Source organism: Euwallacea similis, chromosome 2, assembly GCF_039881205.1.
Source record: "Euwallacea similis isolate ESF13 chromosome 2, ESF131.1, whole genome shotgun sequence".
Lineage (NCBI taxonomy): Eukaryota > Metazoa > Arthropoda > Insecta > Coleoptera > Curculionidae > Euwallacea > Euwallacea similis.
Window position 1 is genome coordinate 7,954,834 of NC_089610.1, and position 126,706 is coordinate 8,081,539.

General features: G+C 36.3%; 17 protein-coding genes across 21 annotated transcripts; 6 read left to right on the top strand and 11 right to left on the bottom strand.

Annotated features, from left to right (window-relative positions):
• Positions 1-342: 342 nt before the first annotated feature.
• Positions 343-9,893, bottom strand: LOC136416466 (mediator of RNA polymerase II transcription subunit 26-like). The gene is made up of 9 exons (XM_066401654.1): positions 9,434-9,893; positions 8,871-8,945; positions 6,296-6,499; positions 5,926-6,239; positions 5,663-5,874; positions 5,333-5,605; positions 4,804-5,269; positions 4,445-4,629; positions 343-4,189 (listed from the first exon to the last, which is right to left on the bottom strand). Exons 1-9 carry the CDS (start codon positions 9,494-9,496, stop codon positions 3,945-3,947), a joined length of 2,037 nt encoding a protein of 678 aa, XP_066257751.1. The 5' UTR covers positions 9,497-9,893; the 3' UTR covers positions 343-3,944.
• Positions 9,894-11,096: 1,203 nt separating this feature from the next.
• LOC136418578 (protein zyg-11 homolog B-like) lies at positions 11,097-14,613 on the bottom strand. Its single transcript, XM_066404689.1, has 11 exons — positions 14,292-14,613; positions 13,852-14,145; positions 13,515-13,792; positions 13,218-13,464; positions 12,911-13,163; positions 12,630-12,851; positions 12,492-12,576; positions 12,044-12,296; positions 11,814-11,989; positions 11,561-11,750; positions 11,097-11,504 (listed from the first exon to the last, which is right to left on the bottom strand). Exons 1-11 carry the CDS (start codon positions 14,407-14,409, stop codon positions 11,359-11,361), a joined length of 2,262 nt encoding a protein of 753 aa, XP_066260786.1. The 5' UTR covers positions 14,410-14,613; the 3' UTR covers positions 11,097-11,358.
• Positions 14,614-14,798: 185 nt separating this feature from the next.
• On the top strand, positions 14,799-16,781 carry asf1 (histone chaperone asf1). Its single transcript, XM_066404789.1, has 4 exons — positions 14,799-15,184; positions 15,241-15,356; positions 15,413-15,589; positions 16,323-16,781. The coding sequence occupies exons 1-4, from the start codon at positions 15,076-15,078 to the stop codon at positions 16,533-16,535; spliced, it is 615 nt and encodes a 204-aa protein (XP_066260886.1). The 5' UTR covers positions 14,799-15,075; the 3' UTR covers positions 16,536-16,781.
• A 332-nt stretch (positions 16,782-17,113) lies between these two features.
• LOC136418595 (gastrula zinc finger protein XlCGF57.1-like) lies at positions 17,114-19,517 on the bottom strand. Its single transcript, XM_066404701.1, has 5 exons — positions 19,229-19,517; positions 18,511-18,818; positions 18,274-18,454; positions 18,023-18,222; positions 17,114-17,972 (listed from the first exon to the last, which is right to left on the bottom strand). The coding sequence occupies exons 1-5, from the start codon at positions 19,352-19,354 to the stop codon at positions 17,276-17,278; spliced, it is 1,512 nt and encodes a 503-aa protein (XP_066260798.1). The 5' UTR covers positions 19,355-19,517; the 3' UTR covers positions 17,114-17,275.
• A 412-nt stretch (positions 19,518-19,929) lies between these two features.
• On the bottom strand, positions 19,930-21,028 carry LOC136418671 (cuticle protein 19.8-like). The gene is made up of 5 exons (XM_066404804.1): positions 21,016-21,028; positions 20,659-20,771; positions 20,423-20,603; positions 20,175-20,368; positions 19,930-20,119 (listed from the first exon to the last, which is right to left on the bottom strand). The coding sequence occupies exons 2-5, from the start codon at positions 20,677-20,679 to the stop codon at positions 19,946-19,948; spliced, it is 570 nt and encodes a 189-aa protein (XP_066260901.1). The 5' UTR covers positions 20,680-20,771; positions 21,016-21,028; the 3' UTR covers positions 19,930-19,945.
• Positions 21,029-21,043: 15 nt separating this feature from the next.
• Csl4 (exosome component 1 Csl4) lies at positions 21,044-22,118 on the bottom strand. The gene is made up of 3 exons (XM_066404778.1): positions 21,636-22,118; positions 21,411-21,584; positions 21,044-21,354 (listed from the first exon to the last, which is right to left on the bottom strand). Exons 1-3 carry the CDS (start codon positions 21,855-21,857, stop codon positions 21,133-21,135), a joined length of 618 nt encoding a protein of 205 aa, XP_066260875.1. The 5' UTR covers positions 21,858-22,118; the 3' UTR covers positions 21,044-21,132.
• A 123-nt stretch (positions 22,119-22,241) lies between these two features.
• LOC136419490 (serine/threonine-protein kinase 3-like) lies at positions 22,242-28,085 on the top strand. Of its 4 annotated transcripts, XM_066405865.1 has the most exons (5): positions 22,248-22,439; positions 26,720-26,789; positions 26,848-27,126; positions 27,190-27,515; positions 27,567-28,085. In XM_066405865.1, exons 2-5 carry the CDS (start codon positions 26,720-26,722, stop codon positions 28,011-28,013), a joined length of 1,122 nt encoding a protein of 373 aa, XP_066261962.1. In that variant the 5' UTR covers positions 22,248-22,439; the 3' UTR covers positions 28,014-28,085. The 4 variants fall into 4 exon arrangements, with proteins under 4 accessions (XP_066261959.1, XP_066261960.1, XP_066261961.1 ...); XM_066405862.1 differs by lacking the exons at positions 26,720-26,789; positions 26,848-27,126; positions 27,190-27,515; positions 27,567-28,085 and adding exons at positions 23,472-23,597; positions 23,662-25,226 and having other exon boundaries at positions 22,242-22,439; XM_066405863.1 differs by lacking the exons at positions 26,720-26,789; positions 26,848-27,126; positions 27,190-27,515; positions 27,567-28,085 and adding exons at positions 23,472-23,592; positions 23,660-25,226 and having other exon boundaries at positions 22,242-22,439.
• On the bottom strand, positions 28,075-29,552 carry Dph1 (diphthamide biosynthesis 1). Its single transcript, XM_066405867.1, has one exon. The coding sequence runs from the start codon at positions 29,368-29,370 to the stop codon at positions 28,156-28,158; it is 1,215 nt and encodes a 404-aa protein (XP_066261964.1). The 5' UTR covers positions 29,371-29,552; the 3' UTR covers positions 28,075-28,155.
• Positions 29,553-30,872: 1,320 nt separating this feature from the next.
• Positions 30,873-33,491, top strand: Dnai2 (dynein, axonemal, intermediate chain 2). Its single transcript, XM_066400874.1, has 9 exons — positions 30,873-31,003; positions 31,056-31,269; positions 31,324-31,585; positions 31,642-31,903; positions 31,957-32,134; positions 32,190-32,401; positions 32,815-33,052; positions 33,107-33,311; positions 33,364-33,491. The coding sequence occupies exons 1-9, from the start codon at positions 30,873-30,875 to the stop codon at positions 33,477-33,479; spliced, it is 1,818 nt and encodes a 605-aa protein (XP_066256971.1). The 3' UTR covers positions 33,480-33,491.
• Positions 33,492-33,496: 5 nt separating this feature from the next.
• Positions 33,497-39,038, bottom strand: LOC136415940 (ecto-NOX disulfide-thiol exchanger 2). Its single transcript, XM_066400862.1, has 8 exons — positions 38,766-39,038; positions 38,099-38,615; positions 37,880-38,048; positions 37,636-37,827; positions 37,393-37,576; positions 35,244-35,350; positions 34,129-34,308; positions 33,497-34,075 (listed from the first exon to the last, which is right to left on the bottom strand). The coding sequence occupies exons 1-8, from the start codon at positions 38,800-38,802 to the stop codon at positions 33,554-33,556; spliced, it is 1,908 nt and encodes a 635-aa protein (XP_066256959.1). The 5' UTR covers positions 38,803-39,038; the 3' UTR covers positions 33,497-33,553.
• A 150-nt stretch (positions 39,039-39,188) lies between these two features.
• Positions 39,189-41,807, top strand: LOC136419185 (regulation of nuclear pre-mRNA domain-containing protein 1B). Its single transcript, XM_066405383.1, has 6 exons — positions 39,189-39,589; positions 39,692-39,925; positions 39,983-40,068; positions 40,121-40,316; positions 40,575-40,750; positions 40,807-41,807. Exons 1-6 carry the CDS (start codon positions 39,436-39,438, stop codon positions 40,951-40,953), a joined length of 993 nt encoding a protein of 330 aa, XP_066261480.1. The 5' UTR covers positions 39,189-39,435; the 3' UTR covers positions 40,954-41,807.
• Positions 41,808-42,163: 356 nt separating this feature from the next.
• Positions 42,164-50,121, bottom strand: Oseg2 (intraflagellar transport protein Oseg2). Its single transcript, XM_066405398.1, has 23 exons — positions 49,997-50,121; positions 49,674-49,943; positions 49,292-49,478; positions 48,975-49,243; positions 48,734-48,920; positions 48,455-48,678; positions 48,050-48,399; positions 47,563-47,993; positions 47,106-47,328; positions 46,692-47,017; positions 46,545-46,641; positions 46,307-46,487; positions 46,096-46,247; positions 45,920-46,037; positions 45,720-45,868; positions 45,414-45,633; positions 44,305-44,602; positions 43,821-44,130; positions 43,551-43,765; positions 43,073-43,377; positions 42,823-43,024; positions 42,526-42,770; positions 42,164-42,469 (listed from the first exon to the last, which is right to left on the bottom strand). Exons 1-23 carry the CDS (start codon positions 50,033-50,035, stop codon positions 42,233-42,235), a joined length of 5,235 nt encoding a protein of 1,744 aa, XP_066261495.1. The 5' UTR covers positions 50,036-50,121; the 3' UTR covers positions 42,164-42,232.
• On the bottom strand, positions 50,121-50,785 carry kud (oligosaccharyltransferase subunit 5 kud). The gene is made up of 2 exons (XM_066405397.1): positions 50,542-50,785; positions 50,121-50,470 (listed from the first exon to the last, which is right to left on the bottom strand). The coding sequence occupies exons 1-2, from the start codon at positions 50,542-50,544 to the stop codon at positions 50,231-50,233; spliced, it is 243 nt and encodes an 80-aa protein (XP_066261494.1). The 5' UTR covers positions 50,545-50,785; the 3' UTR covers positions 50,121-50,230.
• A 385-nt stretch (positions 50,786-51,170) lies between these two features.
• Positions 51,171-57,256, bottom strand: LOC136419198 (cystathionine beta-synthase-like). Its single transcript, XM_066405400.1, has 9 exons — positions 56,631-57,256; positions 55,917-56,023; positions 54,110-54,277; positions 53,121-53,302; positions 52,689-53,061; positions 51,819-51,996; positions 51,630-51,764; positions 51,388-51,581; positions 51,171-51,329 (listed from the first exon to the last, which is right to left on the bottom strand). The coding sequence occupies exons 1-9, from the start codon at positions 56,855-56,857 to the stop codon at positions 51,232-51,234; spliced, it is 1,662 nt and encodes a 553-aa protein (XP_066261497.1). The 5' UTR covers positions 56,858-57,256; the 3' UTR covers positions 51,171-51,231.
• Positions 57,257-58,355: 1,099 nt separating this feature from the next.
• Positions 58,356-76,037, top strand: LOC136419194 (mannose-binding protein C-like). The gene is made up of 5 exons (XM_066405396.1): positions 58,356-58,850; positions 63,064-63,342; positions 69,116-69,219; positions 73,158-73,266; positions 75,454-76,037. Exons 1-5 carry the CDS (start codon positions 58,727-58,729, stop codon positions 75,699-75,701), a joined length of 864 nt encoding a protein of 287 aa, XP_066261493.1. The 5' UTR covers positions 58,356-58,726; the 3' UTR covers positions 75,702-76,037.
• Positions 76,038-83,221: 7,184 nt separating this feature from the next.
• Positions 83,222-86,568, top strand: LOC136419191 (luciferin 4-monooxygenase-like). Its single transcript, XM_066405391.1, has 8 exons — positions 83,222-83,419; positions 83,479-83,743; positions 83,797-84,034; positions 84,086-84,284; positions 84,331-84,484; positions 84,539-84,884; positions 84,932-85,138; positions 86,412-86,568. The coding sequence occupies exons 1-8, from the start codon at positions 83,303-83,305 to the stop codon at positions 86,506-86,508; spliced, it is 1,623 nt and encodes a 540-aa protein (XP_066261488.1). The 5' UTR covers positions 83,222-83,302; the 3' UTR covers positions 86,509-86,568.
• Positions 86,569-87,265: 697 nt separating this feature from the next.
• LOC136419192 (G-protein coupled receptor family C group 5 member C) lies at positions 87,266-113,569 on the bottom strand. Of its 2 annotated transcripts, XM_066405392.1 has the most exons (3): positions 112,172-113,569; positions 99,438-99,521; positions 87,266-87,943 (listed from the first exon to the last, which is right to left on the bottom strand). In XM_066405392.1, the coding sequence occupies exons 1-3, from the start codon at positions 113,550-113,552 to the stop codon at positions 87,822-87,824; spliced, it is 1,587 nt and encodes a 528-aa protein (XP_066261489.1). In that variant the 5' UTR covers positions 113,553-113,569; the 3' UTR covers positions 87,266-87,821. The 2 variants fall into 2 exon arrangements, with proteins under 2 accessions (XP_066261489.1, XP_066261490.1); XM_066405393.1 differs by lacking the exon at positions 99,438-99,521.
• Between the last annotated feature and the right edge of the window lie 13,137 nt (positions 113,570-126,706).

Here is a 126,706-nt window from a genome sequence, read left to right on the forward strand (position 1 = left end):
TAAACTGCGTATAAAAACTAGTTTCAATTAAAAAAAATTAAATTTTGAGAAGTTACATTTTTAATGCAGAAATATTCTATTTAAAAAATATCCTCAAAAACAGTTCGAAATATTGGGGTACCTACTCTTCCTACGGGTACACGCAGAAACTTGGAACTCCTATTAAACTAGTTCCCCCTTGCATTCTGCCGAAACAGTTTTTGAATGTTCTTAAAAAATTTTGAATGTTCAGAGCTATAGTCAATTCTAAGTTTTGAAATTGACACACTGTATAAGTTCTTCATCTTAATTCACACTTCGAAAGAGGTCTATCCAGGAAATGAAATAAAATAAAACGTTCGCTTAGAGTCATAGAAAATATCTTTATTCTGAAGGCATGGTAAATAGATATATCAAACACATCACTAACAAAAGCAATAATGTTGATATTATTTGACGTCGACTCATAAAGAAATTAACAATATATTATTCTGTACAAATAATTCATCTATCGAGGATATTATATATACAAACGGGAGCCGAAATGAAAAAGGACACTTTAAGAGATTTATTAATAATTTCTAGAAAAAAAAAACACTTCTTATATAATATATTATTTATAAAGCTCGGGGCTCTCTGAAGGGGCTAAAAGATAAGTCAGCCCGCTCCCCAAAAGGCCTTCAAAAATAATAACACAAAAATAAACAAAGACTAACTGGAAAAGTGGAGATTTATTTCTAAATAGTAACAATTTAAGATATAAATTAATTAACTCGACGACCTGCCGCCCGATGACCGTCCAAACGAAAGCAAAAGGACAAAATTTCATACCGGCTAATAATTCGTAGGTAATCAATCAATTTACAGACTTAGCTAAGGGCAGAATCATTCACGTACTGGTATAGTTTTCATTGAAATCGAACCAGCTTCTATTACCGTCTAATTAACAGGAACTTCAAAACTTGCCAGTACTTCTCAACAGGCCCTTATTTATGAATTTCTCACGATTTGTATAATGACAAACAGCTTCCAGCCCGCCACAGGTGCGGAATAGAAGAGATTAAGAAATACCCAATGATAGTTAAAAAAGCATATTTAAAATATTCCAAACTTTCGTTTCAAATTTGCCCTCTCGTATGGCAGGTTATACAGTATATCTCCGACCACGAAGTAACAATAAACTAACACATAAATATCCTATCGGGGATATACTGCACGAATTGGAAGAAAAACCAACAACGCAAATATATATTTTTGGCATTAACTTACGAAATTATATAACGCAGCTCTAACGATCTCCACGCGGTAGCACTTAAGATATTCTACGAAAAACACCTTGTATACGCGTTAAAAAGGCGATACTTATTTAAAAAATAGGTATTGTATTTTGTAAGGCCCTAGAGATCAGTAGTGTATTTCCAAATGTACAATATTACCTTTTTGGCTCCTTTGTGACAAGTTTTTGTTCTTCTCAGAACTGCCTCTAAGTAGCTTTCGATAAGACATGTCCTGGAAGGCCGTGTTGACGAACATGGGAGGATACAAAAATTTGATTTAATTGCTGTAAAATTAACGACCTATAGTACTTTCTAAGACATGTTTTTGGGGAGGAGACATTCAAAAATGACCTTCTGTCGTCAAAAATCTTTACAAGAGCATAGAAATTATAATTCGAGACCTGCACTTTATCCTGGTTTCGTAGAGGACTCACAAACCGTCAGCTGCCAAAAATACTTTATTATTTCATAACTGTATGATACTTGGCAAATAAATATTTGTCAGCCCCAAAAAACACCACTTCACCAACATATATGAAGAATTATTGTGCAAAATTTTACAAAAAGATAGCAGGTATATGCATGACTGTATTATGACAGAGATGAAATAACACGAATGTAAAAAAACAATTTTAAATCGATTAGAGCTATATGTAGTTCCAACTCACAAGACATCGGACGGTGCTATAAAAGTCGATTGTTTTGCCCTTCTCATTCTTTTATACGGAATAATAATTCATATACTAATTACTTCTATTAACGATGTCTCTCTTTATAGCCACGAAGGTGATTTCGATTGATGCGCTCTATATCTTTCATCTAATATATGGTTATTCTGTACCAGACCAATTTTTCGAACAGATTCGTAGGAAGAGTAAGAATTCTGTCACAAGCTGACCATTAAAAAAACCTCAAATAGAAGTTGAAATAATAGAGGAATGCGTGGGATTAACTCATCCACCAATGAATCCCCCACGTTTACCATTCACCACCTACTACGAGGTTTTTTGTGGTCACCCAATACATGGCCTGCACAAAACTAAACGCGTTGCAGGTCACCGGCAGGTAAATAGCAGTGTTGCCAGGTTGTCAGGAAAGTTTTTAAAAAATTACAAAAACAAACAACAACCAGTATGTATCGAATGTTTGTTTAAAGATGTTACTCTCACTAAACTTGCTTTTACGAACTTGTTCTGATTTTTCCAAGCTGAAGCAATATATTAATGTGTAAAGCCGCCTCCAGACGATTGTAATGTAATGCGAATCTTTTTTGGACGAAACGAACATGCTGCGAACGCAACTAGTAAAAATGAATGAGAAGTACCTCGTCGTAGGTAACGGAGAACGCAAATATTAAAACACAGCACTGGCCGCAATTGAGGATTAAGTTGAAATGTCAGCAATTAAGTGGACGATACAAGAACTTCCCGCAGATGACGTCAACCGATTTTTTACTTACGCTAACAGGATCAAAAGTTGCAAAATTCGATACCTTTATGAGACGTGCTACTTCTTGCTATAATCCTACGAGTTTTGGCAATCGGCTATTCTTTTACAAGTTTGCAGTACACTAAGAGCAGTCAATTTCCCTAACAATTTCAGAAGATTGCTCAGCAATAATTCAGGCTTTATAAAGAAATATATAGATAAGTCATAAAGTATTTAACATGCCAATATGATGTCTTCATGTAAGCTGTATTATAAAATAAACAACATACTTGACAACAAATATATCTTCAAAACTTCCTGTTCAATACGATCACGCAAGCTGGCCCGATGAGACTATTCATAATAAAATGCGAAGCATGTACTTTTCGTTTAAACAAGATTCCTGTCACATTACACGTTAACGCGACTTATGTAAAGTGTTAGGTTACCATCGTCTGGACGATTAAAGCAAATCATGGTGATTTATTCCAATAATTTGAACTTATCAGTTGCAGGAAAGCGGTTCCTCGCTGCCGCTAAAACGTTCATGCAAGAAAAACATTTTTAAATTTAACAGACAAATGCACCTGCAAACGTTGAAGCTCAAATACGTCTGAGCAAACTTACTTCACTTTTCGCCATCTTAACAAGTCGAAGTGCGATATATTGATGCCTTGTGCACTCAAAATGCCATTACCGAATTCGGCTTCCAAATGTGGCACTGACAGTTTGAGTGATGCTGACATTGACATCAATTTAAAATGAAATAATCAACATCTGTCAAGATTTCCTTGATAACACCATCACCCTTAGTACAGAAGGTTAGATGGTCTATATACCTTACGAAGTCATTCAGGCATTCGCTAAGTTCTTAGTTCTTGATGTCCATACTGCAGGGGTAAACCAATTGATTTCTATGGCACCCAACGAGTTTTGTTACAAATTGGAACAACCTATGAAATCGATTAAATTTGCAGGCAAAACACATCTTATAATAATTGTAATTATTACCGGCACTTTTTTTATAAATATAACAATAAACCTTTTCAATATTTTTCATCTGGGTAATAGACTAGCCACCCCAACATTTAGGTCAGTGTAGGGTCCATTTTGGATAGGGAACAGGAGCGTTTAGATGATTCAATAATGACATTTTGATACTGAGCACGGCACAAGGAGGGACAGGACAATTTTTCAAACGCAGTCTCTGGACCTCGACTACGACCCAAACAATCAACGTTACTTGTTAGAGTGCACCCACTAATCTAAGATGCAATATGGCAGAATTCTCAACGTGTCCTCGTTATAGCTAGACCTATCCACGCATTCGTACCACTCCCTGAACACCTCTAGTTTCTCTGTCCGAATATCACTATTTTCATTATTTTCGCTCGTGTTTAGTTCCGGTTCTATCACACTATCACTTTCATTGGTTCCGCCTCCGTTTATTGATTCCGGCGGGCTTTTTATCACATTGTCGCTATTGTTAATCGTAGGACTGCCGCCTGCAATAATAAAAATACTATCATAGTGGATACCAAGTTATAAAATCTAGGAAATAAATATTGACTAAGATGTCATTTTGCCAGCAAAATATACATTTCATAAATAAATAACATCGTGTCATTTAATAACACAATAATATTTTAAATAAGATATTTTTACATTTTCGGATGTCTCATCGTGTTAATATTATTTGAAGGGAGGGAAAAAAACTTGACGTCATGGTCAATATTTATTTCTAAAAGTATATTAGGTACCTTTGATATTGCCTTCCGAAACACTGTACTTCTTGAAGGAATCAAAAGGTCTAACATCTTTGTCCAAACGCTCGTAAATATTAGGCACTACGTTAACGTACAGACCCTCCACTTTGGGAGGCTCTGGACGTGGGGTTCCCAGGCTCCAGTTACCGTTTACGTTCGGCAAACAGGATTCGTGTAATCTGTTGGGAATTCAAATAGAATAACAATGAAAATCGCGTCTGCAATAAAAGACAAGAAAATTCAATTAAAACACTAACAATCCAAGTTAAAATTTGATAGTTGAATAAATTAAAGAGAGAGACAACTGAGAAATTTGATAAAACTAATAACCCGTAATGACAATTTGCATTTACCTGAGAATCTTTTCATCGGACACCTCGTGAACTTGGTACAGTTCTTCGAGGAACTCTTTTGCAGGACAAGCCGGGTCCTCGACGATTTCATAGAGGGGTGGTTGCTCCTCCTCTTCATCGCCAATTGAAAAAGCACTAGGTTTATTCTCCTTCAAACGACACGTGCAAGGAGGCTCTTCACAGTCCTCCTCCAATACAGATTTATCTATGGGCGGCAGCTGCGAAAGAGCCTCTTCCACGCTCAGTGACTTAGGCAGATTCTGGTCATGAGGCTGCGCCCCCGCCGCATCAGTCTCTTGACTCTCCTCGGTCCGGCTGCTGACCGAGTCCGCGTCGTCTACGACGACCACGTCTTCGTCGTCGTTCTCTTCCTCTTTCAGTCGGTCGAGGAGGCTTTTGTCGTTGATTACGGACCCGCTTTCAATCACTCGCTCGTTTGGTTTGCTGGCACTTAAGGTCAATTTATCTAGAAATTAACGGTCAATTTTGGATATTTCAAAGCTACGATTTCACCTCAGCTCATACTTACGTTTCTGAGAATTCTTATTTCTATGCGCGTTAGCGTTGAGTTTCTGGTCGATAATGGAAACTCTTTCAGTCAGCTTGGCGGCCTTCTCCTCCAAATCCTCCTTAGAGGGTTTCAACGAGGCGACAGTACTCAAGGCAGTGTTTTTGCTTTGAATTCCGGCCAATATTTCCTGGGTGGTTTTCACTTTTGATCCACCACGCGAGGCCGAGACGGCCAATTTATTGCTAAAGGACGTCTCGGCTTCGTCCAAGAGGTTTTTATGATTCTTCGAACCTACAGCAATCGCTAACTGAATAAGACTAGTTCACACAAAGCTATTGATTAAGCCACCTTTTTTCCGTCCTCTTTTCTTTGGCTGTAGCTGATCCAAATGCGGCTCGGCTGTTCTTTCAGCGAAACTAGAATTCGAATCGGAATTTAAGATGGTGGATTCCCGCTTTGCTTCAACGTTAACCGACGACGAACCGGACGTAACGTCTTTGAAACTGGAATTTGAGTTATCGGAGAAATCAAAATCAGTCATTCCTCCATTTAGCCTTGCTCTGAAAAATGTTTCATGAATCAACAAGTCATTGACCAACCTTCTAAAGTACCTTTTAGCATTTATATTTTCCATATCATTGGCAGTCCTCTTAAAGCCCTTAACTTGATTCAAATTAACATCGGCACTTTGCCTATCCATCAGGCAGCTAGGACTTCCCGTGCGTTGTAAATTTGGGCTTATTTTTTGAGGCTGCGGACTCACAAGCCTGTGAGCCTGCAGGCTTGGAGGCATTAATTTGTGGGGGTTCAGTCTCTTTGGAATTTGAGGACTCACAAGCCTTCCTGATTGCCCAGGACTAACGAGCCTCTGAATGCCTGGACTGACCAGTTTGCTCATCTTTGATATGGGTATAGGAGGACTCACCTTGTAAAAATTTAAATACTATAGCTGTAAAAACTTGTTTTACGATATGGACTTACTTTCGCCGGGGTAACGGAATTGTGTCCTTCCAATAGAGGGCTTATGGTAGTAGCCTTTCCAGAAGACGAATTGATTTGCCCATTTGAGTCCGGCAGCAAAAACTGGTTCCGCCATCGTTTCATCAATTCTTTGACCCGATGACGTAAATCGGTGTTGGTCAGTTTCCGACGTAGTTCATTGGTGTATTTTCCTAATCTGGTGATCTGCAATTATAAATTAGTTGGGTGAAGAAAAGTATATGGAGGATTAAACTGTAGAGGTATCTTATTAATCAATTCAGAAGAATTATTTGAAATATTATAGATATGTTATGGAATATCTTAAAGTTGTTGAAAGTTTATTTTCTTCTAAGGAGGCATTAGAATTCTGACATATTATCCGCATATAATATTATTAATAACGGGTGGTATTCAATGGGAAAAAAGACTAGTACCTGCCCAATGGAAAATGGCCCTGGGGACACCACTCCTCAAGGTTAATAGATCTATTAGTATATTAACAGCATTATTAAAGTTTTAGAGAAGGTAATTTCAAAGCAATCTCATTACCTTCACTAATATAAATTAATGCCAAATTATCAATTGGTTTTTGACCAGTTCACTGTTGCACAACAGTTTTCTGAAAATTACCAGTGACATAGCTTTGACTCTTGATGATGGTAATGTCTGTCCAACTGTAATAATTGATGTGATAAAGACACCCAATAGTTTGAATATTGAATTCCTGATGGCTAACATACAATACCATAAGTTGAACACCTGTAAGTGGCTTAGGAATTATCTTTATGGTCATCAGCAAGCTGTTAGACAAACAGGAATTAATAGCGAAGTCAGAATGTCAAACTCGACCAAAATTTAGACGGGTGTTCCTCAAGGGTAATTTGTTGATTCTTTCAACTGACAATCACCACATACGCCTACCAGAGGCAATTAATTTTGTTAATAAACATCTAGAATATATTTTTAAATGGACTAGATAAAACCATTAATTGTTCTAATTAATGAGAGAGGTAAATTCTAAATTAAATCCCAGGAATTTTATTCTCTAGGCTTGATGTTATTATTGATTCACAGCTACAGGTTGTGTTGGATGATGTTAAAGAGAATTGTTCTAAAGCAGTGAAAAGATAGGTTTGTTTATGGATAACAAACACATCTATTAGTCATGTAAATAATATATATCAAAAAGCATATTTAAGACTAAAAACTTTATATCAATAGACAAGTTGTCCCAGCTGTACTAAAGAAATTTCTTATTGATAGCTTGACATTGCCAATTCCAAATTACTTTGACATTGTATAGTCTATTTCTTATTTCTTACAATAAATATCAAATTCATAAAATTTGGTGTATGCGAAGTATTTTTAGAAATTGTAGATTATCAGTGTTATCTTTGCAGTTTTATAACCAAAATAATCTGAAATAAAACTAGAGTGCATATCCTGAAATGTTTAAGTCAATTTCAACTAGACCAAGCAGACAAGATGCCTGGTATTACTTGTACAAAAGCCCTCTCATTCAGTCCATAAAAAGTCAATTCAGGATTAATGATAATTTGATAACTGATGTAGTTTGTATTTTACTTACGCAAATAGTAAGCATGTTTCATGAAAAAAAAGGACATTGTGATTAATCTAAATTTAAAAATGTATCAAGTTGCACTAAATCTGCATAACAAATCTTAAAAGAGATATGCATATGTGATACTGTAAAATTCTGATATGGCTATCAATTGGTAAGAAAATTTTGGACAAAAACCTAAAATGGAAAGCACCAACCTGAAATAAACTATAAACATGAACTATGAACAAAGAACATAATACATATAATAAAGGATGAAGGAAGTAAGTTGTATTGATTTAATTCATGCTTTGGTAAACTAAATGGTAGCTTTGGCAATATCTTTCACATTTTACAACTTCAATAAATTGAAATTCCTTCCCTGCCTAAGGAGAAAATAAATATTAAACTTCTTTTACATGTCATGAAAACTCTGTTGCAAGATGAACGAAAACCAACTCCAGATCATCTGAAAGATTCAGGAATATGTAAAGAATCTTGACCTGCGTAACATATATTTCGAACAATCCAGAATCAGTTTATCTATCTGTTGGAATAGACATAAATAGGCAGGCAAATAACGTCTAAGCCAAATTTTCAAGGCCTAATGCTTTGCAAATAGTGTAAAATGTTTTGAAGGGCCAACGTTTAGTCAAGTATTTGAACTATGATTTAAGTTTGATTCGTCTAAAGCAATTCATAAGAAATACATTGCTATCATAATAACAGTAATTTGACATAAACACATTTCTTATGTGTATTTAGAAAGTATGAGAGTCGAGGGTGGGGTTTTGCAGAGTTTAACTTAAGCCATGATTGTAACGATTCAGCTTCAATATCAAACCCAATTTTCCTGCAAAAAGATTTACAAATAAGTTGAAACTGAAAGCTAAAAATATGAATTTATGAATAGGGGGTAAGAAAATAAAGTAAAAAATGTGAACAAACTTTTCATTCATGTACTGGTTTAAGAGGAAGTAGATATTATAAATAGGATGGGTGGACCTTACTTACCTCCAGTAGCTCTTTGGTAATAGCCACTTTTTCCAAATGTGCAATAACATCAATAATATCGGGCATGTCGATGACCTAAAAAAAAAAAGGTTAAAAATTAGCAGGTCCAGTGGTGAATCATGCCAGCCAAACACCCTGTATCCCAGTAGACTATACTGCGCCCTTAAAGTGTCAACTGACGGATTTATTTGTATCGCGTGCAATTTGCAGACTCACTTGTTGGGTTAATAAACTACCAAAAAATGCAAATCAAACGGTTTTGATTCGATTTCTAATATGGGGATCGAATAATACGTGGTAAACTCGAGGCACTGCTATGTCTTCTTATGTAAAGCTAGTCGCCTGACGTTGCGAAATAACGGCCAAAGCGGTCAAAAACGATGAAAAGTGGTAAATGGGGTTCAAAATTGATCGAATAATAAACAAACGTGCGATCACCGCCCAGATAAGTAGCTTTATTTGTACACTCAAAGGGCAAAAGCACAGCACAGTCCACCTGGTTTCTGATAGGCAATGAGTTCACATAAAAACCCAAATATCTCCTAAACTACTGGTTTCCTTACATTATTATCGCTACCCAATGCTCTCTGTAATCTCTCCGCCAATTCTGTTACGTTATTCTGCATTTAAAGTCGGTTTGTAGCGACAAAACCGAATATATTTCGAGAGAACTGTTCGCAGCTCCTCTCGACCGTAATGGCGAACGGACATTGCGTTTTGTCCAGTTTTCTCGTCGGCACTGTGAAACGAGGAACATGGTGCACCCGAAAAGACTGAGTGGGGATCGCCGAAAACGAATCGGCTTCGGCTCTGCGCCTGCCCACCATCGTTCCACGCAAACTGAACCGCCGCAAATTCCCCTAGGCTCGGCCGCCATCTTCTTTTCGACGTGGGAATGCTGTATTTTTTATTCGCCATTATTTCCGTTAACTCCTTAATTCAAGCAACCGTTGCATACTCGGACGATATTTCCAGTTGTGGTACTTAAAATATGTGGAAATTCGCCACAAACTAAGTCCACATTATCGGATATTTGACCATTCGGCGATGTCGTCCACTCCAATCTATAATCAGCTGTTTGCTAGGAATTTTTGCATTTTTAATTTGGCTGCATTGCAGGGAACGGCGGGACGTTTGAAAGCGGCCGCTCGAATTTTTGTTACTGCTAGTTTTGCTTTGTGCATATTTTAATTATTATTACTGTTGGTATTGACTTTTTTAATCAAAACTAGTTCTGATGTAAGGGCTATCTTTAGAAAAAAACATGCAGGCAATAGGAATTTCTTTAAGATAAATAATTTTATGCTCATAAGAAGATGATAAAACGCTGATAGATCAAAATTTTGTTTTTTTTCTAATTTTTCAACTTTGTCAAAATAAAGAAAGTATCATCAAGCGACGGAGTATGTGGGTTATTGTTCTTTAACACAGGAATACTGAGTCACTCCAAAAGATACGATGATGCATGACACGTTAAAGTTCAGTCTTGCATGTTGGAGGAAATATCAAAAATATTGTTCTTGCAAAGGGCTCTTGAAAAATAACAAAATGAGAGGCAACTAAATAGAGGGGGTTTATAAGAGGTGTTCGAGTGATTTACCTTCCGCTTGTAAGTACACCTCTACGTGTCCTCTCTTCTTTTTTTGAACCTTTCTCATAGTGTTGTTTCGAAGCACCATATCATTGCAACCAAAAATTATTCAGGTGGTTGCGACAAATGTTACCGATGTAGGTCTTAAAAAATACAAATACTCATGTGTGGTCAATCAGAAGAAAAACCAACAGTAACAGACAGATATTTCTTTATGCAAAGAAATGTTAACGATAGCAGGACATGAGTTTATAGCGATCACAGAGGATAAATACAAGTAAAAAAAACGAAAATTTTCATGAAGACCACTCTATTAAATATTTTACGTAAATATGGCACAATTTACAAAATACGTAGGTTTTTACAATTTGAAACACCGACTTAAAACGCTCGGAACGGAATCGCTACGCGCACTCGTGACTTAAGATAAGCGCCCGTTATTTGGTGTCTCAGGCATATTTGTAATTTATTCTTGTCCATCTACGAATTTACGGAATTTTAATAAACAATAGGCTGTAAGGTTGGAAGGACCTTGCTACGCTACTGCTTAAAGTGGGATATGTTAGCTTGAATACATTTTTGGGTAATATTAACTAGGGAGATAAAAAAACCCTATGGAAACCGAAACAAAAAAACTAATTTAAAAGTATAATTTCAGAAACAATGACTAAAAAAATAAATATATACTAGACCAAAATGAAATCATGATTAAAACAACAGCTAAACCAGCAACAGATATTCAATGAAATAACACAAAAACGCTTTATAACATCAAACAACTTGCAGCTGGTCAAATTCAACTCTATCGACTTATCGCCTGAATAGGTAATTTGTGTCTATAACATTCTTTCTAAATTATTAAAGCTAACAAAATCACAAAACGGTTTATATTTCGTCTCACACTGGCACTCCTTGGTCTCTCAGAGTTTGTAGAATGTCTTGGCTTAATTGCCGGATGTCTGGATGGGCCGTGCCAAAGTTGATGAGATTACCGAGTAGAATATGGCCGCGCTCTTCGTACAGCATTTGGCAGTATCGACTCGCTGTTGAAGCAATCATTGGATGTTACATAGTTTTCTGATATATGGGCAAAACTTACGGTTTTTAGTGCACACGTGATTGATGGCCCACACAGCCCAGAATTGCACTTGATAATCTACGTCCACTCTCAATAAGGGGAAAAAAGGTTTGAAGCTACGATACGCCACCATCTCACTTTCCGGTACCTTCCATTTGGATACGGCGTACGTCAATGCTTCCAGCATGTCTGATCTTGTGTAAGTCGGTAACTAATTCAAATAATTCATTATCAAAGAAATAAAATTTGACAATAGGATTGGGAAAAGTATTACTTTGCAGGATTTCCAGGCTTGATCGCCGTCGGATGTTAAATGGGCCACAATGCCGGCGGCAAAATAACTGACATCAATGTTGTCCGATTGAAGAAGATCATATAGGACACAAACCAGCTCGTCAGTTAAAAGCTTTTCGCGCAATCTTATTACTTCTGCTATGTTATTCAAGAGGCCTAATAAAACCCACCTTTACTAAAAACAACCCTCTAAACACCTTAACTCTTTACCCAATATTTTGGTTTCGATTTGGGCATTTCCATTAAACTTTTGCAAGACCTTTAAATACAAATAGCTACCGCCTTGGTCCAAAAACACGGAACACGTAGCGGGGCTCTCATCGGTCAAATTCCAAAGAGCGCTCAACGTGAATTTCAAAGTTATGTCTGAAACTGCTAATTCCACGCGGCTCTGCACCATGGAAAGTAGTTTGCGCATGTAAACAGGGCGCGCCCCCAGTTCCGACGTCTCTTCTGTTGAGACCTGAAACAACTTGGCTACAACAAATTGTAAATGTAGACTGGGATTTGCGTGCTCAAGGCCGGATAAAACGGTCGAATATTACTAAATGTCTCTCGTGCACCTTGTAACTTCTTCGCGGGTAAAAGCAAGATAGATGCCAAAAAAACTTTAATTTCCTGACTAATGAGACACAATATAGTTGTGGACCTCACATACCTTGGAAGCCAGTATGCTGCAAATAGCAACTGCCATACGATTCATATTAAAGTCTTCAAAGCCGCACAAGGCATCTAAAACCAATCTGCAAAGATCAATCATGAGTTATACCTATATAATTAAATATAATTTGCTTACTTGGCGCAACGAAACCGGTCAAAGGTGACCTCTTGCAGAATTCGGTCGCTACATAGTGTCAAAAGGGAGTTTTTCTGCAACTGAAATTCGTCGGGGAACGTTTCCATTGCCACTAACGTCAATTCAACACCCCGACTTAAGGTTTGTGGATGGATGTGCTTGCTGAGCTCCAATCTGGTCAAGTTATAAATACAAGCAGTTGCAGCCATTTGAACTCCGAATCTGAAATATTTCCATCATGGGCATGATTCAATCTCTATAACTTTTTAATTTATTCTCACCTACTAGAATGTACCTCCATAGCAGGCAAAACTAATTTAAATACGTCAGGTCTAGCGTCAACAAAGGAGCCTGTCAGTTGAAAGAGATGATACAAAGCTTTCTGGACATAGTTATATCTGTCCTTGTAATAATGTAGAGTCAGCTTAATCTGATCTTCGTTTCCCAGGCCTGCTATACGCAAATTAGGAAATCTATCCAGAGATTTTTGTTCGCAAAATGCAGGGTCGAAGGTTATTGAAGTCAAAACTAATCCTAATAACATCATTACAAGCAGATGTGTTATATTTGTTTACCTAAATCATCTACCAAGGAACTCAAGCTTGAGATGACTGTCTATAAAAGACAGTAAGGAATTTTTCGGAATTAACTCCTTCCAACCAGATATATCTAATGTCTCAAGGTTTGGCAATATGTCAGTCCTATCCAGCAGGTCCATAACGTGGTAAGACACTTTTTTATCTAGTTTTTCATTGAAAATACTAACGTCTAAGAACCTCAGTAGGATCAACTGTTTTAAAGCTGTTATCAGGTGTTCACTGGCAGTGACCATATCCTAAAGGTATCTTTAAAATTATTTGTAAAAACAATTTCAATAGAACCTACACATAATGACAGGCTAACGAGAGTGCCTGACAGCATTTCCAAGGGTCTCAAATCCTTAATACTCGTTCCAGAGAGATCAATTTTTTCAAGAGTCTTCAAGTCTTCACAAATAACTTTAAAAGTCACTTGATTTAATTCAGTAAAAGCCAAATTCAGACTTTTCAGACTCTTAAGACTAGCAACCAACGCTATGAAATTGAACCTAAACATGTCAGTGCATGGACAGTGTGCAAAATTTGCTGATCTGAGGTTCTGCAGGGACCAATCATTTAAACAATCTGCATAAAGAAGAGTGATGTAAGTCCCAATGTTGCAGTTTATTAGAATTATGAGTCACCTAAAACATCTTCAATATTAACGTTACGCAGTTTGGTAACTTCCACATCAGTAATTTTATGTTGTCTCAATATCTGAAGTCCACACTTCGTTACTTTACAGTTTTTTATTCTCACTGACTTTAATCTTGTATTGTATTCAGTGAAAATGTTGAGAGTAGCGTCACAAAGCAGCTTTTTTTGCATCATCTTGTTCATTAATTTTTCTGAGACTTGGTTTATCAGAAATATGCCTGGGTCTCGAAATTTGTATTTTTTGTCACTCCTTTCATCGTCATAACAATCACTCCCTATGTCTTCAATTGAAAAAAGGGTGCAAAGTTATTTAAAAAAACTCTAAATGCAGTAGGCTTTTTCAGAAAGTTACTTGGGCTAATTCAATTTGAGTACTTTTCAAAAAAGTCTAATATGGGCTGAAATAAACTTAGTGGGAAAGTTTTACCTTCAATATCTGTTGTCCACCCATCTTTGGTTTGAATTTGAGGTTCAATGTAAGTTAGGATGTTATGGCAAACTACATTTAAACAGGCTTCCTCAAGAGAAATAGGACTTTCGTACATCTTGCTAGATTTTATGAATATGCACTAGTTCTCAAAGGAGACTTTTAGCTAAGGCCATTAATTCAAGCACAAATTGTGCATTTTTGAGAAATTTTCCTTTTTAAAATTTTTCTATCCAAAAACTGATCATAAAACATAAAAACCACAAAAGCAATAATTGTTATTTATAAACTGTTAGTACAAGGTCAAAATCATACGTTTACTGCTGTCAGAGTTCAGGGGTGAAGGAATTGACATTTATCTCTATTTTTGATTGGATAAATGGAAAAATTGTCTTAATTAAGTTTCTGTCCTGTTTTGTTCCATGGAATATTCGAAACAACAGCTGCCAAGAGAATTCTGTCAGACATGTCATAATTGTGCATAAAATATACGGTTACGTTGGTAAATGGTTAGGATTCCCGCTTAAACTTCACAATTTTACACTCAGTTTTTCTTTTCAGTTGCCTTGTTCCTTTGATAATTTTTTAGAATATTCAGCAACAACCTGTAGATATCTGAAATATAAGGTACTTTACACAGTCAGTTTATCGTGCTCAGCAGTTTTTTCGCTGCTCAGTGGGACTCCTAATTTGTATTGCTGTGAACTTTTCCAAAGATCCAACACCTTAGTGGTCGCATTTTCGAGAACTTTATTGCTTTGTGTATAACATTTCACGTAGAAAAATGGCTAAAGTTCAACTGTGTAATATAACAGTCATGGATAATCCCAGCGCCTTTCTTAATCCATTTCAATTTGAAATCACATTTGAATGTATAGAGGAATTGAAAGAAGGTACCTTGGCTTAGGGCTTGGCATAATGCATAAGTACCCAATTTAATTTTCTTCAGATCTTGAATGGAAGATGATCTATGTAGGCTCTGCAGAATCTGAAGAATATGATCAAATTTTGGACTCTGTTTATGTGGGACCCATTCCCGAGGGAAAGCACATGTTTGTATTTCAGGTAGAATTTTGACATGAGTCCTGCTGCATAGCATTATTAATTATTTGTATTTTTAGGCAGATCCCCCTAATGTTAGTAGAATTCCTGAAAATGATGCTCTGGGGGTAACTGTAGTTCTCTTAACATGCTCATATAGGGCTCAAGAATTCATTCGTGTGGGGTATTTTATAAATAATGAATATAGTGACCCAGAACTGAAAGAAAACCCACCTAGCCCTCCTCAGTTTGACAAGGCAAGTTTAGAAAAATATCTTTTAAACTGAGGTATTTTATTGTTCTGAATTAGTTTGCTGGTAGCATTCCTATTCAACTTGAGGTCTATTTGGCCCATTCATTGTTAGGCACATTGTACCTTAGTGGTTGTGCCTTAGTATGATCAGGTTTTTGTTAACCTGTTATCTCTCTGAGTACTCTGTAGTTATTGCACCAATTACTGCATTGTTGAACAGATTAAACTTTGTCTAGCAGTTAATAATAATAATAATTTGACCCACTAAGATAAAGGGTGACATGAGTCAGGAGATAGGCTGTGGGTACCTGACTTACTAATGGACTTGACCTTTGATCTAGAACTTTTAACCACCTATGGGGGACATTGCCTAATGCCAGCATCAGACAAGAATTCTTTTTGTTGCAATAATCATTTCAATTAAGACTTGCCGTCACCTCTACAGATTTGTCACCAATTTAACAAATAATGATGCATCAATCCCATGCTACAATCATCAAATTCATAAAATTTTTGGTTGCACAATGGATTCTCATGCAACATGCAGCGACATTATTTCTTTCCACCTGAGCATCAACCTGAATAAACTCAATATTTTCATTTCAATGACCAGAATGAGATCTTGAAATATGCTTTATATCACTTGCATTTAGTTGGAGGTAATGTCCAGCTGCTCTACTGAGCTCTTCAACAGAAGTTATATAAAACTATGGTAGTGACGGCTTTGTTAATTTCAGGTAACTAGGAACATTTTGGCCTCTGAACCCAGAGTAACCAGATTCAAAATAAACTGGGAGGAACCTAATTCTCAAGAGCCAGGGCCAGGTCCTTCAGAAACCACTGAATCAATGCCAGATGATAACACGTCACAGACCAATGGAGGACCATCAACGCAGCTTCCCAGTTTCAATGAAAACTCAAATTCTTGGGCCACCATGGAATGTTCCTAGTTCTAATGCCATGTTTGTATGTATTATACCTTATATTTTCCGTAACTAAGGCAAAAGAAACAGATATTTATTACAGACATTTTTCAATTTTTGTTGAAAGTCTTGAACTTCGATTTTAGTTTGTTATTAAAATTTAAACTTATAAAATCTCTTGTGTTTTGCCAGCAATAATTATAATCTTTAGTTATTAATTTCATTTGTTGTCAATCTATAATAATGATTATTTATACTTTCTATCGAATGTGTTGTAACTGCCATTTCATTTCGCCCTAAAAATAATGATCTCCATTGAGTAGTACTTCAAAATAACGACTACTGGAAAACAAAAGATGCAAATAATGATCTCGATCGTGTTTGTCCCTATCATCTGATTTTCAACCCATCGGATTGCCTGCCTATCATCAAGGATCAATTCTATTGATATTTTTTCTGAAACTGATTAATAAGAGAACGAGACTCTTTAATCTAAATTTAAATATTTATCGGATTAGTTAGCTATTATCAGTGACTAGTCGGATCAGTTGAAAATCAGATGATCATCAAGAACGTCTTGAAAATAGTTACACACGTGAACAATATTTTGTTGATAATTTAATTTGAAAAAGGTAAAAAGGTATATAAAAATAAAGCTTTGTAAAAACATAAAAGTGACGTTGAAGAACTTCACAGAAGTAACTAAAATCGGCCACTACTGTAAATTGATAAAATTGACACACTTTTAAACTGAAGACCTACAGAATCTAACTGCCAACATTACAAATATCACCCTCGGCGACTTCATGGTCTTTCTTATAGTGCACTTTCCTTCCATAATTATCGATGAATCTTTTCGGACAATAGTCACACTTAAAAGGCTTTTCTCCTGTATGCGTAAACATGTGTCTTTGCAACTTGTTCCCGAAAGCAAACATTTTAGGACACATTGGACACAAAAATTTGTGTATGGGCTTCGGTGCCTTCCAATTCCCCTGGTCATGTACGACCTTCATATGCCGTCTTAGTCCCTCTCTGTTCTTATAATCTTTATCGCAAATCGTACACTTGAATAATCGTTGATTGGTGTGTGTGTTTAAATGCAGCATAAGCTCTGCTTTGTTTACGAATTTCTTTCCGCAAATGTGACAGTCAAACTCCTTAATGCCCGCATGGCGCTTCAAATGCTTCATCAGGTTGCCCCTCATGGGAAATTTCTTATCGCACAAATGACAGGGAAACTTCCAATCGGCCGGATCTAGATGCATTTGGAGACGGTGCGTGCGTAGGTTGCTGTGCGTTTTGAAGCGTCTATCGCAGGACGGACACGGATAGGCGCGGTCTTTGTTGTGGATTTTATTGTGATGGTTTAAGTCTGCAGAAGACACGAAACTTTTGCCACAGGTGGCGCAAATGAACGGTTTTTCGTTGGTGTGTTTTCGGGCGTGTATTAGGAGACTGTACCTGTAAATTTAATTTGATAAACCAAGTTAAAAATAAAAGAATTTTAGTACCTGTTCATGTATCGGGCATCGCACTGATCGCACGCGAATGGTTTTTCCATAGTGTGTTTCGTGCGTACGTGTTTTATCCAATCCAAACGTTTTGGAAAAACTTCATCGCAGAAGCTGCACTTTTGTGGCTCTTTTTTCACTCCTTTTTTCTTTAATCTTTGCCCCACCGGACTTTCCTCAAATTCATCATCTTCTTCATTCTACAATTAAAATATTTATTTTTACAAAATAATTGTATTAAAGAACTTTACTTCAGATTTTTCACTGTAACTGCTATAGTTAGCATCAATCTGGCCATTATTGGCTACATCATCATCACTGAAACATTTCTCTTCATCTAGAAGCAGTCTTGTATTTTCCTTGTCTAGCTCCTCATCAATTGAGGGATCTTTTTTTACAACAATGTCATCAATGTCTACTTTGTAATCTTGCCTAAAAACATCAATTCTGCAACCAATTTACCTACGTAATAATTGTGTAAAACTTACTCATTAACTATCCCATTATCCAACACATCATCCCCAAAATCAGCACTAGGTCGTGCCTTCTTATTTGAATGTAGTTTGGTAATGTGTTGACTTAAATACTTCTTTTGGCGGAATTTTCTGTTGCAGTGATCGCATGCAAATTTTTCTAATTCAGAGGATTCATTTGGAATATTAGGTGATTTGCACTCGATTTCTAACAAACATTTCTTTCTGAATTCTTCGCTCTCTATGCAATTTTGTATGAACTTATAAGTAATGTCCAGTTGGGTGGTACATGAATTGCAAATTTGATAAAAGGGATGCCACGTCTATAACAAAAACATCAATGTCAGAAGGGATATTGATAATGAGCCTAAAGGGGTTATGACATTGAACTTGATATGAGTTTACCTCTAAACTTGGTTTATTTCAAGTAACTTGGTAAATGTAAATGCATTGTGTGGTAACTTATCCAACTAAAATTAACCCTTACTCTTCAAGTTTGTTGGGCTATGCATATTGCAATATTAAGCTGAAGGGTATTTTAAATTGGGACCAGATTTCAAGTTATTTAAAGTGACAGTTTGATACTGCAAAATGTATAGTACTTACAAAATTGCATAGTGATGTTGAAACCTAACAGTACTCTCCAAACATATTATTTGTTTGAAGGTAAACTCTTGTCAAGTTTGTTGGTGTAAATTCCTATAAGAGATACGCTAATAACAGTACAACTTACTTCGCTAGGCACACAAATTGCTAATTTCTTCAAGAACTTTATGCTGTTTCCATCTTTACTGTCCAATAAACTTAGGGTTTCTGTATTTCCCATACAAATGCAGCACAATGAGGTAAAACTTTCCATGCTTGTAGCCCAGCTTAAAGCATTTGGGCACTAAATTCGCATTAAGGAAATTAAAATATTTACACAAAAGATTGCTCTTTGAAAGATTTCAATGTGCAAATCATTTTGTACTTATTCAAGGTTGAATCGTATTGTAACCATTGTTGAAGAGATAAGTATACAAAAATAATTATATATTAAACTACATTATTACGACTCCAGAACGGCTTCAAATAGTCGATTTTAATGAAAATTGTAAAATCAATTGTAACATAAATCATCAAATAATAATCAACACAAACAATAAACAATCCAAGTGTCGAAGGTAACGGAGATGTCCTCTTTTGACATAAAAAGTCAATTCACCAGTTAGAATAACAACATATTAAAATAGACCTAATAATTTGAAAAATGTGGCAATGTTGCGGAAAACTAGAGCCGATCGCCATTTTCTCTTATATTTTCGTCCAATTTCATGACTAAATTTCTATTTCTGATCAATATTGCTTTAAAATATAAACACTCGGCAATAGAGGTTTAAATTAAACAAAAATTCACTCCAATTCATTATCAATTTATTAATACAAAACAAAACAATTTCATCTTATTATTCTAATATTCATTTTTCTGCTCTAGCGCATTAGGGTGCAGAGATGAATCTTCCTGTTGGTTCAAGGTTGCTCGTTCAGCAGCTATTCTAGCGTGTTCTTCCTCAATTTTCTGAAACAGGCTTAAATGCCTGTTTTTAGCAAACTGAACTGCCTTTGTGTCGGCGGGTACAACTACCTAAGACCAATATAGATAAGGGATCTCCCTAAAATTAAAAAATATTGTCAGAAACCTCTGGAAGTTGCTGATGTCTACTAGCAATCCTGGAATATTGAATCAAATGTCTCTGTTTGGCAGCTGCAACAACTGGTGTATCCTGGGGCAAAGCTGGGACATTGTGGTTTAACACTGGATGAAATCCAGTTTTGTCTGCGATGTAGTCTACTTTGCGGATCTTAAACGTAGGATCCACATAAGAATAGGAACCTAGAACACTTTCAGTTAAATTCAACTCAAATGGTGGTATGTAAAAATTCCTACCCTGGACAACTCCGGACGCGTCTGACACCTCGGAATGGGTGCGATCAATGTGTCCAGGAAATCTTCCTGCAGCATAGCCAAATGCGTATGGTTTAGGTGGTGAGGCAGGGGTTGCACTTTCTTCTTCAGTGGAAATTACTCTTGCCATAGTTACGGCGGTAAAGCAGACGAAGAGCAAGATCTGAAATAATATAATTTTACCTTTACTTTAAAGGTCAAAATCACAGTTCTCTTACTCCATTTAAAGAGAGCTTCATGGCTGTAAATATGTCCAAGCACTGATGTAATTGGAACTTTGTTGGTAATGATATCTCGTTCGTCAGTCTGCCCGAAAGTGAAAGTTTATTCGCTAAAATTGGTATAGCGTTAAAGATTGGTTTCACACATATGTACGGGTAATAGCTAAAGAGGATGATCTTGAACTACAAATTGTTTAGTACGCAAAAAAACGTTTTCTTTCTGAAATAGGTCATTTACAAACCCGTTTGGTCAATAGCTCGAGTACGCTTCTATGCAAATCACTGTGTATGCAAATTAGCGGATATTGGTTTTGTGAACAAACAATAAGATCGTCTTTTAAGTATGACCTTTACCTCTATATAAAAAATTTGCAGGCCATCCTTCTGTTAAACTTGAATGTATTACATCATGCTGAAATCACAAGATAAACATTTTTTATATTTCAGTCTTAACAATAAATTAAATCCCAATTAGTCATCAACATCTGAGTCTAAATTCAACCCATCAAGCTCAATATTCTCGGGTATTATTTTGGCAACTTTCCTTGGTTCTTTAACTAAAGTCTTTGGGCACTGCATCTCTGTCCAACTCACTGGCACCATAGAATAACCAGCTTCGCTATATGCTGTGACTACCCCCAGTTCATTTTCAGCCGTAGTCAACTGATAAGAATGTGCTTCTGTTATTGGCAGCTACAAAATATTTATAATTTTAATTACTGTTAATTGGTTGAGCTATAGCTTAGTACCACTCTTGCTAGAATAATATCTCCAGGCCTGAAGCTCTTGTAAACCTCAATTTTGTCTTTTTCTGTGGCTCTGATATTTTCTCGTCTTACTACAGCCTTGAAGGGACTTCGAAGCACTGTGCCTCCGATGCATTTAATGTTACATTTGGCATATTGTTGAGTAATTAAGCATACCTTTAAATTTCTACATTGTAAAATATAATAATAATTGGCAATAACACTAACCTGGGCAGTCACTATATCCCCTTGGGCTGGCACAATAGTCTGTTCTCCAGCAGTATGGACTTCAATCACTTTTACTCCATTTCGGTCTATGATTTCCACTGTTCCGGCCAACATTGAGTAAACATAGCCCTGCCTTTGGTAAGTGCCTTGGCCTGTTGTGTAAGTCGCATCAGCTATAGAAAGTCTCTGGCCGGGAAGGCAAATTAAAGGTTCTTTGTTCATGGTTGTGATTTTGAGATTGGGACAAATGTTATTGTTTGGGTTAATGTATTTGTTTGAGTTGGCTCAGGTTTAAAGCTGGATTATCGAACTTCTTGATTACGAATTCTCAGGCAGTTATGAGTGATGGTCAAAATACTGACATAAGGTGGAAATTTGTTTACAATCGTAATAATGGTAAAAGTTTTATGTTCGCTGAGATAGCTCCACTGAAACAACCACAAGTACCAGATCAGTTTGCCTTAACCTTTTACCGTAACCTGAACCACATGGAAGTTAGCGACACATGGTGGACACAACAGCTCTATTATACAATGTTGCTACTTGATAGCTGTACACGGATCTTTGGAGGACTTACAGATGTCATTAAAGTCGTATCCCCCACTAACATCAACTGTCACTTCCTTCCTCCACCCACTCCATCATCGTATGAGTAACAATTTTTCCAGTTTAATATTCAATTTATTGAATTTTCTTATTTCACTCCCATTTGATCATCATTTAACAATTAAACTTATAACCATATCTTAAAGAAAATAAGGCAATTCGTGTAGACTGACCAGAGTCCGCGAATTTCTAGTGAAGGTAAGTTAGACTAGATCACCATAAATTTATCGCCAGTTCCAATTTGCCTTATCATTAATCTGTACAATCACTAAAGTTCCTGCTTTAGATCTCATCACTAAAAAATCCCTGTTCCTTTCCTCTTTATGATTTCAAGGAGAAGCAGTGAATGACTGAACTCTTCATTCAGCCTTTTCGCTATAGTCTCCATTATGATAATGCATATATGGTGATTTACAAGAAGTGTTTCTACAGGGTGCCTTGTTTAGGTGTGCTAACTACTTCTATTTTCGAAACGGTGAGAGTTAGAAATTGATTAAATGCAAATAACTTGCAATTTTTGGAGACTTATGGGGGTCAAATAATGTTGTTAAATTGGTCTTGGTTTCCAAGGTTTTATGAAAAATGTAAAATAGGACAAAATATTCAATTGGAAATATTTCAGCAACTATTAGTCTGATGAAAAACATTTTTTTTGTTTCTTTTTTTGCTCGACAAGGATTAATTATTATTTCAAAGTGAGGCATTAAGACATCAATTCCCACTCAATTTTTTTAAGTACACACCTGGCATTTTTAATTTCATATTTTGAAAAAGCTTTTTCTTCCTGAAAAATCAATGTGTCATTTGCTCTTTTTAAAGTTCCATTATAACAATATCCTCATCAAAAATATTTTTTGGTGGTGTTTGGAAGATCTCAGTGATCATCTAAAAAAATGTACAAATGATGCATTGACACTTCAGGCAGTAATAATAGCAGACACAGCTAAGTAAAACACCCTGTATACTGTTCTTAATGAGTAGAATTCCAAACTTATGGTAATTTTACATATTTATTGTAAGCAGTAATCAATCTAATATGTTCATACCCATGCTAGCAATCCTTTTGTTGACTCTCCATCCAACCTTATTGGCACCAAAAAGTCACTATCCCTATAGATCATTCATATTATAATGACCAGACTGTCACCTAACTGATAATATGAACCTCCTTTACTCAAAAACAACAAACCTTACCAATTTGAACCCTGTTGTATATTTGACCATTTCTAGTAGGCCAAAAACAGTATTGCCTTGCCAGTCCATGCCAACACATAGCTCTCTCCCAACCTGGCAACATACAACCTTCCAGTTTATCACTGAGGGTGCAAATAAGTACTTACCCAGCTCATAAAACAGGTAGAGAAAATTTTCAAAGGTCAGTACTGACTGTAAGCATAAGTAATACTGTTTTTGGCCGTAGGGTGCGAGAATGTCGTCTCAAAGTGAATTAAAAAAGTTGTCAGAGGAGAGTTTAACTAGACAACCTGAGGAAGTGTTTGATCTCATTTGCAAGCTTGGGGAGGGCTCCTATGGCAGTGTGTACAAAGCCCTGCATAAAGAGTCGGGGCAAGTATTAGCCATCAAACAAGTGCCAGTTGATACAGATCTGCAGGAAATAATAAAAGAAATATCTATTATGCAACAATGTGATAGTCCCTATGTTGTTAAATATTATGGAAGTTACTTTAAAAACAATGATTTGTGGATTGTAATGGAATACTGTAGTGCAGGCTCCATATCAGACATAATGAGGATTAGAAGAAAGACTCTCAGTGAAGATGAGATTGCCACAGTGATAGCTGATACTCTTAAAGGACTTGAATATTTGCACTTAAGAAGAAAAATCCATAGAGACATCAAAGCTGGTAATATTTTGTTAAATAGCAAGGGGTATGCTAAGCTAGCTGACTTTGGAGTGGCAGGACAACTGACTGACACAATGGCCAAGAGAAATACTGTGATTGGAACGCCATTTTGGATGGCTCCAGAGGTAATCCAAGAAATTGGATATGACTGTGTTGCCGATATTTGGAGCCTAGGCATTACAGCATTGGAAATGGCAGAAGGAAAACCACCTTATGGGGACATACATCCAATGAGGGCAATATTTATGATACCTACTAAACCTCCACCATCATTCAGAGAACCTGATAAGTGGAGTGCCGAGTTTATAGATTTTGTTCATGTATGTTTAGTCAAAAATCCTGAGGACAGGCCGACAGCCACAGACCTGCTTAGTCATGAATTTATCCAAAACGCCAAATCTTCCACCATCTTAAGTGCCATGATTCAGGAAGCTCATCAAATCAGAGATAATCAGACGTATCAGAATGTGCCTGCAGTGAAAAATACGCCCGAATTGGACATGTTAGACGACAACGTCAGTCAGACGATAATTTCAAATGCAGATGAAGGGACTTTAGTCCCTGATAAGTGTGGGACTTTAACAAATTTAACCCCAACTCTGGTGGAACTTGAGTCAAATCTGGGGACTATGATCATCAACACCGATGGAGAAGATGATGAGACCATGAAAAAGCACAGTACAAATTCGGCGAATAAAAACAAGTACAGACCGCTGTTTTTAGATCATTTTAACAATGATTATAAAGAGAATAAAGATAGCTTAATCACTCCCATTGAGGGCGAAAAAATTGAGCAACAACAAGTGGTAGAGGTGGAGAATAAACTCAACATGACGATTTCGGAAGGGGAGTTTGAGTTCTTGAAATATCTCACTTATGAGGAACTGCAGCAGCAAATGGAAAACCTGGACACTGATATGGAGTCTGAAATTGATGAGCTCAGGAGGAAGTATCAAGCCAAAAGGCAGCCGATTTTAGACGCCATGGACACAAAGCGGAAAGGCTCTCAGAAGTTTTAATCTTTCTTGATTGTGAAGTGGATTCATATTTTTTCAAGCAATTATTGGTAGTTGTAGTTTTCTAAAGATGAGAGATTGAATTAAAAGTGTTTGAAAAGTAATTACAGAGCAGTTTTATCTATCGATTTATATAGTTCTCAAGGTGGGTATTATAATAGCAGTTGTGACAGGATAAAGAATAAAATTTTATTGATGAATCATTACTTATTCATACTTATTACCCATTGTGTCCTTGCTGGGCAGTATCGCTGGGATCCATTAACGTTAGGCAAGCAACTTTAGGCAAAATATTCGATACAATAAAGTTCTGAATTCTGTGGAGTACCGAGAGAGAAAGAAAAAAGTTTCAAACCAAACTCGGAAGGTCATAAAGGGGGATTGAGAATTTTAAGAATACTTTATCCAATAGGGAGTTTTCTGACATGTTTGTACAGGGTGTTTCAGGAGGTGATCTTCAATATGTTACATGATGAGAACTTCAATATGTTATTCTACATTTAATTTTGAACAAAAAGTTCCTATAAACATAAGTCTGGAAAGGCTTCGTTTTGAATATACAGGGCGATAAAAGTTAATTTTAAACATTCTTTTTTTTTAAGCCTTTCAAAAGAGGTTGTTGGTATTTTAAAGAAATTTGGCGGTAGAGAAGATATCGTTAAAAGACATCTTTTGCAATGAAAGTAAATTAAATTTGCAAGCAGTGGCGTGCGTGCTACCAATCGCCACAAACAAACAGACAAAAATAGGACGCCATTGTTTTTTTGAATACGATTTAATGATTTTTTAAAGCCCCGACAATTTTACTAAAACAAAGGTTTCTTAAAGAGTTATCGTAAAGCGTGTCTCTTTCCAGAAATAAAGCAATTTATTATCAACATAACTTCTAATGCTCTTAATAAATGGTTTTATTTATCGAAAACCACACACTTCACGATAAATCTTTAAGAAACCTTTGTTTTAGTAAAATGGTTGGGGATTTAAAAAATCACTAAATCGTGTTCAAAAAAACTATGGTGTCCCATTTTTTTGTCTGCTTGATTGTAGCAATTGGTAGCACGCACGCCACTGCTTGCAAATTTAATTTACTTTCATTGCAAAATATGCCTTTTAATGATATCTTCTCTACCGCCAAATTTCTTTAAAATACCAACAACCTCTTTTGAAACGCTTAAACAAATAATTTTCAAAGTTAACCCTTATCGCCCTGTATATCCTAAGCGAAGCCTTTCCGTCCTTATGTTTTTAGGGAGCTTTTTGCTTAGAATTAAATGTGGAATACCACATTGAAGTTTGTAGATCTCCTCCTGAAACACCCTGTATACGATGAGTGATGGAACATCCTCAATCTTTGAGGAGGGATCGATCTTCGTATCAAGAGTCCAGTCAAACATATCAAGAACTGTCAGAGCTGTAGGTAGGCAAAATTAGAAAATACAAGTAAAACTTTGACATCCTGTAATGTATCGAAAAGTGTCAACTTTCGCGTGAGGCCAATTCGGACAGGTCGTAACATTTTTGCACAAAGAGCATGTGTGAGTCAAGCTCATTGACCCATTAGGTGGGATCATGCTCTCACTTTTACATTTGTTTCCAGATGACTGAAAGCCATAAGTTTGGATCCCCAAGACCTATAACTTGCCACGCCTGGAATAGCGATAGATCTCGTAAGACAATTTGACCACTAAAAGTGTCAAATCTTTTAACACTTTCTTTGTGAATAAGAAATCGCATTCTCGCCAAACAACCAAGAAGTCGAGGTGTATCAGCGATCCGGACATGACTGGAAACACCTCGACACTCTGAATCAACATGATTTGCGCGTGATGGGCATTGATTGGGGCCCGAGGACCAACCGGATCGTAAGCTGCGCCGCTGATCGAAATGCTTACGTCTGGACCCCCGATGGAACCGGAAAGTGGAAGCCCACTCTCGTTTTGTTGAGAATCAATCGAGCTGCGACTTGCGTCAAGTGGTCTCCCAATGAGAATAAGTTCGCTGTGGGTAAGCTATCGATTCTTATTTAAATGCTTTTGCGGTTCTAATAGTGATATTTTTGGGTTGAAGGTTCCGGGGCCCGTTTGATATCAGTTTGCTACTTTGAGAGCGAGAACGACTGGTGGGTTTCTAAACATATCAAGAAGCCCATTCGTTCGACTGTATCTACTCTGGATTGGCACCCAAATAACGTCCTTCTAGCCACGGGCAGTGCCGACTTTAAAGTAAGAATTTTCTCGGCTTACATTAAAGATATCGAGAAGACTCCCGAAGCCACTCCTTGGGGCACTAAGATGCCTTTGGGACAATTGATGGCCGAGTATGTCAATTCAACTTCCGGAGGGGGCTGGATTCATTCCGTCAACTTCTCGCCGGACGGATCTAAAGTCGCTTGGGTAATCCCAATTTTAACGTTATAGGAAAGTTGTGCTGAAACAAGAATTTAGGTGGCCCATGATTCTTCAATTAACGTCGCGGATCCAAGCAACGGAAACACATTTGTAAAATTGAAGGCTGAATATTTGCCGTTCATAAGTTGCACCTGGATCAGCTCCAAGACCATAGTGGCCGCAGGCCACAGTTGCATTCCAATCCTTTACACCTTGTCCAATGGTCAGTTGGTGTTCAGTGGAAAACTGGATGCCTCCCAGAAAAAAGAATCTGGAGGGCTGTCTGCAATGAGGATGTTCCATTCGCTCGATAGACAAGCGAGGACTGAAACTTCCGATACCAATTTAGATTCCATTCATCAGAATGCAATTACATGTGTGTGCATTTATAGTGGCACCAAGGCGAGAGCTTTAAAGCTGAGCACTTCAGCTTTGGATGGTCAAATGGTTATTTGGGACTTGAATTCATTGGAGAGACAGATTCAAGGCTTAAAGATTGAGTAAATATAATTATTCATATACTTGTTCCATGTTTTTCGATATGAGTCACGAAAAATAAAACATATTTAATTACAATTGTCTTAATTTAATTTTTTATGATAAATTAATAAAAATTAAATATATAATATTTCCTAAACAACACTAGTTACATACATTTTCCACAACAAGTATTTATATTGAGTTCTTCAGGTTTGTGATTTGGTGTCCAAGGGCCTAAACTGGCATTAGCATAAAAGTCCATTGGATAGCTTTTGTCTTCCTTGTGCCACTGTGCATCACCAATAGTCACGGCTAATTCATAAGGTGTTAGAAATGGTTTTGAAAATGCCATTCCCCAGTCAATTGATAATCTAGGGCAAGCTATCTGCACAAATGCATCTAGTTTAGGAAACAGATCTATTTTCTTTGGGAATATTTCTGAGAGCAATATTACTACTGCCTCCTTCCCTGAGTCAGTTAAACGTTTCATTAAGTGTTCTACCACTTTGATGCTTCCCTGCCTTCCTAAAGTTCCCATGACAACTCCAAAATTTCCAGACAGCCTTGCTTTCTCTATGTTAGATTTTCTTATAGACTCCATTTGGATGTGATCGTAGCTTTCTGAAGTAAATTTCTTGCTGTATGGGTCATATTTGTAAGCCTTTACCTTGGGATTGGCTATCATAGCTGCCTCCAAATGGAACTGTCCATCTCCTAAATAAATCACTATATCACAGCATTTAAGCACTGGGGCAGTGCATCCTAATATTTCCCCTGGAGACAATGGTTTAAATTGTGGTACTGAGACCTTTTTGTAACCACTCTCATCTAATATTTTTATCACTTTCCGTAAAGTAGTTATAAACTGAATAGTACTGACTAGGCCCATTTTAACATTAGGATGAAAGTTTAATTTTATGGTTTCTATAAAATGTAAGGGATCTATTTTAATGTCCACAAAAATGTACAAAACTTTAATGCCCTTTGTTTGATCAATTGGCACAAGACAGCTGTGGCCGTAATGCACCAAAAGTTCAACCCCCAAAGCTTTGGCAGTAAAATCATCTATACAACAGGCACCATAAGTGACGTCCCCCATTATGAGAGTGTCAGCGCCTGTGAACTCCTTAATAATGTCAGCTATAGTAGTGGCGAAGAGCAACAAACCTTCGGGCATTTGCAAGGCTACAAATCTTGCCTTCAACTCTTTTATCTTCCATATAGTTTTCGGCAGTTCGAAATTGTAATTGGTAGGTAATACAGAGGCTGCAGCTTGTAGATGTGGATCGTTTAGCAAACTTTCAGGCACTTTAGTAACTCGAGTGGCTTTGAAAACTTTTCTTTGTGGTTTTGCTTTCACTATTAATGCAGTTTCGGACATTTCTGAATGTGCTCGGATAGATTAGTGTATACCAGACGATGACAATGTATGTTTTTCCAGCTAAACGTGCAATAAAACGTTCACCACATTATTACAAGAAAAAAATTTTAAATTCAAAATTTTTGTGGGTTATGACGAAGGAGGGGTCAAAAAATGTCAAGTACGTGACAAAGATCAAGTCCGCAATGGCGGTTTTGGGGTTTTCGAAAACTAAGCGGTATCCGGGGTTATGAGTGAATCCGGATGTTGGTTCAGCCTAAGCAATAGGCAGAGGGAGAGAGTGAGAGATGGTTCCAAATGCTCCTAGAAAGATGGCGATATAAATCTGAAAACTCCATTTCATCTGTCAATACTCGGTCACGACATTTTAAAAATAATAATAAGCTGATTGTAAATGGTAATGCCGCGGAATCTATATGATGTACAATATATCCAATGACATTTACTTATACTAGGATCAAATATAGAATTATCGGTTGTTTTTTTTGTAGATAAAGAATCTGATATACCTGAACAATTTTACTGGCAAAATTGGAGATTTTTGAGTTTTTCACTACAGATAGCATATCATCGTAAACGATGCCTTTAATAGAGACGTAAATCTAGAGTACGACCCGAATGATATCCGTGCATTTCCACTTGATAATGAAATCCACTATGATGTCAAATCTAATTTCATGGCCTTGGACTTCATAACTTTGTTTCTTGCGACAAATGACACAAAAATGTTTGTTTCCTTGACATAATTCAAATAATCTTTTTGGCGGGAATAAAAAATGATTTTTCTTAAGGATATATTTATTTTTAAGCACAATTTATTTCATTTCTAAGCATTTATTAGTGTTATGCTGCTACATACTAACAATCCAGATATCTCTTGGTTTCACACTGTGTACTTAATTTCTGCTTCCAAAATCAATTCAACTTTTCAAGCATATCAACAAATCACACAACAGAATTCCATGGAAGGTGCAAATATTCTTCTAGAATCCTTAATTAAACAATGCAAAGAATCCGAGAATGAAGTCACAAAGGTCAGGATCTTATACAATCATTTAAATGACGCGTTACTACAAGACCAACTGCACAGTAAACAACTAAATGGCAGTGGACCTTTAAAATCAGCTACAAGTTCAGTCAAGTCTTGCTCTTGGAATAGTAAATTAAGCTCAACTAAGCCATTGTCACTAAATATGAATTGTAAGAAATCAGTATCCCCTTTGAGCAAAGAAGTACCAGTTTTGAGAGCGGTCGAGAGGCGAATACATCAAATGGATAACTGCAGTAATATTTTAAGACAGACACAGATTTTAAAGGAGAAAGATGCATTTTTGAAGGCTCTTAGAAACTAGAAACTAGAAACTGAAGGAAAATATAGATATAACCTGTTGTTTACCTTAATAGAGATATTGATCAAACTTATGGTTTTATTTTTATACAAGTCACCTTATATTTACCTGGCTATTCACTAGTTTACATTTAAAGAAAATTACACATATAAAATGGATATAACTTACACTTATCAAAAGAAAAGAAGGGAATTTGGCAGACAGTGCCTGTTTTCTGACAAGGGACCAGATTTAATTGATAACTACCCCTCCAACAAGAAGTTGATGCGTGAATATATTTTAAGGTAATTTTATAATGTTTTGCATGACAGGCTCAATGAAACGTTTTACCTATAGGGATCCAGTACATCAAAGCACACTATGTGCCCCAATACAAGCAGAACATTATCTGAACACAATGAGAGCAGAGTACACTACTTGTGGTATGAACCATGTAGAAGGAGGATGGCCGAAGGATGTCAATACAGCAGACGAAGAGCAAACTAAGCGCTATAGGCGAAAAATCGAGAAAGATGAGGGTTTCAATCACACCATGGTGCAATTATTTAAGGTGAAACTTTATTAGAAGTGTGCCAAGACAACAAGAAAGCCAATATGCTTTTAGAGCATGGAGAACTGTATTCAGCAAAATAATGCCATCAACATTTATCAGCAATATTTTTCTGATGTAGAGCCTACACCTCTGGTGGAGAGGAGCTCTGCTCGAACAGTGAATGTATACCAAGACCAAAGCACACCTACAAGACCTATCAACTGGATTTCGTGGTCGCCAGATAATCAAACAAAACTGGCAATCACATATTGTAATCTCAAGTTTCAGAGCATTGTTCCTAAGGAGACGACGTTTTCTTACATTTGGGAAGTTGGTATGTATATATGTTAAATGTTAAATCAGTTATAAGAATTTTTGGAGTTGTTTCAGAAAACCCGAATAGGCCTCTTTTGACGCTGAAACCTGAATATCCCAGCGTTTGCTTAGAGTACCATCAAAAAGACCCTCATTCCTTAGTCAGCGGTCAGAGAAATGGACAAGTGGCTTTATGGGACATTAGAAAGGGTTATGAGCCTGTTGAGCTCAGTCAAATTGAAAACAGTTTTAGAGACCCAGTATATTCAGTGCTGTGGATACACTCAAAGAGCGGTTGTGAGTTTTTCAGCGCATCGACTGATGGACAAATCAAATGGTAAGAGAAAAATGTATTACTTTTTTTGCGTTCCGAGAGCAGTTTTAATGTAGGTGGGACATAAGAAAACTGAGCAATCCCACTGAATCACTCCTTTTGGACTATGCAAAAGAAGAAGAGCAAGACATTTCAAAAGCATTGGGCGCTTCTTGTTTGGAATACGAAAGCACAATTCCCACTCGGTTTATGTGCGGAACCGAGGAGGGAATTGTCGTTTCCTGCAATCGAAAGGTAGCCAAATGTAATGTTTGAAATCCAAAAAAGCGCTAGAATGTTTTTTTCATAGGGAAAAAATGCTATGGAGAAAATGGGCGTTAGATTTAAAGCTCACTTGGGCCCAGTGGTGGCTTTGCAGAGAAATCCCGCTTTCGTCAAGAACTTTCTCACAATTGGGGATTGGTCTGCTAAAATTTGGTCTGAAGATTGTAGAGAGAGTTCTATTATTTGGAGTGGGTTTCATAGGGCTATGTTAACTGATGGTGCTTGGAGTCCTACAAGGTAAATTGAGGAGTTTTTCTTAGTTGTACGTGTTATGTACATATGTTGGATGGTACATAAACGACTCAATCTACAATGATAGAAGAGCGAGAACAAAACCTCATGATTAGGCCCCTAGCGGTTTTCTTGGCCCCTTTATCCACCTGTTTATACTTAGATAGTATGGAAATGTTAACCAGAGGCGTACTTTCCTTCATTTTATTGTGAACAATTGGATGGGGGACATTTTTAGGGAATAATATATGTATTAATAAATAGGAACTTTTTCTGATTGAGTCACGGATCAACCTATCCTGGTTACTAAAACAGAACTCGGTTTAAAAGACGCAAAAACTTTCCATAAGATCTTTTTAGATCTTCTTCACAATCAGCTACCTATTTATACTTCATATTTTCTCATTATCTTCTTGTAGGCTTTCCGTATTCTTCACAACAAGAACTGATGGAATTCTGGACGTATGGGACATTATGCAGCAACAGAAACAAGCATCACTAAGCGTTAAAGTTTGCGACGAGAAGCTGCTACGCATTAGGACGCATGAAATGGGTCGTCTGGTTGCCGTCGGCAATCAAAAGGGCACCACGTACTTGATTGAGTTTAGTGAAAATTTGTCCACTTCCAACAAGAACGATAAAGTGTTGATGACCGCGGTATGTATGTAAAGCCGCCATAAAATAGATAAATAACATGGTGGTTATTGGAAGATGTTCGAGAGGGAAAGTCGCAGGGAGAAAATACTGGAAGCTCGGAATAGGGAGCTTAGACTTAAACAAAAAACGAAGCAATCACAACAAGCCGAGGGGATTGATGAGGAGCAGATTCAAGAGAATTTGCCTGCACTTACTGAACAAGTGTTCGCTGATACTGCTGTTCAGCGTGCTGAAATAGAATTTTATCAAATGATTAAAGGTACATATATTTTCTTCTTTTAATAAGGTTGCATTAAATATGTAATTTTTAGAAAAAAAACCGGAACCGCCACCAGTACAGAACGTTCAAACTGCCACCGAATCTCCTCCATCATCACCAACAGCTCCAGAAGAGCATAAAAAGGAGAAAAAGAAGACAGGCAAATGACTGTTTAAACCCTAATTGTTTATGTAATTATTTATTGTAATTATCTATAAATATTAAGACGCCATAAATTACATTTAATCACTGACCTGGTGATTTTTTCCAAACGCCGTCACTAACCACCTCCTTTCCATATTAGCTCCAATTCCGACCAAATCCTGCTTAAATAAAGTAGAATACTTTGTCATTAGGGACTCCACTTCTGCCGGCCGCATATTCGATACAGACTTATTCACATAGGAAGTGATATAGTCCAAACCTGCCCCGAAGGGGTGAACATGAAGAAATATCGATATGATTCCGATGAGTTTCGCATCAGAGCTCGGTATTGCCGATACTGTACTGTTTATATCAGTATTGGCTACACTGCCACCGTCTGAAGGTTCAGATTCGTCGTCATCCAAGTTGATCACTTCAGTAATTTTCGAGCTCTTATCGGGCTTCATTTTAGAATGCACAGGTCTGAGTCGCTCATTTACGAATTTCTTTTTAGCCTCGACTAACTGTTGTTGCATCGCTTGCAGAGTTTGTTGCATCACTTTCATTTGCAAGTCTTTGTCTTCCAGTGCTTTTGCACAGTCCAACTTAATTACCTCAACCTAAAAGCGTCACGTAAAACAGAGAGAAAAATACGAATATCCAAAGACAATACTTCGTTTTTATACGCGTCAACCTGGCACTTTAAACTATCATTTTCATCTTTTAAATTGTTTCTCTCCTCGTTGATCTCTCGGTTCTTTTTCCTGTTGCACTCTTCATCGTCAGAGACGTCCATTTCGTCGTCCTCCCTCTGCTTGTCTTGACTCTCGTCCAATTGGAAGTTTTTAATTTCCTGCAAGATTTTCACGATTATTTTTAGGTAATCGGTGTTTGAATCTCACTTAAGGACTACATTTCTATTGAATATGCAGTATTGATTTTTAAAAACCGTTAATTCAAATCTCGAATAAACCTACCTGTTTTTAATTTAATCAAAACAATACTTACAAAAACTTACCAAAACCCAATTTCGAGGTTTATAAAAACTATACTGCATACTGTTTTTTATTGTATGGTCCCACTATTTGATAGGATTGTTCTTCCTGTTGAATGTCTGACTTACTTGGCCCGACTTTACAACTTACCTGCGTGGGTCTTACCTTTTTTAAACCATATTTTGATAGACGAATATTGCTCGATAGGCCTTATTTAGCGTAATACTAAGGTTTTTAATCTTCTTGACAGAAAACCAAGTACCTAACGATTAATATTGAAAAATGCTTCAAGACCGATTCATAGTTCCGTAGCGCCGTTGCAGCGTAAGGGGAAGACGTAGCAATGACGTCACAAGTTTATTCACGGCGGGCACGCGAGCGCGTGGAAATAACTAAAAAGATAATGAAGAAATTGTGCCATGCTCTACCTTACCAATTTCATCATTTCTCTGATAGTAATTTTATCGGTAAAGGTTCATAAGTCGACACTAAAACTATTACCTACTTCCTACATCTTTCAGTTCTACGGATCGTGAATCGGACTTGAGGCTTCCAGCAAGAAGAAAGTTCGACATTTCCTTAATTTACAACTTACAGCTAAAAATAATAAAATATGTGTAAACATGCAAAAACCTTGGACTTTTTTGGAATCAATAAACACAAGACAACATTCTGTGCCATTGTATCACTGGAAATCATACGAAGAGGTAGGGCATCAGACATATGGCAAAACACGCGGAATTTACACGACACAAAACAAAACGGGCAGTCCAAAGTCCAAGGGGATACATACCAATGACTGCTTGTTCCAGCCCTCGATGTTTTTCCTCTGGGCCTTCGTGAAATGGTCCCAAACCTTCTTATGATGGGCCGCCTCGAACAAGCGCTCAATGTGACTGACTAACAGGCACACGCAAATTTTTATTAAATATTTTACAATAATTATTACTGTGTCGATAATGCCTATGAGAGCATGTGAAACGTTCTCTTGTATAAAATAATATATTATGGAACACATACAGGGTGTAAAAAGTGTGGAAATCCTCAAATTCCAGAATATATTCTTAAGTAATAAGTTCTCACCAAAATCCAAAAATATCGCCATTTTGCGCGAAAATGCATAGAATAGAAAACTGATGCTTTTCTCTTTGGTACGATACGAGATTAAGTGGTTTATTTTCCCTGCTTGAAAGGGGATTTAGTCTTGGTAGTCTTGAAATAGCTATGACGAGGGACTTTTTCTATAGGTCTCACATTACACACTCATCGGCGGCCCCTGACGAGAGAAGGAATCTACTTTTGGTGTTTTCATATGTTAATCGTCGATATCTAATCGTTCAAGTGAAACATTAATTATTATACAGGATTCGAATACACTAATTTAAATTACAATTAATTACAAAAAAACCTTTCAGGAGGCGGTGAACCATAGACGTAGGGCGTTGATTATACGATTTGCTATTTACCATCAAACATTTGACTGATACCAGACAACAGTCGAATTGAGCTAAGACATGCCTCTAATGAAAGGCAACGTCTACTTGTGTGACTTAGGATTTTTCTGTCGTTTTATGTAATCTATGGAGTTTTATTGATGGGCAGTAGTCCCTTGGCTTTGTAAGTGTCTTAAACTATTGGTATTATTATAGAGAATAATCATCGAATGGACTTGAAATGTCTATAATTTTAGGGATTTTAGTTCCAAGTCATAAGGTGTCGTTATGTTATTATTACGTTACCATGTTGAAGGTAAAATGTGGTGGCTGTAAAGCGGATTATCATTATTACTGTTTGACGATCTTTTTTGGTAGCCATAAAAAATCAAAATGCGTCATTAAAAGTAAATCTCATTACGTAACCTTTTGAGAAAAACGTATTATTTAAGGAAATATTCGGGTGTCTCTAGGTTTTTTTACACCTTGCATAAGGAGCACAAAGAGTCACATGCGTAAGAAATGATTATTTTGTTTCTACATATAGCATGTGCCTACATAGTTGTGACCAAAATAGCCGTTGACCAGCTGACATTTGTTTATTCTGCTTCATTGTTATGGGCACCCAACAACACGTGAGAAATGGAAACAAAGACAATGAAAATAACAGTACTAACAATACAATATCCCGTAAGCAGTTATTCAAAAGTTCCTTCTTTCCTCACTTTCCACATGTTTTCTAAGTAAGAATCTCTTACAGGTTAATACCGGTGTCTATAGTAATAAAGCAAAAGTAACATCAACAGCTTAGCGGGCATTTTGGAGAATGCGTTATTAAGTTTTTAGTTTTAAGACCCTTTACTTCAAAATTTATATTGTTACAATAGTTGTAGAAAAACTTGCACACGTTAAATCATTTCATTACTGTTTGCGAGCACCAGGAAATTTCTCTTTAGTTTCCATAAAACAAATCGGAGTTCATTATGGGCATGTCAGACTTGAAGAAAAAACTCACCTATAGGTCTGTACTGAGTATGTCCAGATTTTGACACGAAACAGCTCAATTTCAGGAAGTTTTTGCGATAAGCTATTGAAGTGATTTAGCTGGAACCTCGTTCACAGATTATCTGGGTAAATCAATACTTATAAAGAAAGTTTTTATTTCCTAATTTTTTAGATAATAAATACGTTAATTCTGAGCGTTATTTTCGATACTCACAATTCATCTCCAACATCAAAGGCCCTCTTTCAGGTAGCAAATGTTTATGATCCCTTTTACTTACCTATTACATACCAAAACTCATCTTTTCGAACTTAAAAATGATCTGTATTTTGTATCTACTACTCGAAATACCCCTGGCAATATTTTACTATAAAAGTGTTACTGACATACCCATAATGGATCTTTTTTTACACTTAAATTTCCTCCTCAATTTATCCATCAAAAATCTCCCTTCACAACATTATTGTAAACAGTTTAAACTCAAGAAATAAAAACATTAAACTTACATTGCAACAAAATTCCCTGCATTCTTCCCTTAAGCAGATCCTTGGCCTTCTTCAGTTCATCTTCATAATGTCCTTTCTCAGTAAGTAATCGCCTTACATGAGAATTGGTAGATTGGATCATGGAGTAGAATATATTGGCATTTTTCTTGTTACAGTCACCCCTTTCTAGCCAAGTGATAACCACCTGCACTCACAAATAACCATTTATGTTATTTATTATTAATTTGAATTTTTAAAACTGACCTGCAAAGCTTTAGTGAAGGAATCATCATGCTTCAGCTTCTCAGAAATGCTGCTGGCTTCATGATCAGAGAAATGTGTAATTGGAGGAGGTGAAGGCCTCTTGAGTCTCTCTTCTTCCATTCTTTCTCTATGCCTCCTCTCTCTTTCAAATTGTCTTTGCCTGCATTCAAACTCATACTGGTCATCTCTGGCCTAGAATATCTTACCTATTATCACTGATTGTTTTTGAAAAATTATTAGGTACCTGTGCATAATCAACATGCAACCTGCCAGTAAATCCTGTATCAACATTTGACCCAATACGAATTCTATAGCCTGACAAATATATCGCAGCATCAACTGATGACTCAAAAACAAATCTAACATGGCAAAAATTTTTCTTGCTAAGTCTTAATGTGGTTATTTCTCCACATCTAAAATCACTAATTCAAGAAACCAAATTTTATATTACTAAAATCAGCACTTTTCAAACACTTCCTGAATTATTTCTTCAGTAATCTTCTCAGGTAAACCCCCAACAAAAACAGTCTTACATCCCAAAGGTCTGTCTCTGGTAGTAGGAGCAGGAGCATGTGGACTGGGTGGAAACAAGGTGCAAGACTTAAAATGAATAATCTCCTTCACAGGATTCATTGCAAAAGAATATGCTTCTTCATTAGTAGACATCAATCCAGGGTTGGGAGTCAACATTGGAGGCACCATGTAATTATTCATACCCATCATACTGGGATTGACAAACATGTTCATCATAACATTGTCCATTTGACCCATCATAAAGAGTGGGTCAGAATTACTTGCAGGGGGCATAATTTCCAAAGTATTTGACATATTCGAGTCAGAATCATGTGCAGATTGATCTCTGCTTCTTACTCTAGAGCGTTTTCGTTCTGGGCTGTTGTCATCCTTGTGGAAATCTCTCTCAGAGTTTCTATTTTGGAAATCTGGAGATTCCCTAGAGTCTGAATTAAATGCATGGCGGCCTATAAAGCAATTTTAGTAGAAAAAGACCAGAAGGGACAACAAACCCTAAATTGAATGGGTGTTAATAGTACTCAGATCATAGTAGAGGATTGTCACTAGTGCACTCAATTGAATATAATACACATACAGTAATAATCCTTGAATCTTACCTCGTATATCACTGGTGTTGATCTGCATTCTGGACATTTTCCAAGAATATATTTAATTACAATAACAAATCTTTAATATTTCATACCCAATTTTAAAAAATTTTAAAGTATTGGTGCTATATCGGAATCAATATTTTTAACAATTATTTGGTAATTAATTGCAAAAATTGATTTGAATTAAGATCCAGGAAAAATAGTAAAATTTAGAAATGGAAAACTAGAACTAATTCTGGTCTGGAAGTCTGGATTAAAAAATGTAATTCAAAATGGCGACGGTAAAATGAAGAATCAAAGACAGTCATAATATAGCGCGCAGCTAGCTTTGCAACAATATTGCCACATTTCCAGTTTCGTGGCTTGTTAATATTCAAATATTTGTGTGTAAAGTCTTTTGTGTCTTTTATCTCGCTTTTTCTGTAAAGCTGTCAAATCAAAATTTTTGTATGTGTTGTATTTAGGTAAATAAAATGATCATTTATTAATTAAACAAAATTTATTCAGATTTTAAATTCAAAAGCGGTCTTAATACATTAGCCTTCAGTGCCTCCGCACTCTGTGACATCTGGAATATTTTTCAAGGCAGTTGCTCCTATTAGTTTAAGGTTATGTTTGATGCCCTTCCAGGGCTTTAAAAAGGACAATAAAGACGAAAAATAAACGCTTAGAAGCAATGTCTCTAGGATTCACGGAAACTGGTTTCATAAAGAAACTGGCAGAGTTAAGTAATTCCTCACAAAGTATCCAAACATTGTCTTTTTGGTTAATACACCATCGGAAACACTATACAAGTGTTGTGAAGATTTGGTTGCGAGAACTCATAAAAGGTAAGTGTCATGTCTTTTGAATGCTTGGTCTGATATCAGTTTAAAAAGGAATTTTGGTTATTTATCAAGGATACTGGGTTTAAAATAAATCTTTTCTTTCAGCCAAACCAAGTCGAAAACTAATATTCATGTACTTGGCTAATGATGTCATTCAGAATAGCCGACGCAAAGGGCCTGAATATGGTCGAGAATTTGGCACTCAACTAAAAAAAGCCTTTGAACATATTTCCCAATCAGATGAAGACACTAAAAATCGTTTGGAAAGAATATTGGGCATTTGGCAGGACAGGCAAATTTACAATGCTGTTCAAATTCAAGAGTTCAAGAGAGGTTTAGGTAAATTTCAATATTTTGACAACATTTTACATTACTTAAATGTTTTCTTTTAATTAGTTTTAGGTAAAGATGAGCCCCCACAAAAGCGAGCAAAATCTAATAACCATGGGAATAAGAAAAAAGATAAACAAGTAACAGTAGAGGTCAGTATATTTTGATTGTAAGTGATAATAATACAAATTTTGATAATTTTAGGTTGATGGAACTTTAGAAACTCATGTTCATTTAAGTCCCCATACACCCCCTGGTGACCCTCCAGAGCCTGATGAGATTGTAAAAGCCATTCAAGATTTAGAAGTTAATATTGCATCGTCAGATGAAAAAGTTAGGGAAAAAATAGCAAATTTGCCCAAAGAACTATCAGATGTTTCAGTGGTAGCAAAAATAGAAGGTGAGTGGATTTACTTTTTTTAATTAATAATAGTAATAAGTAGAGTAAACTCTATTTAGTATGTTTCACATGTTTAGTGCTGTAGAGGATCCTGTTCTTATTAACTTCTGCTTTTGTGAATGATGGTCTTGCCACAGTAGTGGCCCTGTTATTGCGCTATTGATCTAACATTAATATTAATAGTGTTACCGGTATACATTTATTATTACCACTATTTAATGGTATAATTAGTTAATTACCTATGGTTTTTGATTGCAGATAAAGAAACGGCTGAAAAAATGAATACGCAAGTGACGAACGCAGTGTTGTTGCTTAGCCAGTATAATACAAGGCTGTCAAATGAAATGGAACATAGGAAGAAGGTAGCCGTGATGATGAGGGACTTTCTGCAAGCCCAAGAAGAATTACTAGCACAAGCTGAAAGAAATTTGGAGGCAAATAAATGGTGATGTTCATTAACTAATAGTGTAAGTGAACTTTTCCTTTGCAGGAGTACCAGGAGACGTTATCAAAAATATACACAGTACGACAGGAGCTCCAGTCTCACATTCAAAATTTGCCCGATTTAACGCAATTGCCAAATGTGACGCACGGACTGGCACCTTTACCTTCTGCAGAGAATCTTTTTATGCCCTAAAGATTTTCCTTTTAATTTCAAATACACTTTTATTAGACTTAAGAAAAACCAAAATCTGTTTTATAAATGTTTCGTTTTCTCGTCGTATTCATCGGCTTTTCTCAGTGTGATATATATGATATGACGATGAATATGGCCATAGCCCTATTGCAAGTTAACTAGTACATCTATGTAGCGAAGGTTTTCATTATGAAAAATACACGTTTTGGTGATGTCAGATTTGGTCAGCAATCCAATATTTTTAGCGTAAAGTTTTAAGTAAGAGCAAAGAATTAGTTCCAAATTTGTGTTTTATGGATATTTCACTTTGGTGGACGTCAAGTGTTCAAAGATATTGAACAAAGAAGAAAACTGATTGTTTCCTTGTAGGTGTGGAATTTAAAGTATGTAGCGACTTTATCACATCTTTCACCTTGATACTGAGACTTAGGACCGTTTGCGCGGAATTTAACTAAGCCACACTTAAGGTTAAGCGTGGCTTACATTGACAGTTTTTATTCCTTCACTTCGCGGTGTTTGAGTGGGTCTGTCAGCCTATCAACGTTCTCCTGGAGTGTTTAAAAATAAAGGCAAACAGTTTCTATTACTTCTGTTTTATTAGAATAACTGACCTAAAAATTGACTACTTCGTTACTTTAAAGATATAATTCTTATTTTCAGTTCCTTCTGCGTGAGATGAGACGTTTGATTTGAGAGCAATATGATCTTCTGCTGGCAGTTTGTTATATTAGTTTTATTTTGTGATTCAAGATGGGTTTGTTTTTAGTTAAAGTAGTTTTCTCGGAAATGAAAATTGGTTTTAGACATTGCTGAAATGTAAATCACTAGTTTTTAAATAGAATTTGTTGCAGAATTACGATTTGTGGATTTTTATATGTTAAACAAGTGGAAGTATACGAGGTCTTGCAAGAGTGCAACACTTTCATATACAGGGAGACCTAACAAAGTGTGGCGATGTACATACATTTCACGGAAAACCTTGTACAGGGCGTTAAGAAGATATTTCTTGGGTTACATTAATAAAAAGACACTTCGTTTCTGAAAAAACGGTGTTAAAACAACAACCCTAGCGTTTTTAAAGTGTTTTATTTAAATTAATTTGGAAAATGTAGCTACATACAAAAAAATATCAAGGAATAGAAAAGTTGTATTATTGCTCCATTCAAAATAATTATGATAATTGCAAACATTTAGTAGATGTCTTGTGTAAAACTCCAAATATCAGCCGTACACGTCCGGAATTTTCGAAATATTATATTAAACTCTAACAAAAACTAAGTTATGTATTGGCCGGACCACACCACTTTTCAATAAAAGTAATGATTCTCGGTATATTGGAATCTGGCGCCATTTTTGCCCCCATATTAAGCTTGGCCCAGGCCTCTTTGCCTGCCTGAAATTTCGAATTTCCGAAAGAAACGCCCTGATTCTTGATGGGATAACCTGTTACTAAACAAGGCAAACTTCCCTGTTGTAAAGAACTTTCGAACAGCTGCCTTTCATCAAGAGGCAAAACCTAGGAAGAAAAAGCATGAAAAAATTGTACAATAGTTGTGTTTGTAAAATTAATACTTGATCGACTTTTTGATCCATACTTATAGCCAGCACCCATTCTCGAATGTTATCATGCTCATTTATATCATCTCTCAAGTACATTTTGGATGGAATAGGGATGTTTGAAGGGAAATCTGTTTGAACTAAGTCGGAATGGTCCACAAGCTGCCCCTCGCCTTCCTCGATGGCTTCGCATAAGTCCAAGTAATGGTTTAAGAAAACAAAGGCCTCGGAAATGCGGTTTTCCTCTTTAAGATCCTTCCCTATTTTTCTCTTCTTACACTGGTTTTCTTGTGAATAATTTTAACTACAGACCTGCCTCATAGAAAGCTTTATCTGCAGGAATTATGTCGGTGTATCTTAGTAAAGCAGTGCTTAATTTCACACCAACAGATTTCAACGAAGATGTCTGACGACAGGCGCATCTCAAAGCATAATAATGACTTAAAAGCAACAACTGTTTGAAATGTGCTTTGGTATCCGCATTTATATTCGATGCTATTTCTAAACCTTCATTCTAAAATTTGTTCTTTGCAAGTAAATTTTCACTTACGTAATAACTTACGAGCTCCAAAAGCACTTGTCTTAACTGCTCCCACGTGCCATAGGCGTCAGGCCCAGACAAATCCGACAAACCGAACATTTCTGCGGCAATGTGGTTGTAAATGTTAAAGTTCTGGGGCATTGCTGGAGTTCCATGGGTGGAATATAAGTTTAAGGCCTCCAGGACAAAACCATCTTTCAATAGCTTGGCTGCGTATAAAGCTACATATTTGTGAAGGATTGGAATTATATTGTGGGCTTTTGCTTTTTCGATACATCTAACCCATTGCCCCTGTTCTGCTAAGAGATCTAAAGCTCCAATAATGTCTAAAATCAAGCACAAAATACATGGTTTCCATTGAGGAAAGTTCAGGGACGAATAGAAAATTGAACGATAATATGAGTTTGCTTTATATACGTTGCCTAAAAACCGGTATGTGTTAGAACTTTAATGCCTTTAATCTAAACAACATATTGTTAAAGCAGTTTATTGAACATACCAACATCAGCCAATTGCTCAACGTCCCCTTTTTTCATCAAGCGATCCTTGTAATTGCTCTCTACATAGCTCTCGTAGGCTGGTTCTAGTTCCTTGGCAACTTTTCTCGCTTTTATCCAATCTTCGGCCGCAATAAACGTATCTATAGCCTCTTTCATAAGTTCCATGCTGATGTACAATTGGGCGGCAGCAGAATATTCCCCCATTTCAATCAATCTGAAATTTTTTTTATGGCTCAACTAATTGAATGTTTTAATGATCGTGAGTATACCTCGGAGATAAGCTCTTAATCACAGTCAAAGCATCCTGTCCGAACAGAAACTTGTTGACCATATCGGCAGCCCTTAAGAGCGCCCTTTTAACGATGGATGGTTCTGTAATGGACGTGTTGACTTGCAAAAGACAATCAATGGCCTGCTTGTGCTGTCCAGCCAAAGCCCATTCGTTGGCTCTGGACAGCAATGTTTCGACGCTCACGTCCGTGTTTTTACCATGGTGCGATGCACTGTATTCCGTTTGCAAGGTTGGGTGCAAGTACGGTAAATAGTCCTTGCATACTCTTAGAGCATCCACCCACATTTCTTTCAAAAATAATTTGTAAAAACTTTATTGTTAATAAAAGATACTATATTCAGATTCGAGGTGTCCAAAATGTAAACGACACATGACCAGTGATTAATAGCCATATCTCAATCATGCGTAATTTTTGTTTACAGTTTAAGCATTTCAACTCTGAATTAAGTTTAATCATATACCTGCAGCTTTATATTTCTGAACAATAAGTTCAGGCATTTGAGCTCTCAGCAAGAGCATTTCGAACTCGCTGAACTGCTTTTCTTTAAAAGATTGAGCGGCTTGTGCTTGCAGAACCTCAGAAACGGCGGTAGGCTCATGAGATTCGGCCACTCGGAGGGCGGCAATCCAATTTTGTGCGTGCACATACATTAGAACTGCTTCTCTAGGTTTTTCTGCCAAAATGAACTCGGTTTCGGCTTCGGCGAATTTGCCATCGTCTTCTAGCGCCATGGCGTACTTATAGTGGGCCTCCGGAAGCTACATGGAATTAGTCATTTTCTTAACATGTATAGAGTATTTTCTAGCTAAATTTGCATTTCTAGACCTACGGTTATAGTGGATGCGTTTTCTGACGAACCATTATCCTGGCGAATACGTTCGAATACACTTGAACGCATAGTTTTTCAAATTTGTTCGTCAGAAGCATTGAAGAAAAATGGATAATGAAAAACTTATAACACTTGTCTATGAAAAGAGATGTTTGTGACATACAAAAAATAAACAATATCAGAAATATATCACGAAAGATGTGGGAGAAAATTAGCAAGGAAATTCTTTTGGTCATATGAATTCTCTAAAATTTGATTGTTTACAAATATTTTCCTGAATTCCTTCTAGAATGTAAAAGAACGTTTTTGGCGTTATTCTAATACATTCGCCAAATTTTATGGAATTCTTCAATCTTCAAATAATATATGGAATTCTCTATTTATTTGTCTTGCTGCAAACATTTTATTTCTACGTACTAATCTACCCTTTCTAGTGTGTAACATTTTAAATAAATTATTATCCAATAAAAAGTAGTAGGCATTAACTAAATCCATTTTCTGATAGCAAAACTATAATTTCGAATAGTAAATTAATATTCAAGAAACAAATATTCACAATCAATTTATCGTAGTTATTTGAGGAACTAGATTAACCTGTGGGATTCGTCAGATAATCTAACTACTATAACCACGACGTTTTGACGAACGTCGTTTGGACATATTCGTCAGAAAACGCATCCACTATAACCGTAGTCTAACCCGTCTTGGTATTACACTAGTAAATATATTTTATTTTTTACCTTATTAGGTAGTTCCTTGCACAGCTGGAAAGCGAATTCGAACTGGAAAGTCTCGCAGGCGTAATTGATACATGGCTCGAGAATTCCATATTTATTCAAAAGTTTAATTGCGGAATCGATTGACAAAGATCTGGCCCATAGAAAGGCAACTTGATTGGCAGCGGCAGTTCCGCCGTTTTGTTTCGCCACCCTGTATGCTTCTTCCCACATATTTAGCGTCCTGAAAATAGAATGTATTTGCTTGAAAACCTTGGGAAAAACTGCAGGCAGTGGGCAAAAATTCAAATTAAAATCCTTAAAACTAACCTATACATATTCATGGCAGCTTTCCACTCGCCGCAAGCCAAATAGTGAATTTCCGCAGCCCTATATTTGCCTTGCCCTTCCAGCTGCTGTCCTAAATGCAAATGCGTGATTTGCAGCAAATTCGGGTGGTACTTCTCCACTAAACGAACCTGTAAAACTGCGCTGTAGAAGCAGATATTATTTCTAAGTATGGGTGGTACCATATTATCATATTGCTCCACTCTTTTAAACATGGCAATGGCTAAATCCGGGGCATTTACCGATAAATACAATTTCTCGGCATCTCGATATTTACCCAACCCATCCAGTTCTTCCGCCCTATATAATGGTAAATAATTGCACACATTACATTTTTGGGGAATAAATGAGAACATGCCTTGCAATATACATCTCGGAAACTTCTTCCTGATCCAAATATTTGGAAGCAATAGCGTGGGCTTTATCCCATTGTCCAGCCTCATTATACATATCCACTGCTTCTTTGTACATACCGCAGGCTCCATACAGCTTCTCTGCAGTAGAATGGTCCTAAACAGAGTTAAAGAAATTAAGCAATTCCTCGTATATTGTGCAAAATTTTCGCTTGCTTTTATGCTTCTGAAGTAATTGGCAATGGTTTCGTAATATTTCTTGACTGTTTCCGTATCATCGATTACTTTGATTATGTGAACGGCCTTCTTCCATTGGCAAGCGCTTACTGCCGCATCTAAGGCTTTAATTGTACAACCTGCTTCTATGTAGTGGTTTATTGCGGCGTCCATTTGTTTGCTGAAGTTATAATATGCACTTAAAGAAAGTATGTTAGTAATTAAGCCTATTACGCACTTTTCGATCAAACTATCTCCCCATTCCTCCTCCAGTTGGACTACTTGATCAGGGCTGACTTCCCTCGCTAATTGTACCGCTTTACTCCAAAGTTTTCCTATAAAGTGAACAGGGTGTTTAGTTATCGCAATGCGGGAAAACACCAACCTTTTCTATAGCATTCCATTGCCAGATCACTTTTATCCAATTTTTCGTAAATATTCGCAGCGGCCTCATACAACTCTTGTTTTAGTAATTTCTTCAACACGTTTGCTACAATTGCTTGATCTTGCAACAATGACGGGTTTTCAAGCAGCAATCGGGGAATCCTCAAAAGCTTGTTGGTCTTCAAGAACATGTTTAGCGCCTCTTCGATCTTGCCCTCCTCCTCTAACGCCTCCCCTACTTTGTCATATTGACCAGTCGAGACTAACATGGACATGTGTTCTTTTTTCAGCGAGTCCAGCTGGTCATGTCCCCTGTGTTCTGCCAATCTAATAAATACCGTTCGTACGCGATTAGTTGAAATTTATTATATGTACAGGATGTATACAAAATAGCGCCCTGTACAAATTTATCTACCGTAAAACATCGTTCCACTTGTGCAGTTTCTTGTACATGTCAATAGCGGCGTCAAGGTCGCCTTGTTCTAGATAAATGTTTTCCGCAGTGTTCAAGTCTCCGCACAACAACGAGAGCCTGGCCCAAATTTGAGGGGAATTACTGGTGTTTCCCTGTTTACTTTCCATATCCTCTTGGCCGAGCTGAATGGTTTCTTGTAGAAAGTGAGCGGAAGCTACATCACCTAAAACATTGTGCCATGTTTTACCAATCACAAAGAGCCCCACAGACGGATCATTTCGTCACGCCACTTGGTTGCTTGAACTAGATACTGTAACATACATAATGACAAAGTCCAGTTTAGTCAAGTAAAAAATGTATCTATCTTGACGAGAAACTTTTTATAGAGATCGAGTAGCAGCACTCGGTAGCGCGACTAAATCGTCCGCGTATAGGGGCCCCAAGAGCTCTTCTTTACCGATGGCAGCAAAACATCGCTCAGCCAACATTAAATTTTGTTGCTTCATAGCAATGGACAATAAGGAATGCCACATGGCATCTGATTCTGCAGATTTTTCCATGCTTTCAAGAAATAGCACAGCTCTACTGTAATCGTTGTCGTTCACTGCAGTACCAAATTCCACAAGCCCTTCATCCAATTCAACATTAAAGGTATGATTTCCTTCCACGCAGACTGCCTCAGTTTTTCCGTTGTTGCGTATAACGTCGGTCACCTCCCCTCGAACAGTCATTACTGTGGGATTTTCTGGCAATTCGATGTTATACCATATTGCCAATGTGTTGCTAGATTGAGCTACTGCTACGTCACTACTCTCCACCCACTGGACGAACGTGACGTCAGTGTAGATCGTTTGCTTGGATTGAGTGACAATGTCCACTAGTAGTAATCTTAAAATCAAAATATTTTAAGTGTGGACTAATAGTGAATTAATAATATTAAGAACCTTTGTTTCTTGTCTCTGAACAACAATTTCTCCCCAGTTTCGTTCAGTTCCAACCAGTCAATTTTCGAATCATGGTTGATCTGGCTTAAGGTAAGCCCTAGTATTAAATCCATGATCAGAATGGTTTTCAGATCTAGTAGATAAGCCAGTTTTTTGTTGTCGCCTAGTTGGTTTCTTTCGTTTAAACGCACGCTCATTAAATGAGGATTGGCGAATTCAGTTCGTACTGAACACAGAACTTCGTTGTTCCCATATTCGATGATAGTCAGTTCTCCTGCGTTGAAAACCAAGCACACATTCGGGTTCTCGAAGTAGAACTTTTCATTTTGCTCCGGATTATTCCAGGGAACCTTTTGAGAAAAATCCTCAGATTTGTTATTGAAACTGAAGTTCTTTTAAACTGACCTCACTAAGTAAATTGCGATTCAAGTCGGCAACCAAAAGTGTCTCTCTAGTTTTAGCCACCAGATACGAGTCTCTCCCCATAATCTTTACATTGTCAATTTCCCCTCCGTGTTTCGATCTCAAAATCACCCCTCTTTCATTGGCGTTTAATGGTTTAACTAGAACTTGACTGGGGCCCACATAAGTGATTTCAAATTTATCTTTCCAGACTGTCCGCTTTAAGACTAGAATCAATTCCCATGAGAAGGAACTATTTAGAGTTATTCATCGGTTAAATACCGGATTCAAACATCATAATAGCCCCGCAAAAACCACCACAAGTCACTTTAGAGCCATCGCGCTTCCATGCTAAAGCAGTAACGCTATAGAAATTTTTAATTATTTTTGGTGGAGTTTCATCCCAAATAGTGCGTCCGGTGTTCCAAATGTATGTTCTTAAACGATCAAAACTGCCCAGGGTTACTGCCTATAATAACTATCTAATTGAATTACTGATGAACTTATGTAATCGCTAACTGACCTGTCCGCTAGGACTGCTAATTGCAGTCAGAAAATCATATTCATCAGAATTTTTGCTGTAATCAAACGTTTTCACAGTTTTACCGGTATTATTATACACGCACACTCTTTTATCACATCCAGCTGCAAAAATATGCCCTTGAGGCCAGGTCAGAGCAAAAGGAGGAACTGAATGTAATGCTGCTCGACCTTGTGCTTCGCTATCATTGTCTGGATCGTTCACCACAAAGAATCGGATTATGTTCCCATCAATATGACCCGAAAGAAATCCTATTGAATTTAATAAAGAATTTCAAAAGGCAGTTTTAAAGTTTTTACCTGTGCCCTTTGAATTTGAAGCCAAAGAAACAACCAAACTATCAGAGGCGAAAAGACTGTGGCTTTTGTTCGATTTTACCTGGAGAGCTCGCACTTTGCCATCTTGTAGTCCACATATAATTATCCCAGATAAGAGCCACAAGACGCATGTAACTGGTGAAGGTTGAGGAAATTTGTTACATATAGCCTAAATAAAACTTTACTCAATCTTCTCTCTTTCTCCTGAGATGATTTGTCAGGTAATTGTTCACAATCCAGACACCACTTGAATTTTTTTTACTTTCTAGGTGAAAATTACTTATTTTTAAGCACGCTTTAATAGTAATTGAAAAAAATAAAATGGGGTGATACCTACATAGTAAACTTTTACTGATTATCATACCTTTTTATCCCCCCATTTCTCACCAATCTTATACACATATACAATACAATCACTTTGGGCAACTGCAATTTTTGTTGAGTCTGGACTAAAGGCAATGCCAGTAATCATATAAGACTTCTTGCCTGCGTCAGGATCATAAGGTTTTGTAGAGAATTTGTCCCTTTTCTTGCCCTCCTCATCAAATAGCAGCACTTGCCGGTCACACGTAGCCACTGCCAATTTCTGATTGTTTGGGGCCCAACTTAGAGACACAATCTTATAATCCTGTTGCTGCAAACAAGTCATAGAACTGTCAAGGAATTATTAATTTCACTTTACTTTACCTGAGCTTCTAAAATGGTTTGCAAATATTTTAACTGCATTTTGAATGTTCTACTTTGCAGCACACATTTTCAGTATGGTAATTATGGTTGTCATGGTAAAATGGATAATACAAACTAATTTGACTCAATGGAAATAGGATATTATTTTAAAAAATGCTCTTACATTCTTCACATAATATTGTGTTGGATATAAATAACAACTCTTCTTATAGCTAGTTTTAATTCATACATTATTCACACATAAATCCCCACAGTTAAGAGAAGGAACACAATGCCAAAACCCGAGAAAATTGAAGCAACCAAGGCAGTGGCAATTTCCTTCTTTAGGCTTCGTGTTTGCTTATTGCTCGTCACTTCGTAAACGAAAAACCAGGCCGTGAAGAATATGCCTATTCCTAATAGGACCAACGTTAAATGGGGGAAAACTGCTGGGTTCACAGGTGAGGAGTATCTTATTAGTTTTCCTGTATCGGCCTGAAATGGGAATTACTATATATGGAGATATGGTTGTTTATTGGAAGGAATGCCGTTTGTAGAAAACTTACCATTATTATATTAGATTTTTCAATAATGTGGATTGTTGTTGCAGGTACTTATGTGGCAAAGCCGGTTGGATACAATTTAAATAAAGGAAAAGTTAATCGTTAAATAGAAATTTTTACCGGCTTATTTTATTCAGAATGGTGATAGGAGGTAATCAAAGGGCAGGAAACTTGAATCCAGAACCAGAATTTCGGAACTCTAAAAATTACATTAGAAAATATTAAAAAAATTTTCTCACCAATAAAAATTGTTTACGTTACGTCCACACGTCACACGTCATCACTTACGTCCATTTTAGTAAACTTTTAGGTGTGGCGCACTTCTGATTGATATATTTGTCCTCGTCTTAAAACTGAAGATTACTATTGTCTATCTCTCTTGTTTGCGATGAATGTCATAACACAAAGTTTATTTTTAAAATGGGCGTCTTTTCTCGAGTGGTGTTTAGCATACTTTCTCGGGAATCTACGAAACTGAAAATGTGGCATCTCTGTAGGAGGCACCAAGGATGTCAACTATTTTTCGTAGAAAATAAATATTCCATTTGATTGGCAAAAAGGATTTTAATTATATGAAAAAATCTTTTAAACTGGAGTAGCGATACAACAGCATGTTAAATAAATGGCTTTATGTTTTAAGTACCTATTATAGTAATTCTTAATAGATGCATTATTATATGAATTGTTCCTAGTTTACGCAGTACCATTTTGGTGCCCCTGACAAATGTATTCATAAAGATCATTTATGTCAACAATTCCTAAAGGTTCTTCCACCTTAGTTTGTCCAGCACCTGAAAATTATATATTTATTATAAAAAATTTTCGATAAGTATTTAGACGGAGACATACCATGTACTTTATTAACAATCACAAAACTCTCCTTTTCCAGTATTCTGGAGATTAACCCAAGGCTAGCAGATGATCTAACATCAATCTTCGGGTATATTCTAATAGTGCATTTCTCAATGCTGTCACCAGGTAGCCTCTGTTTTGATAAAAGGTTGTTTATTAGGTGTTTCCTGGTAACTACTCCTAGAATGTTCCTAAAAAACTACTTAAAGATTTATCGTGATTTTGAGGCTTGATAGTACCTATTAAATTTCAACACTGCAACCTGTTCTATATTGCTTTGTCTCATCAATTTCAGCACGTTTCCGCAAGTCTCATTGACTGGTACCGAATTGAGCTTTTTATACTTCAAGTTTTCGACGTTATGTTCCCACCACCTATAAACTCTATGATTTTGAGCACAAGTTTTGTAAAAAATAAAGGAATTTTACCAATGATTGTTTATATTTTCGCATGCTTGAAAACCCCTAGCCTCCATCCAATGGTCAGATACAAATTTAGTCAAATAATTGCGAATGCTGTCCGGGATTACCACTACAACGTTTTGACCCTCTTTCAACTTCTGAGCTATCTGCAGGGCTGCTGACAATGTCGCTCCGCTACTGGTTCCTATATACACCTTGTATCTATCATCTACATCTTTGAAATATACAGAGTGCCCCAATGAGAAGGAACCATTCCGGATATTTCTTATACTGTTGTTTGGAGAAATTTTCCTAACTACGTCGATTGATTTTATGACACCTAGCTTTAAAGGTCTTAGAACCTTCTCTACAAGGTAATTTTACCGAGTCGTTTTTGTAAAAGTTAACATTTTATTTTTCATTGTTAAATTCACTTGTAAGAAAAAAAAATTTTGTTTGTAACTTCTCTACTTATGGCTTGTAGATTTTACCAATTTCTATAAAAAACGTTACTGGATTTATTATTTTCTACCCGGTAGTTTTATTTATTATACACACAACATAAATATAAATAAAATTTAAATTTTTGCAAAAACGACTCGTCAAAATTAATTTTACCATTGTAAATTGTGTTGCCTATTGTAAAGAAGGTTCCAAGACCTTTAATTTTTTTAGTTTAAACTAGGTGTCACAAGACCCTTCTTCCCTATTCAAATTTGAGAGCTTTTAATGCCCCCTCTTAGGGGGTTGCTTGTTCAGGCGTCGAGTGTACGTCAAAACATGTCTGAAAGAAAAGTTAATCAACGTATTTCGGAAAGATTCTCCAAACGTGACAATAGAAGAAATATCAGGGGTGGCCCCTTCTCATTGGTATACTCCGTGTATGGTATCACTCACCGCAAAGTATTCCTTCTTCCCTGATCAATCTCCTGGCCATGGTCAAACTCTCTTGATCGTTCGATTTGATCCAAAAATCAGCAGCTTTCTGATCCAGTGACGTGGGAACGAAATCGTATCCTAGACCCTCTACTTCAAAAAATGTAACATCGGTCTTGTTGAGGGTGTCCGGAAGGGCGAATACTGACCCTTCGGGGTCAACACCGACGATAAGAGTGGTCGGAGAAACTTCCTTGAATTTTCTGCTGATTCCTGTTAAGGTTCCTCCAGTGCCTGCTCCGAGAACTAGGACGTCCACTTGGTGATCGCACTGGTGCAGTATTTCTTCTGCGGTGGTGTCGTAGTGGGCTAATGGATTGCCAGGATTGGAGAACTACAATATAATATTTGCGTCGGTTAAAACAATTGGGCATTGATAAAAAAACGGTGTACCTGATCAAGAATCAATGATTCGGGGATTTCTTTGTGTAGCCTATTGGCTACTCCGAAAATCCCCTCAGAGGAATATGAGTCTGCAGTAATGGGAGTCTTAATGAGCTGCGCTCCTAGAGCGTGCATTACCGCCACTTTTTCATTAGACATCTTCTCGCACATTATAATTATGCATTTATAGCCTAAAGGAGCATTTATGGTAAGTCAAGAAAAACGAAGAAGTACAGGGTCGGTCCGTATATTTATACAGCGCCTATTACTGTTATTATAAAAAAACAAAGCTTCAAATACAAAGGTTGTAGGGTTCATCAGGATTATATTGTTTTTCCAAATCGCAATTGCCATGAATAAACAAATAGTCCGAACGTCATTAGTAATTATTATTTATTTGACTGTCACATTTTCTTTATTCTATCCGTAAAATAAAAAAATTAAAAAGGAAAAAGTGGACGTATAGCAGGAACTGGCACGTGGGGAGGAATGCGCTGATACTCCGTTTGCGTTTGAGCAACATTATTGTTATTTTTGTAATACAGGCGAATTATTTCTAACTTTTCTTCTTCTGTATAATCCATTTTACGGATAAAATGACGAAAATGTGACAGCCGAATAAATAATAATTACTAATGACGTTCGGACCATTTGTTTATTCATGGCAACTGCGATTTAGAAAAACGATATAATTTCAATTTTTAGCTGCAAATATCGCGAAAACGGCCAATTCAAATGTCAACATGTTATATACTTTTGAAATCAAAAAGTCTATTCAATTTTTATAAAGTATACAGTGTGTTTCATTGTAAATTTACCGGTTTTGTGTCCTTTTTTAACTTGGCAATATGCATCTGTTGTGTTACACAATATTTCCTGTGATTTAGGATAAACCCTACAACTTTTGCATCTAAAGTTTTTCTTTTTTTAATAATAAAAGTAGTAGGCACTGTCTAAACATACGGACCAACCCTGTACACCATAAAAGGATATCCTGCCTTTGATTGCAGCAGCCAATGCCACACCAATCCCAGTGTTGCCAGAAGATGGTTCAATGATGGTCATTCCGGGCCTTAAGAGACCCTGATCTTCAGCATCTTCTATTATTCGTTTGGCGATTCGGTCTTTAATAGAGCCTCCAGGATTGAAGTATTCGAGCTTTGCGTCTAGGGTGAGAGAAGTGTAGTTATGAATTTACAAATGCTGAAGCTGCTTAATTTACCTCTGTAATTTAATTATAAACACACGACATACGTTTTAGTGTGTAGTTCGATTGTTGCTTCAATAAGCTGCAAGATATAATTAAATACAGACTGGTCGATCCTTAAGTATTCACAATATCGATCAGGATATCTTTTAAGTTGTTGATATAAATGAAAGAATTCACCAAGTCTAGTACGCTGTTGATTTACTAGATGCACATTTCATCTTCAATCTCCTTTTACCGTAAATAGTCACCATATCAAGCTATTTGACGAGTCACTATCACTATCTGAATCTGACGACATTTTTATTACCTCTATGTTCGTAAGAAACTAGATAAATGAAATTCGATAAACAGCGATGCAAATTACTTCACTATGTTAATCAGGGGAGATGTTCAATTTTTGATGAGGTGAACGTCGATGTACGATGCTTCATTATGTTTTTATCTTAGCAATGTAGTAATTGTTTCCTCAATTTTCAAGAAGTGCCCTCTTTTTGAGGAGGAACAATTATGGTCTGGGAAGGAATCAGTATCGAGAGAAGAACCGATCTCATTCTGTTGAAAAACGTTTTGACTGACAGAGTATACATGGACACTGGAATCTGTTATTGTTCCATATGCAGCAGCTATTGGTCCCAACTTTATTTACATGCATGATAATGTCAAATCCCGCACATCAAGAGTTGAAATGGAATGTCTGGAGAATAACAACAGTGATGTGTTATCATGGCCAGCACAGTCTCCAGATCTAAACCTTATCGAACACATCTGAGATGTACTCCAAAGAAGAGTTCTTCGTATAGATAGGCCAACAAATGATAGAAGAACTCTTTTTTAGGGCTTCAAGAGGCATGAAATGAGATATCCCAACCTGACACCGATGACCGCATTCTGAGAAATGCAAGACGATGCCGAGCAGTTTTAAAGAATCGAGAAGGGCATAAAAGTTTTTGAGCTATTGGTATTTTTTTTTGTTTTGTCAAAATTTAATCTTGGGAATATTTTTTAGTGTTCGTACATTTTTACACAATTTTAATATTTTCATGTTTTTTTTTGCTTTTGGTGCATTGTTCTAAAAGTCAATTTTACAGATCCATAATGAAAAACCTAGAATTAAAAATTTAATGTAATTTACAAGCATATTTTTGAAATATAATTAGATATTGGGGCTTTGTGTGTTTTCACCTTTTTTGGCAGAATTTATTTTACTGATTATATAAATTTGTATGTTAAACTATGAGTTTTATGTTTTATGCAATAAATTGCACCTGACTTTACGAGCTTAAGGAAACTAATTTATACACTACACTTATATAGATATCAGAGTCGTATTGGTGAAATGAGCCGTTATCTAATAGTAATGTAATTGCGTATCTCTGTATGCATCTAGACTATCGGTTTTTACACCAATGTGGCTTACTTTCTTGGCTGGCCTATATTTTTCTATTACACATAAAACCCATAAATCTTTATTTAACCTGTACGTGTATTTATTGCAGCTTATGAGACTATAAATTCGTCCTTCCCTGCATTTTAATGTTATCGATTATAAACGCAGGAAACGCCATAAATTATGGATGGCATGTGTGGATACTTACAAACGTTACACTTTACCCCAGCTTGCTTTGGAATGGAATTCAACCGGACCATCGGGGTGTTCCCAATAAGGTGAAGAATGTCTGGGGCAATTTTATCCGATTTTTGCCTGAAAACATTTTAATTACATATAGATTCATTTCAAGTCATCTCACTAGCATGCATAATGCATTCCAGACACAGGAATCTAGAATAGCTATCTGATGGAACTTCCTGGATCTAAATATAGCTGATATTGAGTCAACACTTAGGTGGGGTCCCATTTCAAAATATTTCCGACATCTATTATGTTTCAGAGGTTTTAGTAATATGCATGTCCCCATGTGATGGCAGTTCATAGTAATAATTCAAAAAACTATAAATAAAATCGTTCTCTGGATATTTCTGATGTTAATGAGCATTGGGCACGAACGTACTAGCTAAATACTTATCGATACGTGGGCAGGGCTAATGTCAGCAATCGGGGTGTTGTACAATGAAATCCCCTCAGCTGTGATCATCTTTAAATAGAATAACTGACTGTTAATGTTTGCGATAAATGCAGAAGTTTTTCATTGATTTGTGACCTAATTATGTTTAAATGAAGTGAATGTCTTCGGCACAACTGCGATTGTATGCAAGAGCACAGGGTGAATCCCCCTGCTATCACATTTAGTTTTGTTTGCATCTTTGTTTATATCCAATTTCTTGGAAGAAGGAAACCACACAAATCTTACCAACTACGAGTGGTGTGAGGGTAGAATGCCCCCTCCTTCTTAGCATCTTTAGTCCATGGACACTTTTTTCCGGAATCCGGTATAACAAACTTTTCCCCGTTGATGGGGGCCACGTACACCAATTGGTCTTTCGAGTTGAACTGTGATAAGTGCTTCAGCCCATTTCGTTTCACCCCATTCACCGCTGGGGTTGAAATAAGGTTCTCATCCACGATATGAGCCGACATTTAGGGCATGTAAGTGTTTACAGTTTGAGAGAAACTAACAGAATGTTTTAACGTAGGTATCCAGCTTTATTTACTTTTCCGCGGTTCGTGTTGACCCAACAGCACGATATAAATATCTAATGGATTATCCAGGATGGCGTTCCTGGATACAATGCCTTACTACGAATATTTGGTAGAAAAGGATGTGGTGCATACCATTTATGTAGGTGATAGCGTTGAGCATTGTATGTCGATCTATCCGCATGCGACTGGATAAAGATAAAAAATTACTGTAATGATGTGGTAATTTATGGGGCTTACGGAAATTACAGCACTCGTGGTGTACCTCTAATGTGTATGCAATTCGGTCACATGCAATTCAGGCAACAGGGTTGTAAATCTATGGGAGCTTATGCAGAATGTTTCTGAATAGGTTTATTAGGTTCCTATGATTAAAATGAGAAATAAAGTTCCTACGAACGTGGGTCCCTTTTCGTTTCTTGTGTGAAATACAGGGTAATACATTTTTTTTCTAAGAAGTCCGTTCCGGCATTAAATGTTTTTATGAAAATTGGGGAGCGCAAAACCTCTTTTAAGGGGAGAAAATATTTTTAATTCCCCCAGTGGCGTCCCCAATCATGCGAACCTGAACATTTTGAACGAAAAGTATGATACGCCGTTGGTTAAAAAAATTCTAAATGTTTCATATTTCTGTGAAAAAAATGTCTCTTGAATATTTTTTATAAGATTAACCGTTTTCGTAGAAAAAATAAAACGCAACAATCTACAACTGAGAAATCGAATAATTAATTCGTTTAAGACAATAAAAAATACACCAGGAATTTTTCAAATAGTGCGCGATAATATGCAAAAAAAGGCCGAAGCATACATTTTTGCGGGGGGAGGGCATTTTCAATGCCTTATTTAATTGTTCTTTTATAAGTAACGTAATGTATCTAATTTAGTCTTGTGGTTTTAACATTATTTAGCAACTAATGTTTTTCCTCATGATGGAAACTGTTAACGTCATGGAAAATTTTTAAAAAACCTTTTTTTATAGAAATATGAAGCATCCATATTTTTTTTAACCAGTGGCGTATCATATTTTTCGTTTAAAATATCCAGGGTCACATCAATGGGGACACAACCAGTGAAATTTAAAACATTTTTTCCCCTAAAACAATGTGTCTCTTCACCTATTTTGCCCTCCCAATTTTCATAAAAATATTTACTGCCGAACGAACTTCTCAGGAAAAACTACACATTTTTTTTATAATCCTGTCTTTCAGAGAGAAAGCGAAAATGACTCTATATTTGTATGAACTTTTTTCTTATTTCGGTCAAAGGAACGTACAGTAAGCAGTGGACAAATTCATTCTGAAGCACCCTGTATAGTAAACGAGACATTGATTACCCTTCAAATAACTTAATATTTTGAAGAGATTTTTTTAAGGATGCTGGTGATGTTCGATTTCGGTGATGATTCCATTAAACGGTCCTCACCATTACTCAACACTTGTCCTTTGATTTAGGATGTAATCGATTCGTGTTTCGTTTTGCGCAATTTTAATCTCATCTGCGGAAACAGGTTTTAATGAGAAGAATCGCCATGCCGCAATCGATCTGACCGAAAAAAGAAACGAAAGCGCGGATATGTCCTGGCCTAGAGTTGGTACTTGGTACTACTATAAGCTGGGTCGGTACTTTCGCTATACGCGTCAACCAACATGTTTTTCAGTGCTCGACCACGATCCCATTTTCACGGACGCCAATGTGTTCTGGCTGATTAACAAGAATCAAAACAATAACAATCAAATTGGTTTTTAATTCGGGGGCTGCCGGTTATAGTAGTGCGCGATCCAGACTATTAAAGGTACCGAAGAACGGAGTATGCGGAGCTTGATGGTATCTGCGGTACCATCCTTGCGGAGTTCGAGGCTAGTTCTGATGGTGGCTGTTTTGTTGGTACATAACTTCGTGGGAGGCAATAAATTCGGATTAATGGACCAGTCCGGTGAGTTTTTGCGGGTTAGTATTGTGCGGGGTACCAAATTCAAAATCTGAGTCGAAATAATGACAATTCGTATGCTTAGGTCCCCACAGAAGTGTCTGGCAATATGAGATGTTACGTCAACTTTGGTTACTAAGTTTGATAGTTATTTTGCCATAGATAGAATGGTGTTTGGGGGTCGCTACGAGGACCTTTTTAAAAAACCCTATTACCACCTCGCAATGTGCAATGGGTTACAATAAGGTTTATAAATTCTTAAGCTCTTGCGTAAACAATTACATACATAAATGCAACATCTTTCCTGACATCCTTTCGGTTTTTTATTAATTAGAGAAGAAAGTAGAAAATTATGAAATTACGCAATAAATTCCCCAGACGAAATTATTGTCGCTAAACTTGAAATTTCTCTTTTTTATTACTTAACCAACCCCAACCAGCGCAAATAGATTCTGGTTAATATATGTACAATGTCGCTTGTGTTAATATTGTCAAATGCCCAAATACCCATTAAAATTAATACGTTTGCACTTTGTATTTTCATCGCTATTCTTACCATAATTCCTCTAACACGTTATGCAAACAGGTAAAGTGATCCGTTGGAATAGAAATTTGCTTAAATTTTTGGAAACAATGGGAACATTACGCGCTTTTACACATAAATCTTTCGCAAGTTTGAAACAAAAGGTGCAAATGAACCATTGAAGTTTCATAAGACATTTGTGGGTGTTTCGAATATCGAGTTTGCGCCCATAAAAACGCTTCTGAACTTTTGTTGTCGTGTTGCAGTTGTCTTATGTGGGTTGCCATAGGCAACGCCTAGGAAGTGAAGTTCTATTGTTGACAAAACAAAAGCCGAATGATGACATTCCTTCCGACGCTAGAGTAACCCTTTTTTTATTCACATAATTACGAAAACGTCGGAAGTAGTTTTGGTTAATTGCCGGCAATCTCTCGTATCTACAGCAGAAGAAAGGGGGAGCAGAGGAAGTTATCTCCTTGACCCGATCGAGATGCTAATTTCTCCCAGAAAAGCGAATGTCACTGCCAATTTTGACGTGACCCCCTTCAGTCCAAAAATCGTCGAAAACGGTTACAAATCTCTCTAGTTTGTATGTAAGTATGGGTGTCTCTTAGAATAGTAAAATTGCATTCTCGATAATGTCCCTTTCGCAACTGCCAGTAATTGACAGGATAATAAGGCACAACTGCCACATCTCAGCAAAATTTTATTTTTCGATCCGTCGCTTTAGCTGACAATATTCCCATTTCTTTTCTTCCCAACTTGAATAATACGTTAATCATTATCAATTCAACTAAAGTATCTTCTATCTTACCCTTATGACTGGATTTGCTTCTTTTGCGGAATGCACCTGACAAATAATTGACAGTAGAATGGACCTAAAGAAATGGACCTTATTCGGATTGGAATTCATGCACTTTTCGTTCTTGCAGCCTCCCGATTTATCGATCTCTTGCATCAAATTGTCTAGCGTCATGTGTGTCGTTCCTATTATGTCTTTGTAAATCAACTATGCTTGCGAAATAACTCGAAATAATGAGTTTGAATTGCGATATTTGCTTTGGTGCGAAGCGATTGTCATTGAACTCGAATTCTTCATTCTTCTAGGTACTTAACCCAAATCAATGCTCAACAATACCTTTGGCAGCAAGATCAAGTATAACTTGATATTGCAATTTCCACCTCGTTCATGAGGTGAGCATCGTTGAGATTGTTAGTGTAGGTTTATTTTCACTTAATGTGGCGAAAACAAGAAAAAGTATCTTTTTATACAGTTAACTTCATTAGAGAGGTTTTGCCCGAACCATGTTTCTGAGACACCCTGTATACAGGACCCTTATTATCACATAAACATATTGCATTTTTCCCAATTATCGTTAATTTAAAAAGCTGATTAGTCGCTAGTACTCATGTGGCAATCGATAATTATGGGCAATAAGAATGCGCATTTGCGCATTAAGATCAATTTTTAATCACATTTTAAGCAGATATTGCGCATAAAATACAAATTACGAGAACATTATTTCAATAATTAACTTATTTCTGAAAATAGGAAATATAACAGTGACCGAAAGTTAAATAAGTTTTTAATAAGGAATCAACGAAGTGCTGCTTCAAAAATGTGTTGCGCAACTGTGACTTAATTCAATGCTCGGATTATCAAAGAAATAGCATAGTAGTAGAAATAATATTGCCAAGTATTGTCGCAATAGAACAGTACAGTGAGTACACTTGTATGTTAATTGGAACAAAAATTGTTTCATTTATTCTATACGTAAATGCGTTATGTTGTATGTTGAAGATTAACCCTATAAGAGGACGTAAATGAATTCGATAGTGGTTGCTTGGAAACGGAATTGGTATAAGAAACAATAGAAGATTTTTCTACATTTTTTTCCACCCAAAAAACTGCAAAATGGTAATTTTCTGTGCTCGGTATATTTTCTTGAGCTCCTATGATAAAGGTGTATTTTCAGTCCAGTAAACTAACTGGGAGATCGTCATTTTTAGAATCGTGTAATCAAAAAAGGCTTTTTCTCTTTTTTATAAGTTCAACGATTTTGGTCTCAACCAGTTTTTCCAGTGTCTGAATGGTGCAAATCCAAACCACATACTTTTTGCTTTGTTTTTCGGTCTATATGTCTTAAGTATCTTCAGGGTAATGTTCGCTGCATCGCCAAGTGGATTACCTTCACATTTCGTCGACTTTGTATGGATTTTTCCCTATTGCATTTGGTTGTTAATTATTATAAAACACCATTAAGTCTCTTCTGCGCTCTTAAGTATTTGTTTTGACCATGCTTAAGATGTGAATTGTTCCACTTTAGTTCGACAATAATAAAATCGTGTAGGTATTTATGGAGGATGTCTATTTAACAGCCCCTGGGACTCTTAAGAGTTTATTTGTGATTTCTTAAAAAGCATACCGTTTTGTTTGAAAAAAATAAAGATAATTGAAATTGAAAAGGTGAAAATTAAAGTTGTTATTGTGAACACCCTGTTTGGATTTTTGGCCAAACGAGCATTCGTTTCTGTTAATGCGATCTTACGTGAGAATCCATCCTAAACTTATCAAAATCTAACTTAAGCGAACTGCGATTTAAGTTTTTTTATACCGTAAATATCTAAAATTTCTTTTAAAACATTGTTACCTCGAGTCACTGCATCCTAGAGCAAAAAAGATCTAGGAACTAACACAGGATCACGAGAAGATTTTATCATGTGAAAAAATGCAGATGGTCCCATTTAAAAAAATAACCTTTTGTGGCGCCCTGCTTTTTTAGGACACCCTGTAGGGTTGTGTCTAATTTTAAAATTTACCTTCATTAGCCCCATATGCATCCTCATAAGTGATGTTTTTTGTAGAATTGCAAATAAACTCGCGCGGGGCTTTTAAGGGGACACCCTGTATTTTACTTAGGCAGACGTTCTGCACTAGTTTCAATGGAGAATGTTTTCATATGTTTGACATATTTATTTCCAATAAATTTTAATTTAAGAGATTGCAAAGGTTGAACTATATTCCGTTGCCCAATTTAAATCATCCCTTATGCAATTATTAATGCAGATTAATTTAAACGCTACCGCTGAGTTAAGTAACAAGTTTCTTATGTAATCGAGGCAGTCGTGACAGTTATTTAAGATAACTAGGCTATAGTAGGTATAGGAGGAATTTGCAAATTTAAATCGAGTCACCAGTTCTTGTGCTAAATTACACTACAAGTGTTAGGTAGATTTTTTACGTGTGGGAAAGTTTTTGTTCAGAACCCGTTCGAGACAAGAACTTCAACAATAATTTTTGAGCCTAGTTGCAAAAAGTTTTGCAATTATTATTATTTCAGGCAATAGATCACGTTGCGGTAGCTTAATCGCTCTCATGCCCAGTAATTGAGCACGTACATTGAAAAAAGCCATCGAATTTGCTACTTTACATGCACACAACCTTCAAATTTTCACTCTTCGTGATCTAAATAGTTCTCTAATTAATTCATTTACGAAACAATAATCGCCCTGTCTTATATGTGCACCATTTACTTTTTAACGAAGATTTATAGTTGTTTCCTTGGATAAACCACATTCCTCAGTTGCCATAGGCAAACAGACCACAGATGTTTTACGTAACGAAATGAATCACTTGATATGATCTACCGCAAGATTATGTCACAAGTATACAAACAACGTGTGTATTGATTACAGGCCGCAATGACATAGACCTTCGCGAAATCCAACGCCAAAACCAAATCACCAAACAGATCCTGCAAAACTTTCTGGAGAAGAGCCTTTATGGCAAACGGTTTTCCAATACGCCCAGTTTGCTGGATATTTTGCCCAATGGAATCGTTAGGATGCGGTCGCCCCGTAACAATATACAAGAACTGTTGAACAATTCCACACAGGAGAGCGATAGTAGGGAGACTTTAGATGGCGATGAAACGGAAAACGTGGATTCGTATTACGAGGATTTCAGTTTCGAAGGTAATTTTTACAAAAGAAAAATGCAGTTTCATGTACTCAGTTATGGCATGCATGTTCAAACTAAGCATGTAATTACAGTGGATTCCGTTTGTAAAGTACTCCCTAGGGAGCAAAAATAGGATACTCTATAACCGGAGGTACCCTACAAAAATACAATTAAAAAATTCATTTTTTTTTACATGTTACGTATGATACGCACATATGTCTTTATTCATCTAAAACTCCGAACAAATCTAATGACACATAATAACTTAGGTACATATAAACTTTTGAATATAATACACACAGTGTGGCCCACTTAAGAGCGGGACACCCCTGTAAAATTTTTATTTGTGGTCCGATTTTTATCTTTTTTTTTTATATGTTGTAGGACATCAAAAACTCTAGTTTGTGACAAGTTCTTGTAATGCTCGTTTGAAATTCAAGCCCTTCTTTGCCCCTTGTTCATGGCAAAAATTCAAGAAAAGACATTAGGGAATGTTTTATTTTAAATTTAACTTCAGCAATAACTTTAAAATAATTCAAAATGGTTGTATCTCAAATTTCGTTAAAAAATGTTTATTCATAAAAAAATTATAGAATAATTCATTGTATTATGTCTTCTGCACTACTTTGGTGACCTTTCATTGGCTAAGTGATTCGGGGCTCGGTTGCTCTAAGATAGATCCCCAGCACAGTAAAATAACCAGAGTTTCATCTATTTTCCTACATTTCACAATAACATACAATTAACTATTCGATTTTGACCTTTTGCAATATAACAACTATAATAAACTGTTTCGTTAACTTGGTTTCGATAAACGACCTCAAGAGCTCAAAAAAACAACAAATCTATGCATCTTTTACGCCGACCTTCGAAGTAATTGCATACCAATGTAAAGCTGGCTGAACCTGCGGGGAAAATGAAGCTTTGAGACGTGTTTTGCACAATCACCTTCAGATTAAAAAAAAAAACAAAATATTTTTGAGTTTGCAATAATATTAATCAGCATAAAGATGGATCAAAAACTGGGACGAAGTGACCAGAAACTGAGCAAAAGAGCGTAATATTTCATTTGTGCCGTTTTTCTCTTTAATGCTGCGATTTCCTTAATGGCTTGTGTTCAGTAATTCCTACTGACAAATCGACGATTAGGCACGTTTAATGTCGGGCTTCCACATTTTAAGCTCCTCTCGAATCTCGGTTGAACAAAGAAATTTGAGTTACAATTCTACTACATATTAACCTTTAATGGTATAAAATGCAATTCGCGTATTAAGGCCACCGCGTTTTCCATTCTTCACATGGTATTCGTAGATTTTGTTTGGGATGAGACAACATGTCGTGATCTTTCGCGCAACACGATGTCGAAACTTTTTAGAGTTTTACGTTACAGATTAAACTATAATAGGAAAGCAGGTGTTTTGAAGAACCAAGTGCTCACCCAATGAAAGTTTGTCATTCAGCGAAACTGCTTCTACCAAGGATTTTTTCTATTTGATTTACACCGTTAATGGGCATACACATTATTGGGCATTCCTTCGCGCCTATCCACTCAAGAAATAGATCTGCAAGTGTTTATGTATGATACTCAAATCTGAATTGACTACGCCATCACTTTGTCATTTATACACATATTCGCGCTTACTCGCGAAGCTCCCTTACGGTACCCAACGGTATACCCATTTAGGTAAGTTTAAGTGGACGGCATTTCCGCAAGATTTCTAGATAATTGAACGGAATATAAATATAATATAAATGGTAGAAATTAAGGTTAAACTCTTTGTGATCTTCTTCGATAAGCGGGACAGCTTCGCATTTTGATTAATCGACGTCAGTCAGTGAGCCAGTTGTGAAATACCACGTGATGCGCAGTATAAACGCGTCGCTTTACGAAAAAAATTCCGAATGGTTTGGCACAATCAATAAATAAATGCTATAGAGCTGTTAAAACTCTCATAAAGTTACAAAACCTTAAATTTTTTTGGCGTATGCGTAATTTTATTTACTTATGCATATTTTTGAAGCGTAAAATAAGAAAAAAATAATTTAATTTAATTATTTTTTAATAATAACAATACGGCAAAATTTGGATCGAATAGAAGGTTCAAATTATAACAACCGTTTAAATACCACCATTATTTTCCAAACATAAATATGCTCTTTTGACCGTTTTCATAGCGTTTATTTATTATTGTATTTATTATGCTATTTATTGTATGCCATAGCTGTGAGTCAAAATTATAGTCGACTTATTAAAAAATGTTTTAATGGCTATAACTCATGGAGTTTCCGAGAAAAATACCAATTACAATGCATGGATGAAAACGGAATTTCATGACGATTTTATAAATGTAAATATTTCACATTGCGCCTATATGAAAATCAAAAATTTGACTATTTATATCCAAAAGTACGGACTTAACAAAAAAACTGGTAACAGTGTTAAGAAGTTCTCAAAAAAGTGTCTTAATAACGCAAAACTTTCATTCCTCTAACTGTAACCGCATAAGAGTTATTTGCAAAAAACAAAAACCGCCAAATTCGTTTTTTTCCGGATATCTTCGTAACTATTCGGAATTTAGTCGGTATAAAAACGGATTATGGATTTGCTTGAAATTGTACAACTTTTTCCTAATTTAAGTGACATTGTGTCTACTACCACTTCTAAGATCCCCATGCTGTTCATCCTTATCTGGGACAGACCGTATAGACCCGAATTTCTTACACCCTATATAACAAGAATCTGCCCGTTTAATCAGAGCAAATAACTGAAAGTAAAATCGTTTTAATTATTTGTATTGTTCCACTAAGCAACTGCCCATTGCTAATTCTGGTTCAATGACTGTATGTAAGACATATGGTTCAATAATATAGAGTGTGACAACCGCTTTCTATATCCAGTACAGGCAGACGAAAAAATAATAAAAGTCGAAAATAACAGCTTTTCACTTGAAAGTGAAGGTTTGATGTTACGCAGCATTACTGGTAATATACCCTTTATTAACCTGCTTTAATGAGGTAACCTCTGTTGCGCTGATGCATTTTATTGACATTTAATGCTATGGACTTCGAGAAAATGGGTTAAGACTGTGGGTTCAATAATTACACACAGAAAAATAAATACATCAATTACATATTATTGTAAGGTATTGAATGCTTTTCGGTTCGTATATTCGCAAAATTATATATTTTCTTGAATTGAGAAAGTGAATCTCTTCGTTGCAGTTTCTTCTACATTTTTGTTAAGCATAGTAAGTAGATTTAAATAGACACTACTTCAATAGATCTTATATTTCAAATAAATATTTTATTACTTTTTACTTTCGATTCGTCCTATATCCTCAATTAAAATGCATTCACTTATTGTCAACTAAGGATTTTTTTTCAGTGTGGAGTCAATTATAGCATATTGTTTTTAAACACATTTCAGGATATAGGGATTCGGCGATTTCTCTGTCGAATCATCACCGAATCGAATGGTGAAGTATCTGAAGAGAATGGCAATATACCGTGTATTTATACTTCACTTATTAAGAGCAGTTCGTCAGTGAGATTCTCCTTTTCTTTGCGCCTTTAAGGACAAAATGTACCCAATATAATATACTTCATGTCTTTTGATAGTTTCACTACTCTTATCCTTCATCTCTCTACTATTGCATTTTCGAAAATCAAAAGAGCCAAAAACGAATTGCGTGATCATCATCGTCATTGTCAAAATGTCAATACTCAGTACCACCAAAGAATGCGCGTTAACGTTACCGGTCTTGGCATAACTCCGAAAAAAGTGAGAAGACATACGAGTCCTTCATTGCAGTACTAAAACCACTTTCTCTGCCGCCGCCTCGGGTACCAGCAAGGTCGTTCTTGGTGGTTCCACAGGCGGTGGTATTGTGGTGCTGTCGACCAGAAGAACTGTTGCCGCGTCTCGGTCTCTCAAAATTTCGCGAAGTCATTTAAAATTAAGAAGTCGCAATAAGAATTCTTTTTCTTATCGGTCGACAGAATGATTTGGCGGTCTTGTTTGGTGTTGGTTCTTGTGTTTTTTGATCGAGCTCCTTGTACTCCCGGACCTGGACCTGGACCGTCGATCAGATCCGCAGGACAGTTCACCGGGAAAACTTCAGGTAAACAGGCTAAGCAACCCCTCAATTGCCAGGCCATAAAACTCTTCCTGGTAACTTTCCCAATCAGACTTTTTCTATAAACATTCAAGCAGGGCAATGCTCAATTATTCCATTTCTGTGAAAGCTATATTTTTGGTAAAGTTACCACAACTTTGGTGTATTGGAATTTAAGGACACTAAAATTAAACAACCTTGTTATAAATAATAATTATTAGGAGGTTTTCTAACGGTTTCTAGTTATATCAATTGTAAAATAGGCAAATACCAGTAATTATGCGCCTTGATAATTAAATAACGACTTGTAATAGCAGACATACCACATAGGGAAATATTTGGTTCAATTCACTGATTAATTGATTAATCTGTTGCGTATGAGGGAAATATTATGTTTTATTTACGACTTTTTTAAATTCAAACGGGAAATACAAGGGTTGTTAGATCTGGTTTTCAAAGTTTTATGTATTAGTTTAATTATTAAGGCGTAAATTTATGTCGGTTGTCATGGTTGTACATTCTCATTATAGAATCAGCATTTTAAATTCTTTTCTTCTCCCATACCTTTTATACCTCATAAATTGTAATACGCACATTCATCAACATAGTTATGTAAAATGACCGTTAGAAGCAGTGTTGAAGTTAATTTTCCAAATTTATATCTTCAATTTAATTTGTTGCTATTGCTGGTTCTTACCTGAAAATTCTGTCCTGCACGCCGCTGTTCGCCTCCAGCCAGTCACGTATTTTATTCAAACATGCAATTTTCACTATGATATTTTGACAAATTTTATAAATCCTGCGTGGATTCCCACTCATTTTTGCAAATCGATTTACAAACTTCAAGACGGCGAATTTGAGTATTTATATTCACCCAGTGGCGTCCGTGCAAAGTTTTTTAGAATTTGAAAATTAGACAAATTAAGTGTTACTAATTTATTTTAAATGCCGTCTCGGTGCGGCCCCAATTTTTCCACAGTGGACCTACCAAATTGAGGCTTAACAGCTACCATTATTCTTAATTGTCATATAAAATGAACATCAGTGGCGTACTTATTGGTTTCGTGGTGCATATTGCCACGTGTTATAATAAGACAAGGGGCGTCAAAAAAGTTGACCATATTGCCTCATTTAGTTCGCCCTGACGCAGGTGCCCGAATGCGCCATGAGCCGGATGTATTTTCTCTCACTATACAAGATTCGAAAGCCTTACACTTGAAATGAGTATTTTTTTAAAGAAAGCGTATTATTACGTCAACATGACCCGAAATGTTTACTTATCCAAAAGAAGAAAATCAAACATGTACTTTCTACTGATCTATTGGGAAAATTTATAAGGATTTGCCTTTTACGGAGGTGTGAAAATTGAGTTATATTATCAAGCAATAGTTAATGAGTGTGAATAGTTCCTCAAATTGGCGGAAATACTTAATACTGATGGGAACACTTCTTGACAAATGTGAGATACATATTTCAAACAGAATATTTAAACCTAAACTCGATGTTCCTGATGGGTCCAAAGACATTCGGACTACTAAATTAAAAAAACAACGAAAGCCATATGTGGAACTTATATTGTAAAATGAATATTAAATTGTCTCACATGGCTGCAAAATGGCTCATTTTTGGTTGACCAATGAACGAATTAAGGCGATTGTCGCTATAATTTCAGATTGCCCCAATTGCATAGAAGACACCTTGCCTACCATGAACAGGTGGACCATGCCTCTGTTAAAGCTGGGAGAAAAGCGGTACTATTTGGGAATATTTTTTAAGGTAAGGTTGTAAATCTTTTTGCAATAAAACAAATAATTAATTATTGCTACGATTGTCTAAATGCATGGTTTTCACCCACATTTCAAAGTGGCATATGCCTTTATTAATCTATTAAAACGTTCATAATTATTATACAGGGTGAGTCAGAAAGAACCAACACTAAACTGGAGATATTAGACACCAAAATATTGCGAATGAGCTTAATATCGCTTACTCTAATGTTGCTGGTTTAGGAGATACAGAGTGTTCAAAGTTTTAATTTTATTTTGAAATTTATCAATAATTAAAAGAGTTTTGATAGTATAAATCTAAAAAATGGTAATTTTATGTTTTTTGGTGTGAGAATTACGAATTTTAAGCTTATTTGAACGTTGTTCATAGAAGGCGTTAGTTTCACTTTATTATTTAAGTAATTTTAATTATATGTTTTATATTTTAAATATTTTAAACATTTTTTTATCTGCTGTGCCATGCTTGAAACAAGTCAAGAATTTAAAAGAACGTTCAATTCTGTAAAGAAAATGTACTTTTATTTAGATCGTTTCTAAATCTATTAGTTTTTTAATTTTTTGTAATTAAAAGGTTAAATGTATTTTGTTACGATTTTTTCATTTTCATTCTCTTCGGGAGTTGCGACAGAGAATATAAGAAGCCACGATTATATTTACGAATAATAGTGAAATTTTGTTTAACATTTAGAAACATTTAAGAAAGTGTATTTTTAAGTATACTGAAGCAGGCGGTAGACATTTCCAACATTTGATTTGAAGTTTGTCGTTATAACTATTATCAATAATTGTTTTCATTATTTATTGTTGTTTTGATTACTTCTCCGTACCTTTTCATCTTTTAAGAATAAAAAAAATATAACAAAATACATTAAACCTTTTAAATGCAAATAACTTAAAAACCGATGGATTTCGATGATCTAAACAAGAGAACATTTTTTCTGTAGAATTGTGCGTGTTTTTTAATTTTCGATTTGTTATAAGCATTGTTCAACAGATAAAAAAATATGTTTTAAATTACTTAAATAATACAGTGAAATTAGTGCCCTCTAGGAGTAACGCCAAAATAAGATTAAAATTCGTAATTTTCTCACAAAAAAAATATAAAACCATCAATTTTCGGATTTATAGTCTAGAAACTTTGTTAATTGTTGACAAATTTTAGAATAAAATTTAAATTTTGAACATGGTGTATCTCTTAAACCAGTGACATTGATATAAGACATGTTGAGCTCAATCACAATATTTTGGTGTCTAGTACATCCAGTTGAATATTAACTCATTTTTTCTGACTCATCTTGTATATTTAAACAATTTTTTAGTTCTTGCTGCAATTTTAACTTTTAGTGATAAATGAACAGCTATAGTTGTCTAATTATAATATTGACTAATTATTAATGGGAATAAATAGCACTGGTTGAACTAAAAAAAACCCTGTTTAGTTGATTCGACGAATGTTCTAATAGATGAAATGTATGCCATTATCGTGAGAAAATCAACATTGTACAATACTATAAAAAACAATATACCGTGTGGTTCTAAATTCTCCCTGTTAACTTTGCAACAAATTATTATCTTTAAATAGATCAAAAGCAGCATTACATATAACAAAAAATACTATATTTTCACGTTTGTTTACTTTTTTAATACTGCTTACGTCACCGGTGGGGTAAAATGACGGATTTTTTGAAATTTAAACATAGATCAAGTGATACCTCAAATTAAAGGTATATTAAAACTACATTTAATGATGTAATGTTTTTGAAAAAAACAGTTATAAAGAGAAAAAAATCAATGTAAAAAATGCAATACAAATTCAGTTTCATAATACATACACAATAAAAAACTAGTTGGTAGATAGAAAATTAATTAAATAAACATTTTGCTCCTGAGAAAAATGTAACCTGTCAACAATTTCCTGCCCTACATTAATGAAGATTTGTGGGTTAATAGATCTGCAAACTTATGTAATTCGATGTTTTTATTGCATTAAAAAACTATTATTATCGCACTAAAGAACTAATTTACAATGATCAGATTTGCAACTGCTCACAGAAAATTATGCGGAAGAGTGATGCGGTTTCAATGGTTAAGGGCGGTTTTATCTTGTGGTTCTAATGGGCTCTAATTTTTTATAAACATAAGTTAATAAAATACTATTTTTGGGCCTATTATTTATTTCATTAAATCTTTGCTTCTACAAGTAGACGCGGGCTATCGATCTTTAAGTTTATTATAATATTTAAATTGATTGATGTAAACACTCTTGGATATTATCGCGAATATTACCTAAACCATCGATTTAAGCGAAATTGTGCAAGAGACTGAAAAGTGAGAAAACTCAGTACGGATCTTAGAAATTTGTCTAAAGGAATAAAAATATTAACGGAAAAAAAATTGTGATAAATGAGAGCTCAAGACTCATCAATCTGCATCGCCCCGCATATGAAATCAAAGTTCGAAAATTTTCGTTTGTAGGAAACACTCGGCGTGTGATATGTACAAATTTTCAGCATACATAAAAATAAACAGGTAATTAAACAAAAAACGAGAAAAAAAGTATTTTTTAACACCCTGTAGATCGAAGACGAAGCATTTTTGGACACGTCCTTGTATGAATTATTCGTCTTAAATTTGGCTCAGGTTTCACCCATTAAAATTTTTACCATCTATTCAGAAACACCCTAAATTATTCAATTGTAGACATACATATCTCGTATCTCTTCTATCTGATTCTACTGCACTGTGTCAAGGTATTGCAGCTTTACAATCAATGTTATTATTTACTTGAAACCATAGCGGCTAACAGCCGGAATGCTTCGAAATAAATCCTCCATATCTTACACCTTTTTACGTCACTCAAATTCCGTCTCAATGATCTGTACTAACAGATAAAGTACACACAACCTCCGCTATTTGTGTTGCGATTAGCGCGGTATTTATCATTGTGCTAGATTCTAGCTACACAATAGATATTTCTACAGATCGCGATAAAGTATGTGGTATGCTTCACGGTTTTGGTCAGGAATAGAATACCGAATGTCAAGGTGTTCCGGGTGTTCAAACATTCCTTAGCCACTTTTAAACGACGCGGTCATTAGTAAACTTTATAAGCGATGTTCTTGTAAGCATAAGGTCTTAATATGTGTGTTGACCTTTGCGGAAGCATCAAAGATTTTATTTTTAGGTTTTCATAGCTGGTACTGCCGACGCATCATCAAATCAATCAATAATATCTCTAATTTGTCAAGCTATTGTATGTCTCTAAATTAAACCTATTAGTATGCTGTTATCCTACATGGATGAGAACAGTATTAGGTTGTCAGCTAAGTTCCCACCGTTTTTTTTAAATTTTAACATTTCGCATGTTATTAAATGCTTTAAATCGTTCGAAAGAGGATGTTTTATTCTACCGGAATCGACGTTTTGTTTTCCTGTTCGAGTTAATTTATGTTAATTTTTAGATCATGAAAAATGAGTGCCAAGTTGAGGAAATTGAGCATTTTCGACATTTCCTTCTTTTTGCTTTCAATCAAGGTTTTCATCAGGGTTTAAAAAAGGTGCCTGCGACATTTGCGCTGTGTATGGAGCGGGTGCCATAACTGAAAAAACCGCTCGTGATTGGTACGCCAAGTTCAAAAACGGAAATTTTGACTTGAAAGACGCACCTCGGTCTGAACGTCCAGTTAAGCTCAATGAAGAGCGATTAAACTCATTTTTACATGAAAATTCTAACTATGAGTGCTATAGTGAAGCATCTTTACTCGATAAACTTTTAAAAAACATAAAAAAAACGGCAGGAACTCAGTTGCCAATCCAGATTTTAGATTGTGCTTGGACCTTATGCATCCTTGTTGTGTAAAATAGCATTTTGAGTATACACTAGGCACATGGTTAGCAATAATAATTCTTAGAATTTGTCTTCTTTAGGCCAACTATTTTAGGGCCACCCAGTACTGCAGATTTCACGGAATGCATCTCGCCAGTATAACGTCACAGGAAGAAAACGACAAGTTGGAGAAGTACATCAAAGATTTTGGTAAGGAAAGTAATTTATAAATAATAATTGAAACCAGTTTGCCGATTTTGCAATAAAACTGCCATTGAAAGTGAAATCTAAATCACATCAACGTAAAACCCTTCTCCCTCCTAATAAAGTATTTATTGACGCATTGAGCACGAAACGTACTATCACCCACATCACTCTTACTTAACTTAATGCGAGTTATTTAAACCACTAAAACTAAATACAGATAATTATCCTAAAAAATAATAAAATTAGCGACAAATTGCGATTTTCCAATCCAATTAGGCGCTTTAGTGTTACTTAATGGAGCGTGCTATGACCGTTTTTTGATTTATTCATATTGTTAGTTTGTTAGTGACTCACAGTCGATTTATTAAGTAGTAAGACACATGTGCGAATAGCAAGTAAAACTTTCACGAATAACTAAACAAGGCCCCTGGGGCTATAAATGGTCGTTATCTAATGCCGGCCATCCCGAAGTGTTTTAGGAGGAACTAGCAATAAATATTCATTTCTTAGTGTCAATTTAGGTCATTCACCATGCCTATTTCAATAGCAAGAAAATTAGTTGTCTAGTACTTGCGTTCTGTCAATTGAGTGAAATCAAATAATTCCCTTTATTTGGCAATAAATAATAACCTTGAGTCCTTGATCCTTTATGAAACAGTTCCCTTGTATTCTATAAATTAAGATGTTCACATTGCTACAATTGAAATCTTTGGTTTGTAGTCTAGCTTAGACGTAATAAAGCGAGGTTTGCCGATAATGCAAAAAGTTATTATAGGCACATCGTTATGTTGCCAACAACGTTTCACAACACCTTTGAAAATCAATTTTCGCCATTTCCGGTCGACGATCATCAATCTTTGGTTGACGGACGTCTCTTCGCTAGAAAAGTTCAAAATGTTCGTGAAGTGATGTTTAAGTGAATTTGAAGTGATATTAAGTACACCAGAAAACATACTTTTTCTACGACCTTTATAGAAAGCTCTTTTCTCTCTCATTTAAGCGATGAAAACACCAATTTTCACGCTCCCTAGGGAGCAAAGAAATTTTACTGCCTAGGGAGAAAAAAATTCTTACTCCCTAGGAAGCAACCGGACATGCCCCTTGTTAAAACATGGATCCTATTACGTCGATGTATTAATTGCTAGTTCATGGGTTTAAGACTAAACCCTTTGCTACGCCCATGTATATCGCCATCTGTTTTAGAAATATTCCCAGCATGACTATATTGCAGTACCATTCTACTCCCATAAGGAGATTCTTGGGCACTGGAATTTCCGCCACTTTTCTTTGGTGGAACTTGCAATTTGGGTGTAAGCAGGTTTCGTAAAGTCGGGGTGGTTGCAATAAACCAATAAAGGGCCAATCTAGCTTTTGACCTAAATATTACGCTTTTACACGATAGGTAGTAAATTAGCCGACAGTGGGTTCCGAGTAGGAGTACGCCTATGCCTGGGTTGCACAGTTTCTGGTACTTAAGAACTGAGTGAAGGGGTCATGGTGTCTTTTTCTCATTACTCGTGAATCCATCACATTTCCCGATTTTGTCATTTTGTTCAAATCGGTTTTTTCTCGTATTTTTTGGCTTGGAGGCTTAGTTGAACCATTAAGGTCGTGTAGTGGTTCGATGTCAACTTTGTCTTAATTGTATTCGTACATATCGATACTGTTCAAGTATTCAAGTTCAATAAACCTTGTTATCACTAAAGCAGGGGTGTTGATTAACTTTGACCAAAAAACAGCGTCCCTGAAACTGCGACTTCAAGGTGGTCCGAACGTGAGTATCCAGTCTTCGATTATCTCGAGCCCATGGGTGAATCCAACAAGCAGGATCAACCAAACATTTTTAATCCTTCATTCTGGACCAAAAACACCCCTACACATCACAAATACACAATAGTTATTTATGCAAGGAAGGAAAGTGTTCCTTTCACTCCCTCCGGCTTTTGACATTACTGGTTGCTTTCCTTTTTTTCAAATAATACTTCTTTCTGTATAAAACGAAGTATTGACCGTCGAAAAAGTTTTACAAGTAACTTTTGGAGAAAAATCACGATTACTCCCTCGAGTGTTGATGCCACACTAAGTCAAAGTTTTCGCGGGAGTAAAAGTAGCACTTTCCTTCCTTGTTGCCCTTGCGTGTAAACATAGTTGTTTCTAAAGCGTAAACATTAATTTTTACGTAATTTCCAGGTTTTGGAAACGAGCACTTTTGGACTTCAGGCACTGACCTCGCCGAAGAAGGCAACTTCTTTTGGATGTCCACCGGTCGGCCCATCACGTTCACCAACTGGAACGCGGGGGAACCCAACAATTTCGAATACGAGAACGGGGAACAGGAGAATTGTTTGGAACTGTGGAATCGAGACGGAAAGGGGCTGAAATGGAACGATTCGCCTTGTAGTTTCGAAACATACTTTGTGTGCGAGGTTCAGCCTTAACAGGCGATAGGTTAATCCAAAGATGTGTTAATAAGTTGTTTATACTTCAGGAGATAATGAAGATTGTCAGATGAAGAATGAATGCGTTTTTGCCAGTTGATGCGGTTTTAAAGGCTGATGTGTGTTTTTCATGGAATTTATAGGTATATCTGCAACTCATAGGATTTGAATTGTTAGCTACCCTGTAAATAATTAAGTAAGTAGTAGAATCCTGTTGTCTGTAGGACGGGATCCCAGAATAAGTAAGTAAAGCAACAGAGCAAATCTTCATTTGATTAGATTGTTTTATTCTACTCAAAAAAATATATCTGTTTCCCCCAACGGGTACCTAATGGTACTATTATTGTGCAAACGAGTTATTAGACCAGAAGTTTTGTGTATATATTTTGTAAATATAAAATGTAAAAAAAATCTATACATTTTATTACCTTTACCAGTCTTCAAATGGATTTACTACTAGTGTTTACTCATAGCAGTTTCCCCTTGAAATTTAAAAGCACTACTCCCTGCGTCATATTAAGGCTTCAAAAAGGACTCCAATATTAAAATTTTTAAAACAGAGACATATTCTATGACTTTAAAATTAATAAAACCAAACCAGACAAATCGAAATATAAATTTGTACACCAGTTTTCACTCTTTAGTTCACCCAAATCTGGTTAAGGAATTCCACCCATTTTCATTTTTATAATCATAGAGAAAACAAAGAATTATTTCATTTAATTTTAGGAAAGAGAGTGGTAGAAGAAAAGCGAAATCTCAGCTTCATGTGGACACCGGTTTGATTAATCTCGAAGAAGTTAAGATATGAGATGAAGCGCCTAAGCACCATAAAAGATTTTTTTGAGAAGGTTGATAATGCTGCAGAAGAAAACTCCACCAACGAAAGACCTGCCAGAGAGAATTTGAGCATCATCTACGCCGATCTTATTAACAGGTGCGAAAAATCACAGCGTAATAAGATTTCAGGTAATTCTAATATCTCCTCATTGCACTCTTCAAGGTTTGAACTCCAATCTTAATCGAGACTGGGTATCGAGTCACTTGGCATTAGTCCAGATTTTAATATCAGCTGAACATCTACAAAGACAGCGATTCACACTCTTCAGCACGGAATTTGGGTGTGACACAATATTCGGTGACCGCTACAGGACATTAATACCGGATTGTGAAGAGAGGATTAAGCTAATGAGCGAGAGTGGTTTTGAACCAAGTTCAATCAAGATGCATCAAAGGCAATGAAATGCCTTTGCTCTTTTCAATCGAGCCAGTTCATTTTAGTAAGGTGAAAGTATCATTTAGCTTATTGCAAGATAAGTTTGAGAGCATAAAATCCATCAACACGGATATAGGTGGAATTCGTTTAAAAGATGATGTCTCAGAAGAACAGTTACTCCTACAAGCAAAGGTTGATGGAGAACTCTTGCACAATTGGGAACAAGGACGAAATTACCAGTAAAATGAAAATATATGGAAGTTGAACATGTAAAATGTGATGGATATGTACACCTAATTCTCTTTTTACACGAATTGTTTTGTTTTAATACGATTTTTAATATTCTATGAATTTTTTAAAAGAATTTTTCTTATGATTTTTTTTCATGTTTATATGAATTTTTTCATTCTCCTTCAGAAATATGCATTGTAACTTCATCATTTTGATGGTAATCATTTTGTACAACATGACCCTGATGAGGAATGAGCTGCGAAATTTCAACGTGAACTGAAATCATTAATGGCATCTTATAGGAAACTTTATAACGGTTTATCACGAAATCAAACACGATCTTTAATGACTGACTTCCTTCTAAAAATTGCTGAATTATCAACACAAGAGACTAGAGATTATAGCACAGAAATAATTTCACAAAATGACGAATAAAATAATTCTAACGATAGCAACGATAGTCTTACGCAAACGTGTGTGTTTATTGTGTGTCAATGCATAAAATTTTGTTATGTTTATATTATTTTTACTTTTTTTATATTAATGAATTTCAGATATTATTTTCTTTTTTCTTTAAGTATAATTTATTTTTGATCATATATTCAATAAATTAAAATGTGCAAGCACGGAATAAATTCTTAAGTGAACTCTAAAAAGAATTTTTTAATATAGTTTATTTTCTTTTCAGTCGCTTTTTTAGATCTGGAACCAGTCTATTTTTCCACTTAGTCAATATCTTTTTTACACGAATTTTTTGGGAACGCATCTATCGTGTTAAAAGAGAATTAGGTTTACATGGAATTTCAAATTTGATCCTCAACATTGGGATCTCGGAAACTAGAGAAGGTATTATGCGCTTAACCAAATGCCGTTTTCAAAATTTGTTTTTTTACGAGTACTGCTGAAGTTATCCGAAAAAAAAAACTAAAAATTGGAGATTTCGTTTTTACTTTTTAGCGTTATTTGACAAGGAAGCCCAAAACCACAAGCACATTTATATAGCTAGTTTTTCTCAGCTACACGAAGACGTTTTCAGGTTCGTCTTCGGATGTTTCGTCTTTCGGCTACTATCAACTTTATTTTTTCTTATGGGCGCGACGATGGATTTTTATTAAATTATTATTAACTACTACAACAAGCATTTAAATTGACGAGCTTCTTGTTGGACACAAACGAGCACGTCGATTTAAATTAGCGACAGCCCTAGTAATGTCTGTTCTTCTAACTGAACTGAATTGTGTAATGTTATTTTTTCTAAGTTCTTCTATTGTGTTATACGCTTGCTTCCCATATACCTAATTTTTCAAAGTGGCCCACAAAAAAGTATCTAAAACTGTAAGGTCGAGGGACCTTGCCGGCCCCGAATTTCCTATCCACTTATGTGGAAATCTTTGATTTAAATAGTTGCAAATGGCTGTAATATTATGTGGAGGAGCCCGTCATGCTGAAACCAGTATCTATTATAATTGGTAAGTGACAACCCATCGATATATTCTTCAAATTGGATTATCAAGAATTGAAGATATGTTTCATTGTTTGAAGTCCCATTGAAAAAATAAGGTCCCATCAGTTAATTGTTACGAATTCCAGCCGATACATTCAAATGAAAGCGAACTTGTGGTCTAATTTCCCTAAAGTGTCTATGGTTATTTTGATTCCAAATATGTTCATTATTTCTATTAAAGACATCACAGTGTGAAAAAATACTTTCGTCCGTTCAAATAATGATTTTTTAAAAATCTGGAGAATCATCCTTATTTGAGAGCCAATTGCAAAACTCGATTCTTTTCTGAGGATCACCTGGACCTGTGGCACATGTGTATTTTATAACATTTTAAACCACTTCCTTTAAATGCTCTCCAGATGCTGATATGCGGTTCATCCATACCTAATTAAACTTCATAGGTTGATTATCAAGGGTTCGCAATGATCTAACGAAAGCAAGAAAATGGCGTTATTTTTAAATATGAAATTTAGTTTTACCTCTGCCAATATGTAGTTAGTACCTTTTCTCATTCTACTTTCATGCTTCATCGAGTAAATGCAACGTTTCATGTTACTTACAACTGTTTTAGATAGGAATATTTATCGAAGAAAGCACAATTTCCTACTGCATATATTTTTTTAAGGAAAAACGTGGTGGTACTTCGCATACACTAATTTTCTTGACACTAATTCTGCCCTACGATAACCCATATCTTTAAGCATACTTTTTTATTACATTATCTTATAAGCGCATGAACAAATTATAGTCCATAACCAGTCATCTGCAAATGAAGTATCTAGGTAATTTTAGTAATTACTACTATACATGAAGGTGACCTTTAACAGTTAAATCTTTTAATTACCCGGTAAAACTATTCTGCTTATTGGCATATTGGAAAGTACGTAATCTGGAAATATTCCCGTTAACCTGAACGAGCTAACCTGAACTAACTTACCCACCAAAACATCTCGGGTTTTCATTCTTCCCCCCTCAGGAACCGCCGAAAAACATTACTTCACAGGGGGACAATTTTTTTGTGTTTTGGAACTCTCGACCATAATGAACCTCCATACAACATAACAGTAGAACAGAACGGGCTAATCTGAACTAACCCGGAAATATTCCAAGTTATGTATTTTCCATTTGCGCTTTTTTTAAATGTCAAAAAATAAATATTCGACTCAAAAGAGTTAATTATGGCAATTTAATAGTTGCTAAATGAACTTTTCATCATATTCATGCACGACATTCATGATCATTTGAGCAATTATTGTTTTCCGTTTGTTTGACCTGCACCTATGGTTTATTTTCAGCCTTTAATACAAGGTGTAGCTCAACGTTATGATGATTTATCAGGGAGCGATAGTGGTTTTGAAAAACAATAAAAAAATGCCATAGACTTATAACGCATCATTTTCGATACATACGGTGGTAAAGTTTCACATTTTTTCTCATATTTTGTGTTTTTTCACATATGCCTTGTCCCTGTTGTGTTGTGTCAAATTTTTAAAATTTCGTACATCTATTTTATTTACGATCCTCTTCAACAGTACGTTAAAATCGCCGATAACCATATACAGTGTGTTGTGCTTTTTTGGATCATATACTATTTTATGTTTTGTATTTTTTTGGAACACCCTGTTTAAATTCTGGTACCAAATTAAAATTCCTTCTTCAGTTCTTTAGATTTTTCGCATCTTTCACCGTTTTCATAGAATTCACAAAAATATCTATGGATGCAAATGCAGAATGTAAAGAAAGTAAGAAAAAAATCATTATCTGGCTCAGCATCAACTATCTGAACCAATTCGTGGCATTTAATTAAATTTCTTATAGTAAAAATAAACCTAAACGACAACAAAATAATAAAAACTGTTGAAAATATTCACCTGTGTTTAAAGAAATATGAAACTGCCACCCTGTATATAAAAAAATTACGCGTTTTTGACCATAAGTCTATTAGCATTTATTTATTATTTCATAGAGTACTTTCTCTCCCTAAAATATCTCTATGATGATATGTTACACCCTGTATACATCTGAATGAAAAACAACTTTCGGATAAGGTCTCGATAAATAGTGCGTTTGATTCATACCCGAAGTTCAACGTTAAACTATGTCCATTAAGCTACAGTAAACTCTAAACATCAAAAATCAAGATATTTTTCAAGACCACCGCCAAAAAGGTGGAAAAGTTCCTTTGAGCACTCAGAAAACTTTCGAAATCGCGTTGCATTGGTAAATAAAATAAACGTTATTTACCACCCATCTTCTGGCGTATCCGGTAGTTGCTTCTTCCTTAATATTCCCTCAACGCAAATTCTATCTAATCTCAGGTCAAGATTTTCTCTCTGAAGCTCTATTTGCCTTCTTTTCTTCAGAGAGATCGACTTTTGCCATCTTCTGCTTCTTTTTTGTTAATTCAGTTCACTGCCCTCTGCAGTGTCTTTTCATGGCAGAAACACGTTTATGAGCTCCTCGAAAATTGTTCTTCATTCCAGGTTACCAGAACTACAGCAGCAGGAAAGATCGCGACAAAATAAAGCAGAATATACTCAACGATTTTACTGTTACGTACTCGTTTTCAATTTATCTATGTTTACGAACTCTAATTATAGCTTCGAATATAAACTGCTTCGAAAGTTAATAATATTCCACAGTTATTAGACCTAACAAGATGAATTTTAATTTCTTATACGGTGCCTTATACAGCAATGGAAAATAATCCTCTACTTGTCGGGCATAGATAGTAAAATTTGATTACGTAAGGGGAAGGAGGCTAAAATTACTTTAAGAAAAAGTTGCGAAGAAAAACGTTTTAAAAATTGTAGTAACCGAAAATGACCTTCTACGGCAATGAATCCTCTACCGAGTACCACTCTCAGTACTACCCAGTACTACCCACTTTCTCTCAGTACTATCCCGACCCATTGGACAGAGACAGTAAAATCAGAAACTCGATTATGTAGGAATCAGAGGGATAAGGGAACTGTATTTCACCACAAGAAACCTCGGTGAGGTAAAACTTCAAGAAGAGCAAACTTTTTAAAATGTGTTAATCGAAACTAACAATCTGCACCAACAACTTTGAGAGCGAATAATCATCCATATGTTGGGCACAAATTAATTGTAATAAAAATTAATAAGGAAAGAAATCCATGTTAGTCCCAGCAACGGAAAAGGTAGGCAGATTCAATCTCGAGCAGAGGATATTCAATAACTTAATTAGACGTTTGTGGTAGCTTCCATAATATATACGAGGGTCGACTGATAACTTTTGTACACATACGTGTAGCACGGAAATGAAACGAATTATTAGAACGGAATAAAAACATAGATAAAAGCACAATTCTTCAGCTACAAAATGCAATATTTAGTTTCAATATAATCTCCGTTTATACTCATACATTTCTCCCAAGTTTTTGCACTTCGTCACTATAGAATTCTAGTCGTCTTTCGCGGATCCAAGTAGTCACAGTTTCCTTCACTTCATCGTCGGAGATGGAATGGTTACCCATGAGATACCTCTTGAGATGAGGGAAGAAGTTGAAGTCACACGGAGCCAAATCCGGAGAATATTGTGGATGTGGAATAGGCTTAAACTTAAATTTGTTAATGTTGTGTGTCATAAAATGTGTGAGGTCGCGCATTGTCACGTAGAAGGATTAAGGGCATTGTGGTCTTTCGCACGCGATACACTCGTGTTCTAAGGTGTCTTGACATTTCAATATATCGTTCAGAGTTGACAGTTTCCCATGTTTGAGATATTCAGTCACGTAAACGTGCTTGGCATCCCAAAACGCCGTCAAAAAAAGTTTCTTCGTCGATGCTTGGGTTTTGAATTTTTTGGGCCTTGGTGAAGTATAATGTCTATATTCCAAGCTTTGACCTGTTTCTTCGGGGTCGTAATGATGTACCCAAGTTTCGTCTCCAGTGACTATATTGAAAAGAAAATAATTTCCTTCATCATGGTAAGGTTGTAAAAGTTGTTGACTACATTTAAGACGGCGCCGTTGCTGTTCCTCTGTCAGTTTGCGCGGTTCCCACCGAGCACAGATTTTACGGTAATCCAATTGCTGGATAATATAGCCTACTCGTTCTTTAGATATTCCTAAACGGATGGCAATTTGTTGTTGGGTATTTCGCCGGTCACCTCGAATCAAATTTTCCACCTTCTTTCGAAGTTTGCCGTCTGTTGCAGAAACAGGCCGTCTAACTCGATCCATAATTGTCGCTTTCCCAGCACCACATTCACGAAATTTCAACACCCACTTCTTTACAGTGCTTCTATCAACAGAATCATCGTTTCAAAGCAATTTCAGAGATTTACAGAGGAGGATTTTAGCTGTCATTTGTCATCAAGCGCAACTCGATAGTACCTTTCATTTCCGTGTGGCGTGCTAGTGTGCAATACTTATCAACCAAACCTCGTATTTATCTCGAATTTGAGTTTATTCCCGTAATTATGTGATGTCATTGTTCAGATATGAATTCCAACCTTGGAAGCACATAATAGTTCACAGTTATCAGATCCCACCATGATTGCGTTTATTTAATTATCAAGAATACAAATTTGTAGCTTTGAACAGTTCCTCTAGACAGGGTCACGAGCACAAAACGTTTGTCAATAAATCGACTATTTTAATTGCTTTTTTCTCGTTCTTCCCAATGATTTTCGAAGATGGAGTCATCCGAACTCCAGATCTCAAATTTGACGAAAAATGTGGCGGTATTGGCAAGGTTTTGTTTGACTCCTGCAGGAAATATCATAATAGAATTGCAGTGGTAAGTACCTGTCCTAACGCCATTCAAATTCGATATTTATCACTTTCCTTTAACAAAAGATCAACAATGTAACTGAAGAATGGGACACGTACTCGGATCTCCTGAGCAAATGCATGGCGACCGCCTCGGCCCTCCGGAAACGAGGGTTGCAACCCCAAAACACCATTGCGTTGTGCTCGAATAAGGAAAACATAAATGCGAACATCCCCCTCATCGCAGCTCAGTTTTTGGGGTGCATTTCCTTCAGTGTGGACCCTTCTCACACGGTGGAGGAATGTGCTGAGTTTTTCGAGCAAGTCCCACCGAAAATCGTCTTCGCCACTGGTTAGTGACGGTGAAAAATCGCTATTCTGAAAGTATCACTATGTTTTATGCAGCTCAATCTAAGGACATGATATCCAAGGCTCTGAAACGTCTAGGGATTGACGCTGAAATCATAGTGTTTGGGGAGCAATTCAAAAAGGAGTTTTTGGATAACAAAGAACAATTCCTGCCGATTGATATAAAAGATTTGTACACTACCTCTATGATACATTTTAGTAGTGGAACCACTGGTACTCCCAAGGCTATATGCCTTAGTCACTATTACCTCTTTGCGTTAGAGTTTTGCCTGGGGTAAATTTTGTTGGGATGCCATTCTCGAGAGGTCACCAAGCCTGCTTTTAGATTAGGACCCACAGTGGTGGGGCCAAATCATCACCAGCTCAACAACCACCCGATGGGTTCAGTTTCCCTGAAGTACACCAACTGGTACTGGGTCTCTTCAACTATCGATTTGGTAACAAATATTTTGGCGGGGGGGTGCCGACTTCTGAGGGACCGATTTGATGCTCAAGAATTCTGGAGAAGTACTGACAAATATCGCGTATGTTAACAATAATTTTCAGTCTACAAAACCTACATTCAAATAGGTTACAGACGTCTTTTTGATGCCTCTGCAGTGTGTAGAGCTTTCAGAATCAGTGAAACCTGAAGACGTGGATATTTCCAGTTTGTTTAGAATTACTACAGGATCTTATATTTTGCATAATGATTTTATATACAAATTAAAGGAGATTATGCCAAGTATGGGCCTCTTGGACTATCCAATATTTTTGGCATGATCTGTCGTTCTTGTAGATGTAATTATTGGTCAATCGTACGGTATGACTGAATGCGGTGAAGTCACATCGTTCAGTCCTTATTCATCGAAATCAAAAGATCTGCAGCGTCTTAAGCCCAATTTTTGTGGAATGCCAGTCGAAGGATTACACTACAAGGTCATAGATGTGGAAACTAGAAAGAAATGTGGTCCAAATCAACAGGGAGAACTTTACCTGAAAGGAAAGAAAATATTTAGATGCTTCTACAACAAAGATGCCTCAATATCTTTTGATGAAGAAGGCTTTTTCAAGACGGGAGATTTGGTCTACTTTGACGAAGATTTCTGCTTCTATATTATGGACAGAATTAAAAACGTTTTAAGGTGATAAACCACTTTTTTCAAGTCTAGAAAGGCCGGAGAAATTTTAGATGGAACGACCGCTTCGTGTTCCTGTATCACGTTGAAAGAGTGCTATTGAACCATCCAGCAGTGAACAATGCTATAGTGATAGGGATTCCACATAAGAGGGAAGGAGAGAGGATGATGGGAGTCGTACAGCTAAAGAAAGATGCAGATGTTGTGACGGAAGAAGAGTTGACTAATTACGTGAACCAGAGGGTTGAAGATCATAAAAGGTGAGAACTTTGAATGTCGGCGCTATGGAGATGAGATAATAATAATTGCTCCCAAGATTGTGTCGTATACATACAGTGTGGAAATTTTGGATGGAACAGTCCATGTAACTAAGATGCCGAACATATGCGGCCAAAATCTTCGGACACGTCGATTTTTTTTTTTTTTCAGTTTTTTTGATGGTAAATTCATGTATACAGGGTAGTCCAAAAATGAGATACGACCATCAACTTTGTTTTTTCAAATAGAAACACCTATTTTTTATTTCATTTTTGAATTCTACGCAAAATTCTAAGTGGGTTTTATATATCATATCCTATACCTAAACGCAAAAGGTCTCGAGAAATTTACGATTGAACATATCAAAAACTAAAACTTTTGATTTCTTTTAAAATTTTTTGGTTCTGAAAAGGACCAATTTAACACAAAATAACGTCCCCTCATTGCCACGTTAACGTTAGGGCTTATTTAAATGACATTTTTCCTGAATGCTGGATTGGGAGATGAGGGGTAATTGAATGGCCGGCACGATCACCTGACCTCACGCCTTCAGATTATTTTCTATTGGGTTATCTTAAGAGTAAGGTATAGTTTAACCAACTAGCAACTATCGGAAAGCCTTAAAAGAAAGAATCCGTAATGAAATAAGAACAATTACCCCAGCCATGCTTCAAAATGCCAAATAGGAGTTCATTCATTGTCTTGCTTCCTGTTAAGAAGTAGGTGGGATCCAATATGAAAATTTAATTTAATTGCTGCTTGTTGTTTTATTTTGTATTAAATCAGTCCTATTCAGGACTAAAGAAATCAAAAGTTTTATTTTTTGATATGTTCAATCGTAAATTTTTCGAGACCTGTTGCGTTTAGGCATAGAATATGGTACATGAAACACACTTAGAATTTAGCGTAGAATTCAAAAATGAAATCAAAAATATATATTTCCATTCGAAAAAACAAAGTTGCTGGTCGTACCTGATTTTTAGACTACTCTGTATACATGAATTTACCATAAAAAAACCGCAAAGAAAGATAAAAATCGACGTGTCCGAGGATTTTGGCCGCATATGTTCGGCTTCTTGGTTATATGGACTGTTCCATCCTAAACCTTCCACTGTATAATAAGTAATGATGCTAAGTTCTGTTTAGTCAGTTATTTTTGTCATAAGAGCCTTGTAATTAAGTAAACTAGAAATGTTGTAATTTATAGTCATAATAACAATATCACTTCTCTTTTACTGCAACGCAAACAAGTTGAGTTTTATCTTTATGTTTTAGATTGCGAGAAGGAGTCACCTTCGTCGAAAATTTTCCGACCACCATCACAGGAAAAATAAACAGGCTAAAATTAAAAAAGATGATACTGCAAAATTAAAAAAAATGATTTTTACAGTCATATTTACGTAGAAATTTTGGTGGTGGATTATTGAAACTATAAAAAAATCTATTTTTGTTTTTGAGACGAAAATCGATAGTGTTTTATTGGTCTTCCTCCTATAGTTCCCGAGATTTCTCACATGAACATCGAAATTTTCCTGCTCCTTACGTAACTGGAAAATAATGATACAGATTATGAGGTAAAATGTGAATGCTCCTCTTCCTGCGACGTTTGCAGAGTTGACCACATATTCTCTTGGTAAACAAATATTATAGAAAATTGGACTCGAGGGCTGGAGAAACCGTACTGAAAAGAAATGAACAGCTGAGCAAAGCAAAAGATTTCGGTAAAACCAAAACGACGAATTTTCTGCTAAATTCGTATTCCAATTTCCCTGGACTAGATGTATGCAGACCACTTAACCCACTATTTACATTGCCACACTAATAAACCGCCATGATCATCGCGACGAGATAACCCGAACCAATTTGCTGAACTTAATGTATTGAATTATCACCAGGTACGGCCTATTGCAAGAGAATTAATTTATTCTCGATAAGGAATAAGGAAAAAAGGCGCAGAAAAAGTACGTTCCAAGTACGACTGGTGCTGCTATTATACCATTAAGCCAATTGAGATAGATGATACTTTAATGATAGTGTACATGAACGGTGATTAATTGGTTAATGGATTTAATAAACAATGTGCGATGACAGTGGTTTTTGTGCTTTTTCTTTCAGATAAGGGCAATTGCTTTAACTTAGGGATATATTACTGCTATTTACCATAATAATACTTGAAGCAGCAATGGTACCTACTATTACAGTTCGTTGTCTATTCTATGCTAAAAATTCCTAACAGAATCAGAGATTATACTTAAGCAACTCCTCATTAATGCCTCTTCGCTATCGCTACAGTGCCTAAATCTACGCTTAGGAGAAAATGAGAACTTATATTCATCAGTAATAATACCTAAGTACCTCCAGTACCTAGCGTATTCAGTGTCTACCCTTATTGCTACTATGGTACTTAAACTCGGTTGCGCACTAAAAAACTCGGATATTTACACAATTACTTACTTATAAGTAGCATAATGGATTATAATAAATACTAAAATGAAAAACTACCAAAAACTCGTTAAAACTGATGCTTCGAGGTCCTCGCAGAAAGGAGTAAAAGAATTTTAGCACCTCTACAAGTGCTTCTGTCTTGGTGACAATAATTTACAATTCCGCTTGATTTGCATGCACAAATGCACTTGTGATTCTTTGCTTCTTCAAAGCTCCTTCTGGGCGATTCTCGATTAAAATTCAGTACATCATGCCAGGATGCAGGCCGTTTCCTCTTTGGAAGTACACGTTGGGATTGCTGCTCAGGGTCGGCTCCAGGGTGGTGTACAAGTTACCATCATCGGGCCGCAAATAGAGACCACCTAAAAACAAGATTATATCAGAAGGAATAGTCGCGACTTGCTTCTTCTGCTTAACTATCTGGGTAACTGTTTTAATAAGGTCGAAACCGGTCGAACTCCAAAGAAAGTGATCAAAATTCGCAATAACGTCAGTAGCATTTACCACCGTAACACGTGTAGGTTTAATCGGTTAAGAGTTAGAGAGACGACATAGGAAGGATCGGTGTTAAGTCTCTTGTGTTGGTGTTAATGCGCTCACGACATATTTAGAGCCTTTTAAGGGGGTTCACAATTGTACGATCTCGTCTTATACCGTTAAGGTTAACGTGAATTTTATACACCCGCCACAAAATGCAGTTAGCCCAGCTGATTTAATATGTAGTGGTAGAGAAATCTGAGAAGAGGCGATTTAAGTCCGTGCAGAACCTTTTCTAATTAAAAGTCTATGGAATATTTGCTCGTGGTGTCGGAGTCGTCGTCATCGAGATGGCAATAAACTGTCCGCCATCCTGAAGGCGCCCAACGAATTAATTTGCTTAAGAATTAAAGGAAATTGCAAAGTCACATAAGCCAGAGATATTGTCACATCTTAAGTGGTTGATGGACTGGCGAAGACTGAGGACTGGTACTCCGGTGTTGATCTTATGCAGAACAGAATTATCAAAAATGGCGGTTACCTTAAAGAACGTTTGAAAGGGTTGAGGTACTGGACCTTCGGAGTTAATTAATCTTCACGATGGCCACGACGAAGAACTGTCCAATTCTTGTTGACTTTATAGGGTGCTAACTGCCCGATTTGACTAACCAACTATCATCTTGAAGGCGGCTTGAAGGCCTGCTTTCTTTATAGGCAGCAATGAAATTCATTTCGAATCAATGCCAATCAAATAGCATTAGATATGTCCCCTCGATGAGATCGTGTCGAATACAAGATTGGATTTTTTTGAGGAAACCCGCTAATACCACCATTTCAACCTACAGTAGGTCAAAAAAGTATACATACGCCTAGGAGAATCCCAATTATTTGCAATTTTCATAACTGAAAAACAATTTAAGTAAGTGTTCAAACGGATTGAGATCAGGGGATTGCGGTGGTGTTTTTAACAAATGAGGTGTATTATATAGGGTGTCTCAAAAGTAATGGGACAAAGAGCAACGGCAGATTCCTGCCGTTAAAATATTAAGATTCAGCGCAGATGTTGTATAGTGAAAGTTAATATTAACAAAGATACCGGGTGTTAAAGTTTAAGTTTTGCTTTTGATTTTATTTCATATCTTCACAGTCTTTTGACTTATGGTACTAAAATTTGGTAGTTGGGGGTTTTCGGATGTGGGAAACAAGCTAGTGCTGTCGGTTTTATTGCAGCTAATAAGGGGCGCCACTTAAAATCGTCTTGGCTAGTTAAAAGGGCTCTAAGTTTTTTCTACGCAGATTGTTCTTAATTTGCTGTACGAGCCCTGACAACTATATATACAGGGTGTAACAGAACATCATGCAAATATTTCAGAGGTTTCAGATAGTACTCCGTAAAATAAGAAGAAAATGCTAATATACCCATGGTCGAAAATGCACCGTTCTTGATATACAGGGTGACAAAATTCGACTTTTTAATTTTTTTTGGAATTTTCTTTAGGTATGCCCAAAGATAACTTAATGAAATTTCGTATGTCTATGTTTTTTAAGAGTCTTTACAAGAAAATGTCAAAATCGTTGGTCTCCATATACAGGGTCTAATGTTTTTCTAGGCCACGTGTTATCTTTTACTTCTTAATTTTTTTCTGGAACATTCTCCGTGAATTCTGATTTTACATGTAGATTCCTTCTTCATTTTTTTAACTTTTTGATCTCTTGCATTATTCTCGTATCTTTCACCATTTACGAAAAACTTGCATAAATAGCTGCCGCATATTAAGGAAGGAGTAAAGGAAGCAAGAGAAAATCTGCAGTATTTCTTAATAATGAATCATAAGCATTAATATATAAAATAAAATAATAATTATTAGTTTTTTACCCTTAATATTTAATATGCATCGGCAGCTATTTGTGCGAATTTTCCGTAAATAGTAAAAGATACGAGAATAATGCAAGAGATCAAAAAGTTAAAGAAATGAAGAAGGAATCTAAATGTGAAATCAGAATTCATACAAAGTGTTCCAAAAAAAGTTAAGAAGCAAAAGACTCTTAAAAAACATATTGATGTGAAATTTCATTAAGTTATCTTTAGGTATATTAAAAAAAAATAGCAAAAAATGAAAAAAAATCGAATTTTGTCACTCTGTATGTTAAAAATGGTGCGGTTTTAACCATGGGTATATTAACATTTTCTTCTAGACTGAAATTTTTAATAAATTTATTTTGTTAAAGTGGGAATATTATAATTATAATAACAACAGTTTTCAATCGTTTTTGCTCGAAAACTATGCACTTCTTCGAGTAATAAATCTAAACAAGTACCTCTGTCGAAAAACAATAACAATTAAACATTGGAACAATGGAACAAGTGTTGCTTTGTTTGCTTTTTGATTAGGGAATAGATGCATACCTATTAACAGGCAATATTGCTAACGGCACAAATCAAGTTTGCTTGTCAATACATCAAGTAAAAATAGTTATTTATAAAGTTAATCGCAATCATGATATATGGAAAATCTACTTCTCAAAAACTGAGAAAAATTATAATTGATTAGTACCATAAAAGCATATGCGTGAGATAACTGGAGAGTTGTCTCTAGCAATGACCATTGTTTTTAATATAGTTAGAAAGTATGGAAAAACAGCAAACATTCATGTTCTTGGTAATAGTTCGGGTTGGCCAAAAATTGCATCTACAAACCTCTCTGTGATAATCTGTAAAAAAAAACTCTGGCAGGAGAAATAGCTTGCGAGAAGTGACTGAAAGGTGGAACAATGAAACTGGTATGAACCTTTCCAAAGAATGCTGTTGAAAGTGCATCCACAAAGGTGGTATTAGCTTTTATAAGGAAGGATTGATATCACTTTTCATGCAAATTTTCTACTATTTTTGTAGGCCAAAGATAAACCATTATTAACGGCTGATCAAATAAGGAACCGTTACTCTCGGACCAAACCAAAGGTATTGTGGACGAAAATGATTGGAGCAAAATCATCTATAGCGACAAAAGCAAATTTGATGTTTTGGGAAGGAGATTTTCAAAAACGTCTTATTCGAAACATAACTGAAGCTTTCCATGAAGATCGCTTTGAAAGGACACTGAAATTTCGAAGAGGCATTATGGTGCGGGGTGGTACGTCCTCCGAAGGCTTGAGACAACCATAGAAAGATCATTCAAATTTCGTATCTAGTGAGCTGTGAAGTTTATTAAAGAAAATAACGTATGCCGATAAAAGTAACATAACCTCACTCGGCTCCTTTACAAAATATTAATTTTAACGTCATTTTGCGGCGCATGATCAAGCTACGACCTACTTTTTATCTTCCATTTCTCTTGTGTAAAATTCCACAGCTGGCTAGATATGAAATTTAAACGATCTCATGGTACGTTTTAGAGAAGGGAGAATAAAGACGCCAAAGTATCAAAATATCCTTCAAAATGTGTTGCTTCCTAATGCAGAAAAATTACCTCCGTCACGCGATTTAATCTTTCAGTGAGACGGCGCTTTTTCTCATACTGCAAAATCTACCAAAAAATGATTTAGCGAAAAAAATGTTAGGATTTTATTACATTCCACCAGTAGCCCGGATCTTAACCCAATCGAGACGGTTCGGCATAAAACGAAGCAGCAACTAAGAAAAATCCTCAGCGAGCTTTACGGCAATTACGCGTTGAATTGCAAGAAATGTGGGCTAACTTTACCCCTGATTTTTGTAAAAGTCTTGTGGACTCAACGCCCGATAGAGTTCAAGCGGTTATAAAAGCTAAAAGAGACGTTACATCCTATTAATTGATGTTTATAATAAAAAATTTTTTACTTGTTTCAATATTTAGTTGTCAGGGTTTTTCGACAGAGATACTTATTTAAATATGTTACTCAAAGAAATATTTCTAAATTTCAAGCAAAAATGGTTCAGAACTGTTTTTAAAATGTCAATAATTATGTATTTTCACTTCAACGAAATAAATTTACTAAAGGAGATTTATTTCAACAAACAACTGTTTGTTCCAACATCTGGTTGTTAGGGCTTGGAGGATAAAGCTTTCATTTCGTTGAGTTATTTTTCGTGGCCTTTCAAAACGTCATAAATCCTGTTGATTTGTAGTTCTGTATAATGTACGGAATAGTAGCATAACTTATCTCAACACATTCTGCTATTCTTCCATAAGATTTTCTTTCCTAATGATATTTTATTATCAACTTTTTGACATCTTCGCTAATTTCTTTTCCTGTTTTTTTGCTTTAACTTGTGTTAAAGTGAACTAGTGAAGACTTATCGCAAATAAATGGAATTTGAAAATGGCGAATGTGGCAAAAATTAAACCAAAACATCAGTGTATGAACACTTTTTTTGGGCGTACCTAAAGACATTTTTCTTTATTTTCTTTGGACGAAGGCGCAGTTTCCTGGTTAAATTCTTCAGAAATTTATCTAATGATGCCTTATTTGTGCGGATATATGAAGTTTTTATGATTTAAATTGTTTTTCCGTTGGGAAAATTGCAAATAAATGGGATTTGCCTCGGAGTATGAATACTTTTTTTGATCTACTGTATGTCTCAAAAGTTTCGGCACAAAGTTTAATGGGTTTCAAATGCAAGAAAATGCCAAAACATTAAGACGGCCTTGGAAACAGAAGATTGTTATTTCTCTACGCTTTAATTTCACATAATAGTTCGCCTTGTCACTACTATTAAAATGTATTATAAATTAGATTTAAGAAGTATTTATAATTTAGTTGGTGGTTTAGCTAAAAGTGCAATTGTGAAAATTTTTGAACCCCAAAATATCTCTCGTAGAAGCATTTATCGTACAATTGTTGAATGCGAAGAAAGGACACCTGGCATAAATCTTCCAAAAAATGGGAGGCCAAGGAGTTTTAACGAAGGAAGAGCAAAAAGATCGAAAAGGAGAGCAAAAAATAGAGCTGGAGTGTCCATGAGAAAATTACCATGTGAATATCGTACTTCAAAGGATATGGCGTCTCGGGAATTAGCAAGATGTAACCTAAAATACAGAAAAAGACAAAGGCGTCCTAAATATACCCCAAACCAGTTCGAACAAATACCGCAATATTGTCGTCAACTGAAGCGATTACATTTTGCTAACGAGAGACTCATTATCCTGGACGATGACAAATATTTCTTCCTTTCCAATTCGGAGATAAAAGGAAACAGTGGTTTTTATACGGACAATGTAGAGGAGTGTCCTGACGACGTAAAATACAAGGAAAAAGCAAAATTCGCCGATAAGGTTTTGGTTTGGTGCGCGATTTCCTCTAGAGGCATATCACGACCTTATGTGGGACGTGTTACGGGTCAAGCTCTTGACAGTAACACATACGTACAGGATGATTCAAAATTAAGTGCAAATATTTTAAAACATATTTTTTAGGTCAAAATGAGACTGTTTCTTCTTGTAAATCTGTATCCTAAAATGCATCCCTTCGGAGCTGGAGTCAACGAAAATTAGGCGAAAAAATCAATTATGTCAAATTGTAACCACAGTTATCCATCAAATTTGATGAAAATTTGCAAGCCCTTGTTTTTTAGGCACAATACTCATTTTTTTTAATGAAAAAATTATGTAAACCTAATTGTAGAAGGGTTGGAGGGGGTCTACATTTTGCATTTTTTTTGCAGTTAACTCTTTTGAGGAACGAAAAACAGGGAGAAAAGTTTCAACTTAATCAAAGTGTCAACAATAATTACAAATACTAAAAACTAGAAGAGAAAATATTTAAAAAAAAGAATAAATAGGACGAAGTCACAGCGGTCACAACCCATCAAGTTTTTTAGTTTGTTTGATTTTGATAGCACTACTCTTTCGTTCAACAACGATTTTCTTGCGAACGGTTAGTTGCATCGAAAAAACGTAAGATATCAAAATTTTAAATTTTTTTTATGGCCTATTAGATAAGAATTGTTAAATTTATAATTTTTGGTGAAAACACAAAATGTGAGCTGTGCAAAGTGCAGATCTCCTCTAACCCTTCTGAAATTAAGTTTACATAATTTTTGAAGCAAAAAATGAATAGAGCGTCTAAAAAAACAAGGGCTCGCAAATTTTCATGAAATTTAATCGATAATTGTGGTCACAATTTGACATCATCGACTTTTTTTATCCAACTTTCCATGATGTCAGCTCCGAGAGGGTGCATTTTTGGACAGGTTTATAGAAAGAAACAGTCTTATTTTAACCTCAAAAATACTCTCTTAATATATTTGCATTCAATTTTGAATCACCCTGTATGTTCACAACTGCCTCACCAAATTAAATGATTTTGTCAGCCAACATCACGATGGAAACGGCATAATGTTTTGGCCTGACTTGGCATTCTGCCATTATGTTAGGGAGAGGCAAAATTGGTTTCGTGAGTACAACATTATTTTTGTACCAAAAAAAAACGATAATTCTCCCAATCTGCCTCATACCCGTCCAATTGAAGATTTTTGGGCACTTTTATTTGGCAAAGTACATGATGGAAGGTGGTAAGCACGAAATAAAGAACAACTACGACGTAGACTCCTCGGAAAGTTGCACGAAAGTCACGTTGAAGTTGTCCAAAACTTAAGGTTTAACGTTCGCAGAAAACTGCGCCTCGTGAAGGAGCATGGACCTCTTTATTTAATTTAAAGTAATACAGGCGTTTCGAATTAAGTTCTTAATTAAAATATATAACAGGTCGTTCAAACATTTTTATTTATTACAATAAATTATTGCCTATTATCTTGCACCAAAACTTTTGAGACGTGCGTTAATGACTCACTTAAGTGTTGATTCTTGCTGGTTTACCGTTTCAAGGCAACTTCTCACATTCTGCCAAAAAGAACTGGCCAGGCCGTAAAGCTGCAGTTATCTACTTTGCTTTCACCCATTAGCATGTTTCGTCTCAGGGCAGTAAAATGTCCCACTTCGGAGGACACTTCATTCATACCTACGGCTCAACTTTTATCTATGTTGGCTTCATTGACATGTGTTCGACTTAGCTGGCCAAACCGCTCGTTTACGAGATCCGAGAAAAGTTGAGAGATTTATGCAGGAATTACCCCTGAATTTTAATGGTCGCTATTTTGTCTTCAGCGCTAAACTAGCCTTAGGTCTTTTTACGGCATGACTGTGAAATTTGAATGTAAATTGCCATATTAATGTTCCTTGGGCTGATAATAACGTGTCAGCTTTACATACATCTAGAGATTTAGATAGGGATACTTTATGCCATGTTCCTTTACTGTTTACAGTTAGCTGAGCGGGCCTTTTTGGAAATTTCACTTAACTTCGCTCTAATTAAACCTAACGTTACTTAAAATTTTTACGTCAGTTTAAGAAATTTACCATGTCGTTAATATTCCTTGCACGCAATAAAAAATTGTTAAGCATCAAAATTCCAATTACCTTATATCGTGCGGGCTCAAGGAAGGATCGGAATTTCTTTTTTAATTAACTGTAATATACCTACTATTAGATGGACTCACACATGACCTTTGAGGCATGAAGCGAGATCGATTTTTACAGGATTTTAAGTACAATTACGTGCAACTAAAGCACCAAAAGGACCACTAATTGCGAAATTCCATTACATGGAAGTGTTATGTAAATGTGAGCTCAACAAGGAAGATCAATGTCAAAGACGTGACGTTGAAGAGAAGTTTCCCTTTTCGTGAGTGCGTTTCTTGCATGGCAAACCTCGAATTTCGCTTTAAAGTACCGGTCATTAACGTCGACCAGGATCATTAGCAATGATCAGATGCTTAACATTTCCATTAACTGAAACATCAGTAGGAAGAGGGCTTGTGAATTAGCAGAATTGCGGAAGACTGCCAGGTCAGCATCAAAAGTGTTATACAGGGTCATCCAACGAACACTTGACCCCTCCTTAATCTTGAAGAATAAGGGCTTCTCGGACAATTTCTAAAATACGCCAAAACAGTTTTTGAGGGGGACGAATTTCTTTATAAAACTCAACTTCGTCCTTATGCGCGTCACAGCAATCCTCTAAAAAATTTTAAGTGGCACAGGGGATCATGTGACACCTCGAACTAAAGGATTTGCAAAACTACATTCAACGGCATAATGCAATTCAAAATTTGTCGATAAGTTTTTGAGAAAAACAGCTATAAACTTTGTAAAAAAGCAATACAAACCCAGTTAAATATGCTTCCAATCACGTAACTTTTTATTTACGTCAAAAAATGTTACGATTAAGAGCCGCGTTACGTAAAATGACAAGTTATATAAATCTAATATACTAAAAAAGAATAAAGATATATTTGAACGTCTAAACATAACCTTATTTTTTGGCACAATGGCCGCTTAATTTGTTGACGTGTTGGTTTAAGTGTTTTGAGCCGTTGTGCTCTTGGCTCCTCAACTTTAGCGGTAAAATTTGTTCTTCTTAAAATCAAAATAGCACTCCTGGTTATATATTATCGGTGTTGTTAATATTATTGTTGGTATAATGCCCGAGTTCCTAAACGATCGGCGTAAGGAGCTTATAGCGTCTCTTATCAACTATTTTGAAAGAAAATTGGAAAATAATGGGCCTTTGTCGCCATTGAATTCAGTTAAAGAGGTAAATCGAATTTGAATGCTTTGGGATTGAGTATTATAAATTCTCGTTTTATTTAGTGTGTTTCGAATGCACTGAACTTGAGTTTGTCTACTGTAAGTAAGGTATCAGCGGCAATGAAATGCAATGTGAGACTACGTTCCCCAAGAAAAATCGAAGCAGAAAGAAGCCAGTGACTGACGTATCATTGTTAGATGTTAGTGCTATCGGCGACGAAATTCATATGTACAAAAATCGTAAGTATTTAATGGATTTTTATGAATGAGTAGAAAAAGTGTTGAATACTGTTAAATACTGCTGAATACTGATAGCGTTGTACCGATTCCTGCTACATATTAATTTTGAAAAGATGTGGCATCACTGCTAGTATGAAGCCTGCAACGTGCATAAAGTTACGTGATTTGAACTATGGTACGTAAACAATGAAAAAACCTGTTTGTTCATAGGAAATTGGGTTGGTTTTGATTTTGTGCTCACAAACAGGCTGCTAAAAAAAGAAAAAGAAAAAAAAAGAAAAATAAATAAATAAAAATAACCAAATACTGTTTGCAAGCACAAAATCGAAAACAAATTAATCTCCTATCAACAAACAAGTTTTTTTTTATTGTTTACGTACCATTTAACTGAGTTTGTATTGCACTTTTTACGAAATTTATAGCTGTTGTTTCGAAAACTAATCGATAGATTCTGAATTGAATTACACCATTGAATGTATTTTTGAAAGACCTTGAATTTAAGGGGTCACATGACCCTCTTGCCATTTAAAATTTTTGACAGTTTTGCGGTGACGCGCATAAGAGTGAAGTTTGGGAGTTGAATTTTACGTAAAAATTTGCCCCCCTCAAAAACTGTTTTGACGCATTTCTTGCAAATTTCCCGTCCTTATTTTTCAAGATTAACGGGGGGTCAAGTTGTCGTTGGATGGCCCTGTATAACTATAGAATAATCTTCGGTATATTTGCTCCATTAATAAACATTTGTACATCATTGAAAACTGGTGCGCATGCAAGAGCAGGTGTCTGATGCTCCAGAAATTAAATCTGCAGTCTCAAGGTATCGGTTCGAATCTCTGCGGGAAGGATCATATTTTAAAACTATAATTACATGGGCAGTACATTAAAATTTATCGAAATGGAATGGGTGGTTTTATATTTTAGTACCAGTGTGTATAGATTAAAGTTGTGGGATTATTATCAATAAAGAGTCGAGGAGCATGGGGTCTTGGATTGCCATGCAGAAGGAAAGCAATAGTAAAGTAGTAGACTCGTGTTCATTCTAAATCGTTGTTAACTATGGAAGATCTGAGAGTTTTCGAACAGAGAGGTCTGAAAGCGTTGTTGTCCGAAAACGGGTGAGAGGAATGGGGCTTCACCTGAAAGTACAGGCGAATTACAACGATTGCCAGATAGAAGAAGTGAACGAAAGAAAGAGAGGAGAAAGAGGAGAAATTTGCTCTCTGAGAAAAATATTTGAGGTGGAAGTATGGAGGAGACGCAGGCCGGGATCTGATGCCCTCCAAGCCAATGCAATATTTCGATTTCATGATTTCTGATCATCAGTGGCCTTGAATCCATCGCTTCAGAGAACATAAAATCTGATTATCTGATAGAAAGATGATGGTATGTTAAACACTAATTTAATTGAATAATGTGCACAAACGAATCTCATAACTACTTTACGCAGAAGAAAAAAGCGTTACTAATACAACTTTATTATGATTTTCTTCTAGTTTCTACTCGGGTCTATAAGCCTGACAAGCAGCTATTTAGCGTACCCTACATATTTATCCACTATGCAAAAATCACTCACCCACACTGATTCTGCACGGTACCAGGTCGTACTTCAACTGCAATATTTATTGGCCACAGATTAGAAACTACTGTCTCATTGTTTAATTGATTTGGCATTTCGATAGTTAAATCAGATAAAATATATTCACTTAAATAAAATGAAACATGAAGAGAAAGCCATAAAATTTTATCTCGAGACCTTGCTACAATTATGAAGAAAAGTTGAGTACTTTCACTGGAGCTTTCCTAATTAGCATACCTACATACAAGTCCCAGACGAGAAAAACGCTAAGACAACCGTGAAAAACGTCCTTGCCTTTGGAGACTATAGACACAAATCATCATACATAATTAAAGGGTACACCTCCTCGCATAACTTTATTAAATTTACTACCAACTTATCTCTGAGATTCATCGACGGATTGTTCCTTTAGATGTGCCGTCATGATGCCATGAAAAGCGTCAAACAACTTATTAAAATGTTAGTTGCTGCTTCTTTTTGCAACCTTTTTAGCTGCAGACAGACCTCTTCACCAGAGGCGTAACCAGATACTGTATATTGGCAAAATCCCCGGGAACCTTAGGGGGTTATAAACTGAACCTATTACCGACAACAAGCCACGAAGGAATATATCACAATTAGGTGCACAGAACCCATTAAAACCCCTATGTACGCACCATTTTACGGACGCGAAGTAAACGGAGATTTACAAGCTTAGCTCGCAATTCGAAATCGAAAAAATTTTGAGTTATTACTAGTCGTGAACCCTTCTTCTTTTCTTCGACTCGAGGTATCAATCTTCGGCTGCATACATATACATGTATTTGTTCTACCAGTCGTTTCGTATTCAGTAATTACACACTGCGTTTACATCGACGGCTTTAATTTACTGGTAGCAAGCCTCCATGAACTTGAATGCTCAAGGTAAATTTGGAAGCCCCCTTGTTTAGTACAGACATGCAAACTACAGATACTTCAAAAAGCTACAGAACCATGCATCAGCATCAGTACTGTACACACCTGGCAGGTACCGTGTGGAATAATACCCCGGGGGATACTGGAAAAGGCGGGTGTAACTGGGCGGTGCCGGACACAAAGCCAAATCTGAAAAAAGCCAATATATACAGGGTGAAGTGATGAATGTGCCTTATACAGGGCGTAACGCAAATCATGATTTCCATTTCAGGAGGTGATTCCCCAGGAGAAATAATGCTAGCGATTTGTTAGGCTTCGAATTCTTGGGGTTCAGCTTCAACTACATTTTTATTTTTGAAAAATTAAGGATTTGCTTTAGATAAAACTAGCGCCAGACCTATAACAAACTAAAAAAAATATGTTGGGCCAATTAATTTCTCTAGGATTGGAGCCTTAACGATTTGCCTCATAAAAATTAATTGCTTAAATTAAATTGATTATATAAGATGGTCAATTTTGACCAGATTTGTTCCAAAACTTGACAATTCGAAAAACTTCCTCCGTCACGCCAATGATTTTTTACAGGAGTAATGCTTGAACTAGATTCATAATTATTGTAAATTCATTATTTGCCTCAATAAAAATTAGCGGCGTAGAGGACATGGACTCACCACTTAAAACCAAAAGCGGTCAATCTTTGTTACACCTTGAAAGATTTTAAAAAATCTTGTGTTACGCAAATGAACTTTTGTAAGACTTAGTTACGTTCTTTATTTGGAAGGAAATCACCTCTTGAAATTAAAGTCATAATTTAAGTCACACTATGTATACAGCGTGAGCCAATAAAAACTGCAAATCGATTTTTCTTTCGTTGCACCACCTCAACCCCTAAGAAAGTTTTCATTGGCCCACTCTGTGTATTTATTTACACGAGATGAGTGCGGGAGTGAGTTGATTTATGTACAATATAACGCTTCAATTTGCAATGTTGTTCCATAATTAGATCATGCAGCAAGTTTTAGTTAAAACCGTTTGGTGATTGGTAATCCTAGCAGCAAAGCCACAGTTGACTTGAACAGAAATACTTCAAAGTTGAAGTATCTGAAGTCACCCGAATAGAAACACTTTAGCAACCAAAATTGACCTCAGTAGAAATTGTTCGCGAATTTGAAATAGTCCAAAGTAACCTAACATAGAACGTTCTAAATACTCTAGTATCACAAATTGGCTGAACAAGAAATGTCCTAAACTACGAAGTTACCCGAACTAGCCTGAACAGATGTAGTTTCCATACTATAATTAAGTGGAACTAACCTGACAAGGTGTGTTCTAAATCTTGCAGTAACCCGAACTGACTTGACTAAATAGGTTCTAGATCTGCTAGCAATATAAACAAATTTTAAGCAACCGAAACTGGTTTGGAAAAGGTATATTCTAAACCTTCAAGCGGTTTGGACTACTTGACTCAACAGAAAACGTTCAAAATGCTTTAGTAAGAGAACTAACTTGACGAGAAAGGGTCTAAACTTCTAAGTAACCCTTATTGACCGAATAGAAACATTTTGTTCTAAAACTAACCTTAAAAGATGTGTTCTAAATCTTAAAGTAATGCGAACTAATCTGACGAGGAAGATTGAAAATTATGAAGTAACCTGAACTGACCTGAATAGAAAACCTTTGCAAACTTGAAGTAAGTTGAAATATTTATTTGCATGGTGGGTGAGTGAGTGAGTCGCTTTATGTACAATATAATGCTTCAATTTACAATCTCGTCCTCTAATTAGCTCATGCAGTAAGTTTTAATTAAGCCGATTTCATGGCCGGTAATATTAGTAGTAAATCCGCAAATAGTATTCCACATGTCATTGACCAAAGAGTCTAGGGTGTACGTAAACAGTGGCTGCACTTCACATAGAAAAACACCGAGTGCTCTCTCGAGAAGATTAAACACACCTGGTGATGAAAGCAAGATCTGTCAACAAGATTTATGACCGGCTGAATTTCGATAAAACGAGTATGAGGAAATATCATACCGATCGTGTAAACTGTAGAAAAGATCCTTAATTAGTCTCAACGGGGAAGGTTAAACTGGCCGAAGGTAAAGGAGAAGTAGTGTAATGAAAAATCCCGTTCGATTTCGATACGGTCTCGGATATGTGCTGGGAATGTGAAATATTTAACTGTAAGCGGTTTTGTTAAAGAACGATTTTTAATGGCAAAAATGGGATTAAAACCCATTTAAAATGTCTTGAAACATGGAATGCAAATGTGAAGAAATATCTCATTTTACTTCTTTTCTTCTACTCTGCATTTCTTTACGATTTGGCGTCACTACTACGCCCTCTCCTTCTCTTATTCTTCTTTTAAATTACGTTTTAGTTATCTTTTGGCAGTTTTCTTCGGCTGTGTTTACGCCATCTTTTTCATCCAGTAGCGAATCCTGGTCTAATCCATGAGACAACTCAACAAGCTTTGGCTTCAACCATAACGATAAGAGAGAGGGAAGGAGTGTTTACTCAAGTTGCATTTTCTAAGATCTCTCTTGAAGACTTAACTACTTCGATTCTTTCAATAATGAAGGTTTGCCTTATTTCTAACTCCTAGAATTCTCACATACATACATGTCAGAAAGTTTGGAATATTGAGAACTACAAGATAAACAATTTGATGCTTTTCGGTGGGATTAGACTGATTTAAGAAAAACGCTGGTTTGGAGAGTTCCAGGAAGGCAAGCTCGATTGGAAGTATGTCAGCCCCGTGTCCCTTTTGAAGGTGAAAGCGTTATGTTTTGGTGGGATTTATAAAAGGAGGACATATTCCTTTACTGGTCCTAGAGTGAAAGATCTGTGGCGTTGTTTGCATCAAGGAGGTTTCATGTCTAATTGTGCGTTTATTTTAAAAAGTATTTGATGAAGAGTTTGCGTTTATGTACCTCTTCATTGAACCACTGCAACGCAAAATTATCTTTAAGAGAAAGGAATACAAAGATTGCCATGGCCTGCCAACTCTCCCGATTTGAACTGCATAGAACGTGTCTGGGGCATGTTAAAAAGCCGCATTAGAAAAAGGAGTAATCCACCTCTTACCCTAGGGGAACTTAAAGACGCTGCGAGTGGGAAATGGGGAAAAATTCTTCGATAACTTATTGAACATCTGATTGACAACATGCAGAATCGTTTACAGGCATGCAAACGGGTCGGCGGAGGTAATATAGACTCTCAATTTTTTTATAAGATGACATTTTCTTGTTGAAATGAACATTTCAATTTAATTTAAAGCAATATGAAATTGACCGTAGTAAATATATAAATAAACTTTTTACAAATTGTTTATGCGATTTAGACTTTTGTTTATTAGAATAGTTTGACCCCTGGTTTAGGTGAATAAAAAATATATGAATAAATACCATTGGAACCAAGAAAAATATTCCAAGCTTTTGGACTTATGTACTTCATCATCACCTCGTCATTTACTTCCTCAACTGAAGCATTTCTTTTGTAATATCCGATAATCTGACACACAGTTCTTTCGCGCTGATCTTACCATTTCTCTTTATTACTTTCATAGATTTTACCCATGAAAATGAAGACATTAGAGACTTCCGGTACAGCTACATGCCGTGCAAAAACTATCTAATACCTCATTACAAGAAAATTGTCACACGTGTTCTGATTAGTTACGGCACGTCCGAAGCAATTACCTCTGAGTTCAACAACACACAAAGCGATTATATCGTCGCGTTCGAAAAGGGCACAAAATCGTTTTTATAACAATAATTGAGCAGTGTTCTATATGTCTTGTTATGCAAATCGCATTCAACTGAAACTGTTCTAGTCATAAATAACACGTCCACTTTGAATTTCCATTGTATCGAAGTCATGAAGTGGGTTTATGGGCGCAAAGGTAGACTCAAAACGTGATATTTGAGACGATTCTAAGAAAATTCTTGTTTTAGATTTCAATAAACGACTAATTGTTTTATTTATCGTCACACTTCGTGGAAGTTGATAGCTCAAAGTTGCTCTAAATGTGGTGTAATTAGTTCGCGCTGAGCCGTACATTTAATTATCACACAATGGACAATGTGTAATTTTTCATATTTGATACTAAAGGAGAATACTTTTGTACCTTGGCCACACCTATGAATGTATAAGTAATGCTGAAGGCAGCTGTGACAATGGCAAGATGAATTGCCTTTATTGGGCGGTTATTGGGTCGATAAACTGCAGATAGATCACGAACATAAGGCAGTAAGAAAATTTACTGTTACTAATAACACTGTTTTAATTTAATTTTCATAGGATTTAATCAAATTTACCTGACTTCTCATAGCAAACCTAATATGCATTAATCTAATTTCTTCGATCAAACCGACTCACTTTCCATTAACATCGTTATTAGCCAATATCTAGTTCAGATATAATGGTCAGATTATAGCAATTTGACCGCAAGTTTTTTTGAAGAAAGTGTTTCAATTTCTTCGGGCTCAATTAGACAAGAGAAATGATTTTTTCGTCTGTTTGCTGACAAATCGGTAATTTGGTAAGCGATTTGCATTGCCTTTTCCTTGTGAAGTGCAATTAGATATAATTGTATTTAATTGATCGATTTATTATTTCAACTCGAAGCGAGTTAGGTCAACGGACGTCTTACTTTCCCACTTTGCGGCGATCTCTTCGAACTTAACAACGTCAGAAAAACTAACAACAATTAACCTTTTTCGCTGATTGTTAATTATTGCCGAGGTTCGGCATTTCTTCTTCTAACTAAGGTCAAAACCTTCAGCCGCAGCTAAGCACTAAAACAAATTAATCAACTCTAAATCCAGGAAGTTGTGTATTGTACGGTTGTTTTTTTGGGTAATTTAATGAGAAATATGTGAAGCCAATATGAAGAACTGACACGCATATGCTGAACGGCCATAACATGAAATAGGAAGTAATCGGAGATAATGAAGGACTATTTATTTGAAGGACTTCAATTATTATAAGCAGAAGAAAAAATTGGTATTGATGTTACAAAATATGGAAATGATTAAGGCAATATTAGCACATGTTTAAAAGGATCGGAATTGATTAAGACTAACAAGGTTGTTGATACAAGCACGCTTGAAGTAATAGAAAGGGCAAAAACACTAGTTTTTTGGAAAATACCTGGAAACTCAAAAATAGATAGACGCTCATGACTTTCTGCAGGGCATTTAATCTACGGACGATAACATCATAAGTGTCGTTTTATAATATCATGAAGCAAAAACAGGCGGAAATATTGAAATGATAATTTAATTTTGTCCGAGAGTGTATTTCGAAGAAACTCGTGGAAACCAAAAATGAGATGGTTTCTAGAGGGTCCAAATTTTAAATGTTTTCTCTAACTGAAAAATAAATGTTAATTTGAGAAAACCGAACTCAGAGGCGTAGTGGACATACTTATTCTGAAGCATCAGTCGAACAAAGCCAAAACTTGATTTTTGGAAAGATCCGGGGAAGATGGTTTTCTATACACTTCAATCTCTAAGTGTGTAATGATAGGAAAATTTCACAGAGATAATGCCTTAAGTTATTGAAAGCTGCAAAATGACGAATGATGTGACCCTTATCGATCATTGAAAATATTGAAGTGTCATGCATTTCTATCAATTCTTCAAATAAGTAGGTCGATTCACTTCTCACTTGTAATAATCATATGTTAAAGAAAATCGCTGATTTGACCTCAAAAGTAGATCGAGGAAGCAGAGCTTTAATAAATATTAGAAAAAGAAGGCCAACAGCAGAACTTCGATTAAGAACCGTAAGATACCTTAAATGAATGCAATGGATGACGATTTGAGATCAAAGAAGCATGTTTCACTTGCATCCTGCCGTCAGTTTGTACCTCCCTGACGAGAAGAACCAATCAGCTTACTCCCATCTCGTAGAAGCACAGAAAAATCTAAACATGGAATGTTCGTAAATGTAATGTAAACGTAAATCTTTGATCCTGAGATAAGGATGGATTTGTTCTGCTATTAAGAATTTGTTGGCCAGGGGATTGGAAAGTTGCATTTGAGGACACCACACCACCAGAACAGCTCATATCATCAATTTCAAATCGGTTAATATAGAGTATAGAATGCAAAGTGATATAATTTTCTTGCGTACAAATTTTTAAGGTCAATGCCTCGACATACATGTTATATCATGCTTCAAGGAGGCCTACTCGGAGTAATAGTAATTGAATTGTTTCTTGCTGACACACCACAAAGGCAAAATGTAATACATTCACAATCCGCGTAAAAACAGCCTTAGATAAACTATACTGTAATTAGTTTTTTTTTGTCTAACCTCAATTATCAACGTTTTTGGTTCGAGCAAAGTTGCCCTGAGCTCAATTACACAATGCTATTTCAAAGAAGTAAAAGATGATTTTAGGTACTTGCTTCCTCAGTGGTTAGCACGAGGCAAGTTTAAGTACGTGCCCCTGAAACAAAACAGTTCCAAACGGCCTCTCCCAGCTATTTTAACAGTATTGAAATTCTTTGATAATGTAAATCGCCTATAATGCATCATGGTACTACACGATACTGTCAATATCATAGAGATAACCGTGGCACGTTCTGCCTAGATCATTTAAGAACCAACAAGTAAATTCTAATGCTTGTTTCCACTGGTACTTGTAGACTCACCTCCATGCAATTATGCATTCATTGTACTACTGAGTGTTTACGGTTAATATTTATTAGTGGTCAAGATTAATGGCAAAAGTGCGCGTTTACGTATGCAGAGTGCAGAGTCTTCAAAGTGGTGGAAACCCGATAAAAACGCGAGTTTATGGACATCCTTCTTAAAGTGACCCTTAGACCGTGACAAATGTCTTCGCCGTGTGTATGCGAGTCTTGAACTTCATTAGAACTCGGGTAATTGTGGTGGCTAACAGAACAATCGTAGGCTTATTTGAATATTCAAATGTTCTTGTATTACTGATGTATGACTCTAAGTTGGAGTTGGGTATTTGAATTCTAAGAGGCAAGTTGTCTTCGTGAGCTCTTCATATAAGGGCTAGAAGAATCGAGTGTCAAAAAAGCTCATATTACTGATTCAGTAACACTAGACAGACAGAATCTTAACTGACGTGCAAGATTTACTAAGAACACTCGGATCAGTTCAGGTACTTCAAGATTTAGCGACATTATTTATTCTGAGGTCATTTCAGGTTGCCTAAAGATTACTGAATATAATCTTACTTTAGATTTGTGTGTAGATACATGTTCCAGCTAGCTGAGAAGCTCACGATTTTTAACACAAACTTAAGACTGTTAACTCATAGAAATTCACTGGCGTACTTCTTCGGTGTCTAAACTTAGTTTTTCTCGCTTTAGATTCTAAATTTTTTTAAAAGTTCCTCTTGTACCGTCCCTCTAAAAATTCTCGGTTAATTTATTCGAAAATCAAAGACGTGCATCTCTGATTTACAACCCACTCGTTTTTTAAATTGCCACTTCAAGGAGCTGAAGCCCCATCTTCTACGCACCTGATTTATGATGGGTTTTGATAGCAAATGGAGTTGAAAAAGCGAAATGTCAATGCCGTATGCTAAATCCATTACCGCACATATTGTAGATTTTTTTGCTCAGAAAGCTGTTTTTCAAGACATTATCGTGATAAAAAAAATAGATATTTCTTTAGTTTGGAATCGAATTTCAAGAGCGTTTGTGTTCAAATTTGAAGTAGCTGTTTTTAAAAACTTCCACGTCGGGAAACTTATAAAAACCCATCATCTGCGCCCCTGATTATGTTTTATTCTAATACAAATTATGTACAAAATTCATTGGCGTACACTGCTGATGTCTATTTTTTTAGAAAACTGAATTCTCCAGTGAACTGTAAAGTTACGCTACGCCTTTGATTTTTACCCAGATGTGATAAACGAGAAGCGTATACATATTTTTTTAATTTGAGACCAAATTTTCTGGATTGTCGAGCCATTTTAGGTTGTCGTGTCGAGATACTGAGTCCTGACAAATGAGAAACTTATGCATATTTTCTTACGGTAAAAACAAATCTCAGGTGTGTTGCCATATGTGAAGTCCATGGTCGTGGTTTACGATTTTCGAATTTATTCTTTTTCGACAACTGCCATATCAGAGAATGTATGAAATTTCATCATCTGTCTTGCTGATTGTGTTTTATTCCGAAGCGGAATGGACACTAAAACCATGGATAATCTTTGCAAAATCAATTTGGTAGATCGCAGTTTTTTACTTTGTTTCTAGAAAACTGTAGTCTCTAGAATACCGCAAAGTAGCCTCTTCTACGTGATTCTACGGGTTTCACAGAATTGCAAAGCCGTAGCGCAACGCTTACCTGCGCGAATGTGACCATTTTGTTATTTTGAAGATTTAAAAAAGTGTTAAAAAACTATCAGAAGTGCTACAACTGGACGGAAACTACAGAAAATGCATAAAAAATGAAGAGAATGTGAGGTATTGAAGAATACTTTGCAAAGTTGTAGTGTGCTGTACACAATTTGAGGTTATACGGTTCACTTAATCGAATACATGCAACATTTTGCATTCGAGTGCTCCCTTCACTATTTACAAGCCTCATTTAAAATACATTAACTCAACTTGAAAGATCAGCGCTGTCAATAAATTATGAACAAGTCCTACGTGTATCTTTGGCCCTGAAAACAAATAACTGAAATACATTAACATGATACAATGTCCAGTGGGGCCTTTATCGAGCCTAAGAAAATCGGCCCCATGACGATTTACTTTATGGACGTAACAGATAAAAACCAAGGATTCCGCCTTTTTCCTTTTATACTTTTATACTTTTAGGCCTGCTATTCAATAATAATTAATACTTGTCTCGGATTTTTATTAACTAGAAGTAGCTTTATGAGCAAATAAAAAGGAGAGTTTAATGGGTTTTGTTCTGATCGCTTTAGATGGGCCTCTCTCAAGTTCAGGACATGCAATTGGAATGGAAAAGTGGACCACTGGGTTTCGGTTAAACCGCCAAACCAGTATTACTGCTTAGAGAAAGTCGATATTACATGGCTTTTGCATATTTTTACCATTCAGGACCCGCAAGTAAATCAATTCACATCACAATCACAGTTACTCGCAGATAACTAAATCATTCCCTGAGTAGCGCCTAAGCGAGGAAAATTCGGGTATAAATTAGGATGTGACCAAAAGCGATTTCTTACGAATTCGAAACGATAATTATCATTCGGCTTTCTGAATTTCGGCCCCTGCTCAATCATCTTGCCGCAATTGTAACGCTAATGATAATCGTCGTTGCAAAAAAGGAGAGATGTGTAACATTAGTGCAATTCAATTTCTCTACCCGGTATGAAACGTATTCTTGTAAAATTATATGTCGTATTTCATGGCCAATGGGTTCAAGTGCGTATAACGAATTACTGTTAACCATAATGCGTCAGCAGCTTGGAAAAGAAGTTTTATGTCGACGTTTTGTGGGTAAAGTTAGTGATTTGTTGTTGATTAAGGGGCTTCAAAAACTTTCGTCCGTGACAAAACGAGTAGCAGTAGATGATGGGAGACCGTAAACTCGACAAGGAAGACGATTCAGGAATTCGTTCCTGAGAGCTTCCTATTGTGTCCAAAGCAAAGAGAGAGACTGCAATTATTTTGAATTGCACGTAATCAATATGGAATTGAAGAAGTGACAGGAAAAACGTTTTACCCCCAACGTCGTTCAACAAAACAAGCACTATAAATGATGCTTGTTCTTCCATCCACAGCATCTTGACCAGAATTAGGGTATCTCATGTGAGAACACGTTGTTTCATATGTATAAGTATTGCATTCACATAAGTACGCTCGTAACATTTTTTCGATTGAAGCACGTTAAGCGCTCTACACTGAATTTTCCTTTCTCTTGAAAAGATTTCTCTTGAAAAGTTCTGCAAAAAAAGTTGGTATGAGTTTGATTTTCTCTGGCGGAGATGGTCGAAACTGAATCTTTAGATGAATGTTCCTTGGGCCTCTTGAAGCGCGAGTGACGTAGCATGCCGCTAAGGGCATTAAAAATTGTGGCAAATTGCTTAAAGGAAGTTCTGTTTAGATCACCGGTACAATCTAGTTCAGTACATCTTCGATTTTTCTCTAAATTATTTTTTCCAAGGTCATTCCCTCCCTGAGAAAGACCTAAAAATCAGGAAGGTAAAACGCAACTAAAGGAAACAGTAAAGAGTGTTAAGTTTTGCATGAAGAAAATCTTTTATTGCAGTTTAATCTCTCAGTTTAACTTAACTCAGTACGATTCTCATCTTCTCTATGTGCATTGTGTTATAAGCAATTCCCTTTATAAGGAAATGAAAGATGCAAAATAAACGTCTTTTTTCGTCCAGAAGAAGAATAAATTTCTCTTCTATGAACAGGTTGCTTTCCTGTTTTGTAATATAAGGAACAATTTCTTCAATAATAAAACAGACTGGCCACACATAAAGCCAATAATAATTAGAATTATACACACAGTGACTGTTTGCTTGATACATATTCAGTGTTGCTTATTAAGGTATTGGTTAATTTAGCGATAAATCAATACATTTTTATGCAGGTCATTGATGTTGGTTTACATGAAAAACAGAAGTTTCAGGCAAAGACCAGACCCATAACAAAGCGTGCATAAAGCCATGCATAAAAATGAAAATTTTCTGAATTTTCATGAGAAACTAATGTTAATCCAATGTGAATGGCATTGTTGTAATACATCTCATAAATAGTAGTAATCAGTAAAAAACTTATTCTAAATTTATTGATGATCAATACACGCAGCTATAGAAGCGCAATTAAGAATTGTTAACACCGCAGTTTAATTATTCCAACAGAGAAGAGGTTTTTTAACCGTAATTGAAGGTAAACTAATTGCACAAAAATGCAACAAAAACTATTGAAGATCGCATTTGCAATCTGGCAAAAACACGGTTTAAATAAACAATATTGGGTTACAAGGAACTAGACCATATTACACGTGCTCGATTTATGTGCAGTTGCATGTAACAGTGTCCACTAATGGGTCAGCATCTGGTTCATTACTTTGTTTTAATTTAAATTAACTTTTTGAGGTTATTTTCATTAGAATAAATTTTCTTCGTTGAGGCAGGTTAATGAAATTCAGTAAAGTCACAGTAGGACATTTATCATCAAGTCCGTTAAGAATTTTATAGACAATTTAAAGAAAGAGGAAAATTCTTTTAGGCATGTTTTACAATTCTTTATATACATTTTATGTATTTAGGTTACAATTATCGGCCATAACTGCAGGTTAGACCAGCCTCATTGGAAAAAGTCACATTTTATCACATCAAATTCACTAAATTTCGCCTCTAACACTCTCTATCGAAGAATTTTAGAAGGTAACCACTTTAATATCGTTTGTCATAAAACTTAATGCCTATAAAGATGCAACTAACTATAACCAGCTGATGTCTGCTCATATGGCGTCATTCAAAGCTATAAAAGTTTTTTACCGATTTTATGGAGTTACATAAAGGACAGGCAAGGCATGCAAAACAATGTCTTATTTCGTTAGCCAATAATGTACTAAGTACTGAGAATTCCGACACGTAATAATGTGTACCTACCACATAAACACACATTCCCAGTCGTTTAAGTTCTTGCTTGTTCTGCAAGATAGTGTTTTGCCTATCAAAGTTTTTCTGGGTTGGAAAAACTGTGAAAGGCTTGAATTTGCAATTTGTTTCTCAAGGAAAACGAGGTTACAAGATTTTTTCAGTGCGACTCTATCCACACAGCTTCTGGTTGATTTCTATAGGAAGAACACTCTCAAATGCTATATTGAACGATCAGTAACTGTTGATTTGAAACACATTAGTAGTAGGAAAAAGGTAAAAATATGATTGTCCTTAATGTGTTAGTGAAAAATCCGAAAAAAATTCGTAGAAAAATGTTGGACACATCTCCCTGTAATAGAAACTTCAGTGTGTATCTTCTTTTATCCAGTTAACAAGAGGAAAACCTTAAGATCAATGGAAATATTAAGTCTAACTGAATTTGTTTAGTTGTTGAGTGCCAAAGGAGACCAAAAAGAATCTCTTTCCTTCCTGTTGTGTAATTTAGTTAAATAGCATGAAAGAGGAAATCTTTCGTGAAATCCAAAATTCCAGTAAACAAGACAAAATCTGTCGAAAACTTCATGGAATCGGTAGATTCTTCCGGTCTATTCGACAAGAATTGTCATGAAGATTTTATGAGAAATATCAGAAACTCATGATATATGTACACAGTGTCGCACATAAAATGCACGTCATATGGTTTTTTTTTAACATATGAATTTAGGTAAATTTTGACTGTCTTCCGACTGTGTTTCAAAAATGATAACAAATGACCTTCAAATCAAAAAACAAATAATCGGAAAAATAATCATTCATAAAACACAAAAAAAAGAAACGAAAAGAAAAAATCATTTGGAATATTCTAGTAGAGCGATCGAAGGAAAAAGGGTGCAGGATTGTTTTGTTTTGTCTTGTAAGTTAGGTCTCCCAGTAAGACTTTCAGTTATTCTTGTCATATGTGCCTTATCTTGTATCGTATGGTTTTTTTAAAAACGTTCGAAAATCTCCATTCCTGAAGATGCGCGAATTACGAATCTCCAGGGCCAACGGAAATAATTCTTTACACGTCCATGATCTCGACAATCGAACCATACTCCTTAAAGTATTTTGAAGAGTCATCACAAAATTAATTAAATTAGAAAACTGCTTCTGGAAGAAACAAGCTAAAATCATTTCCACATATTATGTGAACTTTCATTTTTCTTTACTTTCTCGTAAATATTATATAAAATTATATAAATTCACCGACTTACCTCCAGCCCTTAAAGTAGTGACCGACTGATGCTTACTCCCGTGGCCCCCTGCGTACTTGACTGGTTTGAAATGGAAAAATGAAGGTGAGTACCCGGATCCTGCCCTACTCAACGAGCTAAACCGATCCTCTCTATCCTCCAGATATACTCCCTCTTTGCCCATGGCGGCTAGCTGTCGCCCTTTGGGCATGAACATGATCAGAAACACCATTATCGACATAATGACGATTCCGAATGCGATGCAGGCATCTCTATGTCGCTCGCTCACGATTAATCCACTAATAGTCCATATCAACCATGTGGGTATGCTGCAACCCACTGACAGTCCAATGTAGGTCGCTTCCCGGTAATTGTCTCTGATTCCTCGGGATTTCACCGCTAAAACCGTCACGAATATTATCAAGAAGATCACATAAATCAGCGAGAGCAGCATGTCCATGTATGGAGTGCGACAGAGAGGGATTGCTTGGGTGCTCGATATGTCAGCAGCAGTCACTAATAACCTATTTCTATTTGTATGAACTACAGTCACGGTATCTACAAGAGGTGGGCTGGTGAGCAACCATTGCACCCCTATGGCCACTTGGATGAGAATAGCGAAGAGCAGTAATAGTCCTTGGTAGGGTGCAGGCAGGTACACGCCACCATTGAGGCTTATCAGAAAAACGCACTTAACTAGAAGGGAGGCGAAAACTATGGCGTAAGCCACCCCAGTTCCGAAGCGCATCAAGGCGCAGGTGAACTGAGTGGGCGAAGCTGCGTAGACTGAGGCTAGGCCTGCGCAGGAAAACAGCCCTAGTAGTAGCATTTGCCCTAGGAACAGGTGTCTTCTGCTGGGGGTAGTTCTCCAGGCCTTGCACAGCACGAAAACTTCAAACCCCGCTATAAGCAGCATGGTAATAGCAGAGAGAGCCAGCACTGGTACCACCCACACTTCATTTCTAAACACCCCAGCAATTCTCTCATTTTGATCACCTGCACTTTTGACAATAACTGTTGGAGATAGGGTTGTCGCAGGAGTGCTGCTAGATGGAATCAAGAAGAACTCGGTACTCATCTCTATTCTTCTTCTGAGAGGTTGGACCTCATCGTCTGCCTCAAAAGACATTTCTGGAACCTTCCTGCTTTCTTTTTCAGCATCGTCAACTAAAGGGATTTTGAATCTCAGGTTTGTTACTGTTTCACTGCTGCTTGAGTTGTTCACTGGAGGAAGCCGGAAAATGGGGAAAATTTGCATGTTCTTGTCGATTCTCAATTGGTCGAAGAAGTAATCGGGAGGTCCTCGATCGAGATCACCAGATCGTGCTTGTCGATCTTCCGCGGTCAGCGAAAGTACGACGCATGTCGCGATCACCGCGAGTTGGATGACGGCTCGAGCCATACTGAACACCGAAGAGATATCGGCCCCGGGAGTCGTACCGCCGACGATGGTACTGCTGGATTTTTGGCGGGCTTTTTTTTGTACCAGTACGGCTTTTCGCCGAATTTTAAACACGGCTTTGCTCTCATGTTGGCGGCGACATGTCGTATAAATTGCGAATCGGTTTTTTCGCCCAAAAGCAATTTGTGATTAAAAATCGTTCTGGGAAGGGATTAAATTGGAACTTTGATAAACATGTAATGTATTACACAGGCAAGTGTTCACTACAGTCAAAGCGAACAATAAAAAAAGACTTCATCAAATTAGATATTTAGTGCTGCTTGTATTAAACTCCTGGTCCAGTCAAAAGCATTCAGAACTTGTCATTAAAGTCGATCTTGATCTGGTAAATTGTTATTTCTGAACCAGATTTTAAATTTCAAGACAAGTTCACATTTAGCGGATTATTCATCTGGACACTGCAGCATTGGTGGAGAATTTTTATCGAAGGCATATTGATTTTCTTTAATTTTGGTTTTGTTATCAAAATAGTAATTCTGACTCGTCGTTGCTCGTTTCATTCGTCTCTTCGTTTCTGAACCAGCACTATCTGAAATTTTAGACAAGGTACTTCCTGTTTAGAGTATTATCCGCCTGGAAATTCGTTGGTGCAAATGGTCTATTTACGAAGTTTTAAAAACTTCCCTTCCTTGTAACTTCTTCGAGATTTGTTTAGTTTTCTCATCGTAATAGATCTTGTTACTTCGTTTAAGCTCAAATTATTTTAGATTTATTGCATTTTGAAGACTTGGTTCTTGGAGATGTTGGAGGGCAATACTTTATCCTCCACTGTCCTAGTATTTCACAACCAATAACGATTTTACGTTATAAACTGCGACGCCTTCAATTGATTAAACATCCGGGAATATGTTTTTATGGATTTGGAATTTCTTACCACTTATATTGCCCTATTAATTGGCCATTAACTCTAGTTTCAAAATAATTTCATACCACATTAACAACATGAGTATTTAAAACCATTTGGGTTTTTAGTTAAACTGGGAATTTGGCTCATTTATCAGTTGTTTAGTTTTCATCATATCCCTGAAAATTTTCAGAAGGGGTTTCTAAAGGGGTCTCCATGTCAAGTTTTGATTTTCATCAACCACCTAAATCTCAAAAATACCTCTTTTAAATACTTGCCAGCTACAAGTATTCATGTCACAATATTAACGTACTTGAAGCCCATCTGGTAACCATAAGGTGTAATAAATACTGGTCTGGTTTCAGCCGATTTGCCATTTAATGCACTCTTTAACAGGTTCTCTATGTGTAAATATATATTTTACACTTCTTAAGAAGGATACTATAACGGGTACTTATCATCTGCAATGAGATAATATGACGTATAAACATTTTTTACCTGAAGAATGGTAAATTACCAGCGAAACTCATGAAATCTTATCGCTAATTCTTTTCGAGGTTTCGAGCTACCTCCCAGGCAGCATGTGGGAAAAATTCAAATTCGAGGATTTTTACTGAATAGTGATGATGAGGGTCATTAAGGCAACATGTGTGAAAATCTTAGTAGATGGTAACAGTTGATGTAGTAAACGGTCAATTTGGAAAAAAATGTGAAGAAGCGCATTTTTGAACATTTATAGGAAGTGGAGGGACTTGGCCCATCTGTTGTCGCAACACAGATGTACTCTCAACCAAATCCACCATCATTTGTTTAGTGGGAGTTGATGAGAGGTCGTGATGTATAAACAACTCTTGAATTATCTGCTGATATTTAAGCAACACGATTTTCTCTCGGCTATTAATTAATTGGCCAATTAGCATCTTAAACATAGAGCAACGGTATGAAACTGAGACCTTAATATCTCCATTAGCGTCTGAATAATAACCATGTTGTGTCAAACTGAGGACGGGCACATCAATTTAAGCCATTTGCTGTTGGCAAAGGCAATTTGTGCACATTGCTCGAATGTGGATTAGATGTCATGTAATTATTTATTTTCATTGTATGGACAGTTGTGTTTGTCCCGATTTCTCAGCGTCCGAGAAGAGCGATGGGGCAGGAAGTGCCCATGCCAATAACCTTCGCAGGAAGGTGTTATGTTTGTCTTTGACTAAATGAAGCGCAGCCGTGTCTATTACAAATTAAATATCAACTTTACGCAGAATTAATCAATTTTCTCACTGCCCAGGTTTATGACTAATAATTTCGTGATGTCTGACGAAAAGCGTTAAAAAGATAAAATAAACGGAGATAATGGGAAAAGTTCAATATGAGATGCTGCTATAGAGCAAAATAAAACGATTATTTGAAACCGCTCCGAGAAATAATCAATTACAGTAAATGAAATTAATAGATCTGTTGTTGCTGGAAGACGTATCGGACAGCACAATGTACTTCTGCTAAACGTTCGTATCATAAACAATAACTAATGAACGTCTACAATGAAACGCCATATCTATGGCGACTACTCAAAACCTCAAACCACACAGAAATGCGATAATTCACTGAAACCAGCACTCAGAAGAGAACTCTCCAAGTGCTAGTCCAGTTTGTCGGTGGTTGTCTGGATGTACTAGGTCAACAATGATTGTAGCATCACAGGGCAAACATCTGTGTAGATAAATGAATTTCTTGTTTCTCGTTCTTGTTATACTTTCCTGGTCGGGAGGGTTTGTTGGAAAGATAAAAACGAGGGGTTGTAAATAATGTGTCTCATATGAAATGTGGAGATCAGCTCTTATCGTTGTTTGGCTAAAGACCGAACATCGAGGATGCTGCCTTGGGATGTGAATTTCTTCAGGCTGAAGAGAAATTATCTCCCTCGATATCTTCTTCTTCATCACTCACCGTGGCACAAAATAAACTATTCTTAAATAGTGGCATTTACCATTTGAATGGGCAATAATAAACACATAAACTGTGGGAATACAAAGTTGCGTGTGCCGTGCGCTGAATAAAACAAACAACTGAAAGGGAAAAGGAACATATAAATTATTGCGTCTTTTTCCCAAACGAATGGAGAAAACGAAGCACTTTTACTGCTCGGCGGAACGAAGGATGAACAAGTTCACACGAGTATACAATGTTATAATTTGTGATTCTATAAATACTTTGAAGACTAATTTATGTAACGCAAAAGATGTGAAAAAGCGATATTAAGAGAACGTGGTATAATTCTGCTATTAACATTTCATTAAGGTGTGTGTAACAAATAAGTTCCCCATATGTATTTGAGACGCAGAGAAAACCAGTTTATTTTAAGGAAACCTTAAACCTTTAACGGGATTTAGGATCTTAACCCACTAAATTGTGGTAAATATTTACAGTCAACGACTGCCTCAATGTTATTGACAAAATGATTTATAAGGTAATAGTCGAGGCCATCTGTCATTTTTTTTTTAATTATTGGCCTTTGATGTAGTTTATACAGTGCGGTCCAAATTCCCAGCACTGCTCTGAGATCTTGAAAACTAGCGCTGAGCGAAAGACCGAATAAAATAAATATCTTTTCAACAAGTAACTTAAAAAAACGCTTAAACGCGCGAATTGGTTTTGAGTTGCATGTATTTTTTGGCCATAAAATGAAATATTTTCCTTTAACCTCTTAGACGCAACCCTTCCTTACTTTGTTTTCTATAGAAACACGTGTCGCGTGTTGGCTAGTTGAAAAACTCGTAAAAAATGGATTCTTCCCATACTCTTATTTTCTCTTAGTTATGTGGTTATTAGAAAGTTAAAAAAAAAAACTTTTAAAAACGAAAAAATTAAGAATACCTTTTTAGTCTCATCTTCAGGTTATTTAACTTAGCAGATGCTGAAAATATCCTCCGCCCTCTACTTGGCATGCTCCCAGACGATGATAAAATCCGTCGATGGAATTCCGAATGACCTCGGCCGGCATGTTATTTGCCTCCACTCTAATTTTGGTTTTTAGGCCTTCAATATTAGCTGTCTCATTTTGATAAACTTTATCTTTCAGATATTCTCAAAGAAAGTAATCTAATGGCATTAAGTCTGCAGATCTGGGTGGCCACTCAATTGTGCCACGTCGTCCAATCCAGTGACTTGCAAATATTTTATATACTTGACATTAACATCAGAATGTGGGGGGGCACCGTCCTGTTGAAACCAAATTGTTTCGGTGAGCATATCTGGATCTACTTCGTTAGGAAATTTGATAGCTAGGGCAGGGACTAATTCAAAACTTAAAACGTCCGAGTAGTGCTCAGCTGTAAAGTTTTCCTCAAAAAAAAAATGGCGCTAAAATTCGATTGTTGGTGATACCTGCTCATATATTTACTTTCTGAGTGCGCTGCGTATGAGCTTTACATATCCAGTGTGGATTTCCTGACTCCAGAAACGATAATTAGAAGAACTCTATTAGAATAGAAATTCCATTTAAACCAAAAGGTAGCTTTATCTGAAAAGAGATGTTTAGTGGAAAACCATTATTTTCGTTACACCGTCTCATCATTTTCTCACAATATTGCAAACGCCTGTCACAGCCACTTTCCAAAAACTCTTTGACAAAATATATTTTAAATGGGCGGTATTTTTCTGTTTTCAAAAACCTCCCAATCCTAAGTGTAGACGCAACATGATTCTGAGCCAATGAAACCGTTGAATTTTCCTGCCGAGATAAGCCAATGTCCAGTTTTTGATGGTCATCTAAAACACATGGACAACCACTTCTGAACAAGTCCTTCACTGTACCATGTTCCTCAAATTTGTGGAATATCTCACTAACAGTACCGTGGGGAATTTGAACGCTGCATTTAAAATTTAGATCAAGTTTTAGACCAAGTCGAAAGCGATCTTTAAGACATACTTTTCTTCAGGCACTTCGTTGCATAAAATGCATAAATTCTTACCGACGCTATAAGCATCGTTTTGTTTTCTTTTTGATTTTGATTGAGCTTAAAAATCCTTTTCGATTTAAAAGAGCATTTTACATTTTAAAATAATTTGAAATTATCGAGGAGAGACCTTGGAACTTCGCCTACACCCTAAATTCATGAGACGAATAGATGAGGCCACCCTTCCTAAGGCGGTTTCAGTGGAATAAGACTTGACGCAGGTTCGGGCAGTCATGTCGGACAAAGCCATCAAATGGGCGGTGGGTGAATTCACTCTACAGGGTGTTTCCTAAGCGGATATTCGTTGAGTCGGGATATTCATTAATTGAAAAACAGCTTAATTTCTGAACTACAGGATACGATCAATTCAAGCTTTAAATAAGTTAAAATGCCGAAAAGTCTAAGAGTTCCAAAACTACGAGAGGTAGAAGCTTTGCCAAGAATTTTGAAAATAATACAAAATTCAACTGAGTCAGCAAAATCTCTCAGGGGGAGCTTTCTATAAGTTCAAACCCGGAAAATTGTAATTAAGTGAACCAAAACTGTTTAGAACAGTTATTTTGGTCAGAAACCATTCAGTCGATGCGAACGATAGATAAATCACCCAAATTTATCAAATCAAGTATTAAATGAGCTAAAAGAAAGAAAATTCGGTTAAGACTCGTCACCCACGACCACGGGGCATAAAGTTGCAATAACGCCCGTCGCTCGTGGCAACGGACCGTAAAATACAAATAACGCTTGTTAATTTCTTAATCCTCTTTATTCAAAAACAGCTATCTACACGTGAATAACTATTGTTTTTGTTTAAAGAAGCACCCTGTTTATATTCATTGACGTCAGTAGAATTAATTAATCCGGCTCAAGTGATACATGGGTTGATTGACTGTCAAGAATTCACGATGGTCTTCCTGGGAACTGGATCGATCCATTATGGAAAAATTGGAAAAATATAAAAATATGCCTGAAAGTTGATTGCAGCAACACGCCTAATTTATTTTTAAATTGCGCTACTTCCGGTTTCTTGTATATTTTTGTAAACTCCCTGTATATTTTTGCTTTTTCCAATTGATTCGAAATACTGTTGAGAATCGGAATAAGACACCAGATGTCTTATTGCATACAAGAAATCTTACGAACGCGATGAGCAATGTAAGCTTGACCAACCGACTTGGATCAGATCATGGCTGTGACTTTTGACATTGACCTCCGACGAACACGACCTATGCCCCTTGTAAAACGTAATGTTGAAAGACTTAACTTAAACAAAACCGACACGGACAAGGTCAAACGACACATACATGACTATAATATTGAAGTACAGATGCCGCCCATCTCCATGGAAAACCTGCAACAATGGTTATAGGCAAAAGAGCAATTTTTTCCTCCGCTGAAGGACTTTTTCACCAACGTAAGCCCGCAGTGAGACTCCTCAAACATAAATGGGAACTGCACAGACAGGAGGCGCGCGCACAATTTCGAAATTTGGCGCCTATATCTCGGGAACTCGTAGAGTAACTGCTTTAAAATTATTACAGCTCAAATTGCTCGCCTTAATAAGCTCTATAAGTGTGAATAAGAAAGATTGCATGGAACATCCTTTTGGGCTTTTTCAATCACGTTTTACTGCGTTTTTAGGCTGTATCAACGATTAAATTAAAGTTGAAAGAATCCTATATCTTCACAATCGCAAATGTTAAACAATACCTCTAAGAACAATAAAGAATTTCGTCAATTCCCGTCCTAATTTCTGCTGAAGCCTTCGCACAATTAAATCTCCATTTCAGCTTACACAATAAACCTCGCATATCTGTCATAACCGAACCTCTCTCGGTTTCTCATGCAGAAGAATTAAGCTTTAATCAAGTCGCATATGGGCGGGAAGCTATTAAGTGATTACTTATAGTATTCTTTATCTGCATACATACAATTCTCAGCTAAACTGCGGCCGTAGAACAAGACATACAAGTATAAATTACCATCCCTTTATATAGGAGATAATCAAGCGAAGACGATTCAAGCAGCGTGTCTGTCATAAATACTAGAGGTAAATTAATTGTTGTTCAAATGAGAATAAAAAGTGATGTCAGTGATTAAAAATTTGAAAGCGTTTGGTGCGGAGCAGACTAATAAATTTTAATAAAATTGAAAACGAGAAAGTACCTGATAATTAAGCGATCAGTATGACCGACAGGTCAACGGTACCATGCGGTTGGGACTTGCGGCTTTGAATTTTAAGTAAAAACAGATTATTGACTGACTTGCTTGAGGTGTTTATTTAGTCAACAATGACTGGAAATCCTCAGTTAATTGCTTTCAAATGGCTGAAAGGAAAATTGCAGCAACTGTTAGAGATATTTTTGGAGGTACAAACGTAATTAATTTCTCTTCATATTTGTAGTATATGCTTACCATCCATGAAGGCCTATTCAATTTAGAGTCAATGACCTTCTTTGTACACCCATTATCACGGAAGTAACATAACAAGGAGCACGTAATAACGCTGATTTTGGCAATGACCTAGACATACATTTCAAGTATATTCCATTTGCGAGCGTAGAGAGATGAGCTCATCTTCGCACTTCCTTTCAATCTGAACCAATCTCTGAATCCATCAGAGTCAGCTTGTCAATACGCTTTTCCCACTGCATAAAACTCAAGGATGGAGCTTTTTTCGAAAGCACCGACACGCATCCTCATCCATTATATTTATGTTTAATTGAATTATATGGTGTTACGGCCTGTTCTTCATTGGAGTACACCAAAGAATGCATCCATACGTGCGCATTTTTCTGAAATTGCCCATATAGCCACAGATCGTGTCTCAGATCTTTAGTCAGTTTTCGCATCAGTATACCTTATCGGCCATAATGAAGAAACCTCATTGAAATCAGCCTTATCTTCGATTTCGATTCAATTGAAGCAATCAAAGTTTCTTTGCTTAGGCACGTACGTAAGTCTGCAGCCCCAGAAATCGACAACTTGTAACGTTATGGGCAAAACGTACCTCCATATGGACAATTTCGAAACAAAAGCCCACGTACCATAAAAAGAAAAAAGTCTTCTGGGAATTTTCTGCAACGCTAAAGTGATGATTGAATTACACTAATTTCGTGCATTATCTTGTTAGGGCCATTCTCCACGAGCTCGGTAAATTGCGCATTCCCATCAAATGCGGGCAGTTTCAGGTTATTGTCGTTTTAGTTTTTTCCTTCAATATTGTCCAGTTTACCTTCCGCCTATTTGCGATTTTTACTTAGCTCCAGCGTTAGTTATCGAGGAAACTTATGGGCAAGAAATCCATTCGAAAAAGCTTGAAAATGTATTAAGAGTTTTTCAAGAGCTTGTGAAGTGTGAGAGATAGTGGTTAATAGAGGTTTAAGAGAAACTTCGATACATTTGAGCATATGGGAATATGAAGCCATGCTCTATAGTTGCAATATTGTGCTCTAAAATGAAGGCATCTAGAGAACTTCAAGATCTTTATCGATGTGCCCGGGGATCAATTCTCGTAGATAGAAAATACCTCCAAAAAGGAAATTAAAAAAATTACCAGTAATAACTTGACAATACATGCCTGTTTGAAGTGGTAAAAATGACAACCTTTGGCTCATTTAGCTTTGTGTCTTTCATGGTTACCCAGCTAGGATGGGTGTACTGATAGACTTAAGAGAGACACTCTGTAGCTGACATCTTTTTTCCGCGAGGTGAACATAGTCTTCTGGCAGTGGGGGATTCACCCGGGAGCAGTTTAATTTTAATTGGATCTAACACAGGTTTATCATTCTCATTAATGCAATTATTGTATTTTAAGCATACATGTAATCGCTCGCTCTTTACATTTAAAATTAATAAGTATTGGCCAGATTGAAATTTCTATGGGCATGCTACAAAAACCACTAATAAAACTACGGTTTAAACATAAAAAACTGCAGTTTTAAATGGGCTATTTTTAATGGAACATAGCTTCTATAGCTCAAGAAGGACCCTCTTTCCTAAGAAACTATAAATTATTACAAAAAGCAATGTCCGCTAAAGCGAGTGCTTCTAGATAAAACTTGACTTGATAGCACAGGATCATTAAGGGACAGTTAGCAAGACGGAACATTAAACACTGTGCAAAAGAAGAGAGGAGAGACATTTTGATCTTCAAATCAAGTCGAAAAGTGGGCATTACCACGATTCCACGAATTCAGAAAATGTTGAAAGGTGACTGTTGTATAACGATTGTGGAAGGAAAAAATTCCGTACTAGAACGGGCCAATACTCCAATTAATAGGTTATTTTTAGCAGAAACAAATACCTATTGGGGCGTTTTTAACGAGAGACGAATTAAGGAAAATAGTGAATTAAAATTTATCTATCAAGGCATACACATTTGTGTCCTAGAAGTTTTTGGAAAAATTCCATCCTATATCCACTTAACCAAATGATTCTTCGGACAGGGACGAACCCAGAGTGTCTCAGAAGTCACGTACGAACCCTCGAAGTATGGTGCAGGAAGCTGAGGCAAAGCAAATATCCCAGGAGAAAATTATAGAATTTTCCTTTACTGTCGAGATACAGGATGTTAAACGTGTCTGTCAAATTTAACCGATTATTTAGTGTTTAAGCATAAAGTAAGAATAAACTTAAGTGTAAACATAAGGAGCATAAACCTGATTAAGGGGCAACACAAATGAGTCGAAAATGGTGGGAAATGAGAACAAGTGCATGGGATAAAAATTACCTAAAATAAACAATAAATTCAAATTCTTAAGGATGAGGAGTCAATAAGTTACTCTCAAGGAACCCGAATTCGTAAAATGGGAGCCTGACCCCAAAAGGACATAACTTGTTGAAAATTTCTCGATTTGTGCAGATCATCAAGATTAACCTGCAACCCAAATTTGAGTTAAATATTTCAAAAACAGTGAGTGAAATTTAATCCAATTAAGACTTAACACCCTGTAACTCGTTGACAAGGCAAAATGGCGAATTTTTAAAGCCGTTTTCTTTTCACATTTGACTTCTGTAACGTGGCGCAGCTTCAAATCTGGATGTGGACGTTTATTCGATTCAGGTACGAACCTAATGTAAACATTATTTTATCTTAGTAGCTAATAATGAAGATATTTATATACAGGGTGTCCCAGAATCATGGGTACAAATAAATATGGCGTGCTAGTGGATAGAAGCATAGGGCGATGATTTAGCTACACTTATACAAAAGCGGCTCGTTTTCATTTTACAGGGTGTCAAAATATTTTTTTTATTACGTTAATTGAGAATAAATCTCACAGTTTTCCGTATGTTGAAGCCAGCTCAAAGGGGCGGCACTTTATCAGTGCCCAAAGCCTCAATTATTACGAATTCTCAGTGAGTGCAATTTTACCCCTACACTTATGTGTGAGGCCTTATTCCCAAATAACATAAAAGGAAATAACAAATTGTTGCATAGCAACGATGGACATCACATTCTTTTTGCAGCATCGTCATAAAATTTAATCGATTACCTGCGCCACTGACCTGAATTCGAGCCACTGTACTTTTCACGTTTAAATCACAAATTGAATCTCGACCATCCTTTTCAGCGTGGCTCAGAGATACACTGTGATACGTCACACTGCTTTGAAGCCGCATAAGTGTGCAATTGTTTTCAACCAACCTGGCGTTTCACGGCCACCTTCGGCAAAAATGCCAAAATACTCCAATGTGTAGAGATCATGCGCAAAACTGAATTTATTTGAAAAATGTGACAGTTTAGGTGGGGGAACGTGACACATCGTTTTCAAGGTAATTTAATTGTCTTTTGGCGCATTTCCTAATATACAGAGTGTTCCGTTTAAACAAAAGTCATTTAGGAAGGTTCAGCGCCTAACCGTAAAATTATTCGTTTTGATCCAGTTTTTCTACATGAGGCAATTCGGATCTCTCCAGAACAATCTCCAAAATTCCTGCTTTTTGTGAATCGAAATCGCGTGGTAACGGAGATTTTGTCAGAGCCTCATTTTGAATAAAAACATAAGAGCTTGAATTAATATTTTAAAAACTGCTGCAGATAGATAAAGGGATTAATAAGCAGAAAGGATCAAACGAAAATGGCGGACCTAAATATGAAATGATACATAGGGTGTTTCCGAAACAATGGTACATAAGAGTATTGGATGTTAAAGGGTAAAAAACTGGAGGGATTCATCTAAACTTGCCCCATAGAAAGTTGTTGGTTTTCGCTCTAGAGGGTGTCGAAGTAATTGTTTTAATTCTCTAAACTGAGAATAATTTCACAGTTTTTGATTTACAGGCTTGAAATTCCCCCTGGGGAGGTTAAAAAATCATTAAAAATATCTGTTTCCTCTTTGTTAGTGCCCATTTCAATATTTTCACGAATTCTCATACTCTGAACTCCTCTAAAAGGTGCAATTTCAGGTCTGTAAATCAAAAACTGTGAGCTTTATTCCTAATTTACAGCATCAAAAAAATTACTTTGAAACCCTATAGAACTAAAACGAGCAACTTTTGCACGAGGCAAGTTTAGCTGGAGCGCCCTGCTTTTTCGCCCTCTAGCCTCAAATACTCATCTGAACCATTGCTCCCGGGATTCTCCCCTGTATTATTGATAAGTTATGAAGATGTTTATGGGGGTTGTGGACCAGCAATTTACCATGCCGTGTTCCAAGTGAGGTCTTAAGGCGTTGGAAGTGCAGTTTCAGGAGCCCTCCTTCGGAGGCAGTTTCAAGCTCGCTGCAATAGACATCAAACCACCACGTCAAGTGGGGCCACCCTGTAAACTGCAAGCGGTAATGTCTTGCAGAAATTCTCAATGTCAATGAAATATGACGTTACATAAGCGAGTTATGAACTCATTGTCCATTGTTTGTCATCGAAGGTTAATAACACTTTGCAGGTATTTATAAAGAAAATTTTAAATGCACGGACATGGCAGAACCAGCCAGCTAAAAGCCATTTGTAATGCTTTTTGGGTTTTTCGCGTGACGAGAGACTTAGGCGCGTCTACGTTAAGCAAATACCGTAATATAGGCATACTTGGTGTCACATGTTAATTGGAATATATAGGAATTTTTCGTGTTCAACTTGCGTAAAGGAAGATACCATAAGGTGTGCGCATCGAAGGGAAATTTATGGCTTTGCCCATAGAAACATGGTCTGTGCCTATTTATGACTCCTAGTGCAACAATTTTAATAACAAAATTGCAGACCCAAATACATTTCCTTGATCGAATGTGTCTAAATCAGTTACACACACACACACAGGGTGTGTTGGCCATGGCATTCCTCTTATGGCTTTTATTTGTCCGTCCGGCACACAGATAACGAATGCACTTTTATGGCTCTATTGCGAAGCAAAATTCTCGCTTGAGTTGATCAATCTCTGCTACATATTATTTCTAAGATTAATTCTTTGTTGCAATTGCATATGTGGCAACCGACCAACAAAGAAATCGGCCACGAATTCGCGAATGGATTGAGACATGAGAGCGGGTGAAAACACCATTCGGAAGTCAAATTGCCTGCAAAAGCTAATCAATTTCTTCTATAAATTGTGGTTGGAATTTAATGGGACTGGCTGGTACAATGGGCTGTAAACCCATGGGAATAACAAAGGGCTGCTGGTGCATATTTTAGCTTTACGAGCAAGGCGAATAATAATGTCATTATGGCTTTTTAAAAAGGCCCTGCGTCTCTGGAGATTTACGGCCAATAAAGTAAGCCCGTTTGGCATTTATTGGATGCTAAAATCAGGTGATATATTACTCCCTTAGAAACATTACAAATGTCGATTATAATTGTTTCTGGAGTAGTTAAAACAACCGTTGCTGGGCTCTCTGTACTTTTTAGACGATCCATCTATGTACAGCCGCGAAAAAACAATAAGTTTAGAGTTCATGCCGTTTATCAGTATTACAGGACCACCCTCGGCTAGATGGTAAACCTGCAAGTTGCAAACTCGGGTTGTTTTCTCGGAACAGCCGATTTGATGCACGACCAACCGAATCGCTGCCTCGAGATGACTTATCGGCGACTATTTAGCTAAGTTGTGTCGTCTTTACATTGTATCCCAGATAAATGAAGCTGGTAGCTGGGCAGATGTATCATTAAAGTGAGGCTCGACTTTCGGCTTCACCCTGTAGATTTCAGGGCCGTATCTGCAGACCTCATGACTCTGAGGACTCGAGACACGTCAAAAGTATTCCAGCCGCAAGGCAAGCCAAACAATTTCGAATCTTATGATAGGAAATAATTTTCAAATTGCAATCTGAATATGCCTTATTCTGTTGATGGGAATATTTTTA

What these genes read in the sequence shown, in the direction of transcription:
- LOC136416466 (XM_066401654.1), bottom strand. Translation starts at nt 9,496, where the DNA reads ATGCAGAATAACGTAACAGAATTGGCGGAGAGATTACAGAGAGCATTG. An exon ending in TTACCAAAGAGCTACTGGAG is followed by an intron (nt 6,500 to 8,870) that starts GTAAGTAAGGTC and finishes TTATAATTGCAG; the next exon opens with ATCACCAGATTAGGAAAATA. An exon ending in GAAAAGAGGACGGAAAAAAG is followed by an intron (nt 5,606 to 5,662) that starts GTGGCTTAATCA and finishes CGATTGCTGTAG; the next exon opens with GTTCGAAGAATCATAAAAAC.
- LOC136418578 (XM_066404689.1), bottom strand. Translation starts at nt 14,409, where the DNA reads ATGTACGAAAGTCCTATTTCTCTTGAGGAAGCCTGTTTAAATGTAGTT. An exon ending in GACCGGTTTCGTTGCGCCAA is followed by an intron (nt 12,577 to 12,629) that starts GTAAGCAAATTA and finishes TGATCTTTGCAG; the next exon opens with ATTGGTTTTAGATGCCTTGT. An exon ending in AATCGAAACCAAAATATTGG is followed by an intron (nt 11,990 to 12,043) that starts GTAAAGAGTTAA and finishes GGGTTTTATTAG; the next exon opens with GCCTCTTGAATAACATAGCA.
- asf1 (XM_066404789.1), top strand. Translation starts at nt 15,076, where the DNA reads ATGGCTAAAGTTCAACTGTGTAATATAACAGTCATGGATAATCCCAGC. An exon ending in TATAGAGGAATTGAAAGAAG is followed by an intron (nt 15,185 to 15,240) that starts GTACCTTGGCTT and finishes AATTTTCTTCAG; the next exon opens with ATCTTGAATGGAAGATGATC. An exon ending in GCCCTCCTCAGTTTGACAAG is followed by an intron (nt 15,590 to 16,322) that starts GCAAGTTTAGAA and finishes TGTTAATTTCAG; the next exon opens with GTAACTAGGAACATTTTGGC.
- LOC136418595 (XM_066404701.1), bottom strand. Translation starts at nt 19,354, where the DNA reads ATGGAAAGTTTTACCTCATTGTGCTGCATTTGTATGGGAAATACAGAA. An exon ending in GTTACAGTGAAAAATCTGAA is followed by an intron (nt 18,223 to 18,273) that starts GTAAAGTTCTTT and finishes TTTTAATTGTAG; the next exon opens with AATGAAGAAGATGATGAATT. An exon ending in GATGCCCGATACATGAACAG is followed by an intron (nt 17,973 to 18,022) that starts GTACTAAAATTC and finishes TTAAATTTACAG; the next exon opens with GTACAGTCTCCTAATACACG.
- LOC136418671 (XM_066404804.1), bottom strand. Translation starts at nt 20,679, where the DNA reads ATGAAGCTCTCTTTAAATGGA. An exon ending in TGAAGCTCTCTTTAAATGGA is followed by an intron (nt 20,604 to 20,658) that starts GTAAGAGAACTG and finishes ATATTATTTCAG; the next exon opens with ATCTTGCTCTTCGTCTGCTT. An exon ending in CGCGTCCGGAGTTGTCCAGG is followed by an intron (nt 20,369 to 20,422) that starts GTAGGAATTTTT and finishes AAAGTGTTCTAG; the next exon opens with GTTCCTATTCTTATGTGGAT.
- Csl4 (XM_066404778.1), bottom strand. Translation starts at nt 21,857, where the DNA reads ATGAACAAAGAACCTTTAATTTGCCTTCCCGGCCAGAGACTTTCTATA. An exon ending in GGGATATAGTGACTGCCCAG is followed by an intron (nt 21,585 to 21,635) that starts GTTAGTGTTATT and finishes AGAAATTTAAAG; the next exon opens with GTATGCTTAATTACTCAACA. An exon ending in ATATTATTCTAGCAAGAGTG is followed by an intron (nt 21,355 to 21,410) that starts GTACTAAGCTAT and finishes AATATTTTGTAG; the next exon opens with CTGCCAATAACAGAAGCACA.
- LOC136419490 (XM_066405862.1), top strand. Translation starts at nt 23,671, where the DNA reads ATGTCGTCTCAAAGTGAATTAAAAAAGTTGTCAGAGGAGAGTTTAACT.
- Dph1 (XM_066405867.1), bottom strand. Translation starts at nt 29,370, where the DNA reads ATGTCCGAAACTGCATTAATAGTGAAAGCAAAACCACAAAGAAAAGTT.
- Dnai2 (XM_066400874.1), top strand. Translation starts at nt 30,873, where the DNA reads ATGGATATAACTTACACTTATCAAAAGAAAAGAAGGGAATTTGGCAGA. An exon ending in TTCTTACATTTGGGAAGTTG is followed by an intron (nt 31,586 to 31,641) that starts GTATGTATATAT and finishes GAGTTGTTTCAG; the next exon opens with AAAACCCGAATAGGCCTCTT. An exon ending in GGTGCTTGGAGTCCTACAAG is followed by an intron (nt 32,402 to 32,814) that starts GTAAATTGAGGA and finishes ATCTTCTTGTAG; the next exon opens with GCTTTCCGTATTCTTCACAA.
- LOC136415940 (XM_066400862.1), bottom strand. Translation starts at nt 38,802, where the DNA reads ATGTCCAGAATGCAGATCAACACCAGTGATATACGAG. An exon ending in ATTCAGGAAGTGTTTGAAAA is followed by an intron (nt 38,049 to 38,098) that starts GTGCTGATTTTA and finishes TAGTGATTTTAG; the next exon opens with ATGTGGAGAAATAACCACAT. An exon ending in TTGACGCGTATAAAAACGAA is followed by an intron (nt 34,076 to 34,128) that starts GTATTGTCTTTG and finishes TGACGCTTTTAG; the next exon opens with GTTGAGGTAATTAAGTTGGA.
- LOC136419185 (XM_066405383.1), top strand. Translation starts at nt 39,436, where the DNA reads ATGTCTCTAGGATTCACGGAAACTGGTTTCATAAAGAAACTGGCAGAG. An exon ending in AGAGTTCAAGAGAGGTTTAG is followed by an intron (nt 39,926 to 39,982) that starts GTAAATTTCAAT and finishes TCTTTTAATTAG; the next exon opens with TTTTAGGTAAAGATGAGCCC. An exon ending in ATAAACAAGTAACAGTAGAG is followed by an intron (nt 40,069 to 40,120) that starts GTCAGTATATTT and finishes TGATAATTTTAG; the next exon opens with GTTGATGGAACTTTAGAAAC.
- Oseg2 (XM_066405398.1), bottom strand. Translation starts at nt 50,035, where the DNA reads ATGCAGTTAAAATATTTGCAAACCATTTTAGAAGCTCAG. An exon ending in AGAAATGGGGGGATAAAAAG is followed by an intron (nt 49,479 to 49,673) that starts GTATGATAATCA and finishes AGTTTTATTTAG; the next exon opens with GCTATATGTAACAAATTTCC. An exon ending in GGAGATAGTTTGATCGAAAA is followed by an intron (nt 46,488 to 46,544) that starts GTGCGTAATAGG and finishes TTATAACTTCAG; the next exon opens with CAAACAAATGGACGCCGCAA.
- LOC136419198 (XM_066405400.1), bottom strand. Translation starts at nt 56,857, where the DNA reads ATGTCGGCTCATATCGTGGATGAGAACCTTATTTCAACCCCAGCGGTG. An exon ending in CCTCACACCACTCGTAGTTG is followed by an intron (nt 56,024 to 56,630) that starts GTAAGATTTGTG and finishes AAATGTTTTCAG; the next exon opens with GCAAAAATCGGATAAAATTG. An exon ending in GAAAATATAAACAATCATTG is followed by an intron (nt 51,765 to 51,818) that starts GTAAAATTCCTT and finishes TAGAGTTTATAG; the next exon opens with GTGGTGGGAACATAACGTCG.
- LOC136419194 (XM_066405396.1), top strand. Translation starts at nt 58,727, where the DNA reads ATGCGGAGCTTGATGGTATCTGCGGTACCATCCTTGCGGAGTTCGAGG. An exon ending in CGAGGATTTCAGTTTCGAAG is followed by an intron (nt 63,343 to 69,115) that starts GTAATTTTTACA and finishes CTATAATTTCAG; the next exon opens with ATTGCCCCAATTGCATAGAA. An exon ending in GAAGTACATCAAAGATTTTG is followed by an intron (nt 73,267 to 75,453) that starts GTAAGGAAAGTA and finishes CGTAATTTCCAG; the next exon opens with GTTTTGGAAACGAGCACTTT.
- LOC136419191 (XM_066405391.1), top strand. Translation starts at nt 83,303, where the DNA reads ATGATTTTCGAAGATGGAGTCATCCGAACTCCAGATCTCAAATTTGAC. An exon ending in GCGTTAGAGTTTTGCCTGGG is followed by an intron (nt 84,035 to 84,085) that starts GTAAATTTTGTT and finishes GCCTGCTTTTAG; the next exon opens with ATTAGGACCCACAGTGGTGG. An exon ending in GAAGTACTGACAAATATCGC is followed by an intron (nt 84,285 to 84,330) that starts GTATGTTAACAA and finishes ACATTCAAATAG; the next exon opens with GTTACAGACGTCTTTTTGAT.
- LOC136419192 (XM_066405392.1), bottom strand. Translation starts at nt 113,552, where the DNA reads ATGGCTCGAGCCGTCATCCAACTCGCGGTGATCGCGACATGCGTCGTA. An exon ending in CACTACTTTAAGGGCTGGAG is followed by an intron (nt 99,522 to 112,171) that starts GTAAGTCGGTGA and finishes GGCTTTTTTCAG; the next exon opens with ATTTGGCTTTGTGTCCGGCA. An exon ending in TTCCACACGGTACCTGCCAG is followed by an intron (nt 87,944 to 99,437) that starts GTGTGTACAGTA and finishes TCTTGTTTTTAG; the next exon opens with GTGGTCTCTATTTGCGGCCC.